We start from the raw sequence: 121,896 nt of genomic DNA, 5'->3' as shown, positions 1-121,896 counted from the left end.
CCTTTTTTTTTTTTTTTTTCTGTCAATTGCAGACCGAATCCCTCCCTCCTGATCTTTTTTTTTTTTTTTTTTCCCTCCATTCACCTAGTCTTTATTTTGTCCTTGTTCACTTTTTTTAAAAAGAAGTGTTCCTATACCTGCACTTGCCTTTTTATTTGAATATCTTTATTTTTTGTTTTGCTTTTTGTCCATTATTTTTTGCAACTTTTTGTAATTAGAACGTGTGCCAGAGAGCCGAACCTTACAAGTGTGTGTGCATGCGCGTGTGTGAGCCGAATCTGAAGCATCGATTAAGTGATTGATTGGTCCAAATCATTACAGCCTTCCAAGACAACAGAACAAGGTAAGTCATGCCAGACACTCCTCCTTCCACTTTTTTTTCTTTACCTAATGAATAATTCTGATTTGTCTGGCTTGTTTTCATTTATAATGTACAGTGTGCCAAATCAGGCCGATTGTTCATGCTGTTTATATCTCTTAAAGCTGAAAATGTTCACCAGAAACTAGTGAGCTGCCTTCTAGGCAGCATCTTAACTGAAACGGAATGTTTAGCATTAGCATCTTGCTAAGCTAATAAAAAACCCATAAAACTCAAGTATTGCATAATTAACTCTAACTGAAAGATTTAACTTTATTTTTGGTATTGAGTGAATGAAAAGTAGGGATGTGTCCGAAGCTGAATTCTACATTCGGAAAGGAAATGACGCATTCTGCGGAGCCTCAAAAGGGACATGGGAGGAAAAATATATTTTAATGCTTTTGCGTTCTCTCATAATATAGTTGGGTAATTATATTGTATATAAAATTTGTGGGCATCAGGGACCTGCTATATGTGGGGTATTGCAGTCAATTTTGAATGCACATTTGCTTTTCACTTTCGAATTTGTGGCAGGATTGACAACATAATTTTACAAGATAAAATGTCAATGACACTCAAATCTGTTGTGTACCAAATCCGCCATCGTCCTGTCAGTTATCTCTCCTTACTGTCTTCACATAAGTGAAATCTGATGTACTGTAATGTAACTGACTGCAGGCCCCGATATTCTTTAAGCGAATATGAAATCGAAGAATGAACTTATGTGATGTCAATTTGAACATAATCAGGCCAAAACGAAGTTCGTTTTGGGAGTTCGAAACAGCTTTAGGAAATGTTTGCTCTGGCTGGTAAACACCTTCATGTAATAGGTAGGTAGTTCAAGGTCAGACATCCATGAGTAAAAACATGAACACTGGAGATTTATGAGTTGTACTTCTGATAAAATGACACACACTGGTTTTCATGTTTAATACTGTAAAGCTGCTTGATTTTAAGCAATCTATTGTATGAAGTGCTATGTAAATGTGAGGTGACTTTACTGGAGTGCCAAATTGCAAAACTTGTGCTAACATATCAACATTACTATGATGATCAGATGCTTTTCTTACACTTTCTTAAATGCTTGCTGGTTTCTGATTTTTGTTGTGATTATTTTGTTATTGAAAGGAAAGTGTGCAGAACATGATTACATATTCATCAAAACGCCACTCTCAGCAGTGTGGGCAGCGTCAGATGTTCGCTAACAGTATATCGCTGGTCACGTATTTCAAACTCCTTTTTACCCCTAAGCGAAGAACAAAGAACTTCGCCATGAGTATATCGGGGCCTTACCCCAGCAAGCCTAACCATGTTCCTTTAGGGGCTCAGTAGAATGTTACTCATTTTCATTTCTGAAATCGGATTTAGACTTCTGACACATCCCTAATAAAGTCTATTTATAATCAATTCTTCTTTCTTGGATGATTTTTTTCACTGCAGCAGTTGCAGTGCATTATGGGATTGTCTTCTCCATGAAGGATGCTTGCATGCAATGGTGCCTTATTATGTGGCCAAAATTAGGCATTTCCCCCCTACCTATGATTCCTTAAAATGCTGCCTATGTAGGCAGCTCACTAGGTTTTGGAAAGGAGATCATTCAAGTTTAACATAAAACTTAACTGGCAGTTAAAGTTAATAGAGAATTAAAGCGATAGTTCACCCAAAAATGAAAATTGTCTTGTACTCATCCTCATGTCGTTTCAAACCTAAGACATTTGTTCATCTTGGAAAAAAATGTTTTTAATGAAAGATTCGTCATGTCGATCATGTCAACAGACATATTCATATGGATCACTTTGACAGTGTCTTTTTGTACTTTTTAATGTGTTTTATTGTATGGACTTATAATAGATGGACAAAAAGGATGAGAGAATATTATAAATCTTTGTTTAGAAGATGAACGAAAGTCTTTGGAATGACACGAGGGTGAATTAATTTATTTTGGGGCAAACATTTCAATTTCTAAATTCTAATGAATGGACTTTTTTTTTCACTCATTTTGTCCTGTTTTGTCTTGTTCAAAGTATGAACATTGAGTGAACTAAAGCTGTGCTGGTTTCATTATTTACTCAAGTGCCAACCTCTCTATTGTAGTTGTTCAAGCATGCTTTGCTCATGTTTTGCAACACTCTGAACAATTCTTCCTTCTAGTTGGACATAAAATACTCTAGACATGTTTTTCTGATGGAAAGAGGTAACAAGTACTTAATTTAGCCGTCTTTATAAGAATTTATTAGGTCTTGGCCCAACCTTGTGTTCGGATGAGGCACACTGGCATGTTGTTGTCTGTAGGATCCTCACCCCAACGCACTCGCAGCCCTCGACTGACCCTACTGCTGCTTTGTTCACTGGCTGTTCTTGTTGCCTTTCCCTCAGTTTTTCACAGCTTCCCTCCTTTCTTCACCTTTGCAGAAATCCAGAGGTGTTTTGTTGGGTGTGTAACCAAAGGGAGAGGGAAGGGAGGAGCTGCAACACAACGACTGAATTAAAAAAATATATAATCTAGACTCTGGGAAACGGCTTAATCTGATCAATCCCAGGTGTAGTAGATTTGGCCACTGTGAATGGGAGAATTATGGGTAGTCCCTGGAAAGGTTTTGTCGAGTTTACCTTGCCGGCGTCGCCACCTGCAGCGTTTGTTAGCGCTGACCTGAACAGCACCTCGCCCGTCGGTCTCAGCCTGTCACCCTACGGCCGTTCCGTAAGTGCCCAGCCATCCGCTCTCCACCCTACTTTCCCCCACTCTCCCGAACTCGACTCGTTCATTGAACACCCACTGTTGCCCCTCTCTGCGCTGTTCCTTTACCCCATCATCTTGATCAGCAGGCTTAGAGGCTGGCCTCGATCACTTGCCATAGAGATTAGCAGCAACGAGAGGTGGCGAGGCAAGAACGATGATCATGTTTTCGCTAAGACTAATATAGTGGCTGGTACAAATCTGTTTGTTTACTTTACTCCTTCGATTTGGCCGCTATTGAACAGTGTCTGACTGACTGAAAATGGATATTAGGCTTTGTTTTCAGACACTGAGTGAATCTAAAGCATTTATGGGTGTATAGCGTATATCCTGTATCTGTTTTGATGTAATGGCCCAGTGGTCGAGGCTGGTCGTAGTCTGTCATCTATCCATTTCCTGTTACCGTGTAGTCTAGTAGTGCCATTCCTGGTCGCTTCATCAAACTAAACACATTTCCTTGAGCATGTCTTCCATCACAGGGTGGGGAATTAAAGTTTAAGGAATAGTTCACCCTAAAACAAAAATAAAATACTCTCCCTCATGTCATTCCAAAACTGTGACTTTTTTTTTTTCCATACAATGGGCCTCATTCGTAAATTCAGAGTAATTTACACATTAAACTGACCTTCCTGAGAAAACTCACAAACACTTCGTAAACCTCAGATTTGATAGTTAAACGTGTGTATGTTAATGAATTCCAATTGTTTGTAAATAAGGTGGGTGTGCACAATTTCACAATTGGCATAATCCCCGCCCATGAATTGCAACTACGTAATTTACATGTCCAGGAACTCTGTGGAATTTTCTGGACTTTTATTGCATAAATGCAAAAGAGACTAATTTGGCATATGCCTAACAAAATATATTCCATTAAAGGGTGTCCACCAAAGCGTTTTTCTGAAAATGCCCAGTTAGAGGCGCATGAGCACTTTGGAGGTGCAGCGCATGTGGGGTTTTTTGTTTGTTTGTTTTTTTTTCCAACTGAAAAGCTTTGATTGCTGTGATGCGGAATATCCATGGAAGTAATGTTACTAGTATCTGATTTTGCAGATAGTTTGTTTTATCAGCAATTACTGAATATAAAAATGCAATAATACCAACAATATTAACTCTTCCATTGTTGTTCGATAGTAAGAAGACATTAATTTATTAGTAAACTAGTGTTTTCTGAGTCTGTGTCAGACTTTGTCTGCAAAGATGAAATTGACGATGCTGCCTTGTAGTGTAAATGCAAAATAATAGACCTGCCAAATTTGTAATTTTTCTTTATTTTATTACTAACTTTTAAAATCAGTCACTCAGTGACTTTTTGCATAGATATTTACAGATTTTTACATATAAAATTTTTATTTTATTTTTATTTTTTTCATGAATAAATAGGATGTTAATATTACTGTTTCTTTTCATTTATTTTGGATTTATTTTCAGTATGGGCTTGCAGTTCACACAGGTAGGGTTCTGTGAATGACCGTGTTTGTCCTCCACCACCGAAGACCATTTTTGACCCAGGGAAAAACCCTGTTATATGGCTTTTTATATTTGTGCAACACACACCAAAAATCTCATCACTTCAACATTTATCTTTAAAATATAATTTCTGGACTTTTGACCTAAACGCACATTTTTGATTGGTTTAGGGTTTTCATAATTAGTATTTTTCAGATTTATCAAAGTCTTTGGAATATTACATATTCACAACTACCTTGACGAGGAAAAATTAGTGTATTTGTTTTGTTTGTTTTTTTTAACCCATCTATGTCATCGCAGTGGTGATGGCCTCTTTGACATGTCTTATAGGAGTGATTTTATTTTTTTACAGAATTGTACTCTCAGTAAGGTCTGCTGATGCGTTTTTGATGCCACGTATTGGCACTTCCTGTTTGGTGATCCTTCATTTAGCTAGGTTTTTTTTTTTTTTTAAATCCACTCCCCCTTTATACCCCCCAGTGTCCCACTACCCCCTACATTCACCTGAAGATGGAGGCCTCTGATGCCCCTGTTGCTGCCCCTACCCCCTCCACCTCAAGCCAGCCAATCCCCCGCTCCGCCTCAGTTTCGTGCCATACCTCTCGCACGGTAGGGGGCAAAAAGCAAAAGCGGACCCCCTTGTATCAGCGATCTGTAAGTGGTCATGATGGGACAGTGTGTGCTGGCTTCATTTCCTCACTGGTCAAAGAATACCTGACACTATAACTGCATGCTTGGAGTTGAGTTTTCAAGCTCTGTTGGCTTTGTGGAGTTTTTTTTTTTAAGCTATAGTATTTGTATATTTTTGATTTTGTCTAACTTTGACCACATGCCTGCTGACCGTTCACTTACAATTAACTCAATTTGTGGATGAAGTTGTCCAGAGAGACGTAGTTGTAACTGAATGTGGTGGTGAGTTTGTTTGTGTGTATCTTCTAATATATAACTAAAAGCGTGTGAGGTGGATTAAATGCATGGATGTAATTTCTAGGTTTAATATGAAACCAATAGAGTTTGCATTTGTGAAGCGTTTTCTTAAGTATTGTACAAGTTCAAGCTGATTATCTTGGTCATTTTGATCAAGGAACCCATTCAAGCAGGCCTCACAGAGGAGAGAAACTCTTACATCTATATGCATCAAATGTTTGGTTGGTTTGTTTTTTTGTTTTTTTGCAACATTTATAATCCTGTTTCATCCCATTTTACCATTTCCACACTTGTGTTCTGATCTATTGTGGAGCAGTCATATGTGTGGAGAGAGAGCTGAAAGCTGAATATTGATAAGGTGATTTTTTTTTTTTTTTTTTTTTTTTGAACACGTGTTTCATTTCTCCATAGATGAGTTTTGACCCCAGTCTGCTGCATAATAATGGCCATGGTGGATTTGCCAATGGAACGAGCATGGGAATCCGTGAGACGGGAGTGGTTGAAAAGCTGCTTACATCATATGGATTCATTCAGTGCTCTGAGAGACAGGCCCGTCTCTTCTTCCATTGTTCTCAGTACAACGGCAACCTGCAGGAGCTTAAGATTGGAGGTAGGGGTTGAAACAAGATCTAGGGCTCGGAGGTATAACTTAAAAAGTGTATTTATTAGCCTTTTGACAACCATTTTGGCTAAGTTTATTACCAAAAACATCGAATGTTTTTGATCCGAACAAATCATTGAATCAGCATTATGAATAACTTTATTTAAACAGGCAGTTTGAACTGATTCACTAAAATTAAACCTACCCACCCTAACACCATTTTTTGCTATGAAGTTTAAATCTGAGACACTTATCTTAATCTTAATCTCATACTTCAGAGTTGTGAGATCACCGGGGCCAGTTGCATGAACATAGCCATTATGTTAAGACAGTATCCTAAGTACTAGTTTGACCAACTAGCAGTCAGTCTTACTTTTTAGTATCAAATTCTACATTTTTATATAATTGACTTAAAAAGGTTATGAACAGTCTTATGAAATGTGATGACTAACTTGTAAGACTAGTCTTAGCAGTTTATGCAACTGGCCCCCAGGAAGAATTGTGAAACTAGACTAGTGACAATCTTTAGGGAAGCATATGGCCAAATAAAATGTTAGGGTTTGATCATAAGTGTGGTGTATGTGTGGGGTCTCATTCAACATTTAAATCTTCTAAAATGATCTCTTAATTTTAAAAGGACAGCATTATTTTTAATCGTGTCTGGCAACTGGAAAAATGTTTTATTGTACACTTATATACACTTCTCCAGCAAAATCATTACATGTATTGTCAGGATTCAATATCGACAAGCCCATACATGCAAGTAAATATTTTGTATTGCTTCCAACATGAATATTAATGCGGGAATTGACTTATTCCATGTCATGTCTGTCCCACTACTTTTCAGATGATGTGGAGTTTGAGGTGTCGTCTGATAGACGCACTGGCAAACCAATTGCGGTGAAGCTAGTAAAAATCAAGGCAGAAATGTTGCCAGAAGAGCGAATTTCTGGGCAGGTGGGGCCTGACTTGCACGCCTCTCCTTTAACTGTGCTGCATGGTTTTATTCATCCAGTTAAGGAACACATTTTACTTTTGTGTTTTATTGTCCTTGTCCCATTAATGTCTGTCATTGTTGGGGATTTCAAGCTCATTTTTAATCCATTTTGATCAGGCAAACCCACATGCATCACTGGTTTCAATTATCAGGAATTACATCTAGCAATCCTTAACCAACCTGATGCTATTGTTTTGTTTTGTTTGGGTTCACAATGAGCTTGATTGTCTTCGTGTTTTGTGGTCTTGTTGGGGGGACTTTTCATCCTCATTTAATATAGTTGTGGGAGAAACAAATCTTGATTTGTTGTCAATGTCAAATCTGTCAGTCATGTATTTAAATATTCAGTTTATTACTGGTTCCTTGAACTCAGACATACAAGTCAAATCTTTACCTTAATGCTGTTCTTAATTAAAAATCTAATTTAGTTTATATGTTGAGGGACCTTCTCTTTAGCATTTTAACATGGTTTTTTGATCCTGTCTCTCTCACCAATACAACCTCTAACCTCATCTTGTCTGTTTGTACGGTCCTTTTCTTCAGGTAGTATCAGCTATCCCCTCTCACCTGGACGGGAAGTCTGCACCTGGTCAAGTGCCCACAGGCAGTGTGTGTTATGAGAGGAATGGGGTGAGTGTCATTTATCCTCCTTTGTAGAGTTTCCTAAACATTTTAAACACAATCAGCAAACTTAGAGAAAAATGTACTGAATTGAACACAAAAGAACAGTACTATGGTTCATATTAGTCTCTAGATGGTGCATTGATTTTGGTAGTTGATGTTTCTGAAAATGTTTGGTTTGAATTTTCTCACAGGAAGTGTTTTATTTGACCTATACCCCTGATGATGTGGAAGGAAATGTTTCTTTAGATACTGGAGACAAAGTCAGTTTTTACATGGAGACCAACAAGCAGTAAGTCGATTTCTTTAATGTCTAATTGATATAGGTAAAATGTCAAAAGACACATTTTTTTTTTTTTTTTTTTAATGTGAAAATGATTTATTTTGTTTCTTTCAGTACTGGTGCTGTTAGTGCTCACAACATTGTATTGGTAAATAAGCAACAGTCAAGATGTCAGGGAGTGGTTTGTGCTACCAAGGTAAGGATCTGATTCAAAGATGAGTTTTGTGTTTTTAGTAGCGGCGTTATTTTTTTTTATAGACTCTGAATAGTGAGGACTAGTGATCTCCTGCCCTGTGGTGGGAAGGTACTTCAGACTGCTCTTATCTCTTTAGTCTGGGTTAAGTTTTATTTGTTGTTGTTGATTGTTTTTAAAATTATAGAATGTCAAAGAATTTGGGTTTTTAGAATGCAGCTGCAAATTTTTAAAATGTATTATTATTATTATTATTTTTTTTTTTTTTTTTTTTTTTAAAATTGTGCCACAATTAGTTTATGAATGGTAAAATTCAATTGTGAAAGTATAGATTTGCATATCTTTTGCCTGTTTTTAAAGCTATGATTGTGACTTGCAGGAGGCCTTTGGATTTATTGAACGAGGCGATGTTGTGAAGGAGATCTTCTTCCACTACAGTGAGTTTAAAGGGGATCTGGAGGCTCTACAAGCTGGAGATGACGTGGAATTCACCATTAAAGAAAGAAATGTAAGCACTTGAGCAGAAATAAAGGCCTTCTAAAAGCAACATTTTATAATTGTTCTATTTGTTTTTTGTTAGTAACTGGAAAAATTGTAATCATTGAGAAGTTATGAAAGATTTTACTTTCATACATTTTGAGTGAAATGCATGAGTAGCATTGCTGTTTCAAACATATTTATAGAGGTTTCTCTTTGCCTTATAGGGCAAGGAAGTGGCCACAGATGTGAGACTGCTGCCTCAGGGCACGGTTATATTTGAGGATATTAGTATTGAAACCTTTGAGGGCACTGTCACCAAGGTTATTCCTAAGGTCCCTACCAAGAATCAGGTTTGAGAATCCGCTCTTGTCATTAGTCTTCCCAGGCTCCCTAGATAACATTACCATATAGATACTGCTTGCATGTTAAATCGAATAAGACTCCATTTGTCTCACTCAGAACGACCCGCTGCCTGGGCGAATCAGTGCCAGAATTAATTTCACTGACAAAGAGCTGCTATTTGGGGAGAAGGACACCAAGTCCAAAGTGACGCTGCTGGAGGGCGACCATGTCCAGTTCAATATATCCACTGACCGTCGGGACAAACTGGAGAGAGCAACAAATATCGACATCCTCCCTGACACCTTCCATTTCACCAAGGAGACCCGTGAAATGGTACAACAGCAGCATTTTGTCATTTTATTGCAAGGCTTTTACTTTTTACTAATGTTGGCTTTGTCTCTTTGATTGTTTTTTTGTGCAGGGTGTGATAGCTGCCGTGCGTGATGGTTTTGGCTTCATCAAATGTGTGGACCGTGATGCCCGAATGTTCTTTCATTTCAGCGAGGTTCTGGAAGAGAGCCAACTGCACATTTCTGATGAAGTGGAATTCACCGTTGTCCCTGTGAGTTTCTAGATATCGCCAAACCAGAACCACTTCTTTTGTGTGGCTGATTTTCTCTCAGCTTCAATAATTTTTTATTTTTTATTTTTTTTTGACAATTTGATGTCCAGTGGACATCCTGCTCTCAAGATATTGAAATCAGCCTTTGAAAAACCCAGACTGGTCAACTGTTTATACTGTAAACAAAGCAGAGGCAAAAGTAAAAATCGATCTTACATTGCCTCAATCCAGCTTTAAAACACCCCCTCTTGCCTCCATCAGGACATGCTGTCAGCCCAAAGGAACCATGCCGTGCGGATCAAAAAGCTGCCCAAGGGCACAGTGTCATTCCACACTCAGTCTGAGCTGCGTTTTGTGGGGGTGGTGGAGAAAGAAGCCGTGCCTGCTACCACCAACAAGAACTACAGCCCCAGCAAGGTCAAAGAGAAGGTAAACCAACTCTTGACTTCCTGAAGCTACACAACTGTTTAAAAGTTTGGGATCTGCAAGATGTTTTTTTTTTTTTTTTACGTCTTTTATGCTCACCAAGGCTGCCTTTATTGGATCGATAATACATTAAAACAGCACTATTGTAAAATATTATTACAATTTAAACTAAATTAAATTCAGAAGCCACAAAATCATTCTAATATGCTGATTTGGTGCTATAGAGCAGTGGTTCTCAAACCTGTCCTGGGGACCCCCCACCACTGCACATTTTGCATGTCTCCCTCATCTAACACACCCAATTCAACTCTTGCAGTCTCTACTAATTAGCTGATGACTTGAATCAGGTGTGTTAGATGGTGACATGCAAAATGTGCAGTGGTGGGGGCTCCCCAGGACAGGTTTGAGAACCACTGCTATAGAGACATATTTCTTATCACAGTTTAAAATGGTAGTTCTGCTTAATATTTTTGTGGATTGAACTGGGATGCATTTTTGTTTCAGGATTTTTTTTTTTTTAATAGATGAACAAAATTTATTTGAAATGGAAATCTTTTGTAACATTTTAAATGTCTTTGATCAATTTAATGTGTCCTTGTTAAATAATGGTATTAATTTCTTTCAAAATCTTAATGACCCCAAACTTTTAAACGGTAGTGTAAATGTAGTTGATTTTATGGTATTTCTTCATGTGTGAATGGCCCCTAAGGGTCCTTAAAGTACACATCTCTGGAAATTTAGTTTAGAACCACCAGTCATATGTAGAAATGAGGGATTCAGTTGCTCAATATTTGCGTTTATAATTTTACTTTCCAAACTTTAGTTTTCATTTCCTCTATCTGCTTGTCTCCCTCTTAATTGACACAAGCATGAAATACAATAGCAGGCTTTGAGGTGCTGTGAAATGCTACTGCCTCTTGTCTGACCTTCTTTTCTGTCTTTTTGTTTTTCTTTTTTTTTCTTTTTTCTTTTTTTTTTTTTTTTTTTTTTAACCATGCTCGTCTTCATTAGAAAAAAGACAAGGTAGGCTGCTGTTTTCTGCATGCTGCCTCTCCTCCACAATATAGACCAGTTCAATCATGCTGTCAGAAAATCCTATTCTGACAACAAGATCTCCACGCATTTAAGAGGCAAATTTTTAAAAGTACCAAGGATGAGATTTAGCTTATTGTAATTATTTCTAATTTTAATTCGCCTGCAATTCAAACATTCTGATTGGTTAGAATAAATCACGGGTGTGTCTAATCCTACATACTTTTCTCCTTTTTTAAGGGTAAAGTTGAAAAGGTCAGTTTGATCTGTTTGTCTGTTTGGTTATGAGGCCTGTTGGCATGAGCTGAGAATGATTTAACAGCTTTAAGTCATACAGACATGTAAACCTCATAACCATACCAACTCAAACTGTGCCACTCACTGTGTGCAGTCTTGTGTGAGGGGTACAACGGTTCAGTTTCTGTGTTGCTCATGCAATTACTCTTGAAAATGGACACCACAATTCATACACATTTTCAACTGTGGTACAAATGTGCACTGAAGCGTGGGTGGCAAACTGTATGGGAGCAGTTTTACCCCTAGTGTTAGTATGCGCATGATGACTTAATCCTTCATTAAACATTTGAGTTTCTTTATTTACTCATTGTGTGAATACACATTTTTTTCCCATGCTTTGCGTCTGTTTGGATATTTCTTTTGCAAGTTAGAAGTTTCAAAATGTATTGCTGCTGGTATCCAGAGACACATTGGGCCTGTCCAAAAACCCAAATTGGTCTTTGCACTTGACTTGTCTACTTACACGACAAGATCCTCTATTTAGCCCAAGTGTTCAAGTGGGTGTGGAGACAGCCACTGTGTGTAGAACTTCTGATTACCTGATGGGACACACTTTAGTGTTGTAAAAATGCAAGTGTTTACAGAGCTTTATTTTTATTTTCAATATTCAGCATTTTAAAATAAACTTCTAAATGTCTGTTCAGTAGTCCCTATTGGCACATTTCCTGTTCGTGGTACGACTCTGCTCACCACGTTACAGCTCGGCTCTGTTTGCTTTTCCACTGCAGTTAGTACTGCTTCAAAGTGGATGGGATTATAGACGTTATAGTTGCACCACCACCTTGTCTACTGATCACGGTACAGACTTTTTTTTTTTTTTTTCTAATTTACAAGTCGTTTAAAAAGTCTTACAAACGAATACTGCTGTGGCTGTTGCTGACTATTTAAATCCAGCAGGTTTGGTGTCTTGTGCAACAAATTCAGTGATGCTGGTAGTGTCTCTGCCTGTCTCTGTAGATGCTGCTATTCTCTCTGACCAGTCAGTGATCTGGAGTGTTTACACATCACATTTTAGTATCGGTACAGCATGCTTGGAAAAGCGCCATAGGTAACAGGCGACAATTTAGTAATTGTGGTCCTTCTAATCAAGTGATAAAGTTAAGTTGCAAATGTTGTGACAAATACGTCTTTGCACCAATAAAATTTGCAACACTTTGTTTTACTACCAAATTATATGTAATATTTAATTTAACTTGCAGCAGAATGTTTTCCATGACATGTCATGATTTTGGGGCATGTGAGTTCCTGAACATGACGCATGATGGGATACACTCAGCCTTGAATACCATTCCGAAGTGGTATTTGAAATAGTGTGTGTTAAAGGCACTGATCTTGCACACTTACTTCCTCTTGCATGCATGTGCTCTCAAGTAACCAAGACCACAAGTGTGGGTATTTGGACAGTCTCAATCTTTACATGGTCCTCAAGCATCTGCAGTCTGATGTGTGGATGCTGACCTTCAGGACTGACACTACTTTAAAACATTTAAAGTCATGTATACTTTTGAGATGAAGACTCATGCTGTATGTCAATGTAAGTCCAAGATGACCAATTGTAACATAACCAGAGCTGAGGGGCACTCAGTAATTTGTGTATGTTGTTAAGACGTTGTTGGCCCTTATGTGACTGTGTATTTGTGCCATCTCCAGGATGCAGAGGAAGGCTTGATTGCGTATGAAGAAAGTGGAGAGAAAAGCACTCTTCCCTACCATATTAAAGACCTGGAGGGAGGCGTTTACCCACAACTTGGAGACAAGGTACATTGTCACTGTGGCTCAGTGTTGCTTGTGCTTGTTGAATTTATCCTTTGACTAATAGGGGTAGTTTTTCATGATGTTAAACTCCGCTTAACCTGAAAGATTTGAATCATATTGTAGTAAGCATTTTGTGTTTATTTGGAAGCATTTTATTATAACTGTTTTAGGAGACCAATATTATCTAGAATTATTTTTTTTTTTAAATGCATAAAATATATAAGAATCAAATGCATATATTTTAAGTTTTTCATCTTTTTAAAGCAATTTCTAATCAAGATCAGAAGTGCAGAATCATTTTTGTTTTAATGTAAACCGACGTGTCTCCACTAGGTGGAGTTCTCCATCAGTGAAGTGAAACGCACTGGACAGCAAAGTGCAGTGTCCCTCAAGATCCTTAATCGTGCTGTTGGCACCAAGAGGCTTCTGGGATACATTGCAACACTGAAGGATAACTTTGGCTTCATAGAAACAGCCAATCATGATCAGGAGATCTTCTTCCACTACAGGTAGTGTTTCTGCTTGATGGGCTTTTTTTTTTTGTGTGTGTGTGTGTGTGGTTTTTTTTTTTTTTTTTTTTCTTTTTTTGGATTGTCATGGTTTACTCTGAATTGTGTGCAGTGAGGTATGTGGGGATGTGGATAACATGGACCTGGGGGATACGGTGGAGTACACTCTCTCCAAGGGTAAAGGAAACAAAATCAGTGCTGAGAAGGTCACCAAAGTTGCAGCTGGTATGTTGGAGAGACTTTTTATGGGCTTGACATTAATGATTGGTTCATGCAAGTGACACAACTGTTTGTGTGTGTGTGTGTGTGTGTGTGTGTGTCAGTGAATGGAGTAGGAGAGGATGTGAGCAATACTGTGTTCCTGGGGAAGGTGGTTCGGCCTTTGCGCAGTGTGGACCCTTCTCAGACAGAGTATCAAGGCCTTATTGAGATCACAGAGGATGGTGAGTGACTTCAATATTTTGTGTGTAGGCCTTTTAAAATCTGTCTAGAGTTCATTGTAACTGTGTTAGAAACCATTTAATAACTGTTCTCTGCTTAATCACTTTACCAGGCTCCAGTAAGGGTCAGAGTTATCCATTCGGCATTGTTGGTATGGCCAATAAAGGTGATTGTCTGCAAAAGGGTGAAATGGTGAAGTTTCAGTTGTGTACAATGGCCCAGACGGGACAAAAGATGGCCTGCAACATTGTGCCTCAGCGCAGAGCCCTGGTGGAGTGTGTCAAAGATCAGGTAAACTCATGTCCACTGTGAGATTAATAATGTAAGAAAGTGAAAGACACTTTCTAAAAGTAGTCTGATTTTTGTTTCTCCAGTTTGGTTTCATCACATACGAAGTTGGAGAAAGCAAGAAGCTGTTTTTCCACGTCAAGGAGGTGCAGGATGGTCTGGAGCTGCAGGCTGGTGATGAAGTAGAGTTTTCTGTGATTTTGAACCAACGCACAGGCAAATGCAGTGCTTGCAATGTTCGCAGAGTCAGGTAAGACTGTTGGGTGTGCTTCTCAGTTAGATTTAATATAAAGTTGTTATAGAGTTGTGAAAGTGTCGTGACATGGTGTCCCATACTCGGAATTTGTGCTCTGCATTTATCCCATCCAAGTACCGTGAACGCACCCCGGAGCAGTAAATAGTGTTATAGTTGTATTTGATTTTTATCAAACCTAACCAGTTTTTTGTTTTTGTTTACAGTGAGGGTCCGAAACCAGTAGCAACACCTCGACCTGACAGACTTGTCAATCGTTTGAAGAGCATCACTCTTGATGACACCAACGCCCCCCGTCTTGTGATTATCAGACAGCCCCGTGGCCCAGACAATTCAAAGGTAAAAAGATGCATTCCTTTTCAGCATTTATTTGGATTTTCCAAGAAAATCCAAAATTAACTGTTTTAATTTTGTGCAGGCAGTTTATTATGTTAACAAATTAAAGGGTTAGTTCACCCAAAAATGAAAATTCTGTCATTTATTACCCTCATGCCGTTCCACACCCGTAAGGCCTTCGTTAATCTTTGGAACACAAATTAAGATATTTTAGTTGAGTTGCTCCGTGAGGCCTCCATAGGGAGCAATGACACTTCCTCTCTCAAGATCCATAAAGGTACTAAAAACATATTTAAATCGGTTCATGTGAGTACAGTGGTTCAATATTAATATTATAAAGCGACGAGAATATTTTTGGAGCGGCAAAAAAAATACTTATTTAGTGATGGCTGATTTCAAAACACTGCTTCATGAAGATTCGGAGCACAAATGAATTCGTGTATCGAATCATGATTCAGATCGCGTGTCAAACTGCCAACGGCTGAAATCACGTGACTTTGGCGCTCCGAACAGCAGATTCGATACACTGATTCATAACGCTCCGATGCTTCCTGAAGCATTGTTTTGAAATCGGCCATCACTAAAAAAGTCGTTATTTCGTTTTTTTTGGCGCTCCAAAAATATTCTCATCGCTTTATAATATTAATATTGAACCACTGTACTCAGATGAACTGATTTAAATATGTTTTTAGGACCTTTATGGATCTTGAGAGAGGAAGTGTCATTGCTCCCTATGTCGGCCTCACGGAGCCATCAGATTTCAACTAAAATATCTTAATTTGCATTCCAAAGATAAACAAAGGTCTTACAGGTGTGGAACGGCATGAGGGTGAGTAATAAATGACAGAATTTTCATTTTTGGGTGAACTAACCCTTTAAGCTTTTTTTTTTTTTTTTTTTTTTCCCTCCTAAAACTGCATTGTTTGTAACGGTTGGATGATCTTTTATATTAACCTAGTGTTTTGTTCATACAGGGCTTCAGTGTAGAAAGGAAACTCCGCCAGCCTGGTATCACTGACTGAGTACTGTTCACCCCTCTCCTCCTCTTCACTACAGATGAAACGCCTTGATGAAAAGCAATCAGTCAAGGGGCAGAGGAAAGGATTTGTGTGTCTTTCTCTCACACTCATTTTCTCTCTCTCTCTCTCTCTCACCATAAACACAATTCACAGAATAACAAACAAATCAAGACTTGAACATTAGCACACACAGGTCCCTTCCTTTGTCACAGGATCCCTTGCAAAAGAAAATTCTCATCTCATTGTCTTCATTGTATGTGTGATGGTTTTGTGTGGTTGTAATTTGAGCAAAAACCCCCTCGTGTTGTGTGCGTGTGGTATGCATCACATGTTTGGAAAAAGTTAACTTGTAAGGTTGTTGTTGTTGTGCAGAGGATATGAGGGGAAATAAAGGGGTTTGTAGTTCTCACATCTTTTAGATTGAGATGTGGGGACTGGTTGACCCGTTTTTCATTTCTGCTGAAATTGAAATGCCAGGAATTCTGCACCTGCTGCTGTGTGAGTGAGTTATTGTTTTAGAGTAGCTTTGCCTGTCTGTATTTTGACTTCCGTTATATATACTTTATTCTTCCTGTATCACTTGAATACTTCTCCCCATGTTGAGTTTCTCACCCAGGTGATGTTGAGATATTGTTGGCCTCTTTCTGGTGAGAAATGAAATATGACTTTAAAGTTCTTTTCACTCACATTTTCCACACCTAATTCCTTTGAGTAGCTTTTAACATGGATCTGAAAATGAAATAAATTTTTTTCTGCGCTCAGAACTCGCTTGTGTATGGTTTTTGATTGTGTAAATTACCATTTTTGATTTGTATTCAAATTATATTGTTTTAAGGAGCATTTTTTTAATTCCTGCCCTGATTTCACCAGCTCCGACTGGGCAAGTGCAGAATTCCTAATGGCATCTTGTAGCCTGCGGTCTTTTTTTATTTTTATTTTTTTTTTTTATATATATATAGCTATTTCTTTGCACACATACTTTTTCTTTTCCTTTTTTTTTTTTTTCCTCCTTTGAGTTCAACTTAAAACTCAATGTCTGCTAATGAATAAATTAAGAAAAAGGTGCCTAAAAACAAACAAAACAAAAAATAAAATAAAAAAATTGGTGTCTCCTCTATCCCCAAACAGCCGCCAGAATATAAGAGCAATTGTAGGGTGGCTTTTTTTCCAAGTAGAGAATAATGATATGCGTCCCCCAAACCTGTGGGTTGAGATATACTGTATGTACTGTGTGCTTTTACTTGGGTGGACCTTTTGAAAACCTGAATAAAATGAGCAAATGTGTGCAGATCTTGAGAAATGGGGGAAGTGTAATAACATTTAAAAACATGCAGAGAAATTATGTTGATAGAGGCTATTTGCAGTGCTTCTTATGACAAATGGAACTATTACTGTCATGAATATTCTCTGGAGCACCCTGGGTTTGTGTTGAACCTTAAGGTTCTCCTATATACTTTTTGTTAATGGTCTTGAAACAATGAAACAATTGAAATAAACATTTTATGAGAATCAAAAGTGTAGTATGTTTAATTTTTTTTTACTACTAGCAATGTACTGTACAGAACCTTGAGACCTTAGACATATACAGTTGCATCTCAATAAATTAGAATATCATGAAAAAGTTTTTTTTTCTGTAATTCAAAAAGTAAAACTTAAATATATTCTAGATTTATTAGACAAAGTAAAATATTTCCAGACTTTTTGTGGTTTAATTTTGATGATTACAGCTTGCTGCTCATCAAAACCAAAAAAATCAGTATCTCAATTTATTAGAATATTTAATTTCAAGTTCTATTAAATTACCATTCTCAGGGTATAAATACTGGGTTTAGGTCAGTAATCCCAACAGCAGTCATGGGGAAGTCTGCTGACTTGACAGTTGTCCAGAAGATGATCAAGACCCTCTACAATGAGGGTAAGCCACAGAGGGTCACTGCTGAAAGAGCTGGCTGTTTGCAGTGTGCTGTGCCAAAACACATTCATGGAAAGTTGACTAGAAGGAAAAAGTGTGGTAGGAAAAGATGTACAAGTGAAAGGAATGACCGCAGGCTTGAGAAGATTGTCAGGCGAAGCCGATTTAAGAACTTAGGAGAGCTTCAAAAGGAGTGGAGTCAATGCATCAAGAGCCACCGCACACAGACGTCTTCAGGAAATGGACTACAACTGTCACATTCCAGGTACCAAGCCACTTCTGAACCAAAGACAACGTCAGAAGCGTCTTACCTGGGCTAAGGAGAAAAAGAACTGGACTGTTGCTCAGTGGTCCAAAGTCCTCTCTTCAGATGAAAGTAAATTTTGCGTTTCATTTGGAAATCAGGGTCCCAGAGTCTGGAGGAAGAGTGGAGAGGCACAGAAACCATGTTGCTTGAAGTCCAGTGTGAAGTTTCCACAGTCAGTGATGATTTGGGCTGCCATGTCATCTGCTGGTGTTGGTCCACTGTGCTTTCTGAAGTCCACAGTCAACGCAGCCATCTACCAGTAAATTTTAGAGCACTTCATGCTTCCTTCTGCTGACAAGCTTTATGGAAATGCTGATTTCATTTTCCAGCAGAATTTGGCACCTGCCCACACTGCCAAAGGTACCAAAAGCTGGTTCAATGACCACGGTGTTACTGTGCTTGACTGGCCAGCAAACATGCCTGACCTGAACCCCATAGAGAATCTATGGGGTATTGTCAAGAGGAAGATGAGAGACACCAGACCCAACAATGCAGATGACCTGAAGGCCGCTATCAAAGCAACCTGGACTTCCATTACACCTGAGCAGTGCCACAGGCTGATCGCCATGCCACGCCGCATTGATGCAGTAATTCATGCAAAAGGAGGCCCAACCAAGTATTGAGTGCATATAGAAATGAACATAATTTTCAGAAGCCTGACATTTCAGTTTAAAATATTCTTTTTTTTTATTGATCTTATGAAATATTCTAATTTTTTGAGATAGTGAATTGGTGGGTTTTTGTTAAATGTGAGCCAAAATCTTCACAATTAAAAGAACCAAAGACTTAAAGTACTTCAGTCTGTGTGCACTGAATTTATTTAATACACAAGTTCCACAATTTGAGTTGAATTACTGAAATAAATGAACTTTTCCACGACATTCTAATGTATTGAGATGCACCTGTAAATCATGCCTTCGCAAACTTTTGTGTCATCAAAAATAGAGATATCCCTGAACGGAAAAGAAGGGGTTTCATGTGCTTAAACTCTGGTGCTTCCCAGCTGTATGGTGACTTCAGAACGATGCACTGTCTTGGGTTTTGTCACTGATCTTGGATTCTGGCTTTGAGACCATCGTGTCCACCATTCCCTCAGGTCTGCTGGTCCGCTTAGAGGAGGATGTGATATCTGATTTGCTGAAACAAACACGTATGGGAGTTTGGACTCCAGCATTGTTATCACCCTTTTTGTTCCACCATCTCCATGCGTTCCGTCTGCGGAAATCTGTATTTGTTTGATGCTTGTTTGGGCATGTTTTGGCACATCTACTTGGCTATTCTGTGCAGTGATGTTGTCATCTCCTGTTTTCTGCTGGGAGTTTCTCAGGTCCATTGCTTGCATTTTCTGCTTGTACTCTTCTAGTTTAACTTTGCACTCAGTAGCTGCTTCTTTTATCTGAAAGAACTGCTGCTGAAGGTCTCTCTCAAAGACTTCCTCCGCCTTGAGCTCATTGAGCCAGAACTTGAGCTGTTCCTCTTCTTCTGACTGGGACTCTGAAAATTCCCTGGTGGCTTGCAGCTGCTCAAGCTCAAAGATCAGCTGGTCTGTTGACTCGATTTTGAGATTTAGTTCTTGCAGACAAGCCTGTTGTTGGGCAACTAATCTCCTTAAATGTGAAATCTCCTCACTCTCGCTTTCAGCATGGCTTGTTTTGACCATAGGAACCACTGGATTGATGGTTTTCAGTTCCTCCTTTGAATCTTTCTGTACTTCTTCCTCTTGTCTCTCACATTCAGCACCATTATCAGTGCATCTCCAACGGTTTCCAAGGCAACTGATCAAAGGCTGATGTGGTGCTCTAATTTTGTCTTTTTTGTCCCTCGACAGCGGTGTCCCAGAGGATGGGATACTTTTGGTTGGTTTAAGAGATGCGTTATCTGAGTGCCCATTTCCTTTATTGCCTTCCTTGTTTTTCTCCTTATCTCGTCCTGATTGCTGCTTCCCGCCCCTGCCCAAATTTTCCAACCAACCCCATGCTTCCTCCATTAGCGTCAGTGACTTCCGCTTGGGTTTCTTTGGTTCCTCAGGGGGTGGCTCGGAGTGAATGCAGAGGTGTGATAGCAGCGGGAGACTCTGACGCTGTAGGGCAATTGCCCCGCTGCCTCTCCGTGCTCTCCCCATTCCCTCCGCTCGCCTCAATAGGGCCATGGGCTGGTTTGTTTCTTCCCCAAACGATGGACCGATATGCTTCAAAGTTAGCTGCACCTCCTTAGCTTGCTCACCATATTTCTCCAAGGACTCCAGGAGACGTTCATCCGGAGACACGTTACGTTCAAATTCTTTGAATTTTTCTCTCAGAGTATATCGACCAGTGCGACCTAAGAGTGAGAAGAGAACATCAAAAAGTGATATTTATGGGACGAATATACAAAAAGATATTTTGATGAATGTTTTACCAATGTAATGTGAGTTAATGAGGTCCAAAAAAAAAAAAAATTATCACATAATTTCCACAGAAGAAATACAGTCATACAGGTTTGGGACAACATGAGGTTAAGTAAATGAGGATGTTTCATTTTCTTTTTTGGGTGAACTATCCCTTTAAGGTCTTTAAGAGACCTTTAAACTAACAGTAAACTAATAGTAGTCTGTTTTCTTCATGTTTTTGACAGTCATTACATAGTCATGTAGAAGATGTTTTATGAAATAATAAACTCTGAGAAGTTGGCCCAGGCATTTACTTACCAAGTGCCTGTGCTAAAGCGATGACCACCTCCTGACATGTTGTTTTCTCAGTGACTCCACAAACAATGCGCTGGACTCCTTCAACAAACACCTTTACCTCCATTCTAAAAGAAAATACATCAGCTGTTTGTTTGTTTTTCTGTCCAAACATTTCTGTAATTCTAGAATGTCTCATTCTCACAAAATATACATCCAATAAAATTACTCTGCCAGTGAGAGAAAAATGGTTTTACAAGTTCATTGTATTTACTCCATAACAAATTACTGATCATTGGTTTATGTTGAAAAAAGTCTCTGAACAATAAACAAGCAAATGTTATAAAAAGGTGGTTCTGAAAATGAATGGAATAAACCTAATTTTTTATTTTTTATTTTTGCTATCAAATAAGGTTGTACAGATTGCAAAATTGGATTACTGTACGATTCATTGTGAAGGGTGTGTACTGTACCTGTCTTGCCGGTCAGAAGATTCCTTCAGTTGACTCGTATAAAATCCTTGCACTTCAATAAGAGGCAGTTTGGTAAATGTTGTCCTAGTTTACATGGAAAAGTCTTGTCATCCTTGACTTAGCTGAACACGTACAAACCCTTCCCTTTAGTAAACACTCAGATCAAGACTGATAACTCAGACTTGGCTGTAGATGTTGGTATGTGTGTTTGTCTGCAGTGCAGTGAATGATTTCCCCAGACAATGTTTTTTTTTTTTTTTGGATGCTAATTATGTTGAACCTGAGTAAACATGTTAGTTTTGACTTATACTGCTACCAAAACAGGGCTTCAGTTACTAAACATGTATTTTTTAATCTCTTCAATATCTTAAAAAAAAAAAAAAAAAAAAAAAAAACTTTGATGTCCTTGTAGTGAGACATCAGATATTGAAGAAAACATGAGCACAAACTATGAATTCATGAATGCACTATATGATCTAATGTTTAGTTCAAATACATATTTACTTTTGCCTAGATTTAATTTGTCGTAATCATGTTAGAAAAAACATGTTAGAAAACAAATATTAAATGTAACTGATTTTAAAGGTCTCAATTTGTCTGAAAGAATATCAGATATTACAAGAATAGGACGAGTTGTGACTAATAGAAAATGTGTACATTTTTAATTTTGTGCTTGAATGGTATGTGGTAATCAAATTCAGGCCTACTTGTTTAAAAAATGTTCTTCTGAGTTCTGTAATGGTTTCTTTTAGAAGTGGGTATATTATATATACACTACCAGCCAGAAGTTTGGAAACATTACTATTTTTAATGTTTTTGAATGAAGTCTCTTATGCTCATTAAGGCTGCATTTATTTCATAATAAATACAGAAAAAACAATAATATTGTGAAATATTATTATAATTTAAAATTATGGTTTTCTTTTTTAATATACTTTAAAATATACTAAAATATAATTTATTTCTGTGATGCAAAGCTGAATTTTCAGCATCTTTACTCCAGTTCAGTGTCACATGATCCTTCAGCAATCATTCTAATGCTGATTTGATACTCAGTTATTATCAATGTTGAAAACAGTTGTGTTGCTTAATATTTTTTAGAACCTGTGATACTTTTTTCAGGATTCATTGATAAATGTTAATTTAAATACATTTTATTTATTTATTCAAAATATAAATCTTTTCTAACAATATAAATCTTTACTATCACTTTTTATCAATTTAACACATCCGTGCTGAATAAAAGTATTAATTTCTTTAAAAAAAAACAAAAAGAAAGAAAAACAAATTACTGACCCCAAACTTTGACTGGTAGTATATATATATATATATATATATATATATATATATATATATATATATATATATATATATATATGTATTAATTATAAATTAATAATTTTATACAAAAAAGGTTTTTTAAAAGCTTTACTAAAATGCATGTGGTTATAGAGCCATATTTGGAATAAACGCAGGCATGTGAAGACTTTTATTATGAAAATATTAAAAGCTATGAGATGGACAAAAATCAGGTCAATACTTCACACTTGCGTTCTGCTTGAGTCGTCCGACGCTGTTTGACAGATAAACATGAAAATTGTAACATGGAACATAAACGGGATACGAACATTTAAAAATGGCATAAAGAAAATTCTGGATTCATTCGATGCCGATATAATCTGCGTCCAAGAAACTAAAGTTACCCGTAAGTGTTTTGAAATAGCGCGGGACTTTGAATGGGTTTATATAGTACATGAGCCTTATTTTTTAACAACGTTAACAGCTCAGCTATTGCATACATTATTTTCAGGTGACCTGTTGGATGAGAAGACAGCGATTGTTGATGGCTACAATTCATACTTTAGTTTTAGCCGAGGACGAAGTGGATACTCGGGTAAAGCAGCCTAAAATGTGCAAAAGGACTTTAAATAAATACTAGGTTGATTTTAGCATTAGATTCATATCCATATTTTGTATTCTTTCAAATATATTTTGTCACGTTTTTATTACCATTTGCAAATGACAAGTACTGTTTAACTTCGAGTATGAACAAAATTTTCTCCATGACCAGGTGTCGCGACCTACTGTAAAGACACCGCTACTCCATTCCTGGCCGAAGAAGGATTGACGGGTCTGCTCGCCAATCAGGGAGAGGCTGTTGGTTGCTATGGTGACCAGGTAGAGTTGTCCAGTGAGGAGCTTCTGGCACTAGACAATGAAGGAAGGGCTGTCATCACCCAGCATCACTTCATGTAAGGGTCTTAACTTTCAGACATTTACTAGTTTTAGAAAAGCTTAGCATGCTGTGAATGCTTCAGATATGTTTTTTTATTCTCAGTGGCACAGATGGACCACAGAAGCTGACTGTTATCAATGTTTATTGTCCCCGAGCTGACCCAGACAAACCTGAGAGAAAACAGTACAAACTGCAGTTTTACCAACTCCTCCAGTGCAGAGCTGAAGCCATCTTGAGCTCGGGGAGGTGAGAGAAAGATCAATCCATCACCTTCATATGCACACACACACACACACACACACACAGTGGGATGTTAATCCTCGATATATTGTTCAAAAAGTAACAAAGACCAAGTTCTTTTTTTATGTTTCTATAATTCTTATAGATCGTCTTTCTCAAATTGTTATTATCAAGATTCTTCTAAGATCTAACATGTCTTTTTGCATCCCTTGCATGCATCCCTCTGTCTCTCTTCAGTCATGTGATCGTTTTGGGTGATGTGAACACCTCTCACAGACCCATAGACCACTGTGATCCAGATGATGTGGTAAGTCCTTAAACCATGCCTTTCCATGATTTCATGATTTCAGTTAACACCAGTTAACCAGGCACAAGTAATAAAATTCCACACAATAAATGCAAAAATGCTGTATGATGTGACAGTTGCAGCCTGTCATAGTTGATGTTTAATAAAGAGCAACAGTGCCTGCTTACTTTTTCAGTGGCCTTGGCTCTAGAAGTAATTTTCTGTATATAGAGAGTGGTGCAGGGATGATGTCAGAAAGTGGAAGACTACTTCATGAGGCATAGAGAAACAGAAATTCTAGGTCTAGCTACTTCTAGTTGGGAAATAATCATTTTGGAACTATTTGCAAATAATATTTGCATTAATTTGCATTAAAAATGTAACTTTTAAACCATTTTGTCATCCTAACATACAGAGTGCTGCGTAATGAAGTGCAGCAGATCAGTGCAAGAATTTCAAATATTGGGGGGTGGGTTACCAATTGTCCCCCTCAATGTCTATGGTGGTTACGGCCCTGCTATTTTGTTCTAATTACATACATCCATAGCGTAAACAGAAATTTTGAAGCAGTTCATTTTTGAAAATGTACGTTTTTAATTAGTAACTAGATAAGACAGCTTGTGGTGTGTGTGCATTGAACAAAATGTCACAGTATTGTCAAGTTATGTTTACCACTTAAAGGGTTAGTTCACCCAAAAATGAAAATTCTGTCATTTATTACTCACCCTCATGCCGTTCCACACCCGTAAGACCTTCGTTAATGTTCGGAACACAAATTAAGATATTTTAGTTGAAATCCGATGGCTCCGTGAGGCCTGCATAGGGAGCAATGACATTTCCTCTCTCAAGATCCATAAAGCTACTAAAAACATATTTAAATCAGTTCATGTGAGTACAGTGGTTCAATATTAATATTATAAAGCGACGAGAATATTTTTGGTGCACCAAAAAAACAAAATAACGACTTATTTAGTGATGGCCGATTTCAAAACACTGCTTCAGGAAGCATCGGAGTATTATGAATCAGTGTGTCGAATCATGATTCGGATCGCGTGTCAAACTGCCAACGGCTGAAATCACGTGACTTTGGTGCTCCGAACAGCAGATTCGACACGCTGATTCATTATGCTCCGATGCTTCCTAAAGAATTGTTTTGAAATCGGCCATCACTTTATAAGTGATTTTGTTTTATTTTGTTTTTTTTGTTGGCGCACCAAAAATATTCTTGTCGCTTTATATTAATATAAAGAGAGAGGAAATGTCATTGCTCCCTATGCAGGCCTCACGGAGCTATCAGATTTCAACTAAAATATCTTAATTTGTGTTCTGAAGATTAACGAAGGTTTTACGGGTGTGGAACGGCATGAGGGTGAGTAATAAATGACAGAATTTTCATTTTTGGGTGAACTAACCCTTTAAGTTATACTTTACTCACTTAAATTGGAGGAAAAAAAAACAAAAACGTACAAAATCTTATAGGAAAATCTCTAAGGAACCAGCGGCGAATTAGACTTCTGGGTTCTGATGTCATACCTGCACCACTATATATATATATATATATATATATATATAGTGCATAGGCATAGGGAAACTGACTCTACGTCATTCACAGTGATTCATGTGTACAATTCTCTTATTGGTGAAGATTTCTTTTCAGAATCATAGGTAATGTAGTTTTTCACCAGGAAGTCCACTGCTCAACACAAATATTTAGAAAAAACAAGTTGAATTGGTGCAGGATAATGTCTTTACATGAAGTAGATATGTTATAGTTTTATTACAGATGTTACAAACTAGCACAGACCTTCTCTTCTTACTATTCTGTTATTTAGGACAACTTTGACGATAATCCTGGGAGGAAGTGGCTGGATCATTTCCTGTTCGATACAGCAGAAAATGAAAATACTGAAGATGAACTTGCAGACACCTCCCAGAAATCTGCCTCTGGTGGCAAGTTTGTTGACTCCTTCCGCCATTTTCACCCAAAGCGCTCCAACGCCTTCACATGCTGGTCCACGCTCACGGGTGCCAGGCAGACCAACTACGGCACACGCATCGACTACATCTTCTCTGACCGCCCTTTGGTGGAGACTGCCTTTACTGGCGTGGACATTATGCCAGAGGTGGAGGGATCAGATCATTGTCCTGTATGGGCGCAGCTCAGCTGTACCCTCCAGTCTAGTCCCAAGTGCCCGCCCCTGTGCACACGCCACATGCCAGAGTTCACCGGCAGACAACAGAAACTTTCACGCTTCTTGGTGAAAGTTCCAGAGAAACTTAGTGTTTCTAAAGGCTGTGAAGAGAGTCTACCTGGATCACAGGATGTTGGGGAAATTCGGGAAAACCTGAATCCTGTAGTACAGGGGAACAGTGTTGCAAAGAAGAGACCTACAGATAGAGAAGCAGACACAAATGCGCACAAAGGCAAAAGAAGCAAGCAGACCAAAACTGAAATTAATGCTAAAGGAAGTCTTTTAGCTTTCTTTAAGCCTAAACAAACAGCGTTGATGCTTTCAAGTGGGAACCTGGGCCCGAAACAGGAAGAATCCTCTCAGGATGGCCCGGGTAGTGAGAGCGACACTAGTAGCTGCCCCAGCGATGTGCAAATGGAGACAAATTCCTCCAAGGTGACAGAAATGGAGATTGAAAATCAGGATGAAGTGGAAGGAGAGTCTACATCCATAGATAAGTCAAATGACTGTAAGAAAGGGCCATGCGCTGGTTTTTGGAAAACTGTTTTGCGTGGGCCTCCTCAGCCGCCACTTTGTAAATCACACAACGAACCCTGTGTTTTACGGACTGTGAAAAAAGCAGGACCTAATTTAGGCCGGCAGTTTTTTGTATGTGCCCGTCCTCAAGGCCACGCCTCCAATCCTCAGGCCAGGTGCAATTTTTTTGCCTGGGTAGAAAAAGGAAAATAGATTTAAGTCCAGGAATCTTTATCCATACTGTATTTCATGTTTTGATTGTATGTGTTTGTTTGTTTTATATATAACATTTTTATTGTTCAACTAACAAAAGAGAAATAAATGCTATTTTTCAGCTTGGGTGTTACTGTCATTGTGTTGTCAGATACTGCAGAAATCCATTGTTCTGTATTCTCTTTATCACTATCTGATTAAGAAATTTAGTTTAGTTGTGAGTTATATAAAGTTAAACAGACCTTTGCCAAATACTGAACTTAAAATGAGTCTTGATGGAAATTTCCATCAAGAGGTGCATCAGTGTTTAGTCAAGAGATCTTGTATTGGCAATGCAAGAGGTGAGCACTCTGTAAAGTCTCCTCCAGCACATCCCAAAGACTTGAGGTTAAGGACAGAACTCAGAGGTGTCAATTCATGTGAGAAAATGATTCTTCATGTTCCCTCACAAACATTTTTTCCACAATTTGAGCCTCATCCTGGAGTATGATCATGGTTCCTACATGTTTGTTTAAGAAATGAAAAGCTACACACTCCAAATAGGGGAAGAAGAACTGTTGCTAAACATATAAGATGCTAGAAACAAAATAATCACTGCGATAATGATCCAGTCATAAACTCTTAAAAATTTGCCTATTCAAATCCAAACAGAATATTTTAAACAAATTTTAAACGAAATAACTCTTTCAATTTAAAATGTAACCTTTTATGTGATCACCATGTTGTACAATATCTTGCATCTATCTTTTGCGTTTCCTTTCTTTAACCAATTTGCTTTCTCATTCTTTAGCTCTTCTTTCCTTCCTTCCTTCCTTCCTTGCTTCCTTCCCTCGTTTTTCATTCATTTCTTTTTTTTCTTTTTTCCTGTTGCTTTTCTTAAGTTGTTTGTTCATTCATTCATTTTTTCCCTGTTCTTTTTCTTTCATTGTTCATTTATTTATTCATTCATTCGCTCTGGCTCGTTCTTTGGTTAATTTTCATTCTTTTCTTGTGTCTTGCTTTTTTTTTTCTTCGTTATTTTTGTCTTCTCCCATTTCAGAAGCTTCAGTCAGATGTCTTTTATTTTGATTAACGTATTTCCGGTTTGAGTTTTTCATATCCTGTGAAGAGAGCTATTGAAGTTTGTGGATAAAATCTAACGGTACGCGGAAGAAAACATCGACATCAGTTATTTCTTGAAGTGTGATGTCTACAGGTGCTCGTGATGGAGGGGTAAGTTTTATGAGCTCTGCGTCGATACATTAACAACCGTGTGTTCTTAGTCGGTAGTTGCAAGCTCGTCCAAAATGGCGAGTGTTTTGGTGGTGTCGCGAGCGCGAATCTTACCTCAGGAAACACGATAAAATTTTATAACGGATTTTAAAAACACATATCAATAAAAACTAGAGAGCTATTTTTTTAAAAAGATTCCTTTAAATGGTCTGACCGATTACAGCTGACAGGTTTGCCCAATAAATATTCAGATGATGCTTAATGTCTAAAAATGTACACTTGGTTACTACTTGACAATGCAAGTACTTTTGTGTTAACGTTACTTTATTTTTTCATGTTTTACTATTGCTTTTTTTGTTTTTACTGAATGCATTTATTAATATATTGATGAGAGAATGCTACAGGTAAACAACAGTTTTTAAATAATGTAAACCATAAACATATATTATCATTGACAAGTTTGGGGTCAGAAAAAAAAAAATGTTTTTGAAAGAAGCATGCATTTATTTCAGAGTAGAAACAGTGATATTGTGAAATATTACAATATAAATATAACAGTTTTATTATATATTTTAAAATATAATTGATTCCTGTGATGGCAAAGCTGATTTTCAACAGGCATTTCTCCAGTCTTCACCATGGCATGATCCATCAGAAATCATTCTGATATGCTGATTATGAAAAATGTAACATTTATGAAATACTTATTTGTAATGGAAAACTTTTCTGGCAAACTTTTCAAATGTATTTACTGTCACTTTTGAACAGTTTAATGTGTCTGTGCTAAATGTATTTATTTAAAAAAATAATCTTATTGACCCCTTACTGGATAGTGCTGTTTGTGTATATACAGTAATAGTGTTTGATCTCATTATTCAGTCCTGGCTAGTTCTGATTTGTATTGTATTTTCATAGTTCATACAATATTAAAGTTAATTTCATCACATCACATCTCTGTGATGATGATGAGGAGACGTACACGTGCCTGGGAGGCGCCCTGGGTAATTTGTGAGGTGGATGAGAGCAATGAATACTCTAATGTAATAGGCCTGCTTGTGTCATATATTCCACCAAAGTCATGGGAAAAAGTGGCAAAATCTTCCTCTCAGAAATTAAATTATTTTTTTATCTTCATCTTTTAGTGGAACTGGAGTCTACTACCAAGCAATGCCTGCAGTGGGACCAGATGGGAAAAACGTCATGAAGTTGATCCCTGTCCAGAAAGTGAACGGACAGTTTTATCAGGCGCCATTTAATACAGAAAGAGACAATGTGGATCTACAACTGAAAGCTTTTGCAAAACCTGTTCATACACCTGCTGCCTCTTCATCTCAAACACAGACTCGACTTCCCTCCCTTCAGCCCATAGCAGATGGACGGGTCGTCCTAAAAACCCTGCCAGAGTTCAGAACTTTATCTAACGCCATCAAACCTCAACCAAGTGGAAATAATAACTTCACCATTCACAATCCAAAGCAAGTGCACGTTCCTCTTGCACCACAATCGGTTTCCCACTATACAGTCCAGTTACCTTCTCAACCCAATGGACAGGGCATGATGGCTGTTCAAACATTGCCTGTTACCGTAAAGTCACCTGCTCTCCCAAACGGTCATTTCCTGCAGATCCCACCGAATGCAAAAGTTAGGACTCTGCCGGCAACTGCGCTCCCGCAGTCCATAAAATGCCGGATAATGAACTCTGTGAATAACACCCCTAACCTTGGGAAGGGTCCACCAACTGTTGTGCTTGTGTCCCCTGTGAACTCTGTGAAGCTAACTTCTGACCAGCAAATGGTTTTGCTTACAAAGCCAAGTCAAATACAGAAGACCCTGTCTCAAAATCCTCCTGCAAACTTGCAAACACCTGTTTGTGTTCCTAAAACTAATGAAGAAGTGAACACTCCCATTAAATGGGTTGTCCAGGAGGGAACAGGCGCAACCGCTCCTTGCCTTGTACCATTGTCGACACCGAATGTCAGCTCTGATAGCTTAAATGCGGTCAAGCATGTCAACTCGGTTGGTAAGGTAAACGAAATCATGGCAAGTAAAGTTACACCACCTCAGACCAGCCAAGAAAAGATCACCCCGGGAAAGGACAACGCATTGGTCATGTGCAACGGGAAAGTCTATTTTGTGGCCAAGAAAAATTCAGAGATCGCCAAGGATGTGATGATCAGCGAAGGTGGAAAAAAGATGTTAGTCAGCACTTCTCCTGCCCTCCCTGCCAGCTCTGTTCTAGGGTCAAACTCTTCTAAGCGAGAACCCCCAAAAAAGTAAGTGAAATCATTGATCTCTGTGATGACGATGAGGAGACGTCCACGTGCCTGGGAGGCGCCCCGGGTAATTTGCCCACACCGAGTCAAACAGAGGTGGATGAGAGCGATGAAGACTCTAATGTAATATTTGTGTCATATATTCCACCAAAGTCAGGTGAAAAAGTGGCAAAATCTGCCTCTCAGAACAAATATGAAGACGTTCAACACAGAGAGATCAACACAAAATCTGTCTGTCTGAATGAACGGAAAAAAACGGCACAAGATAGCATTTGGGATAATCGTTCAGCCAAATTGGGTGATGACAAAATGAATGTGGATGAGCAGGTCAAGAAAAATTTGAGTTGTGTTTTCGAAAATATGAATATGGAGGCAGATAAAGACTTGGACAGTCCAACAGAGACAAGATGTCAAGCTGAAATAGTTGTCGCTGAAACAGTCAACGTGTTGGAACAGCCCCAAAATGTCTGTATTCACACAACTGATAATACTGAAAAGGTAATATACCATGTTTATATACCAGTTTTGTAAAATAGTAATGTAATATCTTTCAAAAGCCTGACATGTATTTAATCTGTTCATCTCTCTTCTGTCTCAGGTCATTGGAAATCCAGCCTCTGATCCGAGTTGTCAACCCAAGAGTGACTGTCAGCTGAGAAAAGAATTCGGCATCACCTCTGACGTACAGATTTGCTTGCAAAGAACAAAGCCGGCTGTGAAGCCAGATCAACAAACAGAGAGACTTATCATAAACAAACGCACGTTAGATGGCCTTCGTAAAGTTATCCAGGATTCAAAGCTGCAGTCAAAAATACAGCTGATGATGCAGGTGAGTTGCATATTAAAGGATTACTTCAGAATTCATATTTCCATCCAAGATGTTCATGTCTTTCTTTCTTCAGTCGAAAAGAAATTATGGTTTTTGAGGTAAACATTCCAGGATTTTTCTCCATATAGTGGACTTCAATGTCTACCAACAGGTTGAAGTTCCAAATTTCAGTTTCAGTCCAGCTTCAAAGGGCTCTACACGATACCAGACGAGGAATAAGGGTTTTGTCAAGCAAAACAATCATTCATTTTCTTAAAAAAATAAAATAAAAATATATACTTTTTAACCACAAATGCTCATTTTGCATTAGCTCTAAGTCCCTTCTCTTCACCTGCACAAAACGCACCCAGATACATTTTCTTGTTGGTAAACGTGTGGACTCAATGTCCTGAAGTTCATTCAACCTCCACAAACACAATAATTTATCATGACGATGATAAATTGAAATACAAAAACTACCTAAAAGACACTGACTCCAGACCGCTCCTGAATACCAACTTACTCTGCCCCTTTCGTGGTGTAAAATGATGCGACGTTGGAAAAAAAAAGCAGGTTTTAAAGAAACGGTCACTTTATCTACTAAATTTGTGCCCTCATGTCCTGCAAAACATTTTTAAATCCTGCAGTACCTTTTCATATGGTATTTTCATACAAGGTTATATACTCATCTCGGAAAAAAAATTAACCTGCAGTTAACTTGCAATATGCTGTTTAAGGACAAATTTACTTTTAGTGTTTTATTTTTTTAATTCATTTTATGCCCAGCTCTTACATGTTTCTGTCTTTCTCCAGTTTTTCCTTGTGGAAAAAAGTAACTTTCCTGACTGAAAACACGTTTTGGAGGAGAGAGGACTGTGGGAGTAATCGCACTGATTAGTTTAATGTGTCTTTGTTCAATTGCTGTGTTTATAGGTTCCCTACACAAAAGTAGAGGAGGATGAAGGTCTGAAGGTCAAAAGAAAAAAGGAGGAGCAGGATGAGAGTCAAGATATTCCCTCACTAAGCACCACATATAACATTTCACCTGTTTCTAAATGCTCAGTAGTTCCCATGGAAAACAGTTTGGTCTCACAGACTTGTCAAAAAGAGGTTTATTCACCAACAGAATCTACAGTCAATAAGGTTCATATGCAGTCTGAAATGCCAGCAGATTCTACTGGTACTCCCTCACCTGCGCAAAACACAACACAGACTGCTAGTCATCCCTTCTTACCTTTCTCTGCAAGGAAGATGCCACCACGCTCTAAAAGAGTTAAGGTGTGTACGGCCTGTCCCTGTGGGACGGTCTTAGGGGTTGCAGAATCCACTTCGTCACTCCATCCACAGGAGAAACCGAATCCATGTACTGTTGCTGAATCACACAAAGGGACAAAAAGAAGCTGCTTAAATAAAACCCCAGTGGAGAGAAGTCAACCAAAAGATCCTGTTCAGAAAGCAACGAAGAAACCGTTATCAAGAAGTCCACGTAAAGACAACGCTCCGTTTGAAAGCTCTACTAGTGAATCATCACACAACATCTCCTCACTTCATAGTTCATTAAGTGCTTTCTCTTCATCCAGTTTACAGGACTGCAACAACCACATTACACTGTCCTCAAGGGGAATAAAATGCGGAAACACGTCGGGCAGCCGCACAGATGCTGAAACATCCCAGCAAGACAGCAGCCAGGTGCAGACAGCATCAAACAGCCCCATCATGCCATTCTCTAACAAACACCCAGGTCCCAAAATAGACAACTTTCCAACCCAAGTGCTCTACTCGTTGGAAACGCTGGATGCTGAGGAGATAAAGCGGCAGGAGAGGATCAAACGTTTGAAGGATCTGCTGAAGGAGAAGGAGGCTGCGCTGGAGCGGATGCAACAGAGCATGAATGTTTAGTCATGTCTGTTTGAGTTTAAAAGACTGTACACTGCATGAGAAACTGAATACCAGCATTAAGTGTTCAAGAAAAAATGTACAGCATCTTAACTAAGTTTTTCCCCTTTTTTAACGTGTTCACTGGATCTCAGTTTCCAGTCGTTTAATTCAATCTTTGAGTATCTAAGCATTTTGTGTTGTGTGTTCGTCTTATTTATAGTTGTTTGTAATACATTTAAGCAACTTTATATGCCATCACCTTTTTTGACATCTTTGTATGATTTATGTGCCTTCATTAATACTTGTTTTTCTGTAGTTCAATTCATGTAGTTTTAACTAAAAAAGCAATTCAATAAATAAAATAAACTTTTGGAGAACCCTTTGTTGGGTAGATGAAAAAGTGAAACATGACATTAAAAAGTGATTTTTTTTTTTTCTTTGAATTTTTTTTTGCTAAAGAACTGCAGCTGCTTACTAACCCAGTACATAACTTAATTATATAACAATTGCAGTACTAGTGTGTTTAGATTTATTCTGATTATTTCATCGGGACACATTCTATGCTTTGCTGAAATTTTTTTACCTTACTGCTAAGCCTCAATTTAATGCTTTTTGCAGCATCTTTATTTAGCCAAGTTCTCTTGGTATAATATACAATTTAATACTTTCTCCCTTTTGCTTCAGACAATGATACTTAAAAAGTTTTTACATAAAAGAAAACAATTTAATTCAGAAATGTTTGTGGAGTATATTACTGTGTTGCATGAGCTAGATTGTTTGCAATACCAGCATGTTAGAAAGTGTTCTCAAACTCATAATAGAGCAAATGATTTAAAGATGAAGACCAGAAAGCTGAATCACTGAACATTTTATTTTTATTTATTTATTTATTTTTTAGCTCTGATTAGGACACTGCAAACATTGTTATGGGCACAACATTGCATGACTATGACAAATGTTAATGTATTATCATGCCACAACTAATGCTACATTGTTACTCAAAACGTACACTGGATCAAACTCAATCACATAACACAAGAGGTTAATGTAAACAAAACAAAATCATCAGAATCTCAACACAGTGATTTTATCAGAGATTTTGTGCCTTCAAATTCAACCTTGAAATTACACATTGAATGTTACAAGTGGATCATAGATGTGTGTTGTAACTAGACAAATGACTGCTCAGTTTACCATAAGTAACTACATTCTGAAAATCCTTTTAAAACAATTAATTTTAGCAGTTTATAATGTGATTCAAAGTGACTTTTTTTCTTTAATGATTTAAGTGATCTCTTTAAGCAAATCTGGTTCCTCAGCTATAAAGATGGTAAACTAAATGGTTGACCTATTGTTTATCAGCACTGTTTGGTACTGGTAAGAGTTTCCTCTGTATTGCTAATTTTTCCTAAATATTTAAGGTAATTTTTTGTTTGCTTTTTTTGTCACACTGGAGCATACAACAAATCAAAACAGAAAGGAACCTAGATTCAGTGCACAGACATATGGTATAAAAGGCTTATAAAATCTTTATAAAAGGCAATATAAAAAATACAAAACTAGAATTAATGCTTATCATCAGTCATCATAAACAGCACAACATTAGTACAGTTTTTACCAGCACTGCCATTAACAATAATGACCAACACTGTACAAATTTACATTATCAAGATGTGATAAAGAATGACCATATGCATCTGCAACTTTTGAGTTGTTGTAAAGCTGTAGAATATTATATCCTCTCCTTCAGTTTTTCCCTAAACTTCTCTGTTTCCTGCAGCTCTATATTACATGTGAAAACTGGCTAAATCCATGTTAACTATTGGTACAGAGGTTTACAGGCCTACCACCTTGTCTGGCAATACTCAGTGCAGCTTTTTCAAAAAAGAGAATATGTCCTGCACATTGTGGTAGCTTAAAAACCAGCAACATTTCTGCCTCAACCTTCTTCAAGTGCAGCTGGCCAAAAAAAGTGTATAAAAATATTATATTTTAAAATAGTGGTGTCATTTTTTTAAGAGAGAATAGCATAAGCACACTTTTCAATAAAAGAAAAGAAAAGAAAAGAAGTGACAAAACAATAGATATAAAACAATTAAATGATTCATTGATTGTAAATGCGGCTTATGGGACTAAAAGGGTCCCAAGTACTTTTTGGGGCCACTGTTATATGAGCCTAAAATATGGTATTAAAATATAGCCAGTCAGACATCTATTCAGGTGTTTATATACATAAGTAGACAAACAGAACACTGTTGTTGTTAACAAATTATGTTAAGACCACTATTGTAGTAAACAATTGATGCAGAAACTTAGGAAAATGAGACCCAGGCAGTGGATAACGTTGAAGAAAAATAATTTATTAATTGCAATTAAATTTAGCCTCACACGCAACTTTAATCGATAATGAAAATATTTAATAAAACCAAAAGGTAAAATAACACTCTGAAATCTGAGTATTGTATCTAATAGATGAATATCAGAATATACAAAAAGAAAGAACAATAATTAAGACATTTGCAGATAGGAGAGAAGAAGCAGAAGAGCAAAGGAAAAAGCAAAGGAGAAAAAGCTAAATTATCCATGACTCAACTTTGTCAATGTCAACTTTATACCATAAGCATATAGGGAAATTTACATCCCACTCAAACTGATGTTTTTGTTCTAATAAGGAAAGGTTAAATGGTTTTACCCATTATATCATAAACTGGTCAGATGCCAAAAAAATAGATATAAAAGTTGTTTTGACCCCCTAGGGAATTTTGCAAATATTACACTATCAAATGTTAGCAGAAATAATAACAGACATATTTTGATCAGATTCAAATGAGCAACTAATTCTGAAAAACATCACTTCTGCAGTACTTGGCAGGCGTCCAATATCTAACCACAAACGTGTCAACGTGACCTGTCACACTGGAACACTTTAAAGAACAATTGAACATAACAAGCATACATACTCTGAAATATAAAAGAATAATGACCATAAGAGTACAATAAAGTGTACTTGAAAATATGAGGATTATATATAAAGTATGAGTACATAAATATATGAAATCAAAAGTAAAAGTGATAAATCATAAGCCATAAACGATTAACATAAATATTAATAAAATGCATGAATATTAATATTGACAATTTTAGATCCACCAACAATATAATACAAAACAAAGTTATTGTTAAAATATGCATCTGTCCATTTTCCAGCAGCTATGACTCTGCAGCTCTGTCTTGGTCGCCCGGTCAGTACCTGGATGAGAGACCGCCTGGGAAAAACTAGTTTGCTGCTGGAAAAAGTGTTAGTGAGGCCAACAGGGGCTGCTCACAGTCTGGGTGATGGGGATACTATACTCTCAAAAAGCACCACCCTTCGGATGAGAATTTAAACCGAGGTCCTGACTCTGTGGTCATAAAAAATCCTAGGATGTGCTTCGAAAAAGAGTAGGGGTGTAATAAGCCATAATCATGGCCTCCTAGTCCTAATCATCCCCATGCTGCACTTGGGGAATGGTTTAATCACTCTTTCACCAATAAGCAGGTGTGTGGTGGGTGTTCTGGTGCACATTGGCTGCCGTCATATCACCCAGGTGGATGCTGCACATTGGTGGTGCTTGAGGAGATTCCCCCCTTCCATACGTAAAGCACTTTGAGTGCTGAGAAAAGCGCTATATAAATGTAACAATTGTTATAATTGAGACTTGTGATTTGTAAACTTTTATTTGTATGTGGCCTTTTCCATTTTAGCTGTATCATGAAACACTTTTTGCAGTCTATTTGTTGTTGTATCAGAGATGAGCTGGTCTTTTAATGATATAGAGTGGTGCAGGGATGATGTGAAAACCTGGAAGACTAATTCGCCCCTAGTTCCCTCAAGATTTATATTGTACAACAAAATGTTCATACATGTTTACTCTAGAGCTGTAGCTTGCTTTTGTTTGTCTGCCTTCCTGGTATTACCCTGGTGCAGTTGAATCTGCTTTTGAAAAAGTAAAAGCTTCCACTGGGATAAGTTCCTGGAGGAACTCAAGCTTCTCCACCACTTCAAGGTCACAGCACACGGAGGAGACTCAAATGTTGTCACACTCCCATAATGAATGGACCATTGGAGAGATTGAAACATGCATAGATTGAGGCATGAAGATCCAACAGGTGAAGTGACAGATTTTTTTGGAAACAACCATTGTCCCTCATTGATTTTCCTCCTGTAAACAAACAATACTTACATATATTAGGTTGATTATAACTTTGTGTCACCTGCATGACTAGAATAGAGAAAGTTATCACTTCTTACAGTGTGCTGCATATGGGTTGTGTTGTAAAGCACTTTAAGTTTATAATCTTATAAAAAGAGAAAATATTTTTGGTGAAAATACAAACAAGTATAACAGTGCAACAAACATAATATTCTGAAAAGGTCTTTGCACTCTGCACAGCTAAAATACATTCTGTATGTATATTACAGAGACATTTATTGGCCCTATTAACAAACTAAATGAGAATAACAAAATAAAAATCAGGATTATTAAACCTGATCTCTATAAAATCAGAATGATATTAATTCATTATAATTAATTTTTTCTATACAGGTTTCAGTAAAATTCCATCAAACAAATCAAAACATTCTGCGCTAGGTTAAATTCAGTAGGTTAAAAATTAAATTCAGATGAATACTGCATATACGCACTTGTGCTCAGTGAGATCAGGAGTAGAATTATGTCGAACGGTGATGTTAAAACCAATGCAAATATGAGACCATATCTTTCCCGTATTTTTGGTGTGCATGTGACATCTTTTACAGAGCCATTTTCTGTCTGTATTTAATTTCTAGCTGTACAACTGAGATAAAATAAACAACTGTAATTAATAACAGATAAACATGCAAATACGAGGGAATACAAATAATATTTCACCTACTCAGTCCATTTGATGCAGTTCAGACCTGATGGAGAATAAAACCCATGAGGGCAGTTCAAACAAACTGTATCTGTTGACTTTGTTCCTGTAAGCAGATGTAGAGTTAAAACCTCAGAAATACACTGTAAAATGTAGGGAAACACATACTGTAGTTAAATGTGGAATTTCTTTAATCAATTTTTAACCTAAGACAATACCTGGAGTTTTTGTTTCTTGTCCTGGTGCACAAACACTGTGTTTTAGAGCATGAAGGCACTGTGAATTGGAGTACTCAGTGCAGTAATTTCCATCAAGCACATCACAGATGGTGTCAGTTATTGTAGTGCATTTACTCTAAATGTAAAGGCCTTGATCTAAAAGACAAGAGCACATATAGCAACACTTTTGTAATTTGGCAAAAGTGCAAAATAATAAAAAGAATATATATAAAAAATAAATAAACATACTTTCAACAGTTTCTGCATGTGAAGCATTCACAAAGACAACTGGGTTCACTCATGAATGTTCCTTGAGTGCAGCGTTTGCATATAGTAGCAGAATTCCCAAAACAGTCATATAAGACCACTGACCCTACAAATAACACATTGACAATTATCATGTTACATACAGTAATTAACAGTTATTTCGTTTTTAACCTCTTGGATGGTTAGAGTATCAGTTTATAATAGGCTACTGATAAAAAAGAAGCTGCAGTAGGGATTCGATGACATAGTAATAACTAAACTTACAGTGAGAAGGAGTAGATTAATAAATTACTAAATGAGCCTCAACATTGAAGATACCTACATCATATAATTTTGTACAACACAACAAAACACATCATCAATAATAATAAATACTTCTATATAAAGTTAAAATGCCAGAGAAAGCAGATGTAATTTTAGACGACTCTATTATTATATCTATTATATCAATATTAATTGCAGTTTAATATTGCTGAATATAAAAATTCCAATGTTAGTATTGCCTATTATTTTAAAATGTGTTTAGTAATCCTACCCATATAGCACATCGGACAACACTCTCCTCCAACAGCAGATTTATATTTACTAGGGCCACAAGCTTTTCCAAATGAGAGAAATGTACAAAGAACTGTTAGGAAGAAGAATACATCAATATAAGTACAAACCATGACATTCAAAACAGTCATTATTTCATGAACAAATTAATAAGGAAAATATTTAAAAGTAGATCTAAGCTTTTGTTCTTTTTCATTGCTCTCTAAACACACTTTTATGTTGTCAATGGAAACATAACATATTGCAGCTACTTGTGAGAGTAGTAATGGACAACTTAGTATCACATACACATAGCCCCTAATACTAATATCAAGGGTGTGAATATTTTTAGATCATTTTACATCATGTCATTTTATACAGAACGGCAGCCCTGTATATTTCCATGGCATCGCTGTCAAAGAATAATTAGCTGGTGAAGTGGATTTACTAGTTGTAGAGTAAATGAAAGTTATCATGAGCATCGTTATGTTTAAAGCAGATGTCTTAACAAATGTCAGTAGACCGGGAAGATTTTAAAACGAGCAGTTCATTCATAAATACGTAAAGTCGCGTTGGAAATACAAACCGGAAGTCAAAAAACAACGAGCGCAGTACTGAAAAGGGGCGGGGTTACATAAGGTCTGTATGTAGCTATCGGTAGCTATGTATGTGACGCGACGTCCTTGTTCTTCAATAAAAAGACAATGGCGTGATGGCTTTTTATGGGAAAAATGACATGGACAGGACTGAAGTCATATTTTAAGGTAAGTAGCCTATTCTCGTATTACATGACTAGCGTTAATAAACAAAACTGCATGAGTCTTGCGGGGAAAAAAAATTGTAGCCGGAGCTACTTCTCTCCTATGACGTGTCAAGCAGCCAGCTTAGGCTACTCCGCACCAGTGGCGAACGACGACCCGACTGGTCTAAAATAGTCCGAATATAAACACTTATTATGGGTGTACCTTTGTGATTCAAGAAAAGACAAAACACGGTTTTGGAAAATAGATTAATGATGTAGCCTACTCGCTTTTTGAATTTTCAAATCATTCTTCTTCGTCTTACCGAAAAGCACAAATTGTCTTTATCCTTGTTGTTTTAAACCGCAATTTTGGGTGTTGTAACCTTCAGGTTTCAACATAACGCGTCAACATGCAAGTAGGGCTAGAGCCCTCCAACTTATTTAAGGGCTCTGAGAATCTGAGTAGGGCCAAAGTCTATTTAGTCTTTGGTAGGGATCACTGCGCTGCATCCGGCGGTGGACATGCAACCCCACCCAAGGCAAGGCAGGGTTGCCAGATTTTCACAACAAAAACCCGCCCAATTGCTAGTAAAAAGTAGCGTTTCGGGGAAGGGGGAGGATGGGAGGGTCTTTTTTTTGTATAGCCTATAGAAATAAAAAAAATTAAATTGCAGTTTGATGAAAAATTTGATAAAATAATTGCATCGTTTTCTCATGCCTTTTTTGGTAAATAAACACATTATTGCACATTCTAGCTTGAACAGTAATCAAACTTAAGGTAGCTTCAAAGCATTAACATTTAATATTTGTGTGGGGAAATCAGTTACAGTGGAGGTACCATTTTAATCAACATCTGCCTTTGGAAAACAACGGGAGTTTTTCTTGTGCTTGAATTTACAGTTATCGCCAGCAGATGGCGCTTATTGAAACCTCTTCAGAGATTATGCACTGATCAACAAACAGAAATTAGGTTAAGGTTCAGTAATTTCACTAATGTTTAGGTTCAGTAATTTCACTTAAATGGCAATTAATAGGTCTTTTCATTGACATTAAAGTGAAATAACTGAACATAAACATACAAGCTTGATAAAAATGCTCATTTTAGAAGAAAATTTCAGACACCACTTAGAGGCTTTTGCATCTTAAGTCTTCATATATATTTAGAATTATTGTTTATAGTTTTATATATATATATATATATATATATATATATATATATATATATACACAATAGTTTAAGATATAATTATTTTTATTGCCTATTTATTAGTAAAAACAATTTATATATATAAAAAATCATTGTAAATGTTGTATAAAAGACATTTAACAACTTTTTAACTGTGTAATCAATATTTGTACATAATCAGTTTTTAAAGCTCACATTTAAACAAAATAAATAAATATTTACATTATTTACACTTTTGCAACTTGTTTCTAAATCAAATCAAAAAGTTTTTACATGTTTTTTTTTTTTTGTGTACAAAACATATAAAAAACATAGGCCTATAAACTTTATTCTCGCTAGCAAAATTAGGTAATGAAATTACATGTTTGACTGTAGGTAAGTTGGTGTGTTTTTGTACATGTGGATACAAAACAACGTCATCATTTACTTCAAGGGGGCCTTGGTAATTAGACATTAAACAGCAGTCTGCCCAGATCTGGTTCACTGTGCCTGTGAGGGTGAGAGGAATGGTAGAGTCCCAGATGTGATTTTCTTTAATTCATTGAATGGCTCTCTCCACCACAATCCGTAAACAGGCTATTTCTTGTGTGTGTTTTGTCTCCTCTTTTGTGAGTTGAGCTGCTCTTTTAAATTGAGGAATGACAAGTCTGGCTCCTGCATTTTCAAGCAGTCTTTCTATCTGCCATACATCAGTCCCCAGGCTCCAGCAGGACCAAAAGTCCTGCCAGGATATCTGCCAGGACCTTCTTTTATAGGCTTGCAGACACACGACAGCAATAAAGAAAAAACTCATTAATAAGATGAGGCTTCCTGTTAGAGCTTGATCCTGGAACTGCCTCCACACCCTCTGCTGCAGCATCCAAATGACCTGGAGAAGGGGCCATAGTGTAGTCGTGTTCCACAGGGGGAGCGGGTCCGTAACAGCTGTTCACCGCTGATCTCAGAACCACTGCAATTTTGGTGGATTATCTTGTCCAGCACATTCTGTCATTTTTGGCGAACACTTCCCCAGTTGTTCCATTCGAATCTGGACACACTCCACACTTTAGGCGTTTACGACCGGTTGCTGACAAGTAGTCTTCTATTTCATGGCTGTGCTGCATATACCTGACATGACTTCCAAGTTGCTCTTTGTAGAAAAGAAGTTTTATTTACAGCCGGGAAGTACTCGTCACAACAACGTCTCTGAACAGAAAGACACATACACATTTAAACTTTACAGTTGAGTAAAAATCAATGTCACTCAAGTCTTTTCAATGTGATTTGTTCTGGTGATTGGTTTATAATGATCTGAGTTTATCATGTGACTGTTAGTTCTACTGTGTTAAGTAGTTTACATGATCTTTGACCTGAGCATCCTTAGTCTACATTTTCTGTACATTTCATGTTGACATAAAATATTTCTATCACAAACGGAAAAATCTTTGCGTTCATCCCACCATATAACATGAATCGACTTTTTTTTTTTTCATTTCTTCGTCAGTCGGAAGACAATGAAAACGGAGATAGGGCCGTTTAGTGGAACTATTTGAGCATTTAGGGACGCAACACCAATTCCTCGCTGTGCTCGCCGCCATTGATAAAGATTAGAGTGGAAGTTTTTTTACGCTACTATTCAAAGCTTCTGTTTTTCAAATGCGGAAGTGTGATAAAGGCCTAAGTATTGACAGCGATGGTTTGCTATGAACCACATGACCTGTGTTGCGGCAACGCCTGCGAGATCAAAGCATGTCGCAACTCTGTTTTTCAACAGCTCTAGCTTTAACTGTGGCATTACAGCGATCTGTTATGCCACGCTTGTTGCTGACACCAAGCTGATGCCAGACAAATATCTAGAATGCTTAATATCTGGAGCTGTCAGCCAACTCGATATCCTGTGGTGTGATGTGTCGAGACGCAAAAGCCAATGAAATATAGGTGATGTCTATGGAAGCAGCGATAACAATCCATTCAAATAGCCTATAATTTGCCAACATTTATTCATATCAGAAACACATTGTGTAACTATAAAGCTCACTCACTCTTGTTCTCCCAGTTCACCGGCCACATGTATTTCAGTACAAATGGATGAATTCACATTATATATTAAGAACAAGGTTTTTAAATGACAAAACACTTGCACATATTTGAGAATCGGAATATCAGATAGTTGATGACATGGTGAGAAAAGCAATATATCTGTCATACAGTGTGGCCGGCTGGCCGCGGTGTGACACGTGTGACAAGCACAATGGGGCATCATGGAAACAATAAAGAGAAACGGTCTAAAATAAAGCCTTAATCGCCTTAACTCTGGGAGGTCAGACAGAATGATTTAAACTTATGTGTGAAAGGGTTATTTCAATTTTAATTCAAAATTTAATCTAATTTCCTCCCAACATCCATTTTCAAATAAAGTTGTTGGGTGACAGCTGTCCTCAGCTCGTGTAGTGTGTAACCTCCTGTTGCAGATCATTTACGTAGTGTGAACACCACAATGACTTCAAGACTCCACAGTGAGTCATGTAGTCTGAACAGCACAGCGATCTGCCGACATTTAAATTCATGTAGTGTAAACTTGGCTTTAGGCCAACAGTGGCCACTGCCAGCACCTCCTAGCTCACCCCTGCATTGATGAGCACTGTTTGACTGCTGATAGCAATCTTGGCGTTGTGCAATATATCCATGCTGCACCAAAGCAGAGTTAATATTAGGCAATTATTTAACAACCTTTATTATATACACCGTGGAAAAATACAGAGGTCCGTACCTCAGGGTATGGCCCTGATTGGACATATTTGATTTAAAAATCGACATGGTGAGCAAAGCAATACATCTGTCATACAGTGTGGCCACGGTGTGTCATGTGACAAGCATGATGTGTCATCATGGAAACAATAAAGAGAAACGTTCTATAATAACGGTTGCCTTAACGCTGGGAGTTCAGCCAGAATAATTTAAACTTCTGTTTGAAAGGGTTTATTAAATTTTAATTACATTTAATTCAATTTAATTTAATTTCTTTAATTTTAATTTCTTTAATCTAATTTCAAATAAAGTCGTTGGGTGACAGGGTTGTTGTCAGCTCATGTAGTGTGTAACTCCCTGCTGCGGATAATTTATGTAGTGTCACTTAGTGTGAACACCACAACGACTTCAAGAATCCACAGCAAGTCCATGTAGTAACAGCACAGTGATCTGCTGACATGTAAAGTCATGTAGTGTGAACTTGGCATTACTTGGGCAGAGTGAGAGCATGAGACAGAGCCTGAAATTGTGTATCTCACGACAAATGCATGAGAGTTGGCAACCCTGCTAACACACTGTGTGCATATTTATATAATTAAAAATCGAAAAGAATCGCAGCCTTTGAGATGACATAATTGCACTATGAAACTATCGATTCACTATGAAACTATTGATAATACACAAGTAATACACAAGATTTTTAGGACATCACCAAATTCACAACTAGGAAAATAATACTGAAGGAAGTTGGTCACTCTTACAATGTTTGGCCTGATGTCTTTTTTCCAGAGTCTGTTTCCTCAATGGGAGGCTGAATATCTAACTAAAAAACAGAGGAAAGTTATTTAGAATATATTATATATGGGGTGAGAAGGGCGGTGAGAGTGTATAGATGCTAAAGACCTGTGTGCTCATGTATATATATATATATATATATATATATATATATATATATATAGATATAATATATATATATATATATATATATAGATATATAAATATATAGATAGATAGATGCTCATGTATGTGTGTGTGTGTGTATATATATATATATATTGATAGATAGATAGATAGATAGATAGATAGATAGATAGATAGATAGATGCAAACTGAACAAAGCATACATTAGGACTAATAAAAAAAAATTACAATTATACTACCACATAAGGAAACAGCAACATAATATGCAATGCTGTGGCATAAGGCTATTAATGGCATCATGTATAAATTGAGTTAGAAAACTTACCCTACATCCTTTGTTACCTGCAAAACATTACAAATGAAATCACATTTGTAGTTAAAAAAGCTGTAACTCCAGTGTAGTATGCATATAAAGTACTTTTAATATTATTAATGTTACATAGCGATATCATTTGACTTATTAATGTCATTTTAAAAGCCCAATGAAGTGCTGAGAAAAATCTGAAATCTGTGTTTTGGATATGATAGTGATTAGTCTCACACAGCCAGACTTTGAATTAACATAAGTTTGGGTCCATAATATTGCTTGTGTTATTTGCATGTTAAATAAATGCATGTTATTTTTTTATTTAGTACTGTCCTGAGTAAGATATTTTACATAAAAGATGTTTACATTTAGTTCACAAGACAAAACAATAGCTGAATTTATTAAAATAACTCCATTGATGTGAACCATTGATTCTTAACACATTGTGTGAAAACTTTTGAACAAAACTTTTTTGTTTAAATATCATTGCTTTTCATTTAGTACTGCCCTCTGGAAGCAACAGAAGATACTTGCATGTTTCCTGGAAGAAAAATGTAAGTACAATTTACCTTAATATTTGAATTCAAAAGTTTTCACCCCCCGACTAATTCATCATGTTTCCTTCTGGAGCATCAGTGAATGTTTGAACCTTTTTTAATAGTTGTGTTTGAGTCCCTCAGTTGTCCTCAATGTGAAAAGACGGATCTCAAAATCATACAGTCACTGCTGGAAAGGGTTCAAATATGTAAAAAAATGCTTGAAAACTGAAGAATTTGCAGGACCTGGAGGATTTTTCTGAAGAACAGAGCTCAGTTTAACTGCTCAGAACAAACAAGGGACTCATGAACAACCATCACAAAACAAAAAAACAGTCGTGGATCATCAGGTAACCACACACAGTATTAAGAACCAGTGGTTCACATACTTTTGAATGGGGCCATTTTAATAAATTCAGCTACTTCTTTGGTCTTGTGAACTAAATATAAATATCTTTTATGAAAATATCTTACTCAGGACAGTACTAAATAAAAAATAACATGCATTTTGTATGATCTCTCTTATTTGATTATAATTTAACATTTTCACAGATTCTGCAAGTAGTTCGCATACTTTTTCTTACAACTGTGTGTCTATTCTGTGACATATTATACTACAAATTTTAATGGCCTGTATATCACCTATTTCATGCTGCTCATTAAACACAACTTAAGTTAACTTATGTCGTGCGCACGCATTACAATTTCAGGTTTGTGTATACTATATAATACCTATTTCATTTGTGCATCACTGCCTATGAAGAAAGCCAGAGTATGGATGCACATGAACTAATAAAGCTGTATTTGCTCAAAATCTGGCTTTCTTAGACCAGTTCGTCTAGGATGAATCCAGCTAATTACTTGTTTTAATTTTTTTAAACGCGTGCCTTCCTTTATATTTAAAGTCCTTTATGTCAATGGCTCTGCTCGCAATAAGCACTGTTAGAACTGATTGAAGAAAATAAGCATTTCTCTGCCACCTGTAAGGATGCGTTAAATCTGACAAAGTGGTTTAATAAAGGGCCGTTTGATCTTGTGAAATACAAAATTTTGGTATGCCTACATTTTACAGTTCCAGTATTTTTATGGGACACTTTTACTGTAACAATGTTTTTTCATGAACCATTAAACCATTAAATAGATCTTTAATAATTCATGCGCCTCCATACCATTTTCTTCTTTAATTAATAATGATCTATTTGCTCAAAATTATAAAGAAGAAGATATTATGGACGCACATGAATTATTAAAGATCTATTTGCTCAAAATTATGCAGAAAATTTCAGTATGAATGTGCATAAATTAATAACGATCAGTTTGCTGAAATAATGCTTTCGTAGGGCAGTTTATATCATGGCCTTATGTCTGCTTTAAAACATTCTCTGTGTCGGCCGGGTAACTGCGAAATGAATAGCTGTGTGCATTGTTCTTTTTGCCAAGTAAAAAAAAAAAAAAAAGACTGATACAGTAAAAAAGTGCTCAAAAAAGTTTTTTTTTTTATTAGGAAAGTGCGCCATATTTCAAGGACTTATGTCCGTTTTAACGTATTTAACTCTGTGGCATCCATTCCCATCGCGCTGGGAAATGGGCTCAGTGTGCATTGTCATAATGCCATGTTTAATGGTTCATGAAAAAACATTGGTACAGTAAAAATTATGAAACTTTGTATTTCGTTAGGGCAGTAGGCCATATTTATATTGTCCCATAAAAATACTGGAACTGTAAAATGTAGGCCTACTAAAATTTTGTATTTCACAAGATCCAACAGCCCTTTATTAAACCACTTTGTCGGATTTAACGCATCTTTACAGGTGGCAGAGAAATGCTTATTTTCTTCAATCAGTTCTAACAGTGCTTATTGTGAGCAGAGCCACTGACATAAAGGACTTTAGATATAAAGGAAGGCACGTGTTTAAAAAAAATTAAAACGAATAATTAGCTGGATTCATCCTAGACGATCCGGTATAAGAAAGTCAGATTTTGAGCAATTACAGCTTTATTCATGTGCATCCATACTCTCATTTTCTCTTTATAATCTTCATTATCTTTATTAGTTCATGTGCATCCATACTCTGGCTTTCTTCATAGGCAGTGAAGCACAAATGAAAAGGTTATATAGCACATACACAAACCGGAAATTGTAACGCGTGCGCACGACATGTCAATTTTTTATTTTTGCAAAAGTCCCTTTAGGGGCGCCGAAAAACTGTGTAAGTGTTTGCATCTATTTTCCAATGGTTACTCATATGATGTTATAAGAACTTGTTGTGTTTTCCCGTTTTGTTGCTCATGAAACCACTGCATTCAGATTCCTCTACCACTACAATTAACATTTTTTTCATGAGATATTTTTCAAATCCAAATCAGGTTTTTTTTTTTCAACTGACACCCACAGGATTGGTGCAATTTTAGCATATCAACAATTATGAAATTATTGCTTCCTGCTTTAACATAAATTGCTTTCAGTGAACTGAAAATTCAATAAAAATATATTCTGCATACACTCACCATTATTGACCTTCTGAACTTTTGAGCATGACCTTCTGTACAATTCTGCTAGAACAGCTGCAAATATTACAGGAGTGGTAAGTAATGCTAGGAGACCATATCTTTCCCTTTTCGCCACACATGTGACATCTTTTTCAGGACTGCCATCTTCTGTTTTAATCTCATTTCTGGCTGCACAGCTTAAGAAAAATTAAAACACCCCTGAATAAATAACAAATAGATATTTAAATCAAACATCCAATAAAATAACACTTCACCTACTCTGTCCATTTGTTGCAGTTCAATCCAGATGGAGAATAAAACCCATAAGTGCAGTTCTCACATACTGTATCAGAAGTCTTTGTCCCTGTGAGCAGATACAGAGAGTGAAAATTTTCATAAATTAACCTTAAAATGTAGGATGAATTATAGACTTTCATTTATGGGGAAATCTTAATTGGATTTTAATCATTCATAAAGAATACCTTCTTTTTTTTTTTCTTGTCCTGGTTTGCAAACACTGTGTTTTTTAGCATGGCGGCACTGTGAATTGGAGTAAACCTCGCAGTAATAACCCTCAAGCACATCACAGATGGTGTCTTTTGTTGTAGTGCATTTACTCTGGATGTAAAGACCTTGACCTAAAAGAGCACATTTAGCACCACATTCACATAGGCAATAATGCAAAATTACAAATTCTGAAGGAAAAAGAAACGCATGAAAAATATAAATTTACTTTCATCACAGTGGTTGCATTCGAAGCATTTATGAAGACCACTGGGTTCACTCATGAATGTTCCTGGAATGCAGGGTTTACAGGAGGTACTCGAATCATTAGTACAGTCTTCGAGCACCATTAACCCTACAAACAACAAACATTAACACACAATATAAGGTAGGTGACCATGAATAAATTCAAGGATCTACTGGACAAAAAAATGTTATGGTGCCTCCCCCAGTCCCAATAAGATGGCTATGCCATAGTGGACCTCCGTGTCACAGGGCTTATGACAACATGACATGACGCTGTTGCTCATTCATATGCATGTTTTTTCATAAGTTCTCTGGAGTTGTACAGTTTTAAATGAGGGTGGAGTGGGAGGTACTTACTGGAGATGAGGTGTATAATGGGAAGGTGTGATACCACCACACAATAGCAGAGGGTAACTGGCAAGACTGTAGACCTACACCTAATGGTAATTATGCAAATTTGTTTGCTATTTATTTTGTATTATCATGGTTATGACTGCATCGTGTCGGGATAAAAGCTTTATGTACATAGAATTTTGCAAGTGATTTAGCAGTAGCTATTTTGTTTTAAGTAGGATCACAAAAAAGAATTATAAAGAAATACATGCACAGTAGCTTATTTCTTCTCACTTTTTATTTTGCGTTGCATTACTATCATATCTCATATTTAAACGTAATTGGTAACTTACCCATACTACACATCGGACAACATTCTCCATGTCCAGATTCATATTCACTGGGACCACAATTATCTCCAAATGTGAAAAAACAAAAACCTGTTAAGACAAGTAAGTTTAAATAGCGTTCGTAATAAGACATTTCATAAATTTATGTTCGACAGTTTCACTTTCACTATCGCAAGTTTGTTTTAACAATAACGACTGTTTTGTCGTTATTGTTGTTAAACGTTTCCGTTATGGTCATTTGATTTTCTTACACATAACCTTGTGCTCCTTACCAGTAACGTAAAATATAATCACTCTCATTTTCCGTCTCACAAAGAGAAGCGCAGATCATGGCGGAGCTCAGGAAGTAGGCTATAGCCTGTAGGGTTGCCAGGTTTGCGAACAAAACCAGCTCATGCATGCATGGTAATTTCATTTTAGCAATTTTTAATCAACATAAAACATGTTTTTAATGGTTTCAAGTCGTGCACTTAAGCCTGGAAACAACAGTGTTTTAGTGGCCTGTAGTGTAGTTAGTGTTTGGATGTTTTAAACAAAAAAATCCAAGTACAACTGCAGTTAGTGGATATCTGTCCCACAGTACCATGCAAGTTCTGTGTCCATGAGCCATGATGTCAGTACACACTTGTCCTGAAACTGATGTCAGTTTTGTCCTGAATATATTGTAGAATGCATTTCCTTCACCATAATCAGCCAAGAATCTTATGTTCTTGAAGTATGACTGAAAAAGGGACTGTATAAGAGTCCAATATCTAACTTTCTTCAAGGGGTGTTGGTCCACAGCATCCGATCATCTTCATCCAAAGGAGATTTATTTGATCTTAACACGACAGTAATTTCCAAACAGGCTGTACATGTACACAGACTTTACAGGGTTAATCCGTGTTTGCCACAGGAGCGCGCATACATATGCAGGAATATGCATGGTCTACAATAGAAAGGGAATAAAGATATAAATTAACTCACATGTCTCAAGTATTATTCCAATGACATTTTTTTTGCATGAACAATTTACCTTTGAAGAAATTCTCAGATTAAATTTTATGAAAGAATTAAACTATAATAAAATCTTATAGGCTACCTATTGTTTAGAAATGGTAAATTCAGCATTCAAACCCAGAATCACATATGAACTGCACGTAAGCATAAACATCTCATAAATAAACTTCAAATAAAGAGAGATCAGTTACTAATATGATAGTAAAAACTAGAAACATACTAAATTCCAAAATATTGGGCTTAGGGTGTTTCCACCAGTAGTGGGTACTCCTTCAATGTAAACAATGACGTGTATCCGAGTGAACAAGACGGAGCGAGGGAATAAGGGCATTAAAAATTTGACAAAGGAATAGTTCACTCTAAAATGAAAATAAAATATTTTTTTTTCACTCAAGTGTTGTTCTAATGCAGTGTGCTGAAAAAACAGAGTTATTTTATGAACATCATGACATTGGCCATTGGTCTTTCATTCACAGCTGCATGTTCATGAGACTATTAGCGCCACAGTTCACTCTGACCCGCCCAGAAAAAAATCAAGATTAATAAAAACTCAACATTATTTTTGTCCTACATTTCATAATGAACTCAGACAAGCTCCGACTCATTTTCCATCAGTTCTTTTTCTTGAATTGGAATGTGTGCAAAGGATTATGGGTGACTGAAAGACACACTTGATGGACGGCATCAGTAAAAATATGTAACAGAACTTTTCCTTAAAATGCATTTAGATACATTTGTATATGTCTACAAATTCTCTGGGGTTGCATGTACTATTGTTATTTTGACTTTTAGCTATGTGTAGTTCAATATATTAATTAATTCAATTAATCAATCAATTAGGCTAATTAATAAGATATCGTCAAAGACATCCGTTCAAATTTCATGACGGAATGTTTCGAAGGGACAGTCATTAAACATCCACATTTTTGCTGGGATCCTTCAAAATGAGCTGAATGAAGGACACGGAATGAAGTTCGTCAAATTGAGACCGCCTTCAGCAGTGCTTACTGACGTGGTAGCTGAGATATGCAGCTTTACTAGGATGCAGCATTCTGTTTGAGAAGCACTCATCATCTAAAAGTGAAGTTAAAAGCTTGGAATATAAATATACCAAGGTGAACATATCAGACAGGTTGTAAACCCTGTTTTGTTTTCAGACACTTTAATATAATGGGCTTTGAAGTCTGTGGCCTTCGAAGAATGCAGCCTCTGAACTGGGAAACAGCTGGGACATTGCTGAGTCACTCTTTCTACGAATGCTGCCTGACAAATGGTGGTGCATGCGCACAGACCCAGCTTTTGTAACACTAAGAAAAAAAAAACGTTTTTTTTTTCAAATGAGAGAAAATTGTAATTGCTCAACATTGTCTCTTTTGTTGTCTGTTTTTTTCATTTTTCTCTAACTTTTCCTTCTCACATGACTAATTTGTAACAGATAATGAATAGCGTAGCATAACCCACTTTACGTTCTAAAAGGAATATATACTCTTAGTTCTTTATTTGCAGGTTGACATAATCAGCATCCATCCATCCATCCATCCATCCAGGTTCTTTATTGAATTGAGTGGCTTTTTTATTTTAATTTGAAAATAACTGATAACTGCTAATTAGCCTGTTATGTTATTTGTTGATACTTCTATTACAGAGTTGTAGAAATGTTGCAGAAATTTTAGGGCCTACAATATCAGTGAAAAGGTAGAACTACCTACAATCCATCCATCTCTTTTCTGCTTGTCCTATGTAGGGTCGTGGGGATGCTGGACAGACGACTGATGGCTTTTACTGATATATATAAGATGAGTCATTGAGTCTGGTGATGTCTGTAAAAAGTGAAGACGATCTTATTAAATAAAATATAAACAGAATATTAAATTATTATTAACAATTTAGAAATGGCATTCTCAACATCACTTGTACACTTTTTACTTTTGATTATCTCTTCTAGTATTTAGAAATAATAGTTTATCCTTTATCCTTTTCATCTCACTGTGACTGGGTGGATCAAGTTTCTGAACACTGAATAAATGCAAAAACATTAATAAAAAGAAAAGTACATTAACTATTATAATCTCTTTAAATCAAAGAGAATTTGATTCTTCATGATATGACCCACTACATTGTTGTGTGTGTATTGTTTTGTTTTTTATTGTGCCATGCTCAATTATTCACTTACTGGTTCACTTTCCTCTACTGATAGTGGGTAAATATTTTGATCTAAAACAAAACAAGAAAGTATTAACAGTTATGTTAACCATATGTTAAAATGTAATTATAAAATGTAATTATATATACACTACCGTTCAAAAGTTTGGGATCAGTAAGATTTTTAATATTTTTAAAAGAAGTTTTGTCTGCTCACCAAGATTGCATTTATTTAATTAAAAATACAGTAAAAACAGTAATATTGTGAAATATTATTACAATTTAAAATAACTGTTTTCTATTGGAATATAATATAAAATGTAATTTATTTCTGTGTTGGAAAAGCTGAATTTTCAACATCATTACTCCAGTCTTCAGTGTCACATGATCCTTCAGAAATCATTTTAAAGGTGCCCTAGAATTAAATATTGAATTTATATTGGCATAGTTGATTAACAAGAGTTCAGTACATGGAAAAGACATTGAGTTTCAAACCCCATTGCTTCCTCCTTCTTATATAAATCTCATTTGTTTAAAAGACTTCCGGAAAACACGCGGATCTCAACATAACACCGACTGTTACGTAACAGTTGGGATCATTAATATGTATGACCCCAATATTTGCATATATGCCAGCCCATGTTCAAGGCATTAGACAAGGAAAGGCAGTATTAACGTCTGGATCTGTGCACAGACAAGGTAAGCCAGCAAGAACAATAGTGGAAAATGGCAGATGGAGCAATAATAACTGACATGATCCATGATAGCATGATATTTTTAGTGATATTTGTAAATTGTCTTTCTAAATGTTTCATTAGCATGTTGCTAATGTACTGTTAAATGTGATTAAAGTTACCATCGTTTCTTACTGTATTCACGGAGACAAGAGCCGTCGCTATTTTCATTTTTAAACATGTGCAGTCTGTATAATTCATAAACACAACTTCATTCTTTATAAATCTCTCCAACAGTGTAGCATTAGCTGTTAGCCACAGAGCATATAGCCTCAAACTCATACAGAATCAAACGTAAACATCAAAATAAATATTTTACTCACATGATTCGATGTATGCACACAGTATGCATGACGAACATCTTCTAAAGATCCATTTGAGGGTTATATTAGCTGTGTGAACTTTGTAAATGCGCTGTAATATAGTCGAGAGCTCGTGTGGCAGGGAGCAGGCGAATTAAAGGGGCGGCGCTGCCAAAATCGGTGTATAGTTAATGATGCCCCAAAATAGGCAGTTAAAAAAATTAATTAAAAAAAATCTATGGGGTATTTTGAACTGAAACTTCACAGACACATTCAGGAGACACCTTAGACTTATATTACATCTTGTGAAAAAGCATTCTTGGGCACCTTTAATATGATGATTTGCTGCTCAAGAAACATTTATTATTATTATCAATGTTAAAAACAGTTTTATACTTTTTTTTTCAGGATTCCTTGATGAATAGAAAGTTCAAAAGAACAGCATTTATCTAAAATACAAAGCTTTTGTAGCATTATACACTACTGTTCAAAAGTCTAGGGTCAGTAAAAATATTTATTTTTATTTTTTTGAAAAGAATTTAAAGAAATTAATTTTTTTTTTCAGCAAGGATGCATTAAATCAATTAAAAGTGACAGTAAAGACATTTAAAATGTAACAACAGATTATGTTTCAAATAAACACTGTTCGTTTAAACTTTCTATTCATCAAAGAATCCTGAAAAAAAAATATTGTACACAAATATTTTGTACATCTGTGCACAATAAAAGTTTCTTGAGCAGCAAATCAGCATACTAAAATGATTTCTTAAGGATCATGTGACACTGAAGACTGGAGTAATGATGCTGAATATTCAGCTTTGCCAACACAAGAATAAGTTACATTTTCAAATAGAAAACAGTTATTTTAAATTGTAATAATATTTCACAATATTACTGATTTTACTGTATTTTTAATTAAATAAATGCAGCCTTGGTGAGCAGATGAAACTTCTTTATAAAACATTAAAAATGTTACCGATCCCAAACTTTTGAACGGTAGTATATATATATATATATATATATATATATATATATATATATATATATATATATATATATAAACACACACACACACCTGTTTCAGGGGTCTGTCTTTTTTGTTTCAATATGAAATAGTACGAGATACCGACAGCAGTCACCAAAACACTAACACCAACTATGGCTCCTACAATGATACCAACTGGAGAAGAATTCCCACATTCAGCATCAGATAACATTGTTCCTGGTTTTATTTCTCTACGTCCCTCAGTCTCACATCTGTAAATGAGAGTAATGTTAGAATGTATGGACTTAGAACAGTTTATTTAACACTTGTTATTTAATCACTTACTTTGTATGTGGTTGACAGGTAGTAAAAGAGCCATTAGAGTAAGTGCCTTCTGTGCAGTCACCACATACAACATCAGTTGATGCTGTTCCTGTAAGGATATTAAGATAATGACTATCTTAATAAAAGTCTAGCATTAAAAGTATTACTGGTATTGTTCTTGTGTCTGAGTCAACATTTTTATTAAACCTAGTTGATTACTTTATGGCCATTGTTCAAGTTCTCCTGTTTAGTAAAAACACTAATTTTGGATACACCCACCTGGTTGTTTGATATATTGTCCAGGTTTACATTTATTGTGTTCCTTGGCAAAAATACAGCTGCCTTTATTTTTCTCAATGCAGTAGAATCCCTCCAGTGGCTCACAAACAGTATTTGCAGTGCGTATGCAGCTTCTCTTTAGTGTCAGTCCTTGTACTGTGAAAAAGATAACACCTTCTCATATAAATAAAAGTGCTGTACTGGAAATGACTTCTTTACTACAAGTCTTATTTTTGGAGAACATACTAACCTGCATCACACACACTGCAGAGAATGCAGTTATTTAAACCATTTGGCTCATCAGTGTAAGTTGATGGAGAACATGGAACACAAGTGGTGCTGGTATCTACAGTACAGTGCCAAACAACACGGTTTCCTAAAAACATTTAAATTTTTTTTTTTTTTTTTAAAGAAATACTTCACAAAAGCATTAAATATTCCAATGAAATTAAGCCACACAAGTAAACTACTATTCTCTGTCATAAAGTCACATTGTTATCACAAATTGTATCATAAGAAACATATGATTGAATCACTGTAAAACGTAATTAGGTGAGTTTACTTAGAAAGCTTAATTAAGCTGTTGGGTTTACATAAAAAGCTTAAGGAAACTGATTGCCTTAAATTTAGCAAGCAAGTTAACTCATCATTTTGAATTGATAAAACTAACTTCCATATAGTAAAGAGTTCTTAGAAATCTTGAGGATTGGTAATTCAGTTTTACAAATTTAGTTCAGTCAACTTAAAGATTTAAGTACACTGAACTTAAAGTTAAAATAGTTTTCTTAAAAATCTTTTAAGTTTGATGTCACCATTATGGTGGAAAGTGTTTGGTTTAGATGGGCTCTTGACCTTGACTTTTAACATTAATGTTTCTCTGGTTGCTGTTAACTTGGTGTTTATAAAACAGCTGTTGTGATGAAAAAAGCCAAGAGAAATACTGGGATTGATCTGTAAAATGTATAAATGTATAAAAATGTATAAAACTCATCCATGGCTCCCAGCATGCATTGCAGCATTAAGCATGTCACCGTTGTTGAGATTTATACGCTGATTCTTGATGTCTCTGCATGTCTAGACACAGAGGTAGTCCAAAATGTTTTTTGCCTAATATGATTTTTAAAATATATGATCTCAACAGTGCTCAGCCTCTTGCTATAGTTTCAGCGATTATAAAACCATATTTAATTGTTTTTAATGACAAACCACACTTTTGATCAAGTATAAACCTTGGGATGAAATCTGTGGATATTTGATGATGATATCATCAGAACAGATCCAACAGATCAGAAAACTTAACTTGTTAAACATTTTTGTTTGATTTATAAAAGCTGAAAAGTCTTGAGCTTTGTCACTTGGTTCACAATTCATTTAGTTGCCAAGCGGAACCAAACATTACACAAAGTATACTGTACCTGGCGCACACATGGGGCAGCATTCTCCATTAACCTCATATTCAGCACGAGCACATGAACTGAAACACAGTTCGAAGTTCAAAGTGACAACAGAAGCAACTGATAGGATAAATCCTAACTTAATCATGTTCATATAAAGTTAAATGCAGGTTTATGTAGTCCGTTTGAAAGTGGAGGCAAATGTTTCTTCACCAGATTTCATGGGTTCCCTTATGGTTTCTTCAACACATTGGATGGATTTTTTTGTCACAGAGATTGGTAGCCATTTAGATTTCCTTATCAGCTACAACTTATGGAGTCTTTGGGTTCCTTGGTGAAACATTCAGGGTCCAACAGTAAGAAAACCGACAGTTATAATGAAAGGTGTGTAATAAAGTATTTTTGCATCTGACTGCAGATTCCCAGAGACAGAAAATAAATTTCTGACGAGGTTTCACACATGGCAAGTCTCTTCTTGAAACAGTTGAGTAAGCAGTTGCCTTGTGCAAAGAGCTGAAATGACAAAATGACAGTATTGAGTTCTACACCAACATAATGCACCTTTAAACCAGCAATTTATTTAGGTTTAAGTTCATCTATGTTTTTCTAAGGTCAGAATGAAGTAGAATACAAAGATCCGTATACATAACACAAGACATACATAAGGTTTGAGGAGCTCAATTCTAACAAAATAAAACCAGGGCATGAATATTTACCTGCTCCCAACAAATGTGCAAGAATTCCCCTTTAAAAATAGCCATTTAGCCATTAAAAATACACTGCTGTTGATTTTTCACTTTTATTTATATTTGGAATTAAACAACAATATTTATTTATTTATGATCTGGTCAAAGGTAATTTCCACAATTGGCATTAATATTTGATTAGTGCATAAATTAATGTTAGCTTTTAACTAGCAGGCTCTTGTCCCATGTAAGGTGTTTCACAATCACCATAGAATTAATCAAACTTTACCTCATTTATGTAAGAATGTAAAACATATATATTGGTAATATAATTTTTAGTTTTTCAATTATATTTAAATATCATTTAAATTGATTTTACACTCTTAAAGCAAAATCGTATCATATATAGAATATCACATTATTTAACAAGATATCGCATATCACATTGTTCTTCAATATTGTCCAGCCCTATAGTCATTGAATTATTCATTCAACCAATTCTTTCAAAAAAAGTGGATTCATTCCAGAGCGAAGCAAGTGCCTGACTTCATGAATGAACATTGAAAAAATCTGCTCAACCACTTCACAGTGCTTTAAGTGGAAAAATAAAAATGCCGGTACTCCTGATGCTCAATTCAATTAGTGAAAAAGGGAAGGCGCGGTGGGCTTCCATACGTGCAACATGTCGGAAGTGCTAGTATGCAAGGAAAACTAGCGGAATGCTGAAGGCGCGTGTACTGGCCTACTTCGAGCACGCCACTTCGTACAAAATGCGGAAAAATTTAGGAGCACTGTTGCTCGAAGACGTGCAACGTTTCTGCTGTGGTTTTGTTTGGAGACATTTTTGTTGCTGAAATAGAGCGATATTTTGCCTAAAGAGTAACTGTGTCTAGACGTGTTAGCGAATGTTATCACATTTGAAATCGTTTTCTTACTTGTGTGATATTTCTTGATTATATTGTATGTTACAAATAAGATCTCATACAGAGGCATTTTTTCCACTTATTTCTTTAAGTTTGGGGGCATTTTTGCTCCCAGCTCCTGTTAATTTCCAACCTTGATACCATTATCGTGAGGTGAAAATTAGGATCCATAATGCATAATCCTCCATAATGCAGCCGCAATTTATCTCATACCTCTGTACACTCTTACATTATAAAGGCAACGCATTTGTATTACATTTCAAAGAGTTCTGTTATCAGCTGCCCCACATTGGAAAATGAAACCATTTCTGCACCAGCTGGGTCGGATCAGCGTGGAATGAAATGGTTAAGCCTGATGGCGGAAAAGCAGCTAAAGATGAGGCGTACATTTAAAAAGGTTGATCAAAAGTGCCCTTATAACGGTAAAGTAAATACTCCTGAAAATCAAATAAAAAATTTTAATTAAAAAAGTCATTTCTATCATTGACAGTAAGATTTAATTATTACAAACACACCATATTCAGTGGACCTGTATAAATAGGCCTAAGTAGGCTAAATAAATGTATTCTATGTATACCCCACCCTTCAACCTTGCATAATGCTTGAAACTGAAAATGAAACTGAAATATGGAGGTGAGTGGGGGTCATTTAAACCTGAATCAACTCATCAACTCAAAATGTGCAGGATCCCCAGGACAGGTTTAAGAAGCACGTTTAGACTATTCAAACAGAGACAACAAACATTTTGCACTGCATATAGGCCTACACTTCAAGAAAACATATGACGTAGGCAATAGTGAACAATTTAAAACCATGTATGCTAAATAAGAAAAACTGTATAGCCTATAACAACTTAAGAAATCGTCTTAGATGTGCTTAATCTAAAAAGGCAAACGATACATAAGCGGCAAATTAACTCATTTAGGACCCGGTTTTACCCGAGTTTATTCATTTAAACGGTTTACTTTTTACTTTTTTTTTTTTATAAGATCGCTCTTTTTTAAATTATTTTAATTTTATATCTCAGACACTGTGGCCATGTTTTAAGACATAGAAGTAGGCTTAACGATGTTTAAAACAGCTGCGTCATGATGAAATTTGCACACAAAATATTTAGCCTAATGTAATGGACTAAACACAGTTACGACTTACATTTAAATACTAAGAATTAGACTTAATCAGTGGAAAACAAAATATCTCACCGTTGAAGGTCATTGGGAGAGCAATTCTGGGAATGATTCCAGATTTCCGCCTTTTCCAACTGAACTAGTGATGTGTCGTTTTTGAACGATTCGTTCATTTTGAACGAATCTTTAATGTGACTCGGGAAGAACGAGTCGTCTCGGGGGGTGATTCGTTCAGCCTGATGATTCAATTGATTAGTTCATTTCATGAGTCTTTCGGGTTTTGAGTCGTTCCTTAATCACGTGACAGACCCATACGCTACCAATGCATTCTGAGCCGGAAAGAGAATTGATTAGTTCTTTTTATGAGTCTTTCGGGTTTTTGAGTCGTTCCTTAATCACGTGACAGACCCATACACTAAGCCAATGCATTCTGAGCCGGAAAGAGAATTGATTAGTTCTCTTCATGAGTCTTTCGGGTTGGTTTTGAGTCGTTCCTTAATCACGTGACATACCCATACACTATGCTGTGTGACCCAAGCACATTATATTTATTAGTAAATAACGTTAACTCTCCAGTTTTGTTTGAGTTTGTGTTACAACTGTTAAAGCTGAAGTTATCATAACCTTGATGTTTTAAACTAACATTAATAATTCAAATTCAAAATGTTATTTGCTTTTAATTTATGTCATTATGTCCTTTTTGAGCAATCTTCTTATATTAGACTAATATGTCAAGTCTGCCTAGGAAAAGCAATTATTATAACAGCAAACTCAAAATTGGAGTAAAAATGAACAAACTAGGCTATAAATACTTTGTATTGTAGGCTTGGATTATTATATTATTATATAGCCTAGTGTTTATTTACAGATAGACAGTCAAAAAGATAAATTAATCAATATTTTATTTATAACAGGGCTTTATTTATTTATAATAACACACCACAGATCCTCAGTAACAAAAACAGTGACAGAAATGTCAGAAATAGCGTATGGGTCTGTTACGTGATTAAGGAACGACTCAAAAACCCGAAAGACTCATGAAGAGAACTAATCAATTCTCTTTCCGGCTCAGAATGCATTGGCTTAGTGTATGTGTCTGTCACGTGTTTAAGGAACGACTCAAAAACCCGAAAGACTCATTAAATGAACTAATCAATTCTCTTACCGGCTCAGACTGCATTGGTTTAGCATGGGACTGCCTGTCACGTCATTAAGGAATGACTTAAACCCGAAGACTTGTCAGACAAGAGGTGAGGTGAGCTTAATCAGCTTGTCATAAGACTCAGGTAAAGAATTAATCATTTCTGAATCTTATAGCATTGTAGTTTTGTATTGTTTGTAGTGGGATCAACGTTTGCATAAGTAGTAGATGTGTTGGGGAAGTAACACGTAACATAATGATATGTCGCCGAATACAGAGCTCTGTAATGCAATTGTTACTAGTAAGAATTGCTATTGTAGAGCTCTGTAATTCAATTTGTACTAGTAAGATTGCAATTACAGAGCTCTCTAATTCTAATTGTTACTAGTAAGAACTGAATTATGGAGCTCTGTGACTTAATTCTTACTGGTAACAATTCAATTAGAGAGCTCTGTAATTCAATTATAGAGCTCTATAATCAAAGCTCTATAATCATAATTGTTACTAGTAAAAATTGAATTATAGAGCTCTGTAATTGTAATTGTTACTAGTAAAAATTTAATTGTAGAGCTCTATAATTGTTATTGTTACTAGTAAAAACCGAATTAGAGAGCTCTACAATTATAATTGTTACTAGTAAAAATTGAATTATAGAGCTCTGTAATTGTAATTGTTACTAGTACAAATTAAATTATAGAGCTCTTTAATTTAATTGTTACTAGTAAAAATATAATTACGACGAGTAACGCTGGAACGTTTTTATGCTGAACCGGCCTTCCATACGCAGTTGCTCTTCACCGACTGCTCTGGGGTGAGTTTCCCGAAAGCATCGTTGGTGAACCATGGTCGCAAGTCCCATTGAACTCTATTGGTAACGACGGAACTTGCGACCATAGTTCGCTTTGGGAAACGCACCCCTGGTCTAGTGATGTGTCGTTCTTGAACGATTCGTTCATTTTGAACGAATCTTTAATGTGACTCGGGAAGAACGAGTCGTCTCGGGGGGTGATTCGTTCAGTCGCGCATGTGCAATATTCTACAGGTTCTGTACTGCTAGAAGTAGTTCACCTGATGATTCAATTGATTAGTTCATTTCATGAGTCTTTCGGGTTTTGAGTCGTTCCTTAATCACGTGACAGACCCATACGCTACCAGTGCATTCTGAGCCGGAAAGAGAATTGATTAGTTCTTTTATGAGTCTTTCGGGTTTTTGAGTCGTTCCTTAATCACGTGACAGACCCATACACTAAGCCAATGCATTCTGAGCCGGAAAGAGAATTGATTAGTTCTCTTCATGAGTCTTTCGGGTTTTGAGTCGTTCCTTAATCACGTGACATACCCATACACTATGCTGTGTGACCCAAGCACATTATATTTATTAGTAAATAACGTTAACTCTCCAGTTTTGTTTGAGTTTGTGTTACAACTGTTAAAGCTGAAGTTATCATAACCTTGATGTTTTAAACTAACATTAATAATTCAAATTCAAAATGTTATTTGCTTTTAATTTATGTCATTATGTCCTTTTTGAGCAATCTTCTTATATTAGACTAATATGTCAAGTCTGCCTAGGAAAAGCAATTATTATAACAGCAAACTCAAAATTGGAGTAAAAATGAACAAACTAGGCTATAAATACTTTGTATTGTAGGCTTGGATTATTATATTATTATATAGCCTAGTGTTTATTTACAGATAGACAGTCAAAAAGATAAATTAATCAATATTTTATTTATAACAGGGCTTTATTTATTTATAATAACACACCACAGATCCTCAGTAACAAAAACAGTGACAGAAATGTCAGAAATAGCGTATGGGTCTGTTACGTGATTAAGGAACGACTCAAAAACCCGAAAGACTCATGAAGAGAACTAATCAATTCTCTTTCCGGCTCAGAATGCATTGGCTTAGTGTATGTGTCTGTCACGTGTTTAAGGAACGACTCAAAAACCCGAAAGACTCATTAAATGAACTAATCAATTCTCTTACCGGCTCAGACTGCATTGGTTTAGCATGGGACTGCCTGTCACGTCATTAAGGAATGACTTAAACCCGAAGACTTGTCAGACAAGAGGTGAGGTGAGCTTAATCAGCTTGTCATAAGACTCAGGTAAAGAATTAATCATTTCTGAATCTTATAGCATTGTAGTTTTGTATTGTTTGTAGTGGGATCAACGTTTGCATAAGTAGTAGATGTGTTGGGGAAGTAACACGTAACATTTTAATTACATTTTGCTAAAATGAACGAAACCGGCACCTGAGCTGAGCCTGCATGAGCGGCACTAGAAGGAGATTGTCGCGGTTGTCGGGTGAGACGACTTAACGTTGTCGGAAAGGTGAGTAAAGTTATAATCGTTAACGAAAACGAAAAAACGAAAACTAGGTGGGGGAAAAATCGTCGTTAACTGAAATAAAAATAAAAACGAGGCATTACAAAAAAAACGATAACTACCCAGATAGCAAACTGACATAGAATCAACGTAGAAACGACGTTTCTCGTGACATCGAAACGACGTTGATCTCCGACGTTGATCCGGCATCAGTTTGCTCATCGGGGTAATGTTGAATCAACGTCAGACACTCCATTCAAATCTAACGGAAAATCGACGCAATTGGTTTGGTTACCGAACGTTGAAACGATGTTGATTTTCGGATGGTTGAAACGACATTGTAGAATCAACACATATTCAACATAAAATCGATCTAATTGGTTTGCTTACCTAACGTCGAAACGATGTTGATTTCAGCTGAGTGAAACGACGTTGTAGATCAACACGAATTCAACATGAAATCGATCTAACTGGTTTGCTTACCCAACGTTGATGTTGATTTCATTTGGGTGAAACAACTCTATACACAGTTAACACATTTTCTACTTATTTTAAAAATCTCAAACACTTAATACTAAAAGATAAGCCTGTTTACAAAATAATCACACATCACATTCAGTTAACATTGCTTTAATATTTACAAAATACAGTTACAAATAGCCTACATCGTTAGAGCATACAAACCTTCTATACAAGACTAACATAGAAAAGGCATTTACTCTCAAATACACACAAAGAGGTATACAAGTTAATTATTAGCTATTATAAATAGTCTCAAGCTACAAATTAAAACCAATATTTACTCAAGTATAAAACTGGTCATGTTCTTTTGTACCAAATGTGTTATTTTTATTGGAGCACAAAAGGAGATGTAAGGCAGAACATCAAGAGACTGACAGCCTGAGTCAGAATTCACTATCACTGCTTCTTTTCTAACTGTGACTGAGACTTTATGACTCTCTCCTTTTGTGTTCAACAAAAATAAAGACATATGGATCAGTAGATGATTTATAAAAAAATCTTACCCTTAAAAATGGAGGACAGAAGAATATAGACGATGAATTGGTTTTCCTGTGCAATTAAAATGTAAGTTCCTTGCTCTTGTAACAACAGGAATGTAAACTCATCAGGGGTGAAAAGGGTGACAAAGATGTAACCCACAATTTCAATACAATGGACAATAAAATATATATTTTTAATTACTTTTTTAATTTCAAGGTTTATGAATATTTAAATTTATTTCATAATTATTATTGACATTTATATCAAAATTAAAATATTTCATCTTTATCTAAATGTAAACCAGTGTCAATTCATGAAGTGCCCCAATGATTTAACGGATTCACTCCTGTAATTGGATAAATGCGAATGTCACTCCTGAAAATTTGCAGTGCAGGTGGTTCTCTAGCAGCGTAAAAATAAAACTGAGTACAGAAAGCAATGTGCATATTTATTATAATATTGCTCATTTATTATAAGTCTATAGCCCCCAGCTGTTAGAATAGCGACTCAATTATGCACATGCTGTATTATATCTAGCATTATTGTAGTGAAACTGAGCAACTGACAGTGGAAGGAGTAGACAATATTTCAGTGAAGTCATCAAAATGTTTTAGGAGTTGAAAACTTAGTTCCTTTCTCTCTCAAAAACACAACACAACAGTTACACCTTTTAAATTTCAGAGTGTCTATTTACATAAAGTGCAAATAGCGTCCCTTGTTGGCAAACGCTATTTACACTAGCTTTTGGGCCACTCAAGTTTTAAAAAAGAAGCACAGAAGGCAACGTCTTCAGTGACACAGCAGTAGCGAGTAGGGAGTTCTGGCTTTTGATGCAGGTTCAAATCTGCCTTTTGCTAAGCTCACATTTATTTTCAATAAAAATGAAAATAATGTTCTAAAAGAGGAAATAAGCTGCAAATGAGTGTTTAATAATATTAAAAGTGTTTATTGGGTAGGGTTAGGAGAAGGTGTAGGGAGGGTTTATTCTACCAATAAGGCAGCATCCATTTAATCATTTTAATAAATACAATCATTTACACTCTATATTATTGCATCCTGTTAATGTACAAAAATACTGAGGTGCAAATAGTATCTGCCAATATTAAGTAGGCCTATAGATAGCATCTATTTACTCTTATTGCAAAGAATTGATACTTTACATGGTGTAAATAGAATCTATCACTATTTTCACCTAGTGTAAGAAAATGTGCTATTGTCACTTAGTGCAAATAGCCGCTGCCTTTAATTTTTTTTCATTGCAGGTGCACTAAACCTATTCTACAAATCACAAATTAAGAAATTCATAGGCTCAATTTTTTTGTAGATCAGTAAAACTTTAAAACTTGGCCAATCATGCACATTTCTTTGTGTATGATTTTGTGAATCACCTACACTGTTTGGCTATTCTCATGTGGTAACATTAAAGAAATATTAAGTGCTAGCTACAAAAAACAAACAAACAAACAAAAACAGTTCGTAATAAAAAAAACATCATACATAAAAGAGACTTGTATCCCTTTAATATAGACTAAAATACTGAATGTCAAATAGTAGCATTTATAATAAATATTTAGCTACTGTTCATTTCTTGCCAAAACCATACTTCTGCAGTGCATGTAATTTCAGGGTGGTGCGGTGTTGATTACTGATTGATTAATAATGACAAGATCAGATTGTCAGATTGTATATCTTTACATTTTGAATATATTTGTTAAAATTTGAATTCATGTTAATAAAAAAGATACTGCAAAGTGTGACATCATATCAGGACTGTTACAGTGTCTGAAGAACACGGCTTAAATGTGAGCATATGAATTTCTTAATTTGTGAAATAGGATTTGTGCACCCCCAATGAAGAATTTGAAAAGGTATAGCTGTTTTTGTAACTGTAGAAAAAAAGTTTGCAACTTTTAAAAATCCTTTCAAATTTTTTAATAAAAAAAATAAATAATTTACTGATGTATGACTATTCTTTAAAATTAGAAATCCCACTGTCACATGGTGCTCAGTTTTGCTATAATAATACCCTCACAGAACATGGTAATAATCAGCCATCCATTTAAAAGCAGAGGTCTTTGTGGTGAACTGTTGGTACATCTGTCCAGGCCAACATCTGATGTCCTGATGCCTTCAACTGGGGATCCCTGAGAACCTGCAATAGAAATAGTACAGATCAAAATCATACATCATACATACCCATTACAAAGTATCTCATCTGGTAACACAAATTATCATTCCAGGTTTAGTTTAAGTTTAGCTCAATATACAATATTTGTGGCATGATAATGCCCAAAAGAAATTAATTCAATTCGCCCTTCTGAATATTCCTCTAACGTGGCATTTTGTGAGAAGACCAATGACCTTGTCACGTCTTCTTTTACATTGTAATTTTCATATAAGAGAAATAATTAATGCAAAATATGAAACATCCATGCATTTACAAACCTCATTTGGATAAATACAATGGTGGAAAACTTGAATCAGTGATACACAGGAAAGCCTGTCAGTGATGTGCTGTAAAGTAAAAGGAAATAAATAAATAAAGACACGAATAACACTGTAAAACTGTGTTTTCATAGTGGGTCCTTTTATAATAAAGTCATTATATTATGTTTTTAAAAGATCTTGTTAATTTTGTTTAATAATATGAACAATATTAATAGTAGTAATAGTAGTAGTATATATAAATGCTAGAAAAATTTCACCATGAGCTGTTTGCATGTAAATGAACATAATGGGAACAGAAAGTAAAAAACAGCTCCATCTGAAACTTTTCAATCAAATCAAAGGAGTACAAGCTCCTGTTCTAAAATTATAGTACACAAGACACACAAATGAGAGGTACAGTCTCTCCCTAATCTTACAAAATAACAACCATCCTGACAAACACATGTTGTATGAAGACTAGAGTTGGAATAAAACACCCCTCCTAATCCTCATATAAAGTATTGAAAAAGAGTTATTTTTGTAGTTTCCCCTCCTCAAGTCCATATTGTCCTTTCATCTTCAGGAAGCCATCTTTCAGCCTCCATGCAGTGGTTGGGTAGAGCTACATTAGGTTAGGACAGCCTTAAGAAGTTATTTCATGTGACTCATAGAAATTATGTCAGTTATGTTATATGGGTAGGGATAGGTATCGTTATACTTCTAACGGTATTGCTACTGTTAATTATTGATCGGGTACTTCAACGGTATTCTTATTGGTTCTTTTTATTATATACAAATTAAGAACATAATTAACATTGCTTTATAGATTAAATCAACTGAATATAAAATACATTAAATCTCTCAAGATCTCAGCAGAGGAGGATTAAACAACTCTAAACAACAACTAACACCGTGTCTACACCAGACATGACTTTTTTTGTGTCGCGCCTCAACAGCTAAAAGCTGACCGACTGTTGCAAAGCACTTGGTCTACGTCAAAAATAGAACGGGAACCCGCTTACCAGGAATTTGTTGTGTTGCGTCACTCCTCATCCAGTGTAGACAAAATCACAGATTATAACGGGTTCTATTATTAAACATGCTGAGAAGATGTTACTGTTTATGTGATCACAGATATCCCGTGCATCACAGCACACATGAGCTTTGAAGCAGTCTGTCTCAATCGAGATGTGTTATAGGCTGCCCACAATATGCGCGGCAATATCCATCGGCAACTGTAACAGATTTTAGATTTTTGAATTTCATCTTGGGATTTCAAACAGAAACCAGATTTTTCTTACCCCCCCAAAAACAAGAAATTTTTATGTAATTTTAATTATCTAGAAAAGGCATATTTAACAATTTCTAGGAATATAAACAATACGAAAATATTAAATAAGAAAATCATTTTTTGTAGTGCAGTACATTTTTAAATATATCTCCGATTGTGTTTGTCTAAAAGAAGAAAGTCATATACATCTAGGATGGCTTGAGGGTGAGTAAATCATGGGATAATTTTCATTTTTTGGTGAACTAACCCTTTAAGGTCTTTTTTTTATCTTTGGTTGATTTCATCTAAGGCTGTGGCTGGAAGTTTTACACTTTTTCTGTTGTTGTTTCTTTCCTTCAGTAATTCTGCTCGTTAACAGCAGGACTGGTTTACGTCACGTGACAAGCATTGATAATGACACAAGAGTGGGTAACTTTTGTCCACCTCGTCTATAGGCAAGGACTAAAATAGAGAAATTTCATATGAATTAATATTGATTCTGGAATAAAAATGTTTTTTTTTTTTTAAATCATAAACAAATTGCGATAGGTGAAACGATTTTTTTCCCCCAGCCCTAACATCTATATAGCAATAATGAATAGTGCGTGTAATTTCTCCAGTACCGACGGCAGAACCAATATTGTTCAAGCTTATCGATACTCTGGTCTTTCAGAATTTAGCCCCGGGGCCTGTTTAATACCATGTTTCGGTACCCATCCCTACATATGGGTGAGTTCATAAGGATGAAAGCTTGAGTCAGTCTCTTGATTTGTGACTGTGCAGCTATTGTGAAACTCACCATCTTCATGTATCAAGTGTGAATGGCATCTTGTCCTGAAGAATCACAGCTCCAAATGCTAGAGATTACATCTCATCTGGTAACAAGAGCATAGTACAGCCATATCTGTAAGAACTGTAATGATATCTTTACCCCCTAATATTGCATTGATGATATAAATTCAAACATATTAGAGGCTAAGAGTATGAGCAATGAGTAAGCTGCCCAGATTTCTGTCGAAAATAACTTACTTGCCTAAAGTTGTCGACCCCCTGGACCACAATCAGCATTTATAAGTAAAAAGTATTTAAGAATATATCATTAAAAAATGCATGCACGTATACAAATAAATAAATACCTTTGAGTGGAACAGTATGGCGTCTGTCACTGGCAAACATAACTACAAATAGACAGAGAAATACAATAAAATAGATTAATGACCATGATATCCTGTCATCATAATAGTTAAATAAATGATTATAACTACAAGCATTATAACATTATACTTGTCACGTATGTTACCTCTTTTAGCTGATTATTTAGCCTACAGGCCTTTCAAAGACAACCTCACTGAAACAACCTGGGGTTAATGATTTTAAAATGTGAGACTTCTTTCAAAGACATGTAAAACTCTTACAGACCCACAACTTTTCAACAGTAGTGTAGTGAATGATTGAGGTTTTGCTTACTATAGTCATCTGGTTCATGGCCTTTGACAGGAGGTCGCTCAGCTCTGCTGGGGTGCAGGAGGCCATCCTCATGGAAGGATCTAGGAACATAACATGCAATTTGTCACAGAGCCAACCACATTTATTACAGGTTTATTACAAGGAACCAAGCTAGAGCAGAGGTGGAAAGAATAAAATACATAATATTAAAAAATAATTTCTTAAGTTAACAGAATTTATATTTTTAGTATTAGAATTCACTATTGTACATACAGTGTCACTTACGTTTGGATGTCAAAGCCTTCTTAACTAATGCATTAAAAATAATTTTACAAAAGAAAACTGCAGATGCATGGTGATATAGGTAAAATATATTGTGAAATAAATGCATTTTAAAGTATTTAATGAGCTTTCTCAGTTCACCTGTGTTTCCTCCAGAAATGCTGCAAACTTTGTAATTTAGCCTTTGTTGGAGGGGGTTTTCTGTCGTCCCTGAAATTACAGAACAATTTTTATCAATATTTTGTTTACCATTAGAGATCAAACCGTGTTTGAAATAGTTTCAGCTAATATTCGCGCTCATGTAAGTGACGTCACCGATTAACGGTACAGCCAGCGCATACTTTTAGGTTAAATAAATAAGTAAGTTTACCATCTTTCATTGATAATATGCCAAAACGTTAACAAAGCTATCAAAACATCTCATCTACACATAAAGATGAGATTAAAAGCCCAAACTTTCATTAAACAAGGGCTCAAAATATAGAGTTAGCCAACCGCTTCTGAAAACGGTTGAGATGCTAACGGACTTTTTCAAAGACACTAAATCATTTCTTTTAAGTAAATATTCAACAGAAGTGTGTCAGTTACACTTAAGAAAAGTGTCAGGAACAGTTTTATATATTATGTGTGTGATTTTGTGGACTAAACTTACCTAAAATCAGTGAAAACAACAGCGAGACGGAGGCTTGCTGCTTGAGGTTTCCCCGTTTCCATGGCAACTCAGATCCGCTACAGCATTTGAAAGCGATTCGAACGTTCAACGCGCACGCGCATTAAAACACGTCACAGTCATGCAGCAGTTACAAACATAAACATACAGAATTATAACATTACATACAATTATTAAATCATGAATTTAAAATGCATTTTGTAGTTCTATCGACCCATTGTGCAAAATGAGAAAGTGAAACTTTAAAAGAACTTCTTTATATTTTTGGAAAACGTTTGAAGTATTTTTATACCAACACTTTACTTTTGTTATATATATATATAACATATATATAAAGCCAGTTTTTTGTGCTTTTCAGATTCTCTTTAACTGTAAAAAAATAAATAAAATAAATGTACAATATATTAGATTTTTTCATGTCCACTACAATGGGCACCAGGACGGAAGCAACAACAACAACAACAACAAAAAACATATTTTAACCATACAGTATTATGAGCTAGAGTTCAAACACAGTATGTGAACTAGCGTTGAAGATTTTGAACTTAACACATACTGAAACAATGAGCAATGGCAATCAGAATGAAAAAATGTAAGATAGGATGGAGTCTCAAAAAACATTTTGATTCTTTTTGTTGGTCGAGTGGGTGAATTGAAGTATATGTACTTGCTGGTTTTGATAAATATGTGTTTGTGTGATTGATTGCATATAGCATCCAGGCATCAGTGTGTGTGTGTGTTGCTTTGTGTACACTCATAGTCATTTCACATTCGTTGTTTCACAATATTGTCTCTTGTTAAAAACTATACATAACATGATTCATGAATAGGCTATATTTTTTAAATATATTTTTACATATGTACACAGGCCTATTTATGCATGTAACATGAAGATCAATTTTTAAGCTTTATGTTCTATGCATTTTATATACAGCTCTGGAAAAAATTAAGAGACCACTTAATATTGATTTCTGAACTTGGAGTGGTCTCTTAATTTTTTCCAGAGCTGTATATATATATATATATGAAGACTTCAGATGCAAAAGCCTCTAAGTGCCATCTGAAATTTTCTTCTAAAATGAGCATTTTTATCAAGCTTATATGTTTATGTTCAGTTATTTCACTTTAATGGCAATGAAAAGGACCTATTAATTGCCATTCAAGTGAAATTACTGAACCTACGAGCTTGATAAAAATTTCAGACGGTAGCTACTTAGTGGCTCTTGCATCTTAAGTCTTCATATTAACAGTGTTTCACATATATGTTGCATTCATGGTTTTCATTAACGCTCCTTCTCGTGTGTTTTATGACCTGCCTGCGATACCGTTTGAGCAATCTTCGGTAGGCTATGCTTTCATTTAATTTTAAAATGGATACATCGGACAAGAAATCACGGAAACTTTGAGGACTGCTCATTTTATCAGTGTCAGAGTAAGAGCCTGCTAGATTTTGCTGCTCATTATGTGGATTTATTATAAATAACCACTGCTATAAACTTGTTTAATTTACTTAAATAGGGTTTTTATAACGAATTAAAATTATATCAGTAAATAAGTCAAAAGACATGCACGTCCTAGTGCACGCAATGTCCGATTCCTCTAACCAAGTTTCAACATATATTAGACGTTATGATTTCGATCATATGCGTCGGCGTAGCTATCAGTTGATGAAACAACCTCATTTCGACATTGAATCGATGTCATATTTTCGACGTAATAACGTTCTGATGTACCGATCAAATAGTGAACATTGAATCAACATTGAAATTTGATCGGCGACTGATACTGATCTTTACAACCAAAAATAAACGTTGAATCGACGTCCGTTTGCTATCTGGGTTGTTACATACCAGTTAGTGCAAATATTTTCCCTTACTTCATTTAAGCTTAAATAATATCAAAATCTTGCACTGAACACTGTACTGCAATCGCTGAATACATTTGTACACTGTTCTATTTCTTGCCAAACAGCTCACACAGCTGAGCCACATTTGCCCAAGATGCCGTTTGAGCATCAGTAACGTTTACTGGTGGTTTAAATCGACGCTCGCGACTTGTTCAAGTGCTTTTACTGCAATTTAGGTAAGCGCTTTCATAATAGAAGCGACGCGCATGCGGTCTCAACTTTTCATGTGACAAGGACCAACCAATGAGATTCGGCCTTTCCTTAAAAACATCGAAAGCTCAGCCAAATAGCTGATCACAGCTGTACAGGGCGGGGTTTTATTTCTCATCTCCATAAATATATCTAGTAGTAGAGCTAAGGACTAGAAATCAATTTTTCTTTTGCTGAAACTTCGTTATCGTGGATAGCGCGGTTCATGGTTGCATAGCAACGACAGACGCCAAGGAGCGCAAGCGCTTTGGAAAGGAGAAAGCGGCGCGGCCGCTTATGTGACGCGATATGTGAACGGCCCCTTAGAATTGAGACTTTTTCCTTGCATATGGAATATGGTAGACAACTAGAGAATAATAATAATAATAATAATAATAATAATTTAGCGGCCGGATTATGTTTTATTTTTTAGGTCAGTTGCGGGCCGGGGTGGAGGGGGTGCCGGGGCCGTAAATGGCAGTTTCAGACCACTGCAGTAAAGCAATGAATTAATCGTTGCTGTTTCTCATTATTTGGCCTTGCATTGCAGGTTTTTTTTTTTTTTTTTTTTTTTTTTTTTTTTTTTTTAAATGTGATAAACATCACGTAAGTTGATGTGTTGGGAAATTTGGCTATTATCATGTAACATTTTGATTATATTCTGCTGAAATTAACGAAATTACTTGAAAAAAAGATGCGTTCATTTGTATGAACGAGATTCAAAGTAATCAGTCAGTAATCAGAACTTCCCGTCATGGGCGTGCCTTCTGACGTTCTGTGGGCGGAGTTGGATGTCCACCTCATGCTGCAGCGAGCCCTACTTTGGACTTCTGTTAACTGCTGAATGATGTACATTATCAAATCACAAGATGGCGCAGTGGCCACATCAGGTGCACGCTTCCTTTATGAACTAAAGCCTGAATGGACAGTTAGAATGAACTGCTCAGTGTGTTGTAATGTCTTCAAAGTCTTGTCATTTTCAGGTTTTTGTGCTGAAACCTGTTTCCAGTAAGTAGCCTAAGTAAGTTTTCCTGACACTGACCATGATCTGAGTAATACTTTCCATTAGAACTAAAACCTCTGTCGATGTGAGTTTCACTTCCTCTGTTTAGCTGCTCTGTAATGTCCTGCACTACCTAAAATTATTTATGCTGATGTGTAAACAACAACGTTTGCGTCTTTGCTCATATGCATTGAACAAATGTACATTTTGTATGCCTTCTCGTTTGGGAAAGACGTGTGAGATGCTGCGAAATGACAAGACGATTATCTCTGGCATGTATCAATGGTGTGGTTAAGGTTACTTTGTGGTTCACCAGCTTGATGTATCTCGTCATGTGCAAACTAATATTCTTTCACTGACATAAGCAAGCTTTCTGTATACGCAAACAGATATACAGGGACGCTAAGCACTTAGAGAGTAGAGAGTCTCTTTTTTAAGTTGACTTCCTTATTCCGACTGGAATTTCACTTCACTTTCGCTCCCTGATGAGGTGCCAGTACTTTTGTTCACTTACGTTACAGTAACACGCATCTAAACTCTTCATCTCCATATCCATGTCCTGCAACAGTGCTGGATAATGAAACCGTTGTGCTCTTGCACTAAACATGGTGGGAGGTGCAAACCGAATTAGAGACCAGAAAGCCCCTTAACCTCAAGCGCATCTTTCAGGAGGCGTCTCTCAAAGGTCTGTTTGTGTGTTGGTTATTTGTGTTAGACACTTGTTAGTGTTTGACACTTGTTAGTGTCAGAAAGGCCACAGAAGAGTGGGCAAATGTACACAAACTGAGATACTCGAAGCAGTCGGTGAAAGGAAGTCGTCTTCTCTCTTCTGTTTAGCGATATCTGCGGTCTCAGATGCCTCAGTCTGTCGTCTAAACGTCCGGATATGAACATCTTTCAAGAGTCTTGGTGCTCCATTTTAGGAGTTCTACTGGTTTTCTTTCTTCAGGGTGAGTACCTTTAAAAACATCTTAGTTAAAGGTTGTAAGACACTACCTTATTTGTATTTGGTATGTATCGGGAATTAATATAGGCTACATCTGAAAAACTGCTCTTGGTTCCATATATACAGGCACATCTTGGTTACATATATGTAGATGTATATTTATGAGTTTGTAAACGTTCGTTCGTGTGTGTGTGACATAGTAACTTGAAGTAGGCTAAATTACATTAAATGTTTATTAAATATGTAACTAAATATGTTTAATGCAGTGCATGTTTAAAATGGTTATATTTAAATTGAAATGTATTTTTACCTTTATTTTTGAGGCAAAAGATCATGCATGTTATGTTTAAGTCTTATCCATGTTTCATCTGTGAAAAAAGAGAAAAGTTCAGCTCAGGAAACCTCAAGCCTTATCTTTAGATAATGTGGCCAAATGTAACAGACTGTTATTCTGTTGCAACCAGTATTAATGATTTAAAAAAGTATGTTATTTCAGGGTTTTAATTTCACTTGTCATTCAGTGCTATGGAAGAAAAACAGTATTTCAAATGTGCAACATTTATTAAACAATAGGCAGCTGTTGTGGTGATGTGGTGCAGTGTAAATAAATAAAATAAAAGAGCAAGAGTGCAGTGTGGTGGGCAGAGGAAGGAGGTGTGAAACACTTCCTTTGCAGAGCACGGAATGGTCATGGGGTTGATGAGCTGAAAATACAGACACAGATCAGGAGTCATTGTGCAAATATGCATTGTACAAGCCATTACAGGACATGCATAGAGTCTGAAATTCAGATATCTGGTGAGAAATAAAGTTATTCTTTCAGCCTGACTGTGCTGTGGTGCCGTTCTCAAGAAGATAAGAGTGAATTAGTGAGAAGTGTGAGATGGTCTGTGCTGGACAGAAAACTCTCAACTCAAAGCTGTGAGGTACTTTTGATGGTTTATTGATGTGTCATCTTTCTCTGTTCCCTTTTCTCATTGGTTCTGATTATGTCAAACTGGTGTTTGATGAATCTTATGTGCATGTGAAAAATATGACATGATTTTCTAATAATACGTAACCAAAGTTGTTTGTTGTGTATTGTAGGGTCATGTGCTGATCCAGTACATCCACCTCAACAGGTGCACAAAGCTGTCGGAGACTCGCTGGATTTAATTGCTAATTTACTCAAAAGAAGATCTTGAAGTAACAGTGGAAATATAATGAGAATTGACTTTGCTGAGTATGAAACAAATAAGATCAAAAAGCTGAAATCTCAATTTTACATGAAAGGTTAAGAGATTGAATGAGGACAATATTGGTATAACAGTGAAAGACCTGGAAACTTCAGGATTCTGGAACCTTCTCTATTGTTGCAAAAACAAAGCTCTGTTCAATATCCAATCAAGAATTAATTCAGCTACATGTTGCATGGTGAGTAATAATTACTTTGATATTGTATCCAGTCAATGCTGTTAAGGTTGTAAACATTCAAGAACTTAAGTTAAATAAGTACATAGCCATTCACCTTAATAAGTTAGTTAACCCAAAAATGACAAATCTGTCATTAATTACTCACCCTCATGTCGTTCCAAACCCTTAATACTTTCGTTCACTCTTCTGAACACAAATGAAGATCTTTGTGATGAAATCTGAGAGCTTTCTGTCCCTCCACAGACAGCTACGCAACTGACACTTTGTTCATAAAGAGATCATAAAACTAATCCATATGAATTTGAGTGGTTTAGTCCAAATTTTCTGAAGAGACATGATCACTTTATATGATGAACAGATTGAATTTAGGCATTTATTCACCTATAAATATTCATCAAATATCCATCAACTCACACATCAGTAGTCTTTGGAATGGATGTAAGTGACAGAATGTAATTAAGTGACAGAATTTTCATTCTTGGGTGAACTAATCCCTGTTAAATTGAAGTTAAATTGTTCCTTTATGAAGGAAAACAGTAATATCCTTAAAAATAATGATTCCAAAAGTGAATTTTCACAGTGATGTCATAGAAGAATCTTCCAGTGAACAGTTCTTGAAAGAAACTTTTTTTTATTAGTGTAAAGAACATTTTAATAATTTGAAGATTTTTTCCCCCACTTTTTATATATATATATATATATATATATATATATATATATATATATATAAAATGTACAATGGAAAGTTCAATGGATGTGAAAAATTCATTTCGATGAACCAATGATGCCAAAAAAGAACCTTTGTTTTCAAAATGTAAATATAATTAACTTATGCATATTTTTCTCCTACAGATCTAATCAGAGATGTACAGATTGAGCTTAAGTGATTCCTGGCCTGCTGTCAGGAAACATCTGCATGTTTCATCTTCAGTGTCAGGCGTTCCGGCGATCCGAATCCCTCCTACAGCTGGAGCGGCGATCCTGGTCAAGACCGGACCGAACCTGAATATCAAGCCTCCCGTCCTAGCATTGAGTGCTACACTCAACTGCACCGCCAACAACACCGTCAGCATCAAGCATACTTACTGAGACTGTAGTGTGCAACAGAGCCTATCTGGTACAGGACTGTTAAAATATTGAATAGCTTAAATTCTCAGGTATAGTCGTAGTAACACTTCACAGTAAGGTTCCATTTGTTAACATTAGTTAAACTACATTAGTTAAACATGAAATAATAATAAATAAATAACTTCTGAATAGCATTTATTAATCTTCCCAGCAGGCACTATGACGTGAACTCCAGCGTCGGACAGACATCAAATTTTGGTTTGAAAATGAAAATCATGGTTGACGTCTAAATGCAGCATTTATTTTGATGTCAAGCTCCACTGTTGGGCAGATGTCAAATTCTTGGTTGAAAATTCATATTGATTTAATGTAAAAACCTAACGTTAGTCTTTACATCAAACTCCAGTGTTGGGCATTTTTGATTGGAAGTAAATGCCACACTGTAAAAAAGACTATAAACTTGACTTTTCGAACATTAGTTTTTCTCTGGCTGCTGTAACTGTTTGTTATGGTAAGAACAGCAAGAGAAAATGTGATCAGATGATGTTGGCTGCTTGTTGATGTTAATGATATAATCATGTAGTGGTCTGGTTTCTGTGAATCTGTTTGGTTATATAGATGTTATATATTATTATTTTCATATTATTGATTATAATAGTCCTGTGAAAGTAATCCCACATTGTGTTAATCATAATCTGAAGGATTAAAAAATAAAGTTTTAAACTTTTTTTTTTTTCCATAACAGAGACATCAAGAATACTGAATCTCAGTAACTGTGACATGCTTCATGTTGCAATGCATTCTGGGTGTATCATACATAAACCATCTATTGCTCCCAGAATGCATTGCAGCATGAAGCATGTCACTGTTGAGATTCATACACTGATTCTTTTTCTCTAAATGACTCAGGAGTTAAACATGTTTAGTGTACAATGTCTTTTTTAAAAATTCTTCAGATCATCTGATTAAAACACTGCTGGATCTTATGCTGTTGAATCACAGACTTACAATCAATAGTGTGAAATGAATAACATCTGGAAATTAGACTCTGAAAGAAATCAGTGAATCAGACCACTGTATGATGATTATATATTTATCAAGTATCATTTGATCATATTTTCTCTTAATTTTGCCATAACAAACAAACAAACAGTTACAGCAGCCAGAGAAAAACTAACATTAAAAAGTCAAGGGTCAAGAGCCTGACTAAAGCAAACACTGATTGCCATAATGGTGATACCAAAACTATTATTTTCAATAAAACAACATCTTTTCTGAGTTATTGATTCTCAGTTACGTTTGTGCATTTATGACAGAAATAAAGTCAAACTGGTTAGTAATAAGTGAAGCTGGTAATGCTGTTTGTGGAGATGTTTAATCCTCTGCTGAGATCTTGAGAGATTTAATCGTCTTTTATCTATAGTTGATTTCATTTCAGGCTGTGGCCGGAAGACTGTTGTAGTTCTTGTGTTTCTGCTCATCTCTTTTTCGCACTCTAAACATGTTACTTAAGTTGATGGTCTTTGTTATTTCCGTTAATGTGCTGCCATGCATTTCACAGTTTTTTTTTTTTTTTTTTTTTAACTACAGTGTGGTGTTTATTCCAACCAAGATTTTTACATCTGTCTGACATTGAAGCTTGATGTTAAACAAACATTGGGTTTAGATATCAACCTGATTTTCATTTTCAACCAAAATTTAACGTCAGACCGACATTGGAGTCCAAAGTCTTCCTGACATTACATTAATGTACTGTGCCTGTATTATTAAAATCAAAAGTTGTATCAGTTAACATTAATTGATGAGATACATGACTTACAATGAAGAGTTGTGTTTTTAACTAATGTTAACAAATATTAATGAACACTGTAACAAAAATGTATTTCTTGTTGACTGTTAGTTGATGATAGATAATGGAACCATAGTGTAAAGTGTTCCAATTATATGATTAAAATTTTAAACTTAAAAATAAATAAATAAATCAATCAAATAAAGACCACCAGGAAACATTCAACATTGAATCTGATATTTTAAAAGCATCAAAGCCAAAAGGAAAAATAGAAAGTGTTTACAGTGAGAACACTGCAGAAAATGCTGTCACAGATTATTTGCAGATTTTTAAAATAATTATCTCTGATGATCTCATCATGGATGTTTTGGAATAACTTTTATATCTTAATTTTGGTGGTATTGATTTTACAGTTTCAGGTAATGCAGGTTTTCCTCAGATGTATTTACTGATCGCAGTAGGCGTCAGTATCGTCGTTATTGTCATATTCAGTGGAACCGTTGCCGCGTGCTGCAGGTGGAGGAAGCAAACAGGTGTGTTGAACAATTGTGAAAATGCACACACAGAACAAGTTTTATAGCATTTTATTCATGGTCTCACAGATGTTTTCACACACTTTCAGGACAAGGAGAAAGTGAAGGGGGTATTACAGTCTATGAAGACGTGAACACTGATGGCATTGCAAAGGTGAGCATCTCATTTCTGCCCTTATGAATTTGATATCCACCTTTTCAGGTTCCTGTGGATGTGCACGATGATTTTAAATGACTTTTTTAGGACACTACATGCTAGGCACATCTATTTTACATGCACGCAAACCATAGAAATGGCATAGAAATGAGGATATACTTTCAGCAGCTAATCAGATTTAATCTAGGCCTATATTACAGAAACAACCTGGAAGTGTTGTAAACGGGATGTCCATTTATGAAACGGTGGACGACATGAAAGTCACGCAAAACTTGGTGAGTGCTTGCATGCATCATGAATGCATCTAATATTGTTGTCATCTTTTTTGCTCATAAAATGGGTTCATAATATTTACTGGCAAAATAAAAAAAATTGCTTTACAACATAATAGATTCATGTTGTTTTTTGAAGTAGCTTAGAGCATCATGCAAAAACCAACAGTAGACAAAACAAATATGGTAATCACGAAGAGCTTCGCTGCATGTTGACTGCACTGTTGCAAAGCATTTCTTTGGAATCTGTTGTAATGTCACTCTCTTACTCCCTCTGCAGCCTCAAACCCTGTATGACAAAATCAACTATCAGCGTCACCCTGCGGTCACCGCCAATACTTCCTCCCCTTACCAGGAAGTCCTGTGAGTGAGACAGACAGACAGTTCATGTATTGTTTTGTCATCTCTGGATTTGGTTAACCATTCTCCCATATGTGTCAGTTGACCTTTGAAGTCTTGCATTAAATGTACTGTGTTAAATATTTCATGTTGAAACACTTTTTGTATGAAGGACACTTGTCTTTGTAAAAAGCATAGTTCACAATGCACCCCCTGACAGCAACATAGTGTCAGTCCAGATCCGGCCCACATGTGTAATCCACATGTACCAGATGTGGGCCGGATCTGGCCACACTATGTTGCTGTCTGGGCCACAATATTACATTATACACTGTACACACTACTATTCAAAAGTTTGGGGTCAGTATGATTTTATTTATTTTTTTATGTTTTTGAAAGAAGTCTCTCATGCTCAACAATACAGTAAAAACTGTAATTGTGAAATATTACAATTTAAAATTTTTCTATTGTAATGATATATGTTAAAGTAATTTATTCTGTGATCAAAGCATCATTACTCCAGTCTTCAGTTTCCAACCACCTTTTTTTTATGCACATAAACTACAATGGAAACACATTTACCAAATAAATCCCTCGATGCGCAACAAAAACTCAGGTGACTTTGCCTAAACAGATGATGTGATTGGATAACTGGAATAACCAGCAGACCATTTGCATCACAGCATCTCAAATGCTGGTTTAGTTATTCTGAAACATCTGAGCCAAAATCTGTCATTAAAATGATTTGGTTTAATTCCCTCCCGATTACATTCCAAGCACCAGCTGCATGACAGCATTAATTGCATTGCGTCTGCCACTCTGAGACGCAAGTCATTTATGATGGAGGAAAAAACAAACATAATTTCTTCCCCGATTGCAGAAACTTTCATTACAGATATATTTTGACAGTTTCCCAGGAAGTGACACTTTTTGTTCGCTTGAACACCTGTGATGGAAACGCTGATTTATTTGAAAATGCTTTATGTGGTATTTCAATTTAGGAAACATAGAGCTAGTGTCACATGACATGATCCTTCAAAAATCATTCGAAATAAATGCATTAATGCTGATTTGCTGCTCAAGAAACATGTCTGATTATTATCAATGTTGAAAACAATTGCGCTTCTTCCTATTTTTGTGAAAACTGCTACATGTTATTTTTCAGGATTCTTAAATGAACAAAAAGTTCAAAAGAACAGCTTTTATTTGAATTAGTACTCTTTTGCAACAATATAAATGCCTTTTTATCCATTTAATATGTCCTTACTGAATAATACTATTCCTTTCAAAAAATACTTTTGATCCCAAACTTTTGAATGGTATGTGTTAGGGGTGTAATGGTACACAAACATGACGGTTCAGTATGTACCTCGGTATTGAAAGTCGCATTTTGGTACAGGTTCCATACAGCAAAGGGGAGACAACTAAACATAAAATTTCTTTTTTTTTTTTTTTTTTACACAGTGGTTTATTGAACAAATGATGTCTCTCTCTTTAAATATATTCAGTTATAATTAACATTTCTTAAGGATAGAAGAAAAATCTCAGCTAATGCTCTAAAGTATATAAAGGGAGCACTTTCTTGCATCTTACTATAACTATTAAAGGTTACAATTAACAACAGAGCCCAAACTATATTAAATTAATTTGCCATTTATTTTGAGATATAATAATAACTCAAATAAAAAAAAAAAAATAAAAAAAAATGTAAATTGCACACAAGGCAGGTTTTGTATTAACTTGTAAATATTGTAATTGTAAAATTATAACTCCAAAATATTTCTGAAATAAATAATTAAATTAAATTAAATTAAATTAAATAATTAAGACATTACTAACAGTTAAAGTAAATATAATGCATAAGCTAATATTGTGCATATATTTAGTGTAAGGCGTAAAGACCACAAGTGTGTAAAGAACTTTTGATTACCCGATGGGACACCGTTTACAGAGCTTTTTTATTTCCAATACTTTGCATTTTAAAATAAACTTCTAAATGTCTGTTCAGTAGTTGCTATGTAACTAACAGATGACACAATTTTAAAATTGTGGTGCTTCTAATTAAGTGATAAAGCAGTTGCAAATGTTGTACAAAATACATATACCCTACTCATATTTGCACCAATAAAATGTGCAACACTTTGTTTTACTACCAAATTATATGTAATATCTAATTAATTTAACTTACAGTGGAATTTCATTCACTTTTCTTTCATATAATAAAGTTGCAAGCTCACCATAACCAAAGACTTTCTGCCTTTTCTAAATATGATAAATACTCTAATTTGGTTAGTTTTCAGCTATTGATAGGCATTACAATCATATGTAAAGCAATAATATTAAGATCAAAGACAAAACGGATTGAAATCATCAAACCTCACAGATGTGTGAATGATTTTTTTGACGTGACTCAGTAGTGCTTTATTTTTGAAGTTTTTTTTCCTTAAAATAACAGATCATATCTTCACACTCGACAGTTGTCATTTCTACAATTCAGTGAATGCACTATAAAAATAAATATGTATTGTTTCTGCATGTGTTGATGGTATTTCATGGCATTTGAAATATTGTAATTGATCCAATTAGCTGCTCAGCAGGATCCTTTGTGTGTCCTTGGTTTAGGAGAAAGATTTAAATGTCATCATCTGGTTCAAGTATCAATCAGCTGCCTGCTCTCTTAAGATGCAAAGCAAAGAGTCAGGTTGAAGATACAATGTAGAATCATTGTAGAATTAACTGTCAGATATTTACAGAATGGTCACTTAATTGCTTAAAATGCAGTCTTAAAAATAAGGTTCCAAAAGGTTTTCATAGCGATGCCTTGGAAGAAGCAGTTTTGCTTCCTCAAATAACCTTCCATTGAACGGTTCTTAAAGGTGCTGTATGTAATTCTTACTAAGACATAAAAAAAATCCAATAATATCTTTGCAAATATTTAGGAAACATGCTAAGTTAACATACTTGTTTCTCCGAAAATCGGTGTTACGGACAGTTATTCTACTTTGAAATGTGTGTTCCGTGTCGGAATGTCTGTTTTTGTTTTGGTCGGTGTGATTCCACCCAGTTTACCCAATAGTATTTCGACACACGGGGTTGCCATTTGGCAGAAAACAATGCATAATGCATCCATGGAAATCAGCAAATAAATTGGGTCAGAGATCACAGATTCTACCCAACCTAAAAAGCCTTGGCATCCATCTAAATAGCTCTTAAAACGCAGATACATTAGCTGAACAACTTGCAGTGTAAGGTTCATCACTTTCCATTGTCAATTGCAGTTGTTCCTGTTGTGTGTCCTCAATCTGGTAACCCATGCTAGTGTCGAGTCCGTGGAGGCGGGGGACAGGGAAAATAACTCTTTTGAATTGGAATTCAGCACCCATTTCAACTGCTAGTACCTTTTTAAAAGAACCATTTTTTAAACATCAAAAAAATCTAAAGAACAGATTTCCACTGTAAAGCAGATTTTGAGGAATGGAAAGGGTTCCATCAATGCTAATAGAGTACAAAAGTCGGTTCCGGAAGTAAAAACTCATTACACTCCATTGAAAGACAGCCTTACTGTGGGCTACAAGGTTGTTAATCGATAGTATTTGCCTCTGTTGAAGGCGCTATAGGCTGCATTATTTCAGTGTATTTTTAAAATAATCATAATTACCCATGATGCTGCACAGAAAATTCCACCAATCAGACTCGAAACAAGTAAAATGCGGCAGAAGAGCTTAAGGCTGAATCCCTAATGGCACACTTCTTTGCACTTTCGGCCTTGTGGACTTAATGGCTGCCGTGTGCGCAAGTCCAGAGACCGTAGGGTGTCCCATTCATCATTTTAGGTTTCAGAAGGGTGCTTGCGTCATGAAAGTGCGGACTCAGAGGAAGACCATGAGGGTTTAGTGTGCCATTTGGGATTCAGCCTAACTCTGCCTGCTCCCCTGAAGCACCAGTTTTATAATTCTCCATTTTTCATTTGATTATGGTGTTTGCATTGCTTCATGGGATTGTAGTTCTTTCCCTCACTAAAGCCATTAAGATCATAGTCTTGTACCTTTTGTGTTTGTATCCAAAATAATATTGTTGTGATTCATTTCGCAAGTAGGTTTGGTTCATGGGTTAGAAAGTTTTAACCTTCCAGAACCAATACCACTGAAACAGTGGACATGCATTAATGCACTCTATAAAGAAACTTTATTTTTAATTGTGTAGGAGTATGTAGCCTTTGCTATCGGTCAGCAAAGAGTCACTTCCTCTCCATATATTAACGTCACTGTCAGACATTTACAGGTTAGTCACTTAATTGCTCAAAATAACATTGCTTTTTCCTTTGGCACCATTACTTCTCTTTCACAACTCGTTTCCTGCCTCCTACCTTGACTGTGCTCTATCACTCATATTCCACCTGATCACTTCTCTCATCTTTGACACCGTCACTCTAATGCTCATCTTCGCTAGATTTAGGGACTTTTCAGAAACAAACCTTATTTAGTTTCTGAGACAAGTGTGAGGTCTTGTTTTCCCGTCTCGATTATGAACCAGGATTTTAGCACAAAGCAGCAGCTTGGAAGCAATTGTTAGCTAAAAGTTGTCCAAATGGACTGCATTTCAGTCACTTTCATATTTGTTCCATTGTCTGGCAACAAAAATGTACTTGGAACTTGTTTTACTATAGCCAGTTATGTATGAGTTGCTGTTTGTGTATAAGTTGTGTATTTATTTATCTGTTATGCTCTTTCTGTAAAGCGACATTGAGGCACAATGTAAATAAATAAAATAAGTCAAGTCAAGTCACCTTTATTTATATAGCGCTTTTTAAAATGTAGATTGTGTCAAAGCAGCTTTACATTGATAACTGGTACATAATTTCGGCTGCACAGCAGCTCTTAAAGAATAGTGTCAATGCAGGCAGATCAAAGCATTGTTGATTATCAATTGTCAAGTCAAATGTCAAGTGTCCCCAACTAAGCAAGCCAAAGGCAACAGTGGCAAGGAACCCAAACTCCAACAGGTGACATCAGGTGGCAAACAGGTAGCAAATAGGTGTTAAAATGGAGAAAAAAACCTTGGGAGAAACCAGGCTTAGTCGGGGGGGCAGTTCTCCTCTGGCGAACAGTGCTTTGTTACGATTCAGGTTGCTATCATAAGTCTGATAGGATCGCAACATTCAAAGTATTTATTTCAATTCCATCCAGTTGAGGATCGTATTCATCATGCCAGTATGGACGGTTGTTGAGGAACTGTGCCACTGGTTGTCGTGTTGATGAGGCCTTCACGATGAATGATCTAGTTGACTCAATCTCTCCCGATACTTCAGGGCTGCGTTGTGGTCATGTCAAGGTGCAGGTCCTTGGTCTCACCTGGATATGGCCCGGATCTGGTTGACTACAGTAAACCTCGGGATAAACAGAAAGACTAATATTATCGTAGATGCCATTCTTCTTCTGATGTAACGAGTACATCTGGTGTTATAGGAAGTGTTCCCGGTTCTGGCTGACCTAATTTATGCAGCCTAATAATCCTTTAACGGGTTTGAAAATATAAATTGATAATTTGTTATGTGTATGCCAGGTTAAAGAGATGCGTTTTTAGTCTAGATTTAAACTGAAAGAGTGTGTCTGCTTCCCGAACAATGCTAGGAAGATTGTTCCAGAGTTTAGGTGCCAAATAGGAGAAGGATCTAGCGCCTGCGGTTGATTTTGATATTCTAGGTATTATCAGCTGGCCTGAATTCTGAGATCGCAATAGACATGAAGGACTATAATGCTTTAAGAGCTCGCTCAGGTACTGGGGAGCTAAACCATTTAGTGTTTTGTAAGTAATTAGCAAGATTTTAAAATCTATACGATGTTTAACAGGAAGCCAATGCAGTGTTGACAGAACTGGGCTAATATGGTCATACTTCCTAGTTCTAGTAAGAACTCTAGCTGCTGCATTTTGTACGAGCTGTAGTTTATTTATCAGGCGAGCAGAATAACCACCCAGTAAAGCGTTACAGTAATCTAGCCTTGAGGTCATGAACGCATGAACTTACTATTCTGCATTTTTCATTGAGAGCATATGCCGTACTTTAGATATATTTTTAAGATGGAAGAATGTGGTTTTACAGATGCTAGTAACATGGCCTTCAAATGAAAGATTGGTATCAAAGAGCACCCCCAGGTTCCTAACTGACGACAGAGCAGCCATCAAGTGTTAGACAGTATTCTAGGTTATTACGTGAGGAAGTTTATGGTCCAAAAATTAGAATCTCTGTTTTTTGAATTTAGTAGTAGGAAATTACTGGTCATCCAATTTTTATATATCAGCTATGCATTCCATTAATTTTGTGAATTGGTAAGTTTTGTCAGGGCGCGAAGAAATATAGAGCTGAGTATCATCAGCGTAACAATGAAAACTAACGCCATGCTTCCTAATGATATCTCCCAAGGGTAGCATGTACAGAGTGAAAATCAACAGTCCTAGTACTGAGCCTTGCGGTACTCCATATTGAACTTGTGATCGATATGACATCTCTTTGTTTACTACTACAAACTGATAACGGTCAGATAAGTATGATTTGAATCATGACAATGCAGTTCCACTAATGCCAACATAATTTTCGAGTCTATTTAAAAGAATATTGTGATCGATAGTGTCAAATGCAGCACTAAGATCCAGTAACACTAATAGAGAGATACAACCACGATCTGATGATAAGAGCAAATCATTAGTAACTCTAATGAGAGCAGTCTCAGTACTATGGTACGGTCTAAATCCTGACTGGAAATCCTCACAGATACTATTTCTTTCTAAAAAGGAACATAGTTATGATGATACTGCCTTTTCTAGTATTTTTGACAGAAAAGTGAGATTTGAGATCGGCCTGTAATTGACTAATTCTTTAGGATCAAGTTGTGGTTTTTTAATAAGAGGTTTAATAATAGCCAGCTTAAAAGTTTTTGGTACGTATCCTAGTGATAAAGATGAATTAACGATATTAAGAAGAGGATGTATGACCTCTGGCATCTCTTTCAATAGCTTAGTCGGTATAGGGTCTAACATACATGTTGTTGATTTTGATGATTTAACAAGTTTAGACAATTCTTCCTCTCCTAAAGCAGTAAATGAATTGAATTTTTCCTCAGGGACACTACAGTGCACTGTCTGACGCGATACTGTAGTAGACGGTTGCATGATTATAATTTTTTCTTTAATATTAATATTATCAATCTTGCAAGTAAAGAAGTTCATAAAGTCATTACTGCTGTGCTCTTTGGAAACATCAGAAGTTGAAGCTTTATTTCTTGTTAATTTAGCCACTGTATCAAATAAATACCTAGGGTTGTGTTTATTTTCTTCTAAAAGTTTTGAAAAATAGGCAGATCTAGCAGTTTTTAAGGCCTTTTTGTACTCAATCATTCTCTCTATCCACGAAATGCGAAATACTTCTAGTTTTGTTTTCTTCCAGCTGCGCTCCATTTTTCTGGCTGCTACCTTTAGGGCCCGGGTGTGCTCATTGTACCGTGGCGTTGGATTAATTTCCTTAATCTTTTTTAAACGCAAAGGAGCAACTGAGTCTAATGTGCTGGAAAAGACAGAGGCAATAGTTTCTGTTGCAACATCGAGGTCTTCTAAGCTGTCTGGTATGCTAAAGCGATGAAACTGAAAAGTATAAAGTGATCTTTAGTGGTAGAAGTGATGGTTCTACCATATTTATGGCAGGGAGGCAGTTTAGCCACCTTGACTAAATATAGTATACACAAGACTAGATAATGATCTGAGATGTCGTCACTCTGCTGCAGAATTTCAGCAGCATCAATATCGATTCCATGTGACAATATTAGATCTAAAGTATGATTACGACAATGGGTAGGTCCTGACACGTGTTGTCTAACAGCAATAGAGTTTAGAATGTCTGCAAATGCCAATCCTAATGAGTCTATTTTATTATCTATATGGATATTAAAATCACCAAAAACAAGGACTTTATCTGCAGCTAGTACTAACTCTGATAGAAAATCAGCAAATTCTTTGATAAAGTCTGTATGGTGTCCTGGTGGCCTGTATACGGTAGCCAGCACAAATGTCAACTTACATAATGTTACGTAAAGTACCATCACTTTGAAGGAATTATATTTGAAAGACTTTTGACTAATACTGTAAATATTACTATAAATTACAGCAACACCTCCCCCTTTTCCTTTCTGTTGAGGATTGTGTAATCATAACCTTGAGGGCTAGACTCATTTAAAGTAACATAATCGTCCAGTTTTAGCCAAGTTTCTGTCAAACACAGCACATCTAGATTATTGTCTGCGATAATATCATTTACAATAAGTGATTTTGAAGAAAGGGATCTAATATTTAACAACCCAAGATTTATCATTTGTTTATCATTATTATCTCTATTTTTTATTTGTTTAACATCAATTAAATTTTTACCATTAAATGGGTTTGGAAGTTTTTTGTTTTTACTAATTCGGGGTACAGACACAGTCTCTATGTGATAATATCTAGTTTTAAGAGTTTCTGTGTGTTGGGAATTATCTGACTTCTGTAACGTGAGGCAGCTAGCAGACGGTCGGTTTAGCCAGTCTGTCTGCTTCCTGACTTTGGCCCCAGTTTGTCATGTTTCAGTTCTAAGACTATGAGCCATATTACTAGAGAGAAGAGCAGCACCATCCCGGGAGGGATGAATACCATCTCTTTTCAACAGGTCAGGTCTGGCCCAAAAACATTTCCAATTGTCTATGAAACCTATATTATTCTGTGGACACCACTTAGACAGCCAGCCATTGAGTAATGATAATCTGCTAACTATCTCATCACTCCGACGAACAGGAAGGGGACCAGAGCAAATTACTTCTCACTTAGTTCACAAACCTCTTTAATGTTAATTTTAGTGATCTCCAACTGGCGAACTCGAACATCATTAGTGCCGACGTGAATAATAATTTTAGAGTATTTACGATTAGCATTAGCCAGCACTTTTAAATTTGCTTTGATGTCAGGTGCTCTGGCTCCAGGCAAACATGTGACTATGGTGGCTGGTGTCTCTATTTTCACGTTCCGTGTAATAACATCGCCAATAACTAGGGCACTTTCAACAGGATTCTCAGTGGGTGCGTCACTGAGTGGGGATAAAATAATGCTGAAATAACGTCACTGGGAAGTTTGTTGAAATATAAATGTTTCAGTGGAATGTCCTTTTTTAGGAGCCATATTTCTGAAGAATTTACTCATATGCAGATCTGCTGAGATAATGATGTCTCCATTTCTGGCCAAAGTTGACCACTTCCCATTTAGGAGACAGACAGCCCTCACAATGACCTAAAATAGACGTGTCAGTACTGAGAATACTGTGACACTGTGCACATTTACTCACTCTTACGGTTCTAGGGCTTAGTGGGGTTTTATAGAGTGTTTGGCTGTTTACTTTTTCAGAGGTGCTGGTTTCTGAAGTATTTTTTGTCTGATATGTCTGATCTGCTGTAAATAATTTTAAGCCATGAACCAAGCCAACCAGCTACGAGGTGAATAACATTACAAACTTTGTTTTGAAGCAAAAACGTATTTGAAAATCAGACAAAAACACAAAGGTACAAGACTGTGAACTTAACAGCTTTAGTGAGGGAAAGAACTACAATCCCACGAAGCACTGCAAACAGCATAATCAAATTAAAATCGATGGAGGAATTTCTCATTTCTCATTTAAAAATGTTGCTTCTGTAAATAAAGACAATATTTCATGTTTATTGTAAAATATGCATATATATTCAAATATATTAAAGTATTTTGATGGAGTATAGGGAAACCGACTCAGTTACATCATTTGTGATGCTTCATTGGAGTGGGTGGAGATAAAATTATGCTCTTTTGATGCTTTTTGCTTGTTTCGACTCTGATTGGTGGAATTTTCAGTACAGCATCATGGATAATGTCACCAGGAATTCTGCTGTTAAACATGATTATTTAAAAAAAATAAGCTGAAATAATGCAGGCTGGCGGCTTCAACAGAAGCAAATTCTATCGATCAACAACCTCGCAGCTCACAGTAAGTCTCTGTCTTTAAAGGAGAAAGTATGGAGAAAATGAGTTTTTACTTCAGGAACCTGACTGTTACAGTCTATATAGAAACCTGGGATTTTTACTCTATTTTTAAAGAACCTTTTATGCCAAAAGGGTTCTATATAAGGAGATGTCTTAAATGATTGCATAATACTTTCATATTGTTCATAATTGTTTCTAGTGATGTTTAATTCATAAAATTCCAAAATAAAAATGATTAAAACTAAATTAATTTAAACTGATGGGCCATTTACATAATACAGTTTTCAACTAAAAACTAGTGCTGTCAATCGAATAATCTTTTTTTTCTGTGATTAATCGTGATGTTTTTATACATTTTAATATAGTTTATAATATAATAATTTCAGTTAATCTCCAAATTAATGTAGAAACAACATAAAGACAGTATATTTTATGAATGAAGGCCTATTTTATGAATGAAGGTATCACTGATACTAATACAGCTACTGATGGATGAAATTTGTTTTCCCCCAATTTTAAGCATGAATTATAGCCATTCAGCATTACAGTGTAATTGAAAGCTATCAATTATTTAACATTTATTAGGCTTCAAAAATATAACATTTAATTTAAGTGAACTTAAAGTAATCCTCACATAAACCCATAATAAATGTCATATTTACCTGTGCATTTCCTACCTGTCTAACAGATAGGAAATATACAGAAATTGAATAAAGTTATCAAACAGTCTGCACTGCATAAGTTTTAGCCTAAATTATATATATATTAATCCTTATTTAAACTACAAAAGTTTTTTAGTCAAAAGCAGTGAGCAATTTTCTCTGGAACCTTGTTACCCTGTTCTTTGATTATCTTCAATGACAGACAGCATTGGCTGCTGTCACTTTAAGATCTGCCACTGCTGCACATGACGCGGATCTCATGCTGCATTCACACAGGGCGTCAGCGTTAACACTTGACCGAGGTCTTGTGTCTTGTGTTGACGTGACCGTTATAGTGATAACAGCCAATCATATTACTTTCTGGTGTTGCATGAACGCAGTTGGCTAGCGACTGCTCTAGAGTGTTTGCATAAGGCAATCTGATTGGCTGACGCCTGCGTTGGTGCTTGAAAAGTTGAGAAATCTTCAACTTCTGCCGCGAGTGAAGCGACGCGACAGAACCCACAATTCAGTTCGGCAACGTATGACGTTACCCATTCAAAGTAAACAAGAAGCATTAACGCCGACGCCTCGTGTGAATGCAGTGTCACATGCGTCCCACTTTCTCACAGCTCTTTACTTTTGTTTAAGGCTTGATTTAACTTATTCAAGGCTGCTCTTATCGGGATACTTGACAATGTCGAGTATCCCAATAAGAGCAGCCTTGAATGAGTTAAACTGGCATTACTGTGTGTGTTAGTGTTTGTGCAAGTTCGAATTAAACTCGATTCTGGCGCGCGTCTTTCTGTACGTTGTGTTGGAAGACATTCACATACAGCGCGTTCTCTTTTGCCACGCTTGAATGGTTTAAAAGCATTTGCAAGAATAAGAGTATGTAATTGTGTAATATTTTTAACGTATTAAACTGGAAAAAAAATAATTGCATGTGTAACAGGTATAGAAATGACTGTTAAATATATATGTATTGAGTATAATTCACATAAAATTGTTCATTTATACGTCTTATGTGGTTACCTGATCAAAATGAGTGATTTTCCTTTAAGTGTTGTGTGATCACAAGATGACTTAACTTCCTGTTCTGTCTCCTCCTCTTCCCTTTTGTAATGTGATCTAATGGGAGAGGTATGTTTCTTTTGATTTCCTGATAATTTTATTTAATCCTTATCTTAATTATTGCTTTTATATCTATATTTTCACTCAAACTTGTGTATAATATTATTTTACTTATTTGTGTGATTATTTTTGTCATGTTACATTTTTTGAGTTAAATTTTTGTCTTATATGTGGAAGTGAACACATGGTGATGAATGTACAACACATTTGTTTTATAGAGCACAATAAGGGTCATTTAATCTAAGAGGCTGCTTATTTGTTCTGTGTCGATCAGGGGAGAGATTAAATGATCCAGCAAAACTGCTGCCTGCTGTCCCGTATCTGTGTGTCAAACTTCACAATGCAGAAAAGTACTTTAATAACTGGTGTTGCTGGCCGCGCATCGTGCTGGGCATCGTGAGCCACCAGTTACACATACGTTAACATTGACATCACTACTAAAAACGTAAAACTTTTTATGTGTTTTGACTGTTCATTTACAGGTCAATGGCATTTTGGGGTCCTAAAATTGGGGGCACATGTATTGTAGTGATACTGATGTATCCCTGTAAATTACAAAAACATGAATTTGTGAAAAAAATAATGTGTTCAGTCTATAGGTGGCACGTAGTGTTTCTTTACAAAGTAACATCATCAACTACTGGCCTGGCAGCAGAATACAGCATTTTAGTCGGGGGTTTTTTGTTTGTTTGTTTTTTTTGTCAATCCATGTGTGAATGGGAATCGTTTTGACAGCAATCTGTACTTGAAAAATGCAAAGTAAACACTTTTATGTTTTTATTACATTGTTGTTGCGTAAACGTACCCTAAATCCATAAAATTATCCCATAATGGGAACCCCTAAAATATTCTATGAAGCACCTGTGTAACTTGGGTAGTAGTAATTATGATGCATCATATGACAAAATGATTTATGACCCAACAAGTGTCACCATTGATCTTCTGTTTTTGAACTGTTTGTGTTTGTTTATGACGCCATATGTTTTTTTGATCGGGAAGTGAATGGCCTGGAACGTTTTTCCAGGCCAACTTTTGTCTCTAGCTGGATCACGCCCACAGGTCCTTGAGTTTCTGAGCAGAAGAGATGTCAGGGATTTGTTTTCAGAATGCACAGCACAATCCATAATGTCTGTGAATGAAACAATGCAAATGAGTTTAATAAATAAGAAGCGCCGATGATAAAGTAGATAAAATAGTGATTATTTGAAATAAGATTATTTGAACTCTTCTCAGAAACTCAAGGACCTGTGGCCATGAACCAGNAGAGCGTGAAGGATTGTAGGGCGATAGAAGATCGGTTAAGTACACAGGAGCTAAACCATTTAGAGCCTTATAGGTCATTAGCAATACTTTATAATCGATACAGAACTTAATGGGTAACCAGTGTAGAGATGATAAAATTGGTGATATATGATCATATTTTCTTGACCTGGTAAGAACTCAGCTGCATTTTGTACTAATTGTAGCTTATTTATTGAGGAAGCAGGACAACCAACTAATAATGCATTACAGTAATCTAGTCGAGATGTCATGAAAGCATGAACTAACTTTTCTGCACCAGAAATAGATAACATATTCCGTATCTTAGCAATGTTTCTGAGGTGGAAGAAGGCTGTTTTTGTAACATATGAAACATGATTTTCATAGGACAAGTTGCTGTCTAATATAACACCCAGGGGTCTCATTTATAAAACTGTGCGTAGGATCCCTACTAAAAGTGTACGTACGCGCAAAAGCTAGATTCTGCGTACGCACAAAAAAAATCAGATTTATAAAACCATGCGTACGCCAGAACCTGCGCACAAATCCCTTTATAAATCCCAGTCAGCGGAAGATTGTGCGTACGTGCATCTCCACCCTGTCTCCTCCCCGAAATCACCATATATGGAGCTTACGACGCCTAGTTTTACTATGCATAACCTCATCTGCATATCATTTCCATACACGTTCCCAACCACGTGACACCATGGTTAACACCGTCAAAGGTACAAGACATTGGAAAATATTAGATATGGACTATAAATGCCATTTGTGCCACACATTATATTGATAAAGATCATCCAGTATCCTCTTTATGTTTTAGAATAAATATATCAAAATATCCATAAAAACAAAATTGTATAAAATACTTCAGATAAAGGTTTTAGAATAGAGTTGATTCATTCATTTCCACTGGCCAAATAGTATTTGAATAGTTTTAAACAATTCAAATCAAATTTATGCAGTTTTGCTGATGAGGTGAACATATCTTTTAGGGAGTTTATAGGCTATTTTTAGTGGAAACAGATTGGCCTACTTGTAAATACAATTGTCTGACTCGGCGCGTTACTGACAAAGGATTTTAAAAAGAAAACATGCAAATCTTACCGTTTTCCTCAAATTATATCCTTCAAATGGTAATTGTTTGAAGATCCTACACGACATCAACACCTCCTGCAGCTGTGGCTGTACAGTAAGATATCATTGGACCTATTCAAACTGGACAACGGACCGTTCGACCACCGAATCCAGCAGTGTCTTCCATAATATCGAAGTTAAGTGTGCATCACTGATCGTCAAAAAAAATATTTTGTCATAACATCTGCAGTTTAGTTTAAAGAGGAATTATTGTGCTCCCAGCGCTCCTCGCTGTCATAAAACAGCGTGTCACTGGAAAAGTGATCGAAAGTAGCACATCTACTATCTCAATTCATATCACTTTTGTCTCCAGAATGTGCGTACGCATGGCTCAAAGTTTGCTTAAAGGTGCGCACATTCTCCCGTCAAGTTTGTTTTTATAGATCACAACCTTTGCGCGGGAACTGGCGTACGCACGCTTCCAGCCCCGTTTTGTGCGTACGCACGCTTTATAAATGAGACCCCTGGTCTTTAACTGTCGAGGATGGAGTAACAGTACATCCTAAATGCAGATTGTAGTCTGAAAGATTCTGTGTACAGGTTTTTGGCCCAATAAGTAATACTTCAGTCTTATCTGAACTTTATAGAAGAAAATTACTTGTCATCCAGTGTTTTACTTCTTTAACACACTCTGTCAGATTGGCTAATTTAGAGATTTCATCTGGTTGTGTTGAAATATATAACTGAGTATCATCGGCATAGCAGTGGAAACTAATTCCATGTTTTCTTATAATATTGCTGAGTGGCAGCATGCATATTGAAAATAGCAGAGGGCCTAACACTGATCCTTGCGGCACTCCAGTGTTTACTATCGTTATCTTAGATTTTTTCCCATTTATATAAACAAAATTGTGACGGTCTGATAGGTATGATCTAAACCACTGTAATGCCTGGCCCTGAATACCAGTTTCATTTTGTAGTCGATCTAGGAGTATTTTATGATCTATAGTGTCGAACGCAGCACTGAGATCAAGTAACACTAGTATTGAGATATAGCATTGATCAGAAGCTACTGTAGAAGTAAGTTGTTTGTAATTTTAACGAGCGCAGTTTCTGTGCTATGATGAGATCTGAATCCTGATTGAAATTTTTCATAGATAGCTTTTTTTTTTTTTTTTTTTGCAAGAAGGAGCACAATTGGGCCGACACCACTTTTTCTAGTATTTTAGACATAAATGGAAGATTTGAAATGGGTCTGTAATTTGCCAATACATTTGGATCTAATTGTGGTTTCTTAATGAGGGGCTTAATAACTGCTAGCTTGAACGGTCTTGGGACGTGACCTAGAGATAAAGACGAGTTGATAATATTGAGAAGAGGCTCTTCTGCTACAGGTAACAATTCTTTCAGTAGTTTAGTGGGTATTGGATCTAATAAACATGTTGTTGGTTTAGACGCAGTGATAAGTTTATTTAGCTCTTCCTGTCCTATAGTTGTAAAGCACTGCAACTGTTCTTGAGGGGTGATAATTGAGATATCATAAAACTCTGTTATAGGTTGTACATTTACAATTGTATTTCTGATACTTTCGATTTTCTCAGTAAAGAAATTCATAAAGTCATCACTACTAAACTGCAATGAAATGTTTTGTTCTGGTGATGTCTGTTTATTTGTTAATCTAGCCACTGTACTAAACAAGAACCTTGGATTGTTTTGGTTATTTCTATAAGTTTGCGGAGATGCTCAGCCCTGGCTGCTTTTAGAGTCTTTCTATAACGGGACGAGCTGTCTTTCAATGTGATTCTGAAGACCTTTAAACAAGTTTGTCTCCATTTGCGTTCTAGATTACGAGTTTCTCTTTTGATAGCGTGAGTAATACTGTTGTACCAAGGTACAGTATTTTTCTCTCTAACCTTTTTAAATCTCAACGGTGCAACAGTATCTAATGTACTAGTGAAAATGGTGCACATGCTGCTAGTCATTTTCTCGAGAACATTTGGGTGTTTAGGCAGGGCTCTACGGTAACATTTTTCTTTAGGAGCATAAAAAAAATTAGGAGCACAGTCAAAAATTTAGGAGCACTTTCTGATCAATAACAGACATTTTTACAGAGCGACATTTGGCCCTTTAATTTCCTGGAACATTTATACCATTACAAGAGCAATTTTTCTAATCTTATTAAATGCATGCATCATATTTTATCAATTTCTTAACTTAGAAAATTTGTTTTTAAATGTTAAACAATAAATTCAGTTACAACAAAAAGACCCAATCAGACCGTCCAATTAAAGTTACCAATCAAATAAAATCATCTTTGCACTGCAGCAGTGGCACAGAAGCTCCATCTGAAGTGGTGTTATTTAGACATTTACAGACTGCTTAATGAAGCTCATGGATAAATAATGTTGTATGAATGTTTTTAAATATATATATATATATATATATATATATATATATATATATATATTAAATTTAGAAATGTGTAAAAAAAATCTTTAAAAGTTTAATATTTTAAGTAAAAACAATCTATGTAAAGTGTAAATATGAAAATAAAACCGCCAGTAGGTGGCGGTAAATCTTAAAGTGCGAGTTATTAATTCAGTCTTCAAAACGCAGATTCATTCAGGAATCACTGTTGCTTGGAGACGCGCAACAGTTCTGGTGTGACTTTGTTTGAAACTATTTTCATGAAATCGAGCAAAAAACAGATAGTACTGTGGCTACAATTTTGTCACTTATCAGCTTGTTTATTGGACTATATAATCACATCAGAAAGTATCACATTTGCAATCATGCAAATACTGGGAGAAACAGGAGTAACAGTCGTGTGATATTACTTAACTTACACATATTAGGCTTGCTGCGATCGACGGTGTCACCGGTGTTCAGCAGCAACATCAGTATCACTTGCCCACCGTGACCGCGGCGCCGTTTTGATTTTTTTTTTTTTTTTTTTTTTTTTTAATAGTAATAATAATCATTTAGTTTAGTTAGAAAATAGACACTACAGTTAAAACGGAGCGCGTCTTCTGAGCAGCAGAAGTCAGATTTCACCTCACTTCGCCCATTTCGCCTCATTTTTTGAATGACAATACGATAGATGAAAATGCGGTTGACAAGCGAAATATAAAAGCGCATATTTAAGCGAGTTTGTCGAGTTTGTTACCGTTTTGTTGTTGTGTTTTTCATTAAAAATAATAATGAACCAACCCACCATTCAAGCAATTGCCGCCTCCGAATTGCCTCTACTTCAAAAGTGAAAGTAATATAGGCTATGCACACAGGCATTAGCGGGCGTGTGTTTTTTTAATCAATTTTTGGACGCATATTTGCTCCAAGCCCCCGTTAATTTCCGACCTTGATTATGATAATCCAAATGTAGCCTAGTATTTGGGTCATTCCTGTTATGCAGTGACTTTTACTGTCTCAATGATTTATTTACTCATATTATTTATAAAATGAGTCACATATTTTTAAGAAATGGCTTAAATTGTATATTTAGGTCTTTATCACTTAAACAGAGATAATAGATTTTTAAAAAAACTATTTTGTATTTTACACACCTTTTTATTGATTTATGCATTCAATTTTATCATGTCCTCAGTGCAAAGTAATCAACTTTCACAAGAAATATAAACCATGAAATGATAAAAACCTCAAAATATTTTTAAATTATGTTATAGACTAGGCTAAACTGCCTCTAATCATACATATAAATCATGTGAAAATATAGTTGATTTTTTTAGAATTTTCCTCAGTTACCGTGTCCCTGAAGTCATCTTCCACCCTGTTAGTATGTACTTTCTCGCCTTCAAAAAAATGAAGCCTGCAATTTCATTGAGACTATTTTCAAGAAGTGACATCATTTCTTTTTCCTGCTGGAATTCAACTGTACAAGCTGAGGTTAGCTTCAACTCTCAGTCCTAACTTTTTTTTAGTTTTTGAAATGTTATCCTACTTGTCCCACCCTTAAAGTTCCACCCTGTTAGGCTATATTATGGAGAATGTTTGTCCTATCAAAAAAATGTAAAAACAAATCTGACATAGTTATAAAAGTTCTGTTTATCTGTAGAAGGTTAGCTAGCTTAATGTTGATCACTCAAAGAGCTATGGCTAACTTAGCTCAAAATTTTCCACCCTGTTAGTGGAAATTCTAATAGAATAAATGGTAACACTTTATATAATGTTCAGTTATAAGTCACTTGTAAATTATTAGTTAATGGTGAACTAATCATTTACAAAACATGATTATATGTTTATAAATGATTGCTAAGTGATATGTTAAATTTTATGAATGCTTTATTAATTCCGTTATAGGTAATTATAAATTATTAGATAATGTTCAACAAATCATTTACAAAACATGAATAAACATATCATAATGATTAATAAGTGATATACTAACATTTTATGAATGTTTTATTAATTTGGCTATAAGTGTTAATGATCAGTGATTAGTTAATGATTATTAGTAAGTTATCATTAGTAAATGATCAGTATATATTTATTGATGAAGTTGTAAGCTGGTCTGTGTTTAAAAGCACAAATATGCAGGTATGCTAAAGCACTATTTTTAAGAAGAATAATTTATTTGTTTTGAAGTGGATAAACATTTATAAATGCCTTACAGTCAGTTGATTCTAGTCAATTATATTAAATCCTTTCACTCATCAGCACAGACTTAGTGTGTGGGGTCTAGTGTTGAAGTCAACCTCTGATCCAGATTTACCTTTCACTGAAGCTCACATCAGGTGCACAGAGTTAAACTCCATGTGTGTCAGAGAAGACAGCTGTCTATACCCTCACCAGTCAGCACTTACACTGCAGTACACACTACAAAGTGTTCAACACCTGTTATAGATGATAATCTTATAAACCATCTACTAATGATCTGTTTGATTTATTAAGATAACTTACAACACATTTGTAAATTGTTAGCATAATTAATCATTTATGAACGTATATTGTAATGAAATGATTTGTTCATCATTAACTAATAACTTATAAGTGTCTCATAACTGAACTAATAAAACATTCATAAAATGTTAACATATAATTTATTAATCATTTATGAACGTATAGCCATGTTTTGTAAATTATTTGTTCATGACTTATAACTGATTTATAAAACATTCATAAAATATTAGTATATCTTATCCTTTATATATGTTTATTCTGAAATGATTTGTTAATCCATAATTCATAAATGGAGGGAGCAAATTCTTATGTATATATTATATAAATGATTTATTTCACCCGAATAATGTACTAACACACACACACTACATTTCCCATAACCCACTGCCACACACACACTTTTCCCATAACCCACTGGACTAATTACCCGCCAGCTGTACCTTGTTTACCGGACTATAAAGGACTCCCTTACACTCCACTCAAACGTGAAGTCTTGTATTGCCGTGGTGTACAATTCCGAGCGTTATCCTATTGTTTGACTGATTACCTGTTACTGAACCTGCTGCTTACCGTTGACGAACCTCTGCTGCCTATCCCTGACCTGTGCTTTGGATACTGTTCTGTGAGTGTTATCTGCCAGCCCTGACCTCTGCCTGTCCTTTGATTACGATTCTGCCTGCCCTGTGTTATACCTGTCCGCCCCTGATCTACCCTGCCTGTACGACCACGATCTGTTTAATAAAAGCATGCAAATGGATCCCAGCCTGAGTGACGATTCATTACAGAAGACTTTGCCAGCACAAGATCCAGCTGCTTTCTCCCACCTGTGTGCAACCATGTCGGCCCAAGCCAGCCAGCTCGCTGCTCATCAACATCAGCTCAATCGACTCACCTTGCTCACTGAGAAACTGGTGAAGGCACTGCAGGGGCTGCAAACACCTGTACCTCCGATGCCACCACCGCTCACCGCCGCCGCCATTACCCACGTGGCTGAGACGCCACCATCGCACCACCCGCGCTTGTCTCTGCCAGAAAAGTTTGACGGCGATCCCTCAAGGTGCAAAGGCTTCATATTGCAATGTTCGCTATACATCAACCAACAACCTGCCTTGTATGCCAACGAAGCTGGTAAGATCGCTTTCGTTTGTTTTTTGTTTACTGGCAAATCACTTGAATGGATTACTGCTGTATGGCGAGATGATGGTACCGCATTTCCCTCCTATGAGTATTTTATGCAGAGGTTCAAGGAGGTTTTCGATCACCCTAGCGATTGGCAAAGGGGCTGGGGATCGGCTGATGGAACTGAGAACAGGGACGTAAGACCACCGCCGAATATGCTTTGGCATTCCGCACATTGGCAGCACAGACGAACTGGGTGAGTGATACCATTGAAGACCTGTTTTCGGAGAGGGTTAACGCATGAACTTACAAGCTGGAACTCGCATGTCGAGATGAAGGCAGGACTTTAGATCAGTTTAATTGAGCTCACCATCCGAGTTGATAACCTCATCCGTTCTCGCAAGTCTATTACCCAGTCCCGGAGCTCGCACAGTAAGTCCCATGGAGTCTGATGGCACTGAAGCTATGCAAATGAACACTTATCATTTGTCTGAGATGGAGAGAAAGTCGGAGGCTGGTCCCATCGTCTGTGTTTATACTGCGGAGGTCCCAGGACATGTACGGAACAATTGCCCAGTTCGGTTCCGTCCCGAAAACCCACAGGTCGGTGAGTGATGACAATCCGTCTTATCAGTCTGACATGTGTGTTTCTGTTCCCGTTTCACCTACAAGCTGATGAACTACAGTGCAACACTCATGCCTTGCTGGATTCAGGAGTTGCGGGGAACTTTATGTCTCAACACTTCGTCCAACAGAATCACATACCCATAATTACATGTTCTTCTTCCCTCACAGTGCAAGCGATAGACGGCCGCCCGCTGGGCACTGGAAGTGTGACAACCATCACCAAACCACTCACCATGCAAATTGGTCTGTTTCACACCGAGAGCATTCAGTTCCACATCTTATCCACATCATCTGTCATCCTGGGGCTTCCGTGGCTGCGCACTCACAACCCGCAGATCTGCTGGAGAGAAGGTCAGATAACTCATTGGAATGAACAATGTTAGTCTAAATGCCTGTCATACTCCCACGTTACCTGTCAGAGTTGTTAAAGCGACCGTTCCCGAGAAGACTACTGATACCCCACCAGCTCACGACATCCCTGGGGAATATCACGATCTGGTGGGTGGCCTTCAGCAAGGTGTGTGCATCCCAGTTACCACCACACCGTTCATATGACTGTGCCATTGATTTGCTTCCAGGAACCTCTCCACCCAAGGACCGCATCTTCCCACTATCCCAGTCAGAATCTGAATCCAATGAGGAAATACATCGAGGAGGAATTAGAGAAGGGATTCATCCGCCCGTCTACCTCACCTGCTTCTGCGGGCTTCTTCTTCATGGGGAAAAAGGATGGCAGTTTACGGCCTTGCATAGACTACCGCGGGCTGAACGAAATAACCGTCAAGTTTCGATACCCTCTACCACTGGTTCCTGCTGCACTGGAGCAATTACGAATGGCCAAATACTTCACCAAGCTGGACCTTCGCAGCGCGTACAACATTATTCGCATCCGGGAAGGAGACGAGTGGAAAACCGCATTCTCCACCGCAAATGGACACTATGAATACCTTGTTATGCCCTTCGGCCTGGTCAAGAGTCCGTCTATCTTCCAAGCTTTCATCAACGATGTATTCCGAGACATGCTTAACAAGTTCGTGATCGTCTACATTGACGACATCCTAATCTATTCAGACTCCATGGAAGAACACGTTCAACAGGTCAGGGAAGTACTTCAACGTCTGATTCACGCAAAACTCTACGCTAAAGCGGAAAAATGTGAGTTCCACCAAACCTCTGTGTCCTTCCTGGGTTACGTAATCTGTCCCAACGGGGTGGCTATGGACGAAAGAAAGTGTCAACAATTCTGAACTGGCCACAACCCAAAACACTCAAAGAACTACAACGTTTCCTGGGATTCTCTAATTTCTACCGTCGGTTTATCCGTAACTTCAGCATCATTGCCTGCCCTCTGACAAGCATGGTAAAGAAAGGTAACACACTTATCATAATGGTCTGTCTCCGCTACCCAGGCTTTCCAAGACCTCAAGAGACGTTTCACAACCGCTCCCATTCTCCATCATCCTGACCCGTCTAAACCTTTCGTGGTGGAGGTCGACGCATCCAGCACTGGTCTTGGGGCCATCCTCTCCCAGAGACAAGGTAATCCACCTAAACAATATCCTTGTGCCTTCTATTCCAGGAAACTTAATGCAGCAGAACGAAACTACGACATCGGGGATAGAGAATTGCTGGCTATGAAGGCCGCGTTCGAGGAGTGGCGACATTGGTTGGAGGGAGCAACTCATCCGTTCACTGTTCTGACCGATCATAAGAACCTTGAATATCTCAGAACCGCAAAAAGACTGAACCCTCGACAAGTCCCGCTGGTCCCTGTTCTTCTCCCGTTTCCACTTCACAGTCACATATAGACCAGGCTCAAAGAACGTCAAGGCTGACGCCCTCTCGCGGCAACACGAGGGTGAGTTCATACATCAAGAACCAGAAACTGTTTTACCTGAATCTCTCATTGTTTCGCCCATCCAGTGGGATATCATGACCGAGCTCGAGGAGGTCAATGCTCAAGCAGAAACCCCACCGGATTGTCCACCGGATGAAGTCTTCGTCCCGGAAAACTACAGAAACCCGCATCCTGGAAATGGTACACAGCTTACCTGCCTCTGGACACCCGGGAATAACGGCTACGGTACACCTCCTACAAAATCGCTTCTGGTGGCCGACTCTGACCAAAGACACCACCCAGTTCATCCACCGCTGTCACACCTGCAATATCAATAAACCATCGCATCAGTCACCTGCCGGTCTGCTCCAACCACTACCTCTACCACAGCGCCCATGGTCCCACATCGCCATCGACTTTGTCACTGACCTCCCACCATCTGACCACTACACCACCATACTCACCGTAATTGACCGCTTCTCCAAAGCCTGCCGTCTCATCCCGCTACCCAAACTCCCCACTGCCATGCAAACTGCGGAACATCTATGCAACTGGGTGTTCCGAATATACGGCTTACCCCGAGGACATTGTCTCTGACCGTGGTCCCCAGTTCACATCCCGTCTCTGGTCTGCATTCTGTCAAGCCCTCAACATAAACGTCAGTCTCACCTCTGGCTATCATCCTCAATCTAACGGTCAAATCGAATGCCTCAACCAAGAACTTACCCGTTTCCTGCGATCCTACTGCAACCGTCATCAGAATGACTGGGCCCGATACCTCCTATGGGCAGACTATGCCCAGAACTCCCTGCGCAAACCCGCCACAGGCCTAACACCGTTCCAGTGTATCCTGGGGTTCCAACCTCCCTTGTTCCCGTGGTCTGGAGATGAACCGAAGTGAGGCTACCTGGAACAGAGCACACTCACCTTCAGCATGCCGTCCGCCGAACCAGAGAACAGGCAGATCGCCACCATCGTCCAGGTCCCACATACCATCCAGGCCAATGGGTATGGCTGTCCACCAGGGACTTACGCCTCCGGACGCCCTGCAAGAAACTTAGTCCAAGGTACGTTGGCCCATTTCAAATCACCCGTCAGATAACACCAGTATCATTCCGTTTATCCTTACCTGACCATTTTCATATCTCTCCCACTTTCCATATGTCCCTGCTCAAGCCTGCCGATGGTCCCAGCGAGGAGGGAGAGGAGGTGTCGGGTGACCAGGGCCCCCTGCCCGTCAAGGCGAGGAGGCTTATTGAGTCCCAGGAACTGTTGGACTCAAGACGCCGAGGAAGGGTCCTGCAATACTTAGTCGACTGGGAGGGCTATGGTCCTGAGGAACGCTCGTGGGTCAACGCGGATGATATCCTCGACCCGAACCTAGTGGAGGAATTCCACCGGGATCACCCTGAAAGACCAGCCCCTCGACCTCGCGGTAGACCTCGGCGTCGTCTGTCACAGAGACGAACTCCGTGATTCCCTCCTCTGACCATCGGAGGGAGCCTTCACCCGAGTACTAACACACACACTACATTTCCCATAACCCACTGCCTTGGACTAATTACCCGCCATCTGTACCTTTTTTTACCGGACTATAAAGGACTCCCTTACACTCCACTCAAACGCGAAGTCTTGTATTGCCGTGGTGTACAATTCCGAGCGTTATCCTATTGTTTGACTGATTACCTGTTACTGAACCTGCTGCTTACCGTTGAAAACCTCTGCTGCCTATCCCTGACCTGTGCTTTGGATACTGTTCTGTGAGTGTTATCTGCCAGCCCTGACCTCTGCCTGTCCTTTGATTACGATTCTGCCTGCCCTGTGTTATACCTGTCCGCCCCTGATCTACCCTGCCTGTACGACCACGATCTGTTTAATAAAAGCATGCAAATGGATCCCAGCCTGAGTGACGATTCATTACAGTTACAAGCCAAAGACCCTAATTTGGTACTGTTTAGAACAATTTTTCTTAACTTAAAAGTTATTTTTAAAGTCTAATAAATGTTGAAATTGATCACAGTTATACTGTAATGTGAATGTATATAATGTAAAAAATATAAATTTCATTATTTTCATAGAAACATCAGTACCAGTATTAGTGTAAGTGATACTGGCCTTCATTTATAAAAAAAAAAAGATGCAATTAAATAACTATTTAATACTGTATATATACTGTTGTTATTCAAAAAAGGGCATTCTCTAACCATCTGAGCAGAGAACTGTTTTGCCACCATGATTGATTGTGATAAGAAATCACTTTTTTTTTTTTGTCCCTCTCCCAAAGGAATTCTGGATTTTTTTTATTTTATTTTATTATTTTTTTTTTTTATTATTGTTTTGAAACAATATTATATAGGTGCAGTTCCACACATTAAAGATGGCAAACCATGCAGGACAATGACGGAAAGCTCATCCACTGTTAGAACCTATTAACACTGGTGTTCCACCCTGTTATGCTACTTTCCACCCTGTTATGCTCCTTTCCACCCTGTTAGACAAGTAATTTTAAATAATAATTTGACAGCAACGTTAAATATTTGGCATACTTTTGTCTTATTTTGTGGGGTGAGGAGCACTAACAGCATATATATGTTTTTGAGCAAAAAAAATATTTTTTGCCATCCTATTGGCAACAATGGGCACAAAAAAGTACCTGTTCTTAATAATCAAGACATATTCTATTCATAAATAATTGTTTTGTTATTGTTTCAAGAATAAAAAATACTAAGATGGCAAAAGGGACATATACTATCCAAGAAAAGCTCATTATTGTTTAACATTTACATTATTAACATGTTGTGATGACTATGTATATGTCCCTAACAGTGTAGAATATTTTCATGGCCAGTCTGAACAATCTACATATAATTATTATTTTTAAAGTCCCTGAGCTTGACCAATATGTATTCCTAATAAATAAACATGTCACTATTTTGTTAGAATGCTAAAAACATGAAAATCATTAACCTTTTTTTCCAACACTTATGAAGCCAAAATGTTACCGCATATCAGGAATGACCCATTTACAATTAATTTGGCTGCAAAGAAAAAGCGGTCTGGTAAGTGCGCGTGGCTGCGTCACACCGGTTGCACCTTGTAAACAATCTTTTAAGTGAAGATTGTTAGTCCACTTAAAGATTAATCTTTTAAGAGTGCACATCTTTTGCACTTGCTCTGCTGTGCTGACTGAAGCAAAGTTTTTGAATTAAGGCATGCGAAGCAGCCAATTGCAGTACAAGAACATAACTGTTGTTCAGTTTAGATGCATTTTGGGAGTTTTTATTCCGATTGTTGATATATTCATTTGAATTGAACGGGTCACTCGCGCCAGTGCGCCTAAATATTTTTTCACAGTCGCACGCAGTTATTTTCAGGAGCAAATGCGAGTGAAATGGGGCACTGTAGAGCCCTGTTTAGGTACGATGAGCAGCTGAGACAGATCAGGCAGTTTATTTGTGAATTTATCTATAGTTGTCAGGAGAATTGTTCTGCCTAGTCGATTATCGCGGCGCAATTTGACAAATATCATCAGTATGCAGTACGCAAGTTACAAGCTAGTGATCAGAGACATCATCACTTTACGATAGAATTTCTATAACGGTTGGATTGATTCCATGTGATATAATTAAATTTAGTGTATGATTAAAATGGTGAGTGGGTCCAGTGACGTTTTGTTTGACCCCAAAGGAGTTTAGTAAATCTGTAAACGCAGCCCCTAACGCATCATTTGTATTGTCAACATGAATGTTAAAATCTCCAACAATCAGCGCTTTATCAACGTTGACCAATAGGTCTGAGAGAAAGTCTGCAAACTCTTTTAGGAAATCAGCATAAGGCCCTGGAGGTCTATAAACGGTAGCCAAAGCAAGAGATAGTAGCGACTTTTTACTTATATCTGAGAGTGTAACATTTAGCATAAGAATTTCAAATGAATTAAACCTGTAGTTTGTTCTCTGAGTAACATTAAGTATCTCTCTATAGATTGTTGCTACACCACCGCCACGGCCAATCAGGCGGCATTTATTTTTATAACGGTAGCCAGGTGGACAAGACTCATTAAGACCAAAATAATCATTTGCTTTAAGCCATGTTTCAGTAAGGCAAATTACATCAAGACTATTATCCGTGATAATTTCATTTATGATAACTGCCTTAGGTGTCAGCGATCTAATGTTTAGTAGCCCTAGTTTTAGAGATTGTTTTTGTTCAGTAATTTTACAAAAATCTGGTTTGATCACGATTAGGTTTTTTCTAGATCCTTTATTTTTATTGTTAAACCTCACTATTCGGGGAATAGACACAGTTTCTATAGACTGTACTACACTCACATTTCTATCAATTAAGTGGGCAGAACACAGGCTGTGATTTGAGGTTTGACTTACTAGTCATATGGTGCGAAGCGTCTTGGAGATGTTCTCTGACAGAAGATCAGCTCCGATGCTGCTGGGGTGCAGACCGTCAGCACGGAAGAGCCTAGGACGCTCCCAGAAAAGATTCCAATTATTTACAAAGAGCAGCTTCTGTTCATTACACCAAGACATCAACCATTCATTTAAAGCAAATAATCTACTGAACCTTTCATGTCCTCGTCGGTACGTCGGAAGCGGTCCGGACACGATGATCTTCGTCGCGGGCGATGTGGCTCGTACCGTCTCGATCAGGCTTCCGAAGTCCTGCTTCAGCACCTCCGTCTGCCGCAGCCTGGTGTCGTTCACCCCCGCGTGCAGCACTACAGCTCCGATGGTCTCAGCACCGTTGAGGATCGCGGGAATCTGCGCAGAGACATCGAGAACACGAGCACCAGGAAAACAGTGACTGCGCACCTTACCTTTGGTTGTGGTAGCGTGGACGTGCCGGACGATGGAGTCTCCGATGACCACGGCGTCGCGTTCTGCCTCGCGAAGAGGGGAGAAGCGGTTCCGTGTCGAGACGTCGAAGACCGGGGACGGCGGAGGAGAGGTCCTGGTCCGAGGCCTGGCTCGCGTCTTCCGCTGCTGAAGCACCCAAGGTCCCTGGTGTGACGGCACCGGAGTGAACGAGGGCTGGGATGAACGCGTTCTTGGTGCTCGGGCCCTGTGCAGAGAAACACACGGCGTAGAGGAAGCAGGAGAAATTAGGAATGGTGAGTGTTAATATCGCGCTGCAAACTTACCGAGGGTTGGTGAGCGTCAGCGCGAGAAGTTTCCAGCGCTGTCTGCCGCTCGCGTAGCTCGGCTTGCTTCTCGAGAAGGATCCGGATCTGCCGCTCCACGGCCTCCAGTTCCAACTGCACCGCATGCAGCTCAAACGTGTCCTCACCTGCACACAAAGGTAGAGAAGCAGACCGTTTCCAACTGGTGTTAAGATGAGTTTTGGCTCATTGGATCACAAGTGGACGACACTAAATACAGGTGTAAACAGGATCTAAAACGGTTTGAGTTGGTCCACTTTCGACCACTTCCAGTAGTCGAAAATACATTCGACCGGACTGCTTTTGTAGTGTAAACGCTCATGTGGTCGACTGTGTTTGAACAGACACTAAAGACCGTCTACTGACCTAATGTGTAAACATTATAGAAAGTGCTCGAGCCAGACGGGATTTAAACTTTGTCAGCTGAAGACCCAAGATTGATTTGAAGATGAAAAATGTACCAAGCACAGTGTTCTCTCACCATTCCTAATTTCTAACACACAATCACTCGTTCAGCTGGTCTCGCGGCTGTCAGAGCAGAAACGAACACTGATGCTCTCAGTTTGTTTTTCTGTCATCTCTGGGCGCATTCATCTGTAAACTGCTCAAGCTTATTTTGTCCATTAGATTGAAAGATCTGTAAAAACCCATACATTTACCCACCCCCTCGAAATCAAAAAGGACAGAAGTGGAGTAAAGAGGATGATTGAAACACCAGTGTAAACGTGTATGTGTCTCCCTCGTCCACTTGTGATCCGATCGACACATCTTAACACAGGGCCTGTGTCGGAGCCCAGAGGAGACGGGTCTGGAGTCAAGTCAAGTGTAGTGAATTCCAGGGCCCAGTTTACGGCTGGGCCCCTCTCTCTCCGTAACAGTGGACAAAGGTTTGCTACATTTTGATTGGATCTTGGTGGCCTAACACAAACAAACTGTCCAACGCCATCAGATAAAGATGTAAGGACAACATCCAGACCTCTCTTAGAGGGTACGAAGAAGACCTCTTGTACCAAGCCTGGGAAGGACAAGACTTCTCATTGGTCCACAGGCAGTCACTGCCCTTCACCCATCTAGACACTAATTCCTAAGGTTAGCCAGAGACTGCCATAAAAATTCCTTGGGACCTTGGCAGCAATGGGTGAAACAAAGAGAGATCACAAAGATCCATCCAAATCAATTCAAAACTATGTTTGAAAACCTTAGAACTGATGCAAACTACACATCCATTTCATACTTATTCACAGAAATAAGTATTCTCAGTGACAGCTATTTGTAGTGCAACATCTGATACAAATACAGCTGTTAATGTACAATTGAATGACAGTTCAATCTTTTTCCATCATGTTTAGTCTCTATTTGTTTAGAATATTGCCAAAGGTATTCTGGTGGTGGTTTGGAAAGTGAGAAATGCATTGGTAAACTTTAAAGACACTGTAAAGACTTCCAACTTTGTGCTTTATACAAATGAGTTCCACAGGGAAGAGAAGGGTGGGCCACACTGTGTGTGTCCCCTCTGATGCCAGCAGCCAATCACAGCACTTGAATGGAGAAGCGCCAAAATGCAATCTCCTCCTCATCGGAAAGGGATAAAGGTACCCTTTCTATCGACACTCCTTGTTCTGAGTCTGCCCTTGAAAGGGGGAAGATGTAACAGATATAGCGTTCTGAGTCCCGGCTTGCGAAGCTGAGACACAACAGATACATCGTTCTGAGTCTGCCCTGCGAAGGGAGAAGACATAACAGATATACCGTTCTGAGCCTCTGGTCCATCCAGAAGAGACAACAACAGATCCCGTGATCTGAGCCTACAGCCTGTGAGGCAGCAGCAGAGACGACCACGTTCTGAGCCTCTAGCTTGTGAGGAAAGAGACTGTGGCGAGGGGGGCGTGGTTCAGCGAGGTCTGCAGCGGGAGAGAGCATCGGGAGATCTTTGGTGAGTGAGCGGGTTAAATGTAAATCACAAACACCTGTTTCTCATTTCAGTAATTGGCGCGGAGACAGGTTAAAACGCAGCGAGAAGCAGGAGTCGGTGAGAGAGAGGGGAACTGCTGACTGAGCCGCTGGTGCACGACAAACACTGCTGGAGTGAAGCCCATTGTGGATTGTATATGCCGTGACTGGAGTGAAGCCCTTTGTGGATTATTTTGTTTTGCTGTTGTGCGTTGCACAGTTTTTGTTGGACGTTTGTGATTATTGAAATAAAGCTCAGTCAGCCAGGGGGGCGGGACTCCCTGCTGCCGGGCCGGACTCCGCTCCTGCTTCTCCCCTCTCTCCGCGTCAACCATTTAACCATTTAACCTGGGCCGGCCTGTTGGCGTTGCGGGGACCCGGAGCACTTTGTGGACAGGTGTCCAGTGATGGAGGTTGGGACGTTGATCCGGGTCCCGGACGACCCACAGGCTGCCCCCAGTCAAGCTGGCGAGTACCAAATACCTGTGAGTGTCAAGGGGGGTACCTATCAGGCTTTGGTGGACTCAGGATGTAACCAAACCTCTGTGCATCAAAGCCTGATTTCGTCCGGGGCATTGGATGCAGGCCGCTTGGTTAAGGTGAGGTGTGTGCACGGGGATGTGGTGAAATATCCGTTAGTGCCCGTCATTATTCAATTTAGGGGTCAAAAGCATAGTGTGGAGGTGGCAGTTAACCCGCACCTCCGGCATCCGATAATTTTGGGTACGAATTGGCCTGCATTTAATAAATTATTGGGGTGCTTATGCTCGGATGCCTCTTGGGGGGAAAAATCGCGGGATAAGGAGGTGCGGGTGCAGGTGGGAGAGACTGATCAGGGACCAGTGAGTTCAGCTTCAGGGGAACAGAGCGAAATTGGAAGACTTATTCTTTCGGATCGCAGTGATTTTCCCCTGGAGCAGTCTCACGATGAGACGTTAAAACACGCGTTTGAAAAGATCAGTACCATCGATGGTCAGCCTCTCCAGCCTGGACGTCCACTTTCTTATCCGTATTTTGCGATCATAAAAGATAGGTTGTATCGAGTGACCCAAGACACTCAGACAAAAGAAGATACGACCCAATTATTAGTTCCAAAGAGCAGCAGGGAAATGCTTTTCCATGCGGCTCATTCTAATCCGATGGCTGGGCATCTAGGACAAATGGCAACACTAAATCGTCTCATGACCCGATTCTTTTGGCCGGGCATTCACGAGAATGTGCGCAGGTGGTGCGCGTCTTGTCGGGAATGTCAGTTGGTTAACCCACCGGCCACCCCAAAAGCGCCGTTGCGCCCCCTCCCATTAATGCAGGTCCCCTTCGAAAGAATTGGTATGGACCTCATCGGGCCATTAGAGCGATCAGCAAGAGGGCATCGCTTTGCATTAGTCATTGTGGATTATGCAACTCGATATCCTGAAGCAGTGCCGCTCCGCAACATTTCCGCTAAGAGTGTTGTGGATGCACTGTTTAGTTTAATCTCCCGAGTGGGGATTCCGAAAGAAATCCTCACTGATCAAGGCACAGCGAATTTACGAATTGTTGGGCATTAAATCCGTTCGTACCAGCGTCTTTCACCCACAAACGGACGGGCTGGTCGAACGGTTTAATCGCACGCTTAAATCCATGATTCGTAAATTCGTTCAAGAGGACGCCAAAAATTGGGATAAGTGGTTGGAACCTCTGTTATTTGCAGTGCGAGAGGTCCCGCAAGCCTCCACAGGGTTTCCCCCCTTCAAGCTTCTCTTTGGACGCCAGCCCCGCGGGGTATAAGACGTCCTAAGAGAGACTTGGGAGGACGGACCATCTCAGGCCAAAAATGAAATTCAGTATGTGCTGGACTTGAGAACAAAACTCCACACGTTGGGGCGGCTGTCTATGGAGAATTTGTTACAAGCCCAGCACAGACAGAGCCAGCTGTATGACAGAGGAACTAACTTACGCAAATTTTCCCCGGGAGATAAAGTACTTGTATTGCTTCCCACTTCAAGCTCGAAATTACTTGCAAAGTGGCAAGGACCATTTGTGGTTACACGGCAAGTCGGCAAGCTTGATTATGAGGTTGTGCGTTCCGATAGGAGGGGAGTACGTCAGATTTACCACCTCAATCTCCTTAAAAAATGGAATGAGGCGGAATCAGTGATGCTGGCGATGGTGATTAGCGGAGAGGATGATCTTGGGCCAGAGGCGAATATCAAAAAACAGTCCCTCGCTCTGGCCCCTGGGGCTCACTGATTTATCCAAGTTACAAGCAGAATTTGCAGACGTGTTTTCTCCCCTACCGGGCCATACAAACCTCATTCAGCACCACATCGAGACAGAGCCGGGCGTGGTGGTTCGCAGCCGGCCGTATAGATTGCCTGAACACAAGAAAAAAGTAGTTCAGGCAGAATTAGGGGCTATGCTTGAAATGGGAGTAATAGAAGAGTCCAGCAGTAACTGGGCGAGCCCGATAGTTTTGGTTCCCAAGACGGACGGCTCAGTTCGGTTCTGTGTGGACTACCGCAAGGTGAACGCAGTGTTGAAATTCGACGCGTATCCAATGCCTCAGGTGGACGAGTTGCTTGACCGGCTAGGTACGGCTCGATTTTATTCGACACTGGACTTAACGAAAGGGTATTGGCAGATCCCCTTGTCGCCATTATCCAAAGAAAAGACAGCTTTCACGACGCCGTTTGGATTGCACCAATTCGTTACCCTTCCGTTCGGGCTGTTCGGGGCACCGGCTACCTTTCAGCGTCTCATGGATAAAATTTTGCGGCCCCATGGTGCATATGCTGCTGCCTATCTGGATGATATTATTATCTTCAGTAATGACTGGCAGCGGCATATGCAGCATTTGAGGGCCGTCCTGAGATCTCTGAGGGGAGCCGGGCTCACGGCCAACCCGAAGAAGTGTGCGATTGGGCGCGTGGAAGTAAGGTATCTGGGCTTCCACTTGGGGCATGGACAGGTGCGTCCCCAAATTGATAAGACGGCAGCGATTGCGACCTGTCCGCGCCCCAAGACCAAAAAGGAGATTAGACAGTTCCTCAGGCTGGCGGGATATTATAGGAGGTTTGCTCCTAATTATTCGGCCCTCACCAGCTCGTTGACTGATCTAACTAAAGAGGATGCGCCAGATACGGTCCAGTGGACGGAGCTGTGCCAGCAGGCCTTTACCCAGGTGAAGGCTGCTCTATGTGGCGGGCCATTGCTTCACTCTCCTGATTTTTCTCTCCCTCTTCTGTTGCAGACTGATGCGTCGGACAGAGGGCTAGGTGCTGTCCTGTCCCAGGAGATAGAGGGGGAGGAGCGGCCGGTGCTGTACATTAGCCGTAAGCTCTCAAAGAGGGAAGCTAAGTACAGCACCGTTGAGAAAGAGTGTTTGGCTATTAGGTGGGCCGTCCTCACCCTCCGCTATTATCTCCTGGGGTGGGAATTCACTCTCTGTTCGGACCACGCTCCCCTGCAGTGGCTCCACCGCATGAAGGATACCAATGCGCGGATCACTCGTTGGTATCTGGCATTACAGCCTTTTAAGTTCAAGGTGGTCCACAGGCCGGGTGTTCAGATGGCTGTGGCCGACAAGGTTAAGCCCAGGAGAGCAAACCTTCACTTCAAGGTACCATCGTCTGCGTGTTCCAGATTGTTAAGGACCTTCTGCACCTACACCAGGGCCTCATCTGCGTGTTCCAGATTTTAGGACTCTTTGGTGCTCCAGGAGATCAGTATCCCACAGAGCTTCGTGTTCAAGACTGTTGAAACAGATTCTGGCTCCTCTCCCCACTGCATCGTCGCCCAGCACAACCAGTGGAAGACGTCACCGTCATCGGACTCAACCAAGTGGAACGTAAATATCACTTAACCAAACCTCTTTCCAGAGACCTTGGCATTGTTGTATATTATCAGTATATAATTTCCTAATTTCCATTAGATGTAATATAGCTGATGTTAGTTAATAACAAATAATCTTTCGTTTATTTGTTTGGTGCATAATAAGGTTCTCCACCTTATTATTTTCAGAGAAACAGTTTATCTTTCCATAAGATAGCGTAACTCTTCCATAGCCACACCCAACTTAATCACTTCTATTCTATGTATCTTACGCACTTTATTCCTTTATCATTCATGGTATTCATTTAGTAGTTGTGTTAGTTATTCTTGTTTATCTTTTTGTTAATAAAATTTATTTTATTACGCTTGTGTCTTCCTTGTGCTGATAATACAGAAGAGGTTCTACAAGTTAGCAATATCACCAATCTTTTAGATAAATCAGCTGACCACTTCACGTTAATTCTAAATGAATGAAAGCCCCTGTTGGGAGTGTTCTCATACTACCAAGGTAACAGACCTTGACTGGTGCCCTGGACAAGGGAAAAAGGGGAAAGTGGTCATCTGATGTACTCATAACCACCTCTTAAGAGACGTGTGTCCAAAAATCACAACGTCAGCGTTGACGTGAGTACCAATCCCTATTTTACTTTGTGTCCTTTGATGGACAAAGTAAAAATCACTACACAAGCCTGCTGCAGCTGGACACAACTGGGATTTGTGAAGAAAGAGGAAACAGTGTTAAGGTTAATACATTGAAGGACAGATTAAATACACGTTTACCAAACATTTTCATGAGGTTGACATTACAGAAGTGAGAGCACACACCTACAGACAGGTCCATCACTACTTGGACATTCGTCATGATTTCTGTTATTTTGGCTCTGATCTCCAGTACAGATTTTGAAATTAAATGAGATAAAAATATATATCTATATACAAACCACTATTTTTATTCAGAATTTTATTCTTCCACACAATAACATTATGGAAGAAGCTGGGTGATTATTTTGCTCATCCAACAAATTAAGCAAATAAGGGAAAAGATAATTTAATTAAATTTTTTTATGCTGTCAGAGGTGTAAATGTAATGATGATTTAACATTGAGGTCATAGTTTGTGGGGGTGTTTTTGCACATGTTGCTTTATATCAGATGTGTTTAATATTCTGGCCACCTCATGATGTAAATAATAAACCCGTCTGAACACAATGTAGTGCAACATCACCTTTAACTATGACCTCAGTATTGAATTTACACATTTCTGGCTGATTATAAACTTCATTAAAGTAGAATTCATGGCAGAGCTGTTGTATTAAAGGTGCCCTAGAATGCTTTTTCACAAGATGTAATATAAGTCTAAGGTATCCCCTGAATGTGTCTGTGAAGTTTCAGCTCAAAATACCCCATAGATTTATTTTTTTAACTGCCTATTTTGGGGCATAATTAAATATGCGCTGATTCAGGCTGCGGCCCCTTTAAATCTCGCTCCCTGCCCCCCGAGCTCTCGACTATAATACAGCGCATTTACAAAGTTCACACAGCTAATATAACCCTCAAAATGCATCTTTACAAAGTGTTCATCATGCAGCATGTCTAATCGTGTAAGTATGGTATTTATTTGGATGTTTACATTTGATTCTGAATGAGTTTGATAGTGCTCCGTGGCTAAAGCTAACATTACACACTGTTGGAGAGATTTATAAAGAATGAAGTTGTGTTTATGAATTATACAGACTGCAAGTGTTTAAAAATGAAAATAGCGACAGTAGTGTTAACATATACCTTGTGTCACTTTTGAATGATTTATGGCTTTTGCATATGATTTATTGCACCCTCATAATTCTCAGACTGACAGCTGTCAGATGTCAGGACATGTGTTAGGTAATATATGACCCATGGTGTTACATTGTGACGTGGCTATGTGACTTCCTATACCAGTGGCTGTATGACTTCCCAAGCTGTTGTCTGTACGTGTTAAAAACAGATCAAAACAGGGGGAGACTTTTGACTTCTCCCACCCAGCAATGATATTTTATGGTTTATTCCTTCCTTGTCTCCTGGCTCCTTCCAGTCTGATGGGCAAAGGTGTGATGTCTGCGATCGTTCATTTCTTTGATTGCGGGGTGCCTTAAAAGATACCCAAGCATAGTTTGTGTTATGCTGACACCTCACCAGGAACAGTAATGGGGTTCAATACAGTATATGTTAATTGAGTCAAAATATTTGGATCGTGACATTCAGGTAGACAATCATCCCAACAAAACAAAAGGTATGACCATTAAAATAAGTGGCCTGGTGTTTTAGAAGCCTGTATGGGACATTAATGGTCGATAGGGTGGGGTGGGGGGTCTATCATACTGGGTGATTATGCGTAGTCTACGTGACGCCTGAGGGTGATGACCCATTTATTGGGGTGATTGGGTGAAGTTTTATATATGTTAATAATGTTGTGGGCTGTACCGGCTATTTACGTTTTGAGGTCTCTGTATAAAGCCGGCCAGTTTTTTCGTCAGTATGTATCCAAGCACGCGTGTGTGTCAGACAATCTTCGATCTCAAACAAACTATTTCATTCACACCACGGCTGTTATCGGGACGTTCGAGTGTTTTACTGTGAAGATGACTGCTTTATTCAACAGTGAGTATGCTTATCGTTGTTATTATTATTATTATTAAGAAAAAAAAAAAAAAGAAAAAAAGTTTTATTTGTGTCCGTGAGTCACGGAACTATTACGTTACTTAAACAGGATCTCTACGCTTCAGGTGACGCGGACAATGCGTGTGGAAATCTTGATGATCTTGTTGAACAAATTCAATTTCTCAATCAAGCAAGTGGTATGTATAATTTTACGTTACATGCAGAACACTGCACGTCTAGTGTAATTGTCGTTATACAATATGTTTTATTTATTCATGCATTCGTCTTTTATTTTTTATTTATATATTTAATTATTTTACCAGGAGGGTCGAAAAACGGACTCAGATCTGCAACAAATCAGCCGCCTTCGCGAGGCAGCTCGAACAATCCGGAACTGGGTTAGTGTTTGTAAACCATACGCCACATAAAATGCCTTTGGTGGATTTACATTCTGTCTGAACGAACGCTTGTTGTTCTTAAATTCACACGAATCGTATACATTGCTGTATCGTATTTTATATAATGTGTATATTTTAACATTGTTAACAGGAGATCCTAAACCTGAAACTAGCTCCTCGACAAATCAGCCGCCATCGCCAGGCAGCACGAACAACCCGGAGCTGGGTGAGTGTTTGTAAACCATAAGTCATATAAAATGTCTTTGGTGGATTTACATTCTGCCTGAACAATGCGTGTTTGCTCTTATATCTAGACACTTGTATGTTGTTTAGCGATGGTGTAAATGTATAATGTGCTTTTTTTTTTTTTCAAATTTGTTATCAGGAGGAACGAATCCTGCGAGTACGTCATCAAAACGTGTGTGCATCCAGCCACTCAGTAAGTGTTGTAATATTTCGTTATCTACTATATACGTTATGTTTTGTTTTTTGTTTTTGTTGTTGTTTTAACAGCTTTTTATTATATGTATTCCAGAAGGATTATCGAACCTTATAAAAAGTATCGATACGCCGCAGTGTAGGGGTGATACAGAGAAACCTGGCTGCAGTGGGATAACGTCGAAAAACCGCCTCAAACGTAAAAACGCCGTGGGTAACCGGACAAAAGCAAAACCTCCGGTTGATTGTGAGAGAGACACCGACTGTATTCCACAGACACCGGATCGTAAGAGACCAAGACAATCATTTGGAGCAATAGTTGGTAAGTGTGTGAAATCGTTAGATAGTCAAGCATGTGAATAAAACAATGCTGTGTTGATTTTCTGTTTAAACTGTTTATAATGGTAACCTGTATATGTGTTTAGTATGAGCAAATAGTTTCTAAACATCGACCCTATCTATCGATGCTTGTTAGTATTACACACACACACACACACACACACACACACACACATATAATAAAATAATATACTTTCTTCTTCTTCTTCTTAACAGATGTGAATGCTGATGACAACGTGGTCCCAGATGTAGATGATGTCCAGAACTGGGGTGATGGTCTGTTAGAATCGTGGGATGCCTGTGAATTCACTGTGTTACCTAAAGAAACACAACCGCATGTTCCATCTGATGAAAACGTGGCGGTCGTGGCGGAATCAGACCCTGAGGAACTACCTTCAAATCAGGAGGCTTTCATACGGGAGTCACATCTGAATATAGACACTCAATTCATAACCACCCTTATACAGGACACTGTCAAGTCTGTATTGCTTACCTTGGAGGAGCAGCGTACGAAAATTATACAGGATACAGTCAAGTCTGTATTGCTTGCCTTGGAGGAACAGCGCAGGAAAATTATACAGGACACAATCAGGACTGAACTTCTTGCTTTCGAAAGACACTTTACAGCCCTTTCACAGCGACAACAAGAGCAAGGTATTTGGATTAAACAATCCATAGCAGAGCATCGCTTGAACAACGGCGTGGTCCGTCAAGTGGCCCGTGATCAAGGCCTGACAACAGATGTGTTGAGGCAGGTTGTCATCACTCTTAAAAAGCGTTATGGGTGAGTTGTAATTACTTTTTACATTGATGTGTAATTTTGTTTTGTTTCTTTTAAAAACGATTCATGTCAAAACAGTGTGTAATTTAGAGTGGTTGTTTAGGACCGTTGTGTTTTAAGTGTACAAACGACGTTTTTTTGTTTTGTTTTTTAAAATAAATAAAAAAGAAAATTGTTTAAAATGCCAAAACGTTGTCGGGAGCCAGATGATTGTGGTCGAGGTGTGGTGGGACGGTTTAGACAAGACGATGGTCGTATGGACCCCGTCGAACTGTACTATAACACAGATGCTTTGCATTATTTATTTCGGGCTATTGAGGAGGAGGCTAATAGACCTGTATATACAACAGATAGGTTGCAAGAGTTATTAAACTACACAACACCACATAGAGAACAAGAACCAGACTGTAATTTTGAACAATTTGAAAACTTCCTGCGTATTGGTGGGTTGGCAGAAACACCCCCACAACAATTTGTACCAGAACCAAATTATGATCTTGTACAATTTGAACAAAATCACCCAGATATTGGATTTGAACAAACTGATCCAGAACCAAATTCTGATTTTGTACAATTTGATCAAAATGACCCAGATGTTGAAATCGCACAATTTCCACACCAGTCAGGTGGTAACACTGGTACCCAGTCACAATGCACTCTTAATCTTGACGCACCAAACATGGGTCTATCACATGACGTTATACAAACTTTGATAAGAGAGGGTGGTAATGTGGATGGGTACAGTGTGCTACCGCGCAGACGCTTCAATGGTTTGGAGATCCATAGACTACTAAATCTGAGGGAGATATCTTCTACAGATTTAGCAGACTACACTGTGTTTTTACACAACACACTTGGTGAAATAATGGCATTTTCCAGATTATTAGGCGGTGGTGATAGTTTAATCAACATCACCTTGAGTGGTCCAAGCCTGACATCAGATGTCAACACAGTCGTGGCTGGTAATGATGATGATGCATTAGATTTATTTATAAATCAGTTTGAAAAAATAATGCAAAGCAATGCTAACATACAGTTCGATGAGAGGATGAATTTAAAAGTGTCGATAGCAAGAAGTAAACACGGCGGCGTTTATAGAAAGGTGCGTGATCTAGCACATAATGAAGTGATTGGTAAAAACAGACTCAATCTGTTTTGTCCCACAAATATTTCTAACAATCTTTGTTTCGCAATCTGTTTGGCTCATTTCCTAAATCCTCAGAAACCACACACGGAGCTTGAGTCAGTAGCGTCAACGATACAAAATTCCGCCGGATATGCTGATCATCACAAAATCGCTCTGAAAGATATTGTGCAGTTTGAACGCTTGTTGAATATTAAAATAGTGGTGTTCTACAGGTCAGACACAGGGGATTTGGTGAAGTATGCAAACACAGATGATCCACATCCTAAAACTGTGTTTTTGTACCTGCATGACAGTCATTATTTTATGATAAAAAATCTGCGCGCGTTTATTGGCACGCCGTACGTGTGTGGTTTTTGCTACAAGGGTTTCACGTGTAGAAGAGATCACAGATGTCAGTACGTTTGTGATGTCTGTAATGCACCCGATTGTCACAAGTACCCCAAAGAACCAAAGCATTGCGCCGACTGTTTACGGTATTGCAAATCTGACTATTGTTTTGACATGCATAAAAAAACACCTGCTGGCATGCAACATGCACAGTGCGACGTTACCAAATATTGCCGAAAATGTAATAGGCGTTATCACGTCAGTGGTACAAATCCCAAACCCCATAATTGCACTGCAGATCGTTGCGCTCACTGTAGTGAGAGTTTGGTCACTGGTGGTGAACATCAATGCTTCATTCAACCAGTTAAGCCGGAGAAACCGAATGATCGCTACATATTTTATGATTTCGAGACACGTTATCAAAATAATCAGCACACACCCAATTTTGTGTGTGCTATCACGTTTGATGGTGAGGAGTTTGTGGCTGAAGGGCCCGATTGTGTGGATCGTCTCATTAAAAAGTTTAGACGCCCTCGTTATAGTAATTACACGTGGATTGCGCATAATGCGTCAGGCTTTGACAATTTTATTCTTTTGGAATACTTCACTAGAATGGGGATTGCGCCGAAAATTACGATGCGAGGCTGTCGTCTAATCTTGATGTTTGATGAGGCATACAAGCAGCGGTTTATCGACAGCTACTCTTTCATACCAATGCGATTGGCAAAAACACCTGCTGCATTTAATCTGACTAATGCTGAGAAGGGCTATTTCCCACACCACTTTAACCGTGTTGAAAATGACAATTACGTAGGCCCTTACCCCGACAAGGAATTTTACGGATACGCAACAATGTCGAATCAGGAGAGGGCAACGTTTGATGAGTGGTACAATACCATGTCTGACAAAACATTTGATTTTAAAAAAGAATTGGCAATCTATGGTAAAAACGATGTTGTTTTGCTCAGGGAGGCTTGCATGAAGTACCGCGAAGAATTTTTATTGTGCGCGGGCTTAGACCCTTTTAATTACACAACATTGGCGTCGACGTGTATGGCTGTGTATAAGACACACTACATCCCAAAAGACACGGTAGCTCTGACCCGAAACGATGCGTATACCAATCAGAACAAGACGTATTCAAATGTCTCAATTGAATGGCTTGAATACATCCAAAAATCACGTTCCATAGATATCCAACACGCACTAAATGGTGGTGAAGTTTCGATTGGAAAATACTATGTGGACGGATTCCATGATGATGGTACCACGAAAAAAGCATTCGAATTTCTCGGTTGTTTTTTTCATGGATGCGAACGCTGTCATAACCCCGCCGATATAAACCCTTTGACAAAATTGCCTTATTCCGTACTCCGAAGGCAGTGTGACGACAAGTTTGAAATTTTAGAGCGCGCATACAATCTTCAGACCGAACGGATTTGGCAGTGTGAATGGGAGTTCGCTAAACAGAGTGACGACGCTGTTATAGAATTCATGTCCACATACAACCGCCCTGAAAGATTGAAACCCCGCGATGCTCTGTATGGTGGTCGAACGAATGCGTTAAAGCTATACCACAAAGCTGCAGATGGCGAATTTATTCGTTATTTTGATTTTACGTCATTATATCCCTATGTGCAGGCACAAAAAACCTACCCCGTAGGCCATCCACAAATAATCCACAAGGATTTTCAAAACCTTGAAGATTATTATGGGCTAATAAAAGCTACCGTCATCCCGCCGAGAAAATTGCTTCACCCCGTACTACCGTTCAGAAGCTCGGGAAAGCTCCTTTTTCCTCTCTGTAGAACGTGTGCTGAACAGCAGAACCAGACTCAGCCATGTGTTCACAGTGATGAAGAAAGAGCCATTCACGGCTGCTGGGTTAGTATCGAGCTTTTAAAAGCTGTCGAGAAGGGGTATGTGGTATCTCAAATTCAAGAGGTCTGGCATTTCCCGCAACGATCTGACACGTTATTTTGCGATTATGTTAAGACATTTTTACAGTTCAAACAGGAGAGTTCAGGGTATCCCAAAGACGTCGTTACCGATGCAGACAAGGAGTCTTACATCAGAGACTACTTTGAGAAAGAGGACGTTAAATTGAATCCGGACAAAATCGAGTTTAACGCGGCACGCAGATCAATAATGAAACTCCTGCTGAACTCGCTTTGGGGTCGCTTCTCAATGAAAGAATCTCTTCCGACATCTGAATTAATTACAGACCCTGAACAGTTCGCCCGACACATTTTTAACACAGAATATGACATCAAACATTTCTCATTTGTGTCAGACACTGTTGCACTTGTTCAGTGGGCTTACGCAGATGGGAAAGGATGTCAGACCCGTGACATCAATGTCTTTCTTGGCGCTTTTACAACAGCCCATGCACGGTTAGAACTTTATGATCTTATGGATAGGCTGGGTGATAGGGTACTTTATTGCGACACTGATTCTGTGATATTCACATCTAAAGATGGTGAATATGAACCTCCGCTAGGGCCGTACCTTGGCAATCTCACTGACGAGGTTGGTGATAACGATCACATAGTGGAATTCTGTTCAAGCGGCCCGAAAAGTTATGGATATCGCACAGCTAAGGGTAAGGTGTGTATGAAAGCCAAAGGCATCACACTAAACGCTGTAAACTCCGAGGTCATTAGGCTAGACTCTTTGATCGGACTTGTCGAACAGTATGTTCGGGGGGTGGGTCGTGATAACTATATTCTTGCACGAGCTGATGGTATTGTAAGGAACAAAAAGAAATTCACTCTTCAAAACAAGTCAGTTGGCAA

The 121,896-nt window shown here is 37.6% G+C and overlaps 6 protein-coding genes and 1 long non-coding RNA gene across 18 annotated transcripts; 3 read left to right on the top strand and 4 right to left on the bottom strand.

The window, feature by feature from the left end:
* The first annotated feature begins 204 nt into the window (after positions 1–204).
* On the top strand, positions 205–17,439 carry csde1 (cold shock domain containing E1, RNA-binding). 2 transcript variants are annotated; one of them, XM_048209476.1, is made up of 20 exons: positions 205–343; positions 5,043–5,216; positions 5,901–6,099; positions 6,938–7,047; positions 7,631–7,717; positions 7,903–8,000; positions 8,106–8,187; positions 8,564–8,692; positions 8,889–9,014; positions 9,124–9,339; positions 9,428–9,568; positions 9,830–9,997; positions 12,974–13,081; positions 13,412–13,587; positions 13,700–13,812; positions 13,911–14,030; positions 14,141–14,319; positions 14,403–14,566; positions 14,776–14,908; positions 15,880–17,439. In XM_048209476.1, the coding sequence occupies exons 2-20, from the start codon at positions 5,073–5,075 to the stop codon at positions 15,925–15,927; spliced, it is 2,541 nt and encodes an 846-aa protein (XP_048065433.1). In that variant the 5' UTR covers positions 205–343; positions 5,043–5,072; the 3' UTR covers positions 15,928–17,439. The 2 variants fall into 2 exon arrangements, with proteins under 2 accessions (XP_048065433.1, XP_048065432.1); XM_048209475.1 differs by having other exon boundaries at positions 6,938–7,104.
* A 1,537-nt stretch (positions 17,440–18,976) lies between these two features.
* Positions 18,977–21,989, bottom strand: rassf11 (Ras association domain family member 11). Its single transcript, XM_048209945.1, has 3 exons — positions 21,279–21,989; positions 20,830–20,933; positions 18,977–20,462 (listed from the first exon to the last, which is right to left on the bottom strand). Exons 2-3 carry the CDS (start codon positions 20,930–20,932, stop codon positions 19,126–19,128), a joined length of 1,440 nt encoding a protein of 479 aa, XP_048065902.1. The 5' UTR covers position 20,933; positions 21,279–21,989; the 3' UTR covers positions 18,977–19,125.
* Positions 21,990–22,777: 788 nt separating this feature from the next.
* apex2 (APEX nuclease (apurinic/apyrimidinic endonuclease) 2) lies at positions 22,778–27,082 on the top strand. Its single transcript, XM_048209465.1, has 6 exons — positions 22,778–22,983; positions 23,089–23,172; positions 23,350–23,530; positions 23,617–23,760; positions 23,992–24,061; positions 25,873–27,082. Exons 1-6 carry the CDS (start codon positions 22,869–22,871, stop codon positions 26,959–26,961), a joined length of 1,683 nt encoding a protein of 560 aa, XP_048065422.1. The 5' UTR covers positions 22,778–22,868; the 3' UTR covers positions 26,962–27,082.
* Positions 27,083–27,983: 901 nt separating this feature from the next.
* lrif1 (ligand dependent nuclear receptor interacting factor 1) lies at positions 27,984–33,563 on the top strand. The gene is given in 5 exon segments (XM_048209464.1): positions 27,984–28,173; positions 29,316–30,436; positions 30,439–30,944; positions 31,045–31,275; positions 32,188–33,563. Coding segments are annotated over 5 exon segments (2,832 nt in total). The 5' UTR covers positions 27,984–28,165; the 3' UTR covers positions 33,154–33,563.
* Positions 33,564–35,583: 2,020 nt separating this feature from the next.
* LOC125279605 lies at positions 35,584–40,269 on the bottom strand. Of its 5 annotated transcripts, none has more exons than XR_007187413.1 (7): positions 40,110–40,269; positions 39,046–39,138; positions 38,493–38,616; positions 38,244–38,399; positions 38,047–38,131; positions 37,817–37,968; positions 35,584–37,334 (listed from the first exon to the last, which is right to left on the bottom strand). It is a non-coding gene; the product is annotated as an uncharacterized LOC125279605 (long non-coding RNA). The 5 variants fall into 5 exon arrangements; XR_007187412.1 differs by lacking the exon at positions 40,110–40,269 and adding an exon at positions 39,631–39,754; XR_007187414.1 differs by lacking the exon at positions 40,110–40,269 and adding an exon at positions 37,424–37,470 and having other exon boundaries at positions 39,046–39,574.
* A 1,015-nt stretch (positions 40,270–41,284) lies between these two features.
* LOC125279604 (tumor necrosis factor receptor superfamily member 14-like) lies at positions 41,285–50,341 on the bottom strand. 3 transcript variants are annotated; one of them, XM_048209473.1, is made up of 9 exons: positions 49,390–50,341; positions 48,687–48,812; positions 48,436–48,591; positions 48,233–48,317; positions 47,972–48,150; positions 44,946–44,962; positions 44,461–44,522; positions 42,080–42,157; positions 41,285–41,999 (listed from the first exon to the last, which is right to left on the bottom strand). In XM_048209473.1, exons 1-8 carry the CDS (start codon positions 49,517–49,519, stop codon positions 42,124–42,126), a joined length of 789 nt encoding a protein of 262 aa, XP_048065430.1. In that variant the 5' UTR covers positions 49,520–50,341; the 3' UTR covers positions 41,285–41,999; positions 42,080–42,123. The 3 variants fall into 3 exon arrangements, with proteins under 3 accessions (XP_048065430.1, XP_048065431.1, XP_048065429.1); XM_048209474.1 differs by having other exon boundaries at positions 41,285–42,157; positions 49,390–49,476; positions 49,659–50,339; XM_048209472.1 differs by having other exon boundaries at positions 41,285–42,157; positions 49,390–50,340.
* On the bottom strand, positions 49,796–59,484 carry LOC125279603 (tumor necrosis factor receptor superfamily member 14-like). Of its 5 annotated transcripts, none has more exons than XM_048209469.1 (9): positions 59,357–59,484; positions 56,567–57,058; positions 55,402–55,497; positions 55,152–55,307; positions 54,894–54,981; positions 54,639–54,820; positions 52,559–52,599; positions 52,095–52,205; positions 49,796–50,314 (listed from the first exon to the last, which is right to left on the bottom strand). In XM_048209469.1, the coding sequence occupies exons 2-8, from the start codon at positions 56,697–56,699 to the stop codon at positions 52,122–52,124; spliced, it is 780 nt and encodes a 259-aa protein (XP_048065426.1). In that variant the 5' UTR covers positions 56,700–57,058; positions 59,357–59,484; the 3' UTR covers positions 49,796–50,314; positions 52,095–52,121. The 5 variants fall into 5 exon arrangements, with proteins under 5 accessions (XP_048065426.1, XP_048065427.1, XP_048065424.1 ...); XM_048209470.1 differs by having other exon boundaries at positions 55,402–56,225; positions 59,357–59,483; XM_048209467.1 differs by having other exon boundaries at positions 52,091–52,205; positions 55,402–55,527; positions 59,357–59,483.
* Between the last annotated feature and the right edge of the window lie 62,412 nt (positions 59,485–121,896).

This window comes from Megalobrama amblycephala, linkage group LG12 (assembly GCF_018812025.1).
Source record: "Megalobrama amblycephala isolate DHTTF-2021 linkage group LG12, ASM1881202v1, whole genome shotgun sequence".
Taxonomy (NCBI): domain Eukaryota; kingdom Metazoa; phylum Chordata; class Actinopteri; order Cypriniformes; family Xenocyprididae; genus Megalobrama; species Megalobrama amblycephala.
The sequence above is the reverse complement of the archived record's forward strand: the minus strand, read 5'-3'. Positions and strand labels throughout refer to the sequence as shown.

Bases quoted from the DNA above. Each gene is read 5' to 3' on its own strand.
- csde1 (XM_048209475.1), top strand. From the start codon at position 5,073: ATGGAGGCCTCTGATGCCCCTGTTGCTGCCCCTACCCCCTCCACCTCA. The intron at 7,105-7,630 runs GTTAAGGAACAC...CCTTTTCTTCAG, and splicing joins TGCATGGTTTTATTCATCCA to GTAGTATCAGCTATCCCCTC. The intron at 7,718-7,902 runs GTGAGTGTCATT...ATTTTCTCACAG, and splicing joins TGTGTTATGAGAGGAATGGG to GAAGTGTTTTATTTGACCTA.
- rassf11 (XM_048209945.1), bottom strand. From the start codon at position 20,932: ATGGAGGTAAAGGTGTTTGTTGAAGGAGTCCAGCGCATTGTTTGTGGA. The intron at 20,463-20,829 runs GTAAGTAAATGC...TCTCACTCTTAG, and splicing joins CGCTTTAGCACAGGCACTTG to GTCGCACTGGTCGATATACT.
- apex2 (XM_048209465.1), top strand. From the start codon at position 22,869: ATGAAAATTGTAACATGGAACATAAACGGGATACGAACATTTAAAAAT. The intron at 23,531-23,616 runs GTAAGGGTCTTA...TTTTATTCTCAG, and splicing joins ATCACCCAGCATCACTTCAT to TGGCACAGATGGACCACAGA. The intron at 23,761-23,991 runs GTGAGAGAAAGA...GTCTCTCTTCAG, and splicing joins GCCATCTTGAGCTCGGGGAG to TCATGTGATCGTTTTGGGTG.
- LOC125279604 (XM_048209473.1), bottom strand. From the start codon at position 49,519: ATGTCTTATTACGAACGCTATTTAAACTTACTTGTCTTAACAGGTTTT. The intron at 48,813-49,389 runs GTAAGTTACCAA...TGTTGTTTGTAG, and splicing joins TTGTCCGATGTGTAGTATGG to GGTTAATGGTGCTCGAAGAC. The intron at 48,318-48,435 runs GTATTCTTTATG...ATCTGCTCACAG, and splicing joins ACAAGAAAAAAAAAAAGAAG to GGACAAAGACTTCTGATACA.
- LOC125279603 (XM_048209467.1), bottom strand. From the start codon at position 56,699: ATGAACATGATTAAGTTAGGATTTATCCTATCAGTTGCTTCTGTTGTC. The intron at 55,528-56,566 runs GTACAGTATACT...AAATGTTTTTAG, and splicing joins CTGCCCCATGTGTGCGCCAG to GAAACCGTGTTGTTTGGCAC. The intron at 54,821-54,893 runs GTAAGTGATTAA...TCTCATTTACAG, and splicing joins ACCTGTCAACCACATACAAA to ATGTGAGACTGAGGGACGTA.